Source organism: Hetaerina americana, unplaced genomic scaffold, assembly GCF_022747635.1.
Source record: "Hetaerina americana unplaced genomic scaffold, ioHetAmer1.1.p SCAF_28, whole genome shotgun sequence".
Lineage (NCBI taxonomy): Eukaryota > Metazoa > Arthropoda > Insecta > Odonata > Calopterygidae > Hetaerina > Hetaerina americana.
In genome coordinates, this window is record NW_027286852.1 from 5,869,113 (window position 1) to 6,013,291 (window position 144,179).

The 144,179-nt window shown below is 41.1% G+C and overlaps 3 protein-coding genes across 3 annotated transcripts; all 3 read left to right on the top strand.

Annotated features, from left to right (window-relative positions):
• The first annotated feature begins 4,004 nt into the window (after positions 1-4,004).
• Positions 4,005-34,766, top strand: LOC139689843 (chitotriosidase-1-like). The gene is made up of 10 exons (XM_071586936.1): positions 4,005-4,116; positions 5,506-5,563; positions 7,941-8,156; positions 14,486-14,580; positions 16,174-16,281; positions 20,324-20,451; positions 21,763-21,844; positions 28,109-28,294; positions 30,686-30,817; positions 34,533-34,766. Exons 1-10 carry the CDS (start codon positions 4,114-4,116, stop codon positions 34,674-34,676), a joined length of 1,152 nt encoding a protein of 383 aa, XP_071443037.1. The 5' UTR covers positions 4,005-4,113; the 3' UTR covers positions 34,677-34,766.
• Positions 34,767-40,098: 5,332 nt separating this feature from the next.
• Positions 40,099-79,776, top strand: LOC139689858 (chitinase-3-like protein 1). Its single transcript, XM_071586954.1, has 10 exons — positions 40,099-40,212; positions 40,446-40,503; positions 47,845-48,060; positions 49,288-49,385; positions 52,775-52,882; positions 57,950-58,077; positions 62,768-62,849; positions 67,936-68,124; positions 69,164-69,295; positions 78,806-79,776. The coding sequence occupies exons 1-10, from the start codon at positions 40,099-40,101 to the stop codon at positions 78,950-78,952; spliced, it is 1,272 nt and encodes a 423-aa protein (XP_071443055.1). The 3' UTR covers positions 78,953-79,776.
• A 3,538-nt stretch (positions 79,777-83,314) lies between these two features.
• Positions 83,315-118,351, top strand: LOC139689859 (chitinase-3-like protein 1). The gene is made up of 10 exons (XM_071586955.1): positions 83,315-83,440; positions 89,479-89,536; positions 91,490-91,705; positions 91,898-91,933; positions 93,436-93,533; positions 100,657-100,787; positions 104,643-104,724; positions 106,834-107,019; positions 112,853-112,984; positions 118,091-118,351. Exons 1-10 carry the CDS (start codon positions 83,315-83,317, stop codon positions 118,235-118,237), a joined length of 1,212 nt encoding a protein of 403 aa, XP_071443056.1. The 3' UTR covers positions 118,238-118,351.
• Positions 118,352-144,179: the final 25,828 nt, after the last annotated feature.

Genomic DNA, 144,179 nt, shown 5'->3' on the forward strand with positions numbered 1-144,179 from the left:
AATCTCGAGGTTCAACTGTAACTGTGGACTCTGTGCGCTAATGTGAGATGCTGGAGAACTCCCCAAAATGGAAGAGAATGGTGAGGAATATGACACAGAAGCCTTTTTTTTTAACAGGATGGTGCCACGGCTCATACCGCCCGTCGTTCATGCCAAATTCTTCTAGAACAATTTCCCGGCCCCCTGATCTCCTTGCGAGGGGATTTTCCATGGCCCTCATGCTCCCCGGATTTTCACAAATGTGATTTTTTGTCTTCGGGGGTGTCTCAAAGCTGAAGTTTAAAAAGTTTGACATAGGACCTTGGAAGGTCTCAAGGAGGCAATTAAAGATGCCATCGCTGTAATAACGCAAGATATGCAGTGAAGAGTTTTCGAAAACTCTTTTGAACGACTCAACTAGTGCATCGCTCACTAAGGTGGTCACTTAAATGAAATAACTTTCAAAACCGAATGAAAATAAAATGGCATGGGATTTAGTTTTCAGAAATGGAAATTTTTTAAAAAAATCTTGGTTGTTTTTTTACTGCTCACCATCAAATGAAGGAGTCCATTCTTCTTCACCCTTTATATGAGTCGTGGATCTCTCATGGATGATTTCCACATTTTTCGGGCTGCGTCCGCGAATGTCGTTTAAATTCACAACAGTTTCGCCAGCTATCCTGCTGGCGTCCTCAGGTCAAGGATGGAAAGAAGCTCGTTGTCCCGTCTTATACAAGGAAAATCCGGCGCCAATACCGGGAAATTTCTTCGGCCAATCAGGGATCGTCCTCATATTTGCGCGGAATAATTCTTTTCCACGCACTGTGGAATGGATATCCATCCTCTCTGTTAAAGTTTTCTGGCCTTTTAACGATTTCAATGGCCTCTCTGATTATCCTCGGGAAGTATTTTTCTTCTTTCGGTATTATTTTAGCGTCGTCGAACAGAATAGAGTGTCCGGGTTCACTCCAGGCGTGCTCAGCGATGGCTGATGCTCTAAACTGTTTGGTCTTGGTTGCTCTCTGATGTTCACTCATGCGTGTTTTCAGCGCCCTGCATGTTTCGCCCACGTACCATTTGCCACAGGAGCATGGCACTTGGTATACGCCTTCTGATATTAACGGTGAAATTTCATCCTTGGGTCCGGGTAGGGTGCCAGCTATCTTGGTGACGCAGTTGAATCTGGTCACCACGTCATGCTTCCTTAACGCCATCGCGATTCTTTCCGAAGTCCCTGCGATGAAGGGTGGAAAACTTTAACAGAGAGGATGGATATCCACTCCACAGTGCGTGGAAAAGAATTATTCCACGCAAATATTAGGACGCTCCCTGATTGGCCGAAGAAATTTCCCGGTATTGGCGCCGGATTTTCCTTGTATAAGACGGGACAACGAGCTTCTTTCCATCCTTTACCTGAGGACGCCAGCAGGATAGCTGGCGAAACTGTTGTGAATTTAAACGATATACGCTGACGCAGCCCGAAAAATGTGGATTTCACCTACTGATCGCCGCGGAAACCTGCGGACGAACATCTCTCATGGATATTCAACTTCTCAATGGGGACGCCCTTCTCCATGCCCGCGGCAGGTCCATCCATCTTCATCCGCCTCTATCCTGGGCCACACCGAATTGGGCACATTGGCAGTTAATCGGATTCCACTCCAATAAGTACGTCTACGATGAGCACAATTACATTCTGGAAGCACCCCATGACGTCATTTCCTCCGATCTCACCGCAGATCTCGAATTATGCAATTATTTCATCTCCACCGCACTCACGGGCACAGAGTATGAGAGATAGTCAAGGGTTACTCCTAAGGGATTTTAGCAAAAACGAAAGAATAGACCATACTTATGCAGACCATTTGAAAGGCTCTTGAAATGGAAAAGGAATGAACGATTTTCCTTAAAAAACGTTTCTTTTTATTTTTGTATGTAATTTCCCTGTAGACTAATTCACTTGGTCCAGCGATGTTCCAATATCTTGATGCTCCCATCTAAAAAATTTTATCCATTCAGGCATGCAAAATTTTCATCTACTTCGGTTGTTAGCTAATTGTTCGAAGAGAATCTCCGTCCACCGAGAAAAATGTTGAGCTTGGGGAAGAGATTTAAATCTGATGGGGCCAAATCGGGCGAATAAGGCGGGGGTGGCAACAATTCGTATCTTATCTCACGTATTTTTGCCACGACACTTGTGTGCGGGCGTGCATCTTGTTGATGAAAGATGGATTTCTTCTCTCCAAATCCTGACATTTTTTCGTGTATCTTTTGCTGTAGTTGGTCTAGGAGATTAGTATTGTCCAGTAATTGATTGATCTGTGGGAAGTTATTCTATGAGCAGAATTTCTTTCACATCCCAGAAAACATCAATTTTTTGCTAACAGATAATTTTCTCCTATCCAATGCCACCGTTAAATTATGATCTGCCCTTTCAGATGACATCCCTACAGCTTCAGCGATTTCTCTCTTCATTTTCTTACTTCCAGTCAGCGATCTTCCATGACCATTTTATGCATCTTTGCAATAGTTCCTGGAATAGTGACACATTTCGGTCGGCCACTACGCGGATCATCATCTAAGTTGTCCAATCACCTGTTTGCCCAATGGGAGACAGTTGAATGCGAAGGAGCGGAGTCCTTCAAAGCTTTCCGGAAGTTGACATGAATTTCCTTTGCTTTCGTACCTTTCTGTATGACTGCCCTAATCTCAATTTTTTCCATCTTCACTAATCACAACCCGAGAATAACAACAGAGTGACGTCCGCACAACACCCCTCTTCCCAAAGCACTGACGTGTTCACTCATAAAGAATTGCCTATTACTACGCGGGAAACTCGTTGCGCAAATCTGATGGTGATTCCAAGAAAATTTCAAACTACCCACGTAAATCTGCCAATAATTCTCCTCGTCAGATTCAATTCTTGGGCATTGTAGAGAAAACTGAAACCAGAAAACCTTTCGCCGTACATTTTGTTCTTGGTCCGTGATCAACATCCACTCCTACACAATACCCCACAAAGGCGTGTGGCCACCATCCGCAAACTGGAATAAAACCACATGAAAAGCCAAATCATGCACCTCTACCCAAATATTAGTTAGTTCATGCACTCGATAAACCTTAATCACACGAAAGAAAGTACTTTAATGCATTAATATTTAACTACAGGATACGTGCATTCAAAATCATGCGGTAAAACCTTTAAAAAGATGGCCTATTAAATAAAAAGAATGACATGCAGAAAGAACCATGCGAGATATGGAAAAATTTTAGCACCACCAATTATAATTGTCTCCTAGGCGATTGCTGTCACGTCCATTATGATCTCTGATGGTTTGAGGGAAAAACGAAGTTTTAAATCTATCCGTTCTTCAATAATTCTCCCCAATTTTACGTTGTTGATCTGATCTACCGTAGTGAATGGGGGCCTGTAATATGTCTACAGCATCCTCAGATAAGTAACCTGCCTTAAATGTACGCAGTAAATTCAACCTTTACTTAAGCCTACGGTCAACAAGTGGCCCCCATCCTGCTTCTTTCAATAGTGCCGTGACACTGCTGCCTTGTTCATTAAAACCTAGGTTTTCACAGACCTAGCTGCTCTTCGTTGCGCACGATCTAGTTCCAATATGAAGCCTAATCCATGAGAATCCAATGCACTTGCAGCATACTCAAGGTGGGGTCTAACTAAGGTGAAAGAACACAGGACATTGAGCATAAACATCGCTACGCTTAATGCATTTAGGCGGTGTTTGAGGACGTGGATTCCAGCACGCAAATGATGGCACGCATGTGGGCATAGAAACAGTGGATTAGTCGTATAAACAGGGTGATTTTTTATAGGCAATTAACTCCCGTCATCGCTTCAATGCACCATAAGATGCGCCATACGATAAACACCACGAAGGAAATGGGGCGATTGGAGAGGTCAGAGGAGATTCTAGCTGATCCCGCTGAGAAGGTGGGGGCGAAGGGGGGAGGGAATACGGGAGATGGGGGGAGGGGAAGCAGTGAACCCCTCAATGTAATGAGAAGTGCATCGCTCTGGCAGTCATTCCATATTTACTCGAAGACACTCACGTTTCCACACTGAAGAGAATCATACCAAGGAATTTCACAGCCATAATCATCGCCATGGTGAGTTACCTCCTGTCTGTTTCGTCTAAAAATTAATGTTACAAATATCATCATAACACAATAAGACACCCTCTCAAATATATTATTCAGTTAACACTTCTGTTAAGGTTTTGTAGGAAAGGTAACAATGACCTACTCTGAGTTTTAATATCCATTAAAACTACTTAAAACACTGTAAAACTTACGAATTGCAAAATTACATATAGAAGTATACCCCAATCTCCCGTCACTATCAAATGTTTCCCAGTGGGAACACACGCGATTATGTCCTCTAACTGATCGTATATCCTATCGACCTCTTCTTCCTTATGGTTGCTCGGTGGTATGTATACCTGAATAATAACTAAGTTCGTCGGTTCCGCTTTTATCTCGACTAGTAATAGTCTATCCGTTACCTGCTCTATGTTGACTACGCTTCTTCCTACCTCTTCATTTAATACTATGGCAACCCCTCGTTGGCTCTCGTCCCCGCCGCTGTATATTATTCTATAATTATCACTCCAGTAATCCCCGCTATCTTTCCATCTCACCTCGCATAGACCTAAAATATCTAATTTCCCCTTTCCATCTCTCGGTTAATATTCTCCAATTTTCCTGTCCTCATCATTGTCCTTACATTCCACGTTTCTAATTTAACTAATGTGGTATTCCTCTCCTGCGTCTTCTGTCCTGCTGCTGGTTTTCCCTTGCAAGGGTTTCGTGGGATGACGACCGCGGAAGCCTTGCCTCCAACTCTGCCGGGGACGACACATGGCCGATTGGGCCGAGCACCGTAGTTGCCAGGACTCAAAATCTCTGTATTGTCCATCATTTAAATCTTGGGGATGATAATTGAGGTGGTTTCCCGTTGCCTTCCTCAATAGTGTTTTTAACGTGACACCATCACTTACTGGCCGCCCCACTGGGGTCAGACGCCATTGCAGCCGCCTCACTAAGGAACATACTGCGTGGACCACCCTTTGTCTGGCTCCTAACCTTCGACCTATCTGGCATGGGTGACCCTACCAGGAGCAATTATTATTACTCCCACCAGCACAGCTCTAGGGGTCATCGGAACGCACAAGCCCTTCCACCACGTCAAGGTTGTAGTCCGGGGAGGGCTTTAGATATACTTATACCACCTGGGTTCCTGTGTTCGTCTTTTTTTATGTGGTGTTAACCCTCCTTCTTATATGTACATATTTCCATGTGAATGAATAAAAATAAAGTTTTCCATAATGTATTCCAGGTCATTTCTTAATTAAACATTTTGCCCCCCGTGAGTTACCCCTTTACATTCTTTCATTATTACTCTTCTTAAAGCTTTGTGCCACGATGCTTACATGAGTTAGGCACGTGTCGACTCCAAGGATTTTTGTTGATTTTCTTTTTTTCTTTTCTCCTTCCTAGGATATGAAAAACTTTGTTTGTCTTTTCAACCTCATCCTCCTGGCTCTCGCCGTGAATGGTAAGAATCAATGTGGAAGGCGATGTGCCCTTTGCAATATTATTTGATAGATTAGATTAAATATCAATACTTTATTATAAACATGTCAGAATCGTTATTTTTAGAACAATTGTAATGGATTACACAACAACATTGTCTTCCATGGTATTAATTGCTTAAATAACCTCGGACTTCTGTAGACTTAGGTGTCAAATGGGTCGTTAAATTCCAACTAAAACTTCCTAAGCTCTATTTTTAGACATTTTGTGATTCTTTAGTATGAAATGGAAACAGCATCTTGTAAAGTTGGAATCATGCATGCCAATCTGTAAGTGAGAGAGAAGTGGACTTCACAATATAAATAAAATTCTCCGGCTTTAATGTGCGTGATTGTATGATATTTTTATTTCATTTATTTAATAATTTATCGTTGCAATTTGGTAATTGTCCTGGTGGCAACGGCCATGTCTGATCAATGATCACTCTCACAATGAACATACATGCATACGTCGTACACGTACAAGGAAAACTATAATATCAACTTTGCGCAGTTAGACCCCTTTCATCTCTTCAACGGAGTTTGACGTTACATTATAATTTTAAAGGCTGAAGTCATTAATTCAATTATTTTCAAAATATAATAAAAAGCAAAAATACATTTTCCCCCGATTACCTTTTGCGCTCCACGCTGTTCTTCCGTTCTTAACCACCACCCTTCTCCCTTTTTCAGTTCAATATAGAAAGTCCTTTTCAGGAAAGTAATGTTTTTTACCTTAAAATAGATGGTCTGATGCCAAAATTAGTAATTTGGAAAATAGCGATGTGCCAAATTTTCTAAAACTGATAGTCTCTACAACTTTGAGGCAAACGTTTTGCTCAAAGTTGTAGAGACTTGCCTGCCACTTGAATGCAAAACTATAACGTCTCTGGTTTAGAAAACTCGAGATTAGTCATTCATTGGATCAATATTCATTTTATATAAATGGAAACTTACATAGCCGAGTTTTCTGGGTTTTCAGCTGCCATTATAACTACTTTAAATTTGCCACAATTCACGTTCAATTCCTTCATGAACTCAATAAGCTCCTGCTATTATAGTGGTCAACACAAGGCATGGAGCATTCGGATTCTCAAGTCCACATCTCATTCTTTACCTACGATGATAGTTTCTCCCTGCCATGGAGAAAATCGTCAGGCACGGTGTAAGGAACTGCCTGATCTCTGCCTGACTTGTTAATTTTGATCCTTAGGCGTAGTTAGGGCGCTATGTTTCTTCAGTTATTAAAACCATTCCCTGGGTTGTCTATCATGGGTCCAAACCTTCAACATAAGAATGTTTTCTGAGAAAATTGCTTTTTATGTCAGTGACGCACGAAAAAACAAAGATTGATGCATATTCGATTTTGATTCAGCGCAATCAAAGTGAGTGCTGATACTGAAAGTTGAGGCCTAGTCAGGAACTCTCTTTGATCGAAGCCATGTAACGCATCAAATATGCTAGACGCCCAGAGAAGAAGATGCTGCTCCTGTCACTGTGATCTCAGCGTTCTCATTTAAAAGTAATCTTGTCAAAGGTCATCACATTCATCTTGAGAAGTGCCCATTCTCAGAAAAGAAAATACTTCGTTCTTTCACATATATGTTATTCTACACGACCTAGGTTTCGACTGACAAATTCATCATCAGGTTGTTCTCTGTAGATCAGTAAGTCGAAACCTAGGTTGCGTATAATACAATATATGCGGATGAACTAAGTATTTTCTTTTCCGATGTGAATCGCTTCCAAAAAGTGACGCCTCAAACCATTATATACCCAAAGTCAGTTATTCAAACGTGCAAAAAATCATGTGGGTCTCCAAAAGGAGTTTTGAACCGGGACTTTCCAGGATAAATAAATGGGTGAACTTCCAACACCTGCTTCTCGTAGAATATATAAAAATTGATTTTTAATTTCACGAAGAATAATTAAAATTCAAATTTTTCTCATTCTTCGTAAATGTAATGAAAACATACATATTACAAACATTTACGCCACTAATTTCGTCATCCGTTTACGAGCGTAGTTTATGAAATGGAGCGGAAAATAGGTTACTACTCTGCCTGGACTAGTTTACAGAGTAGCAGACTATTTTATAATCTTTATCAGATTAGGGCACAAAGGACGCATCTTTCTCGGAGACCTAAGTTGCCCTTAATGCTAGAGTTCTCGTACGTATTATCAACAGGGGAACTCGGAAGCGTCGAGCAATCATGGATAGGACGGAGGTAATTGCTTAACTCTTAGCTTACGTAAGAGCCTAACCTGTGCGGGCTGCCCAGGGCGTGCTCCCCGTAGATGCCGCGTAGATATCTGACCTGTGAACGCAGCCTCACACGTGCATCTTCCCTCCCGCCCTAGGGTCACCCGTGACGAGGGGGCTAGGCGGCAAGATCGTGATGTGCTACCTCGAGGGCATGGCCGCAGCTCGGCCCCAGGCGGAGGTTCGCTTCAACCCGGAGGACCTGGACGTGACCATCTGCACTCACGTGGTCTACAACCGAGCAGTGGTGACCAAGGACCTAACGGTCGTCCCGAAGGACAAGGAATTCGACCTGAAGGAAGACGGAGGCAAAGGTAGGAACAGAGTTATGTTCCCCCCTAACCTACTGGGTGCATGGATAGAGGGTGAGGATAACCAATGGAATTCTAGCGGGACCTTAGATGGTCACGGTTTGAAAGATGTTGCAGTGGTAGTTACTTCTGTCCCAAATATTTAATCCCGCCGTTTCAAATTTATGACCTGATATCTCCACGTATTTCTGCTGGTAACTTGCTGTTTGCTTGAAGGAAATATTGTCGAAACTATTATTCAACTGTGGGAAACAAGTTATGGATAACCTTCGTTGACTTTACTGACAATACCTCACGAATGCCACTGTCATAAATTTGATAATTGTTTTGAATTATTTGATTTCGAAGCTCAAAATAAGAGTGAATTATAATTTTTCATTGGTATTTCAAGGTTATTTACTCCCTATTAATATTGTCAAAGTTGCAGATAATGACATCACAATAGTCTATTGTCCCAGTAAATACCTAGCTTCCTCTTTCCAGGGTTTTTTTTAAAAGCACGAAGTTTTAATTTTCAAACCTATCCCTTATAATTTTTCGCAAACAATTCTATGATATGTTCAATATTGAATTCTCAAATGGAAAACATAGTCTGATGCATGCAAACAAAATCCATCACAAATACAAATAGGTAATTCAAACCATTGTTTTCAACAATTTAATTAATTAATCCTTGATTTTTTGATTAATTTACGTTATTTCCCTCCCATAAAATTTTAACCGTCAATAATAGATCATCAGTTTGTTATAATAATGTTTTATGCTTGTCAGCAGATATGATATCGATGCTTAAGTTAATATTGTACAGCATTAGAAATCCACCAAACACATTCTTCGGTAAAAACAATAACTACCGCCCACACTCTATAACACGTCCATCAAAGAACTCAAAGATGCCCACCCGTTCTATTTATTTAACGCCAAAAACAGCACTAAGGCCTTTACATTGGGTTATATAAAAAATAATAAATAATAAACTAAGCATACATGATAACAACAAATATTAAAATAATCTCAAAATAACAATGGTGATTAATAAAAAAAACAAAAAACAACATATTAGAGGGGGTATCAGAAAAGGCTCTGCAGTTGGCTGTAGAAGCTTGTGCAATCCAAGCAGTCAAGCAATCCAAGAGGTCAAGAGAAGAAGAAGTATTAGAGAGGGAATTGAAGATGGAAGGTAAACGGTAAAAAAGGGATCCCTGCGAAAGTGAGAGTCGGAATTTGGGCTGGTGTAAAGTTTGTGCATTGCGGGTCGTACGGGCTGAAATGTAGAGGGCAAAGAAAGATAGGAGATCAATGCATCTGAAAGAGCCATTCATGATGCAGTGAAGAAATTTGTAATCGGATGTCAATCGGCGGTGGGTGGGGTGTAATAATCCAAGTGAAAGTAATACCTCTCTACGTGAGGAGAGTCTGAGGGTAGGTATGCGATGTCGTACTATGGCTAAAAAGAAATTGAGTGGACGGTTGAGTAGTTTAAGTGTGGTAGGGGAAGCAGTTGACCAAATAGGTGAGCAATATTCTAGGATGGGTTGCACACACCCAATGAAAACGGATTTTAATGCACGCGGTTCGGAGACCTCGTTTAGCCGGTACAGGGTTCCAACAACCGCCATAGCCTTGCTTACAATTGTTTTAATATGGTCCTGGAAAGTTAAATTGTGGTCAAAAGTGACGCCTAAATCGGAGTGGGAAATGACAGAGGGAATGGGTTGATTATTTAACGTATAAGTGGAGGTTATATTGTTCGTCTTCAGCGAGAAGGACATCGCAGCGGATTTCCCAGGATTCACGCGCAACCTCCATTTATCGCACCATGTTTCGACCGCTTGAGGAGCAGTTTGTAAATCCAGGGAATCAGCCGCGGTGCCAACTCTTTTAAATATTTTACAATCGTCGGCATAGAGGAGAGCACCACAGCTAGAGGGGAGAATATCATCAACTATGTCGTCGACGTAGAGGGCAAACAGAAGTGGGCCTAATACACTGCCTTGAGGCACACCAGAAGAAACAGGTAAGTAACTCGAGGAAATACCTTCAATTAGAACTCTTTGGTTGCGGGAAGTCAGGAAATTAGAGAGTAAACATAAGAGTGTGCCATGGATATTATAACGTGAATGGAGTTTGTGAATGAGGAGGGGATGATTAACGGAATCAAAAGCTTTAGAAAAATCAATGTAACAGACATCCAGCTGAGATCTTTTTTCGAAGGCAGAAATTATATGGTGGTGCAGTATAGAGAGATTAGTGTCTATCTTCCATGGAATGCGTCGATGCTTTTCAACGGCATTCCCGGCAGCGTAGCGAGAGGATAAGTATTTGTCGAGTGAGACTGCGTCATTTAGGGGGAGGCGTAGTGGTTGAAGGATACATTAAAGTCATGCCCATAATTATTATTTCCGATGCACAAATAACGAAGCGCAGAAACCATAACGCAATTCTCGCTCGAATCGCGTCGTTCATCCTAGCAACCTTTAACCTCGTGATTTATGTGAATGCATCCTGTGTTTGTGAGAAGATAGAATTAGTCCAAGGCTGAGGAAAAGGGGTGACCGGATGGCAATAGAACTGACATCGTTTCATCATATTGCGAGTAAATTAAGATTGTGATATTCGCAATCTTGGAAATAATCCCAGCGGAAAATGTTTATGTCGGCGACGATGCGGGAGTACGGCGTCCATTCTCCAGAATTACAGCCAGTGCGCTTTTAAGCCGTGGCCTCCAGTAGAATGCAGCAGGCCAAATGAATTATTAGCTGCGATAAAGAATAAATATGTAAATATAGAAAACGTACGAAAAGATAATCAAAACCAAGTGAATGAGATGGATTGCGAATGAGAAAGATAGACGAGAGAAGGTAATGAAAGATTGTAAACCAAGAGTCAGGGAGAGGGAAGTAAATGGTTTACATAAAATATATCAGCAATAGTTTCGGATATAGATAGATTGCTTCAGATATTACTACAAAATGCCTCAAAATTCTTCAGAGTGCATCCCTTGAGCGTCGACTCACTTTTGCCAGAGCGGTTTTTCCACGAATCTAAGGTTCCCTGGTAGGCGGATACCAGATTAGGGTACTCTTTATGGCACGCGTGCAAGCTTCTTTGACGGATCTTATTTATTTTATTTATTTATGTACCCTGAAAGCCACCGCTAGGGTGTGTGGCAGGAGATGAATACACACCAGACTAATTCCAACCCGAATATGACCTTACCGCGGTAAGACAATGTCATTCCGATCCTTTATCGTTCGTGGAAAAAATACATCTTAAATGTATCTGCTCTGCACTTGATTCCTCTAATTTTACTGACTATATCCCTCCCTACCGTAGTGCGATGGGGGTTATAATACATTTTCAACATCAATGCTAGTGAGACGCGCTTATAATTTATGCAAGAGATTTAATCTTTAATTTAACCTTCGTTCATTGAGTGATTCCCAGCCTAGCTGCTCTCTAATATTTTTTATACGCTTCTAAGTCTATCATAACAATGTTTTACAAATGAAGCTCCTGTATGCTGCTCGCGATTCAATTCGGTAATTCATCCAACTTCCTAAGGATCCCATGCATGTACTTGCAGCATATTCTAAATAAGGCCTAACCAGCGAAAAATAAAATTTCTTCTTAAAGAATTTCACTTAGGGTCCCGTGGTGGTATCCTTTGTGGTAGGATATATTTTTTGTAGGGAATAGGAAATAGAAGTCTGCTGGTGCCAAGTTGGGACTGTCATGGGGCTTGGTAATCGTGGAAATGCCGTCGTAGCAGGTCTCCGCTAGCAGATACTCGACTCTGTTCTTGGCTGTCCGTACAAAGACCTTCGGGACGAGTTTAGCGCAGATCTTTCGCATCGCCAAATTTTGATTGATATAATTGTGTGCAATGTCACTGTCAATACGATCTAAGAAAATGCGCACGCTTAACCGACGGTCTGAATTTAGCATTTCACGCACGTGTCGGGAAAAATTATTACTGATACTTTAATATGAAGGTTGTATGAAGAGCAGCGCAGTAGACAGAGAGAGGAAACAAATAGAAACAAAGGAGCGTAGTGAAAGACGCGGTGTGAGAATGTGCAGTTCAGAGAGGAAGGGTTAAATTAGTGCTCTGCTGGAAGTTGAAGCTCGATGATGAAGTAGGAGTTCAGTGTCAAATACCCGTTGAAAGTGTCATTACCATCAAAGGAAACTCTCAGACAGTCGTATGTGAGGGCTATAAGAGCAATGAGTTTCATTTCGCCCCCCCGCTAAGGTGATAGTGAAACCATCAACAAAAGGAATGGAAAGCGGAGAAGAAATGTTTACCTGGGGAATGCGCTCGTGTCTGGGGGAAGCACGCGTGATGCCATAACAGGGGAAAAGTCTCCAATTCAAAGTGAAATAGTGTACGATTACGGTGAATTAGTTTTCTAGATTTGGAGAAGGCGCTCAAAAGAGAAAACCGGTAATTTTAATGAGCATATTGCAGAAGATAGGATTATATTGGAGGGATAGGAGATTTATCCGCAATCGGCTCATGTCTTAGATGCGAGCCCAACTTTGATCTCCCGCTCATACACGAAAGGCAGATGGAGAGCCCGGATGGGCATTGCTAGGAAGAGGTTAAAGGCAGGGTTGTTCATTATCACCGCGGCTGTTTAACGTATGTGGGGCGGAAATGATTAAAGATGCATGGGAAGAACTGGAGATAGGAATGAAAGTGGGCGGGGAATTCATTGTATCAGTTAAGTTTGCGGATGACCAAACTGTAATAAGTAAATCGGCCAAAGGGTTACAATCATGATTAGTGTATTGCCAAACTCCGAGTGATAGAAATGGGATGAGACTCGTTGGAAAAGGGCAACTAGGTGGGGGAGCGAGGAAAGTCACGCTGTACACTGTCTAGGATGACCGTCGGTCAAGGTGTTTGCATATTTTTGGCATGGATAAGTGCGAGAATATGTGTTAACCCGAAGGCGCACCCCGTGGACGAAACTATCGCCAGATATGCAGCTCTGACCGTGAAGGATGTAAAAAGAGGTTACATTAGAACTTCGTCGGAGAAATAAGATTTTACGACGAGGAGGGATTGATAACGCGGAATTTGAGGGCGAATATTAAAAAAAAGTTTAGTGAATACTTTCATATAGAGCGTGGTTTTATTCGGCAAAGACACTGGAACTTTGATATGATGTCAGAACCGCAGAGAGAAGACTTTTGAGTCGTCGGGGTGGAGAAGGTTGGAAAAGGTAAAATGGACGGAAAGGAAGAATAAACAAGTACTACTAGGCAGCGTGGAAAAAAAATTACAGCTTCGTTAATTCCAAATTTATTCGTTTCGTTCTTAATGTTCTAAGATTAAAACATCAGATGGTCTTGACAAAGCTGCGATTTTTCTTTTCATGATGGATAACTTTCGTACAGTCAAACCTGAAATTGCCAAGTTCACTATTAGACAGGTTGGAAGAGGAGAGGGGATTATTAAAATAAATCCTAGAGTATAAGGAAAGGCGGATGCTGAGTATTTTGTTTTTCTATACAATTGGAATACTACGATTCAAGGGAGGGGAAGCAATTTGGAGGGGGGGCGAAGTGGATAGGTTTGTTGCATGTAATGAAGGTAGGTAGAAATTATGCGTAATTAAAGGTGGGTTTATATCAGTATGTGGAGGTGTAGGTTGTGTCCGTTTAGGAGCGGCTTGGGTCATTAACTATTCGCAGTCCGTTTTCATCCAAAACTTAAATTAGGGAGTAAAATATATTTGATAATAATAAATTCACAATCCAGTGAGCATATATAAATTGTATGTATTAAGAGAATGTTATTACCTCGGAGAATATTACTATTAGGGGATATCAAAAACAATCCTTGAGAAGTTATAATTATCGTTAAGTGTGCCAATAAATCTTGCTGCTTTGAACCACTTCTTTGTACCAATAATATTTTTATTCTGATATTTTTCCCTAACAAAAAATCGTAGGCCCGTTGAGCTATTCTACGTAGTATTCCTCCCTACCTCTTCCGTCGCTGAGGGTCTGTCTGCCTGATGCCTCGATAGCAACACTCATAAACTCGTCAAAGTATGTCCATTCGTTAGATGGAGCGATGCAGGCAAATTGTTTCTAAAACCTTCCGATTGAGCATCCCTCTGATGACGTAGAAAGAACAATTTTCGGAGGAAATGAACACACCCTTCCCGGTTTTTCCGTAGCTTTGATTACTTGTGAGACATTTTGACAGAATTTGATCTCTCATCCACCATCATTCAATGAGGTATTTAAATTTAAGATGAAACCTTTCTCTAACAACCTTAGAAAATTGGCTACATATAATTTTGCTTTATTCGCAGGTTTATACAACCGAACGCTGGCGCTGAAGGAGATTAATCCTGCCCTTAAGATCATCATCAATGTCTACGATAATGACGAGGAAATCAAGAAACAAGTAGGAATGACTCGCGATATTTTCATATCAATTAGACTCGAATAATGTGTTTGACTGTAAAAATACGGTTGAGAACTAGTTTTACCAAACAAATGGGCATTTTATACTTTTAACTTTTAAGATTTGAATGACAATCATCAGATCGTATGTGATCTACTTCTCTGCAAAATCCGAAAAGTGAACACAAGAAAAATTTCAACGCTTGAGCTATAATTTAAATTACTATATTTCAACACGTGTGGGTCGTACAACAACCTATGGGGACAAATCAAAGAAAATCCCCTTCAATGATGAGAGCTTTGTCCTTTCTTCAGCAATACATCTTATGGTTATCGCAACGACACAGAAAGATTTAAAAATAACCGTTCTGCGATATTAGGAAAGTGAATTATTTAAATATTTATTCAACTATCAATTAAAGGGTCACACTGGAGTTTTGGTCAGGCGGCTTAAGACTAATGATTGAAATATCGCGTTCTCGTGCATGATGGCCCGCACACGAGTCGCTATGCATGCCTCTCTCTGTCCGAAGTCGGTCAGTCATTCATTTACAAGGTCTGTCCCAAAAGTAGTAGGGCTTCGTTGATTAAAAACATTTACGGTCAGAATTCATACATTCACTCAAAAGTCTTCGAAATAGTACACTTGTGAGTACACACACCGCAGGCAGCGGGGTTTACCCACCTCGTACGCCTGGAATACTGCTAAGCTTCCTCGTCACGGGTGTTGTAACGCTTCCACCAAGCTGCGGTGGGGTTCTTTTATGCACTGATTTGAGGTGGAGAAAGAGGGAGATGTCTGGTTGGGCAGTGTCGAAAAGATTTGGATCCTCACTCAGGTGGTCGAGAGGCTCTTGGTAGATCCGCGTGCGAGTTCCTTTTATTCGTCCGAGAACACTCGCGGCACCAACTTCCCACACTCCATTCTCATGCCCATGTTTTCAGTTACCAGTCGATGCACATCACTTCTATGGATACCAATTTGATCAGAAACAATGCGAATACTAATCTGCTATCCCGGTCCAAGGAAGCCTTCACTCTTTCAAGAGTGTCGTCAAATTTTGAGGTCGAAGGGCGTTCTTATGAACGCTCGGCGTCTTCAACATCTTCTCTACCCTCCCGAAATAACTTGAATCGAACCCAGGCCCTCAAGTAAGAATTCCAACTCTCTACCCCTGGACTACCGCCTTGTACCACTCAAAAACACTCGGCGTCCCCATGGCAATATCACCATAAGCTGTCTTGAGCATGTCATTATTCTTTTTACCGGTTTTACTCAGTTTCACGCAAAATTTGATGGCTTAGTGCGGCTCAAATAACCGGTTCATGACGGAGCGCAACAAAGTCACGTTAAAGAGGTTTCGCAAACGAACGATCCGCATTTGGAAGAGGTTGGGAGCCAACTACTACCGGCCTCCAGCCTTTCCTGAGACTTCCCTTCCTCGAACCTAACCGCGCGTCCCTTCTGGCCGGGAAAAAATTAGTCATAGTGCTTTTGGGACTGGCCTTGTACATCTGCTGGAGTCATATATAAGGTGAAGATGAGTGAATGAGGTACGTTTTCTTCTCTACTCACATCTCCATCCTCGTGTAGCAGGCCTCGAGAAACAGCTCGGCCTTGGAGATCTTCGCCACAAACGCCGCCGACTTCGTCGAGAGCCGGGGTTTCGACGGAATGGACTTTCGCACACTCAACTTTAAGGTAGGTAGACCACAAAAAAATGCAAGAAAATAGCAGCTGTCATAGAAGGCCATTACACCATGGAGTCATCAGCTCCGTAAATTTATGAATAACGTCACACTTGTGGCAAATGTTTATTGTTCAATATCATAAAATGTCATTGATTGGTTGCGTAATTGATTGGAACAATTAATGTTCGACACATTAAGGTTTTTCTACTTCTCTATCCAAGAGCCTGGATTGAAACGATGTAATCAAAGTTGTCATGGTTAAAGGACTTCGAATTATGGCTGGACGGAAATTAGATATTTTTATTGATATTCTTTTTTCAGGTTGGATTTCATATTGATATTATTAATTCGGGAAAGAGCAATGTTTCATTGGACGCGGTTTTCTCGATTTGAAGGAAGCCTTCGACAAAGTGCTTCATAAAAAACTATTCTCAAAGCTAGAAGCATTTGGCTTGGATAAAAATATCCGGGGTTGGATTAAAGACTTTTTGAATGGTCGGGTACAAAGAGTAGTGATAGATGGATTAGCTCAAATGCAGTAGAAGTCACCTCTGGTGTTCCCCAGGGAAGTGTCATCAGACCTCTCTTACGCCTACTTCACGTTAACAGCATTGACTCTGTAGTCACTAGTAAGATACGTTTCTTTCCCCACGATGCAATGGTTTACCGAGATATCCGTGATCCTGAGGACATAGCAGCTTTATCAGATGACAGTAATGCTATGCAACGTTGGTCTGACACTTAGCAGTTATAAACTTAAAAACGTACCTAGTGATGAATTATAATTTAAAAAATTGAGCAATTCCTTCCAGAACGCCAACTGCATCGGAAAAACCGAAATGAAATGTGTAGATTCGATTAAATACTTAGGAGTTACCCTCACTCACGATCTCTCCTGGGTGAAACACATACAGGTAATATGTGGGCGAGCTAACAAACAATTAGGGTTTATTGGAAGAGTACTGGATAAATATGATGAAAGGGTCAAAGGGAAATGTTATCTTTCGCTGGTTATGCCTAATTTATAGATTATGCTGCTAGTGTATGGAATCCTCACGAAGTTGGATTGATTCCCGAATTGGATCGCGTTTAGTGTAGAGGAGCTAGATTTGTAAAACGTTGTTTTGATAAACTTAGTAGCGCATGCAAAATATTAGAGCAGCTATGCTGGGAATCATTCGCGGAGCGAAGATTAAACTACAGATAAAATCTCTTTCATAAATTGTAAGGGCGTTTCCTTAGCAGTGATGTTGAAAAGGTATTGAACCCCATCGTACTACGGTAGGAGAGATAATGTGAATAAAATTAGAGAGATTAATTATGGATGGTTTTTTGAAACGAGAGGACCACACGTTAACAAAAATAAACAAGATAATGGTATTTTGGAACGACTTCACGAGACCACGAGAAACCCACCAGACTCCTGCTAAACAGCTTCCCTGAACTCAGGGTGAAAGGCAGCAGTTTCACCATTAGGCACTGGTGGCGCAGAGGCGAGTGGGTCCGCCCGGCATCAGCTGCCACAGCTGCGGGCGAGAGTGAAGTTCTTGGTATAGGCCGCAGAACTACTGCGATGTGGAAGGCAACGGGAAGCCACCACATTATCCTCCCTAGAGTATGCAGCCTAATGTTGCATTCAAATACAGTAGAATGGAGAGAAATGTGCTGTAGTCAACCAATCCTAGGATTGAAATGCTGGTAATGATGAAGTGTAGATCTGATAGATTTCAGATTTCATTTTTTCCACGAACAATAAGGGATCAGAATAGCATTGACCGACCGCAGTAGGGGGAAAATATTCGGATCAAAATTCGTCTGGTGTGAATTCAACCTCTGCCACATATCCTAGTAATGGCTTGCAGGGTATTAAAATATCTAAATATCTAAAATATGATTCCTTGGAGAGATGACAATGGCTGCTATTGGCTAATTAAGGAGAAGTGAGGAGGAGGATGGTTGATGGTTGAGGACCTAAAGGAGGATTTGATCGCTATGGCGATTCGAGCGCTCACTGAATTATTCCTTGAAGATTGCTCCCCACGGCAACAAATTACGATATGATGTCGGTGACAATTCGACTGCAGCTAACCGTCGCGTGAGAACGGGGGTGTTGCGGTACGAAATGTATGGAAGGTGGAGCGGTACGAAACGTATTCAAGAAAGAATGAAAAGGAAAGGCAGAAAGAGAGAAATAATATCCTCCGCAGTAATAGTCAATAAACTATTATTGTTACTAATAAACAAAAAGAGTTCCCTCCCAGGAAAATACATTAGCTCCTTGAGGAATAAGATAAGACTATTATGATAAATGGAAGAGAAATCCTTATTAATACTTTGATATTTTTCCAATGCGCTCTTTATTTTTCACCGTATAACATACAGTTTCCACTTTGATAGTTTGAAATTTATTTATTTATTTATTTTTTTATTTATTTGGGATACATTGCTGTTAGGCGATAAGCCGGGTGGCAATGACATGATATAACAAACAGTAGTCATTCTTATAACATATCACAGTGTCATTAAATAGTCGCCATTAAATAGTGTCATTTAACAATCCCATCATGTATACCTTTTGCATTCACGCCTAAATGATTTAATGCTTTTGGGTAAGGGCTTAAAGAGTTCATCAGGCAGCTGGTTCCACTCTTTGATTCCCATATTTAGGAACGAAAACTTGGCGGTGTTTGTCCTTTGGGGCATGTATTTGATTTTAAGCGGGTGATCATTCCTGCCGAGATAACATGGCTTATTTACACTCTCGTTCAGTTCTTTCCAGCCTCCGTCAGCTTTCAATATTTTAAAAATGGCACACAGTCTATTCAGCTTCCGTCTGTTCTTTAGTGACCCCCATCCTAGTGAGCCTAGCATGTCACTTACACTGTCGGTCTGCCTATGTCGCCCTAAAACGTACCTGGCAGCCTTCCTTTGCACTGCTTCTAATTTTTTCACATGCCCTATTTCAAAGGGATCCCATACTGTGGTCGCATATTCGACAATAGGCCTTACAATTGTTTTGTAGGCCAATTCTTTAGTTGATTTAGTGCTTCCTTTGAGGCTCCGCATGACCCAGTGGAGCGATTTAAAGGCCTTGCCTACCACATAATCTGTGTGAAGTCCCCACCCTAAGTCTTTACTTAGGTGTACCCCTAGATATTTACAATTATCTTTTGTTACAATCGTTTCTCCCATTATTTTATATACCCTTCCCTCACCTGCCTTCCTTTTGGAGAATGAGACAACAATGAGAAATTGATCATTACACTAATTTGGTGGTAGAAGGGTTTGTACTAATTTAAACTCTGGTATATATAAAGAAAATAATTCATGACTTCGAGTAATTCCAGGAAGAAGGAAATCTGGAAAAGGTTCACTTGACTATATTACTCTATAATGCAATCAAATGGGAAATAACTCCTTCTAAAACCGATATGATATATAAAATATTAACCTATATAATTTTTCATCATTTAATTGAGAAATATTCTGCCAATAATGCATAGTTTTATACAATCTACTCTGTGAATTAATTTCTTTTCATTAAATAGTCAATTAGGTATTTAATGTGTTTCCAAATGTCTGATTGATTCAACCGACCAAGAATAGGCTCCAGTGCAAAAAAATTATTTGCGGGTGCTTCATTTTCTTTATTTAAGTTTTCCTCATTTGTGTTTAAACCTTCCGAATTAAACGGGAAGAAATATAGACTTTATGGTTTTTTAGCATACACTGGTTGAGTCGAAATGGGATCATGTTTTATTACCAATGGCTGATGTAAGCTAATGCCCAATGATTTCAAATTCCTTAAAAGAACGATTTTTTAATTATCTTCAGTATATACTTGAATGTTTCATTGTTTTTAATCTTGGGTATCGTGCCCACATAAATTATCAGGCTTCACGTGGTGAGCTTATAGTATTAGTATTTTTGAAACTAAGATTTGCTCGCGAGGTGGCTGTTGAAGTTCAGATGAACAATATGAACGTGATTCCTTCCGGTGAAGTCCATAAAAAACGAAATATCACCTTTTCTGTATTTCATTCCTGCTACAGGTATTCGGGGAAGTCGCTCCATTTCTACGGCGTGAATTCGATCGGCGAGGGCTCAGCCTGATCTCTTTCATCTTGCCTCCAGACGCTCCCGCTGATGTCAAAATAGAGCTGACGGAGCCTTTGTCCAGGTGAGCGGAAAGAGCATCGGGCAAAACTTTTGGTTACACCACCTAGTACAAAATAATCACAATGCACAATGTATTATACTGAGGATGTTTTTTCGAAAATATACGAGTTGCCGTTCAGTAATATGGAGAGATATCTGTTTCCCATCCAACCCCCGATACTGCAACAGATTAACTTATAAACATTCAACCGCTGGCATTATTATTACCCTATAATTCTCTCCAAATGTCCTTCAGTTACTTTAAGAAACGCCCCGCAAATCTTGTCGGTATCATTCTGGCCAATGGGCACATCCAAAAAGTCGCCCTACCCACAAATCACACCGACTCGGTGAAATCACAAAAAATGCAAAAACTTTCCGATTGTAACTAATCACGTTCCACCCAAGAGGAATATTTTGAATCTTTTCTCAGTTATTCCTGCCTGACGACGAATCCCTGGCAAGGTCCAAAGCCACCGCTAGGTGTGTGGCAGGGAGTGAATACAAACACCAAACTAATATTGACCCAAATAATTTTATCCCTACCGCGGTTGGACAATGTGATTCTGACCCCTTATCGTTCGTGGAAAAAATGAAAATCTCTTCTGGGTGAAACACATACAGGTAATATGTATACAAGCTAACGAAAAATTAGGATTTATTCGAAGATTATGGGTAACTGTGAAGAAAAAGTCAAAGAGAAATCTAATCTTTCGCCGGTTAGGCCTCATTTATAGAACATGCCACAAGTACTTTGGATTCTCATGAAGTTGCATTGATTGCCAAATTGCATCACGTGAATCGTATCCAAAATATTAGTGGGGCTAGGCTGGGAATCACTCACGGAGCGAAGGTTAAATAGCAGATTGAAGCTCTTGCATAAATTGGAAGGAGGTCTCATTAGCAGTGATGTTGAAAATGTACTCGTATTATTACCCCATTGTACTACGGTAGGAGAGATCATGCTAATAAAATTAGAGAGACCAAGGGTCGAACACAGAGATTTAAAATGCCATATTTTCCACGAACGATAATGGATAATTATAAAATTGTTCGACCGTGGAAGGTCATCTTCACGTGGTGTACTCACCCCCCGCCACACCCCCTGGCGGTGGCATTCAGGGCTTATATAAATAAATAAATAAGATCCCTCTTCCGTTCCCTGCTTAACATTCTTCCCTCACCCTCTTGCCCTTCACGTCCTCTGTCAAAACTTCTTCTAATCCTTCTCCTGCAGAAATTGGTTCCACATGAACCGAATGTAATGAGCTATTGTGCTCTTATCTATCTAATTTAACTGACTTTCAACCGTTTTTTATGGAATTATTCACAGAAACTTTGACCTTATCGTCATGGGCTCTTATTGGAAGGTGCCGAATGTTCAAACGGAAATGTTTTCATCTATTGCCATGCTGGTGAGTACCATTAAATCTAAGCACAAGTTGACAGAAAGATTCTGCTATTTTCCAACTTTCCTTAAATATATAAAAAAAATATATATATATACATATATATATATACATATATATACATATATATATAATCATTATATCATATCCACATATATATAATTATCATTAGGTAATCTACCGGTTTAAGTAGGTTTTTGGATGGACAAGGCTACTAAATAAAACATTCTGTGACTCCTAACAAAACACAAAATCCAGCATCCTACTCTATATCAGGTCCCTATTCATCTCTGAGTACTTTCTTCCTCCCTTCATCCCGTCCAACATCCCTATCCTGTTCCTGTCCCTTCCTCCTCTGCCAAACATTCTCCCCTCTATTAGAGTCTTCCACTCCCAACTGCCGGTCAATACCCCCTTCATCCACTTTTCCTGCCTCCATAGGATTTCACCCAACAAACCAAGTACTTCCTCTATTGTTTTCTTCTCTGTCCATTTCACCTTCTCCATTTCTTCTCCACACCCACATTTCAGAAGCCTCCAGTCTACAGGAGGTCCTGTACGTCTATACTCCTGCTTCAATGACCAAGTTTCCGCGCCGCACATAGCTACGCTCCAAATCAAAGTTTTTACGAGTCTTTTCTTAACATCCTCACTCAACGTCCCATTCGTCAACTCCCTCCTCCTTGTAAAAGCCTCCTTGTCTAGCGAAATTCTTCTCCTTACGTCCCTACTACTTTGACCGTGTTGGTCCAAAGCACTTCCCAGATACGTAAGCTGTTTGACCTGCTCTAGTTTTTGCCCTCCTATTTTAACGTTTATCTTAGCCTTTTTCTTGCTAAAAAACCGCATAAACTTTTTTTCATTAATTTTCATTCTCATCCCATTCCTGTCGCACTGACTTTCAAATTCACTCAGCAATGTTTGCAGCCCCTTGGCTGACTGACGAATTAAAGCTTGGTCATTAGCGAACCAAACTGATTTTACGAATTCCCCGCCGACTTTCATTCCTACCTCGAGTTCTTCCCATGCCTCTTTGATCATTTCCTCTGCATACAGGTTGAACAGCAACGGTGATAATGGGCAACCCTGCCTTACACATCTTCCTATCACTGCCCATGCGAAGTCCCCGTTCCCCACTCGTACCTGAGCAGTCTGAGACATATACATGTTGCGGATTAGCCTCCTTTCCCTCCAATCTATTCCTATTTTCCGCAGAATACTCATTAGTTTTTCCCTATTCACTCTATCAAACGCTTTTTCGAAATCTACGAAACATGCAGATACCTCCTGGTTGTGTTCTATATTCCTCTCGATTAATAATCTCATTACTGCAATGGCATCACGCGTACCTCTCCCCTTCCTAAACCCAAACTGATCATCCCCTAAGTAATCATTTTCCCTACTCTCTATCCTTTTGTTTATGATCCTGAGAACAACTGCGTGGGATATCAAACTTATCGTTCTGTAGTCCTCACATGATGTAGCCTTTACCTTTTTCTGAATAGGAACTAAAACTGATCTCACAAAGTCTTCCGGCCAGATTCCCTCCTCATAAATACTATGGATCAACCCATATAGCCTCTTCCTCCCAAATTTTCCTAAGCATTTCAAAAGTTACGCGGGAATGTTATCCACCGCCACGGCCTTATTTAGTTTCATCTCCCTTAATGCCCTTTCTATCTCATTGTCTAGTATGCCTGCACCTAAGATATCTTCCTCTACGTCATGTTCCTTTTCAATGTCTAACTTTGTTCGTCTAAGCTCTTTACTATACGGTTCTTCTATATATTCCTTCTATCTCTCTTGGATCTTTCCTGGGTCTACTATTACCTTACCCGCCCTACCTCTAACTGTTAGCATAGGTCTTCCTTTCTTACTTCCCGATAACGATTTAACTTTGCTGTACAGCGCACCGATTTCACCCTTCCTCTGCATACTTTCCATATCCTCGCACTGCGTCTTCCACCATGCTTCTTTTGCTTTATTTGTTGCCCGCCACAATTTATTGTTTAATTCTTTGTACTTCATTTTGCCTAATTCCGTATTCAAATTCTTCCATTTCCGCCGCTCATCCATCTTTGTAATCATCTCATCCGTTATCCATGGTTTCCTAATCCTTTTATCGTTAACGGTTCCAATAGTGTCTTTTGCGGCTTTACACAACCCTTTCTTGATACATTCCCATTTTTCTTCGATAGTACTAAGCTCTTTAACATCCTCCATGTTTTCCTCTACCTCCTGTTTGTATTCCTTCCTTTTCAAACCAATTAATCCTTCTACATTCCATTTCATAACTCGCCGCCCCTGCCTTATCTTTTTGAAACAGACGCTACATTTCATAACAACTAAATTTTGGTCAGAGTCCGCATCTGCTCCCGGGAAGCTGTGCGAATTTATCACGCTGTTCCTAAATCTGTGTCTAACCAGAATATCATAGCTGATACATTTCTGTTTCACCTGGCATTTTCCATGTATACCTGCGTCTTTTGTGGTGTCTAAACCAAGTGTTGGTGTTGACTAAGCCCTGTCTCATGCAGAACTCAAGTGCTTTCTTCCCGCGGTCATTCCTCGTGCCTAAACCGTAGTCCCCCACCTCATCACCATCTCTTTCTTCACCTACCGTCGCATTCCAATCCCCCATCACTATCAAATTTTTCCCTGCAGGAACCCACGCAAATATGTCCTCTAATTGTTTCGACACAATATAACACAAATAGAAAAGAATAGACACATTTAAAAGAACACTCACACGGTATATTGTGTCAGCCCATTATTATGCCGCTCGTTTGAGTTTTTCCGTTCAATCGTGATATTAAGCTACCTAGCTACTGTTCCTGTCTCTTCTGTGTTCGTCGTGGGATCCAGCACCAGGTTTTGCGCCGCGGATTCTGCCCTATTTTGAATGTGCTATCCTTTCCCTCACCACTGTCTTCCTTCGTTTCCTATTTCTTTTCTACAACCTTCTCAATCGCCTAAACATAGACAACTCTTATCCCATTCCGTTTTGGATCCGAAATTTTCGCCGTCACGCCTATAAGCTCGCCAAATACACAAGCCACACCGAGTTTCTCACCTCCTGCCTGTCCTCAGGAATCGTTCCCTACGGTCTAGTCATTTCCCTTCCACTATCTGCTACTCTTCCCGATATCCACCCCAAACTTAATGCATTTTCTTACCAAAAATCTTTAGAATACACCCACCTTATCCTTATGCAATACCAATGCATTCGTGAACAACACAAATCAAACCTTTTTTCCCTCTTTAAAATAATCTCGTTGGCTTCTGCTCACCTAATTCCACAACTCAACGCCATAATTTTTTCTGCCCTACGTTCCCTCCAACAAAAACGTCAAACTCTCCTTAAAAAGCTGTCCAACTTGTGCATTTCCTACTTCCGAGTTGGTCTCAAAATTCCACACTCTCACCCTTTCCCGCCACCTCCTCCTCAACCACCCCCACTCATTCAATATAAGCCTGACCTCTGCAGCATTTACAACCTTCCCCCTCCTCCCAAAGGCCCTCCGGTTTTTCCAAAACGCCAGCCACCACCGAACAATCCCAACACCCCCCCTCCCTCCGACAATGCCCATGACATTGTAAACCTTTCAAACACCAGCCTTTCAGACAATGAAATATCCGTTCTTAGTAAAGGCCTATCCTTCTCCCCTACACCAAAAATAAACAACATAAACATACTCACTGATACCCTCAATTTCTGCCGAAACCGTCGATGGCGCGCCTTCTGGAAATCACAAAGTAAACCTTTCAGTAACTTAAAAACCAATCCCGCACTTGACAAATTCCGCCCGGCTTCAACTCATGAGCCAAAACCCCTTCCTAATAACCATCCTGTCGAAATTTTTATGCGTCTCCTTATCGAAAAAGTTTCCAATCAATCCTTCAGAAAACATCTCAGACCGAAAAATAACCTCTCCATGAACGAACGTCATGCCCTAAAACCCTACAGTCCAATCCTAACATCGTTGTTACCTCCGCCGATATAGGCTCCTCTGTTGTAATTCTAAACACCAATGATTATATTTCCAAAGCCCTCGCTCACCTGAACGATACATCCACCTATACCACTCTAACCAAAAACCCAACACAAACTTTCCAAACCGAAATTCGGTCTTTTCTCCTCCACTCCGGACCAGAAGAAGGCCTCACCTCCCAAGACATATCCCTACTTTCACCCCCAAACCCCAGAACACCCCAGTTTTATATCCTCCCAAAAATACACAAACCCAACATCCCCTGTCGTCCTATAGTTTCCAGTTACAATTCTCCCACCGAAAGAATCTCCGCATTTCTTGACCACCACCTACAACCACTTGTACTCTCCTTGCCCTCCTTCACGAAAGACACGTACCACTTCCTCGACCGTCTAAATTCCGTCTCTATTCCCTCCACACCCAACCTACTTATGGCCACCATCGACGTTACCTCACTTTACACTTCTATTCCCCATGCAGAAGGTTTATCCTCCCTCAGGCATTATCTCTCTCTACGCCCCCTACCCCAGCGCCCCTCAACGGAATTTCTCCTCAATCTTGCCACTTTCGTCCTAACTAAAAATGCAGTCACTTTCCAAAATTGTTTTTACCTACAGACAAAAGGCACAGCGATGGGAACGAGGATGGCACCATCATACGCCAATCTCTTCATGGGCCATCTCGAAGAGACTTTCCTGTCACAGCAACCCCTTCAACCTCTTTTCTGGGTCCGCTACATAGACGATATTTTTATTCTCTGGACACATGGCTCTGATTCTCTCAACAATTTCTTATCCGCCTTAAATTCATCTTTCACTGTTAAATTCACCTCTTCCATTTCATACTCCACCATCACCTTTCTTGACACAGACATCTCACTTCAAAACAACAAATTCACTACTTCAGTACACATCAAAGCCACTAACCATCAGCAATACCTACACCACACAAGCTGTCATCCTCAACACACGAAACGCTCGATTCCTAACTCTCTCTCTATCCGCGGACACCGAATTTGCAACACCACAGCCACTCTCAACAAATACCTTGCCAATCTACACCTTGCACTCCTCAAACGCGGTTACCCAGAAAAGTTACTACGAAATAAAATCCACCGCTCCACCCGACCACACACACCACACAATAACCAGCCCACATCTGACGCAGGACTCAACCTTTGCACCACCTATTACCCCGGATCACACAGACTGAAAACCCTCCTTAAAGAACCCTCCAATTTTACATGACAATGACGCGACCTCATCCTTACTACCCCAATGCCCATCTATCGCATACAGACGACCCGCCAATCTCAAAAACCTTCTGAGATCCACCAACCCTTTGGCGCCCCCCCGTGACAAATTTCCCAATATTTCCCCAACTAACAACCGCCCCCGATGTAAAACCTTTGCACTTCCTTTTACATAGGTGAATGCATTACCCCCTTATCCATCCGAATGAATAATCACCGGTACTCCTGCAATTCTGCCTCACTCTCTTCTCTTCCTATCCCTTCACACGCCAATTCCCACAACCTTTCATTCGACCAGTGTTTTGCTCTAAGGATCCTAGAATCCCTACCTGATTCAGCCACCAACATATAGGTGAGAACTCGTGAATCCGCCTACATACTATCCTTCCGTTCCTTTAAAATTCCCACCCTAAACCGCCATATTTAATTTCCCTCCCAGCATTCACTCCACACCTCCCCTCCACGCCCATAGCTCTTTCCCCTCTCCTCAGCAATAGGTTATTTTCAGTCTCTCTTGAAGAAGGCCTCTCAGAGGGCCGAAAGCTCGAACAATTTACCGTGTGAGTGTTCTTTTAAATGTGTCTATTCTTTTCTATTTGTGTTATATTGTGTCAGCCCATTATTGTGCCGCTCGTGTGAGTTTTTCCGTACAATCGTTATATATATATATATATATATATATATATATATATATATATATATATATATATATATATATGTATATATATATATATATATGTATATATATATATATATATATATATATATATATATATATATATATATATATATATATATATATGTATATATATATATGTATATATATATATGTATATATACAGGTTCATACGCACAACTGATATGACAGGGACAGTTGATCTATATCTATTGATTTCAGTTATTTTTCTCTCAAGAGTTCAAAATCAGTGTTTGAATCAAGTTTAAAATTTAAAAAATTGAAAGGCATGCCACCGATATCATTTGCATCAACTGGATAACTTGGCCGAGACTTCATTCGCTCGACAGGAGATGATGGTGGATGGCTACGCGTCCCTCGGGATTGACTTCGATAAACTGGTGGTTGCCATCCCGGCCTTCTGCATCTCCTTAAAGCTCTGCTCTCGCCACGACAGCGGCGTCCAGAGCCCCTTCTGCGGCGGCGGCGATGAAGGCCTTTACGAGGAGACGAAGATGGTGCTGCACAGCTCGGAGGTGAGCACCAACCCCCATCGCCCCATTCGCCGCCGGGAGCACCTCTCGCACCCCGCTCGTACCATACTAAGTAAAACGGTGACCTGAAATTGCCGCAGGCGGGGGCAAGGCGAACATATTTGGAGGCTATTAGAAATTTTTTCCCTTGGTCGCCTCATCACCGATAAAGAAAAACCATAATGACAGTCGGTAAATGTTGCAAGGACTCTTCTGAGGGTAACCTACGTGATGCTGTAAAAAATACATAGGAATATGTAAATGTCATTTATCATTTCAATTGAAAACAACATTTATCTTTTATTGTGATACAAATTCGCCATACAGATGTAAATATTTACCATATCTCTGAAACAGTTTTCAAACTTCTTCGGCATAAACCTCTACCGCCTGAATTCGCAGCCAACCGATGACCGCATCCTGATGTTCCTCGCCGAGACGAGCACAAAACATTTGAGGTCGCCTAAGTCGTCGTGTTTCCATGTAACGGAGTCGTAAAAATCTGAAGAACACCTTCTAAAGATTCCAGATATCTTAAAACGCCGATTTTTACGAACTGTTTTCAGGCTCAGCAGTACCTTGTTCACCACCATAGATTGGGGCGACCATTTCTGTCATCATCATAGACATAATTTTATTCACTCTTAAGCGAACGGAAACACTGACGCACAACTCTCATTGCCTCTCATCACATTTGGTCCGTATAAAACACCAAGTTTCCAATGATGAATGTCAGCTGATTTGAAGTTTTTTTTATCAGTAAAAACCTTATCACTGAACGGACTTCGCATTTGACGGGAATTCCAATTGTGTTGCTCATTTTGTCTCTCTATCGTAAACAAACGACAAGCGGTGTGACCTCCCAACCACTGCAGCTCGGGCCGAACTGACCTATACTGTGTGCGTCACTACAGCGACCATTCGGCTGCGTCTTCCACTAATTCTCACTCTACTACACGGAAACGGAGTTTATTTTCTGGAAGGCCTTGGTATATTAATTCCATACTTTTTCTTAGGGGCACACTCCTCACATTGTTTCCCATCACGCTTCCAGTCGGCTCTAATTTATTCTCTTCTTTTCAAGCGAGTATAATTGACAGAACTAGCATCTTGACTTTATCTTTTGCACAAACACATCGAATTCGGAATCCTCCTCAACTTCTACCCCCCCCCTCTAATTCCCTCCTGATGTCAAATTCTTCTGACTCATTCCGCTGCACGCCTCAATCCCCTTGTACCATGGAGTTACCCTCTCCTGCACTTCGATAAGATCCCTCTTTTCTTATTTTGTCTTTTCGACTGTTCTTGATTGTTTTATCCAGACCGCCGCCTTTTGCCTTCGCTTTTTCCCGTCCCAATCTCCAAGTTTCACATCCATACATGGAGACTCTCCACGCGTATGTTTTTGGTTCTCTCTTGCTTGCACGGGAGCAGGTGCTTTCTGCAGCAAAGAGGCCTTTCTGAATTCTAAATGCTCTCTTTTATAGGATCTGCCTGTGGCCTCTTATTTGTTAAATTCTTCTTCTTACCTTCTTTGTGCTTCCTAGATGAGTGAGTGTAATTAAAACACTTCAAAATTTGTTATTTCATTGTAAATTTACAGTTAACTTAACAATTTTCTGTCCCTCATCATTAGTTTGTTTTACGTTTATTTCTTGATTTCATTTCACATTGGTATTTTTATTATCTTTAGTGCAGTCTTAAGTCGTTCACTGCGTTTCTTCATTACTACCTACGCATAGATCCTCATACATATTTCTTCCCGCGTCTGTTTATCGCCTAAGCTGTCCCCTCTCGTACCATGCAGTCAAAAGAAGTTCGAAGTGGTGGCAAGGGCAATACCTCTGCCACCATCCCGACCGTATTCATGCTACGTTATTTGCGTGTAGAGTCAGTATTGGTGGCCATTCAATGTTTACAAATTTAACATCAGATGAGTTTCAACGACCTGCTAAATGTTTTCTTCCAGTTTTCAGTCCAGTTTAAAGGGAAAAAGAAGGTACAGGGAAAGATAGGGGTGAGTTCAATCCGAGAAAATAATTGGAAGGGTGGGGGAGCAGTTGGGCGTAGGTCACTGAATACAAACTATTTTCGTTTTTGCGACAGAAAACACATTTGTAGGAGTCGAGGAGATTGCTTGGAACTACGTATCTTTGACAAGGGTGATATCGGGCCCCCATAAAAATACTCTTCAACACTTTGAAATATTTAACACGAACAAAAATATTTAAATTCCCATGCTAATGTGTAAATGGCCTCAAATATTCGTGGAGTTATATCAATATTCGACGCACCTTATTTCACAATTCGGATATTCGGGATAAAAACTGGAAAGAGGTTGTCTGGATGGAAGCGGATTCACGAAAGTGATTATTTCAATCATTTCCTTTGCAGCTCATGAGGAAGATGTCCAACACTTCAGAGGACTGGGTCATGGTGAAGGACGAATACTCCGGCTTGCCCTACGCTCACAGCAAGTCCCTGCAATGGGCGTCCTTTGAAGACTCCGAGTCCGTCAGGAAGAAGGTATTCATAATTTATAGGTATCTAGGCTAGGACACTACGACGAGCACTTAAGGACAATGAAATGGCTTTCATTGAAGTCGCATTGGTTCAGTTCTCCTAATGGGAAATACAACTGCTATTCCATTCAAAAATCTTCGTGGAATCTCTTCTTTTGGAATTTTTACTCGTACCCGTCATCAAATCTCCTCTACTTGAAAATGCATTCTATTTTGACGCCATTCTATTTCTAACTTCGTGTCTGCTGCCACTCCTCTTAACATCTAAGATGCCGCCCAAATACACGAAGCTTCCCTAATTTTTCGATTCTACTTTAATTCTCAACTAAGATTTTTCCTGCTTCTCTTGAATCTCACAATCGTGATAGCCTTGAGGTTCGTTTTCATTTTTCCTATAAAGCATTCTACAACAACTGTAATTAATTGCAGAAAATTAATCGCGAGCAATCAGCCTGCTTTCCTGATATCGGGTCCCGGTGATGGTTCCTCGTCACTGAAAATCCGGATCCCTAGAGGGCAGATATTTACTACGACAATCCACAACGTTTCCTTCTCGGACGGCGGCCCTTGGCAAGTGGCTGGAGAAATGTAAAATCTAGACAGGGATCACGACTACAGTATGTGTAGGCCCTGCGACAGTCGCAGGCGATGGGAATGCACTGTTTGTGGTGACAGATTTATCCTGAGAGTGAATCACTCTCGCAACAAAACCTGAATAACGGGTGAACCAGCTACAAAAGAAGGCAAACCGTCATCCACCGCGAAGCTAGAGCAGTGCGTCACCGGCTAAAGCACGCTCTGAGACACCCCGGCAGCGCCAGCCGCTGAGGGAAACCCCGCGTATGCCGATGGACCGCGGCCGGCCGAGCATGACTCGGAAAGTGGTTTTTGGGCACAATAGATTAACTACAGCCAAAGAAGAGAAACGTGCGCATTAAGTTTTCGATATCGACATTACCCTGCGATTCATCGAAAAGGTGAGTGGCAGGGGGAACAACCGCCAGGTGGGTGATAAGGGAGGATACTAATAGAGAGTAATAAGGGAGGAAATGGGAGAGGAAGGGAAAAGGGAAAAATATTCCATGCAAAACAATTAAATAACGTACAAATTTGTAGACAAGCTGGAAGAAGACTTGATTCAAAAAGAGGAAAAATTCATCTGACAAATTTGTAAATCCTAATGCGCAAAAAGGTGATAAAAATGAACCAAAACCATTTCTGCAAGAAGCCTCCACCAAAACAGGACAGGTGTTGCAGAACTAAAAAGTAAGAAGGGGAAATTTGACCATTGCGTGGACAAGCAATTAATTAATAATCTCCGCCCGGAAAGACCGGGAAGGCAGGGAATGTGACGCACCGCAGCAGGGAGGGAGGCAGGCAGGCAGCGGGGGCCTTCCCCCAACAGAGAGAGAGAGAGACGAGGGGTGGAAGGAGAAGCTTGAAAACAAACATCTACATCTACACAATACCCCGCAAGCCGCCGCAAAGGGCGTGTGGGGGGGTTCACCACCCGTAAACTAGAAAAAGCTACATGCGAAACAAAATCATGTTACCTCTACACAAATGAAATTTTGGTCATGCACTCGAAAAACCTTATTCACAAAATAAAAAGTATTAACATGAAACAATATTTAATAACAGGATACGTATATTCAAATCATGCCGTAGAAATATTAAAAAGATGAGTCCATTAAATAAAAACAATAAAATGCAGGAAGAAGCATGCGAGATATCGACAAATAAATACACCAACAAGTGTAATTATCTCATTCACGATTGTTGCAATTTCTATTCTGATAATGTTTCGAGGAAAAAACGACATTTTAAATGCATCCGTTCTACTATAACGATGGTTATTGCAAGTAAATTCTGAGAATCAAGATATTTTATGATTGAACTTACAATTATCTGCTCTCAAATTTTGTATGGGATGGATGTGAGAGAGATTGGTCGGTACTTACTCGTATCTTCTCTGTTGCCTTTTTTAAATATGAAAGTTACATTGGATATTTTCCAAAAAAACACAGGGCTAGCATTGCTTGAACGAGCACTACATGCATTCATTAAATGGTAGTCCCATGCGGCCATGCTGGAAGGGTTTTGACTACCAAAGACACATAAATAGCGAAAGTGCATTCATTTGAGTAAAAATAATTATTTCTTAGACGCTGTGGGTGGCAAGTGGGATATGTACCTATCTCTAACCCTGCAGTTGCTATCCGCGTTTATCCTCGGGAAGAAGGAGTCTTTGAGTCTGCTAGTTCTGGCATCTAATTACCGAATTTTATATGCATGATTCAAGCAACCAATATATGTTGGAGCCGAGTTATTGAGACCAATGCAAGTTTTCCCTGTGGGATAACCAGCCATTGCAGACGAATGACCTTGAGTACTAGGTACTTTCGGATACTCGTCCAAAAGGACCACCTCAATGAATCCAAAGGTATGGAACGAGTGGTACTAAAAGAAATTTAATCGCCACGGCAGCCTCAACCATTGCTTCTGTTGATAAAAACGCCTTCCACGAAAGATATTTCTTCACGGATGAGAACAGGACCCGCTCTTATGACTAGAATAATCTGGACGTAGGTATGATGAAGAAATAACTTCACATTGATTTTCGCGAGATACTCAGCAAAAAAATTGAGATTTGCGTAATGAATTATCGTAAAGTGGCATTCATAATCTTATTTTTTAATATTGCCTTTTGCAATTATTATCGCCTATGAGAATTTTCGTTAACTGCTTACCGTGGTTGCATTCACCGTCGACCTTAAGAGGATATACTGATCTTCCATTCCCTGAACACCGGCGAATAATATGCCATGACTTTTCCAGCATGAGCCACCATTTTTGCTTCGTCGTTGATGATGAAGGCGGGGTGTTTCAAACATTGCGGATTCATCTCATCGCTGCCGAATGATTTGGCCAAATATTTTCTAGAGTGAAAAAAATCCGAAGGAAACTCCTCATCTCCTCCAAACACCTTTCATAAGAAATTGCGTTAGTAATAGCTTTAGGGGAGGCGACGGAGGTCATCTTCGCCATTAGGGATGCACGGGAAGGGAAGGGTGGAGAGAAACCCGGCGTCGGCACCAGTCTTATCTTAACAAAAGGCGCTAAGGGGTCACACAGTTAAACGTCCCATCCGACGAACGGAGAACTCAATTAAGATGCCCTCGACGAAGAACCTCAAGCAGGGATTCGGATACTACTGAAATATATTAATAATCACCTGGGATTCGAAACCGGGCCCTCTGGGTGGGAAGAAAGTACGTTAGCCACCGCACCATCCCGATCCCCTAATTAGCAATTATCCCCTCACCATTCTGTGGGGAGTATCAAATTATAAATGTTTAGTATTTCCGTCACTACCCTTGTCCTCATTCGACAATTGGCTTTCACGTTCTCAGCTGTGATTATTAATTTTACCTTCGTAAGAGTAGTGACTGGACCGCCTTATACACCTCCCTGTCAAATTGATCGTCTCTCATTGTTTAACATTTAAAACCATTTTACTGCAGTTCTATAGGAAACTCGTAGATTTTGAATGGTTTTACCGTATTTCGAAAAGCCTTCTCTCTCCCTTGAACCCTCTACATCTTTCTCTACCCCTTAATTGGTTTCTTCTGGCCTTTAAACAAAAACAAAAGCCAATGCGGAGACACTAATGCTAATATCGGAATGACTTTTGCCCCCGTCTCTCTCCTCCACCGCAGGCTCAGTTCATCCTGGAGAGGAACCTCGCCGGGGCCGCAATCATGAACGTGGACATGGAGGACTTCAAGGGGGCGTTCACCGAGGGGGGCGAGACCTTCCCGCTGACGAGGGCCGCCTTCAACGCCCTCAACGGGGAGCCTTAGGCGGGAGACCAATGCGTCCCGTGCAATTGAAATGCTCCACGGATATTCGATGTAAACATTCAAGTATAAACAATAAAATACTATTAAAAATTTGTGGTGCATCCTATTCTTTCAATAACCGTAAACTTTTATTACCTTTAAACCATTACATGTGCATGTATAAGGTTTATATGAAAAGTGATTTTCACAACATTTTCCTGATAATTGTGCATGAAGTGCTGAATTCAGACCATCAGTGTGTGCATGATCGCCGATCTTATTGACTATTACATAAAATGACAGTACATGCTGTAATTACTGAAAATTTGGCGATGCGAAAGATCTGCGCTAAACTCGTCCAGAAGGTCTTTGGATGGACGACCAAGAGCAGAGTGGAGTGTCTGCTTTCGAAGTCGACATCGCGACGATTCCCCAACCCCCTTGCAGTCTCGGCACCAGCAGACTATTTCCTATTCCTTATAAAAGTCAATTATTCCCTCAAAGGACACCACCATGGGGCCCTAAGTGCCGTCAAAGAAGCTTTGCACGCGTACCCTTAAGGACCTTCCGGAATCAGCCAACCGTAGGGAGCCTTCGAAAAGCCGCTCTGGCAAAAGTCTACCGACGCTCAAGGGATGTACTTTTTAAAAAATTTGAGAGACATTGTAGCAATGACTGAAGAGAATCTATTTTCCCGTAACTTTTTCCGCCAACTACGTAATGCATTTTCACCACAAATACAGCTCTTTTGTAAAATGCCTGTGTACACTGGATTTTTTTTCTGCGGCCATAGTCATTGAATGCATACTTTACTAATTAGCGTAAGAAAAGGATCCACCAGTAGCCACATCCTATGCAATAAAAAATGAAGGTACCATCTCTGCTCTAAACTGTTTCTCGGGTGCATTGGTATGATTTTAAGCCATTGCTAAGGAGCAAATTAAAGTAATCGATCAATTTCTATTCTCCATACTTTATACTAATTTACATAGCGACAGTGATTATTGTTTCTGATTTCAATTCTATTTTCAGACATCCTTTTTAGGATTGCAATGTTCACCATAACCTTTCACATTAAGAGCCACGCAGACAACTTCCTTCATTTGTCCGTCGTTGGCTAGCCTCTTCAAGTTGTGGATGAAAACGGGAGCACTTCAAAGACCATCTCCCTCTCTCCACTGAAATGGCATTTTTTATTTCCCTTTAGGCCGATGCGGGATGTGGTCGCAGATTTTTTAAATTTAGGAGCGCTGACAGAAAAAAATTGCTTTTTTCGGAAGGTCCTGCAACGTCATAGTACACGATTGATTGGGAATTTGAAATGGGTTTCTCCATTCCACTACCAGAGAACAATAATTATCGGATTTTCACTAAGATATAGGCGCAAAAGGTTTTATTTAATTGAAAACAAGGTTTTGGTTCTTGGGATACTTTGTTACACTTTGTAACAGAAATTGCAGTAATGGAGCATGCCATATTTCCTTGGGTCTTCAATTCTACCCTTGAGGGTTAATTTTTTTCCCGATTTAATTTATCACCAATTTAATAACTCCAACAATGGTAAAAAGAGACGTTTCAGGCGTGATATGGTGGAATATCATGATTAATTAAAAATAGCCATTTTCCACAAAAATAAAATTTAATGCGACCGGTTTAAATGTTACTACATCATCATCAGGTGATGATGATGATGATGTAGTAGCATTGAAACCGGTCGCATTAAATTTTATTTTTGTGGAAAATTGCTATTTTTAATTAATCCAACAATGGTGACATTGCTTTGATGAGTGAGGGTGTATGGCCAAAGTATTCACACCCATGTTGCGGTGGAGAATACGGCAGGGTCTGCAATAGTATGTGGTCATTTAAGTTTCAGTCAGCTGCATGACTGTATAGTATTAGCCGCGAACCCCTACTTATCTCAAATTATTTTCTGGGGTTAGGAAGGCCAAGACGGTCACACAAAACGTCTTACTTTTCGTCTTAAATATTTCAGGAAAACCACATTAATGGATCATATAATTCCCAGTGATTCCGCTCACCATTTTTCGCACAAATATGCAGCCCTTAACTCGATGATACACCCCCCGCCCTTTCCCCCTCGAATTCCAATTAGGAACTCAGAACAATTACAAATAAAGCCAACAGCAATGGATACAACTCAAACCTAGTTGGAACAATACTTCAGAAAAAGCAAACAGCAATGGCCATTCGTCAAATTATTCCCTCTCAGCCCTCCATGTTCTAAAGACTTCAAGTGGTGTTCGCTCCCTTTCCTGGGAGATATCTCTTATGAAATCTCAAATCGCCTTCCAACTACATTCAAAGCGGCCTTTTACACGCCCCTTACTCTCTCCAAACACTTTGCCAATGGCATGACATACAGGATATATTTAATAAATCACGCATCTACAAACTTAAATGCGACAATTGCAACACTTGTTATGTTAATGAAATTAAAAATACAAAGTAACTTTCCACTGTTCTTTATTAGCGTACGACCGGTTTCAACGCTCAAGCGTCATCATCAGGTGCAAAATAAATCAGTGGAACTGCGACTGATTTATTTTGTACCTGATGATGACGCTTGAGCGTTGAAACCGGTCGTACGCTAATAAAGAACAGTGGAAAGTTACTTTGTATTTTTAATTTCATTAACATGAATTTCCACAAGGTTGAGCCAGAAACAATTGAATACTTATTGTGTTGGTCAAACTGGGAGTAATTTCAAAACACGAGCCCAAGAACACGGTAGGTGTCACAAAAAGCAAAACCCCAATTCCCTCTTCGCCAAACACCTCTTAGATTGGAAACACGATAGCAATTTTGTCACAGAAATACTACATGTCCTCCAAAAAGGATTGAAAATGGACACTCTGGAGCTAATCGAGATTCAGAGGCACTTGGCGGATACCAATGCAACACTTTGATTGTTGTGTTGGCGGATACCAATACAACAATCTCTCACCTCTCTCTACTCCACTCCTTTCCAAAAGAACGGGACCGAGGATAAATAAACCCAACGTTTCAAGGTGCTCAGTGTGACGCTACTTTGGCGTTCGCATCTACGCCATGACCAAACCCTATGAAACGTCATAAACCAAACAATACGTTTTTCTGTTTTGTTTTCCATTTCCTCGACCACCGACTTTCACTTCTGAAAAATCCCCTGACCCTACGCAGCCACTCATCTCTCCCAGGTTAAACAAATTCAAAAGTTCTAAGTAGCCGTCCGCTATAAACCCCCCTCCCCAATAAACCTCGACATGACCCAATGCTTAGTTACAATTAAGGTGACCCCACATCTTCTTCATTTAACGGAAAAAGCCACGACCACCGACATTGAATTCCCAGCAAATCCGCCTCCCTACCCACCTTCTAATTCCCCCTCCTCCTCCGTCCGATGGGTATTTATTCAACAGCTGTGTGTGTGACTTGTACCTGGTGATGCCGCAAGACGGTGAGACGCGTTGTACCGTACAATAATGTCTGAGGAAACTTGCAAAATCGTATAATATGGACATCAAACAAATCCACGGAGCAAAGCCTCCAAGTGAGAAGTATACCTATCCATTTCTGTGATTAATGTTTTTCGGAAAAGATCCCAAACGCTCGCCGCATACCCAACGTTAGGCCTCACAAAAGCTAAATAACGCGTTTACTTCACTTTTCCGTCGCTACACCTTCCGACTGCACGTTTGACGAATGCCAGCTTTCTTTAGCGCCCCTTTACTGATCGTGCGTATATGTTTCCCCCAAGAAAGATCCGATGCAATGGTGACCCCCAAGTATTTTACTTCATCCACGACGCTCATCCGAACACCTCCGAGTGTGTGAGTGGGTTAGGTTTGTTGGTGTCTTCTCTTGTTTGAGAAATGCATGTCGGTTTATTTTTTCGTATTAATTTCAGCCCCCATGCTTCGCAAAATTTTTGAATGTTGTTTAAACTAGTTTGTAATGATTCACGGTCTGCGTGATTTGCTATTTCCCTGTAGATTACAGTGCCGTTGGCAAAGAGTCTTATGCTGATTTTTATTTTACTGGTGATATCATTAATGTATATAAGAATTAGTATTGGTCCAATTACGCTGCCCTGTGGGACGCCGGATGCTACTCTCACATAATTAGAGCTTGAGCCATTTATCACTACCTTTAGTTGTTGTAGACAGTAAGGAAGTCCCGAATCCAGTTCATTACTTTGTCGTTTATTCCGTACTCTTGCAACTTGTGAATCAATCCAGCGTGTGGAGGTTTTTATCAAAAGCTTTTTATAAATTCCAGAATGTTGCATTTACATGTCTGTTTATTTTCCCGAACGTAGAATTTCGTGAGCCATAAGTCCCAACTGCGTTTCACGCGATCTCTCCTTTCTGAATCCGTGGTGCCTGTTTGATAAAAGATTGTGAGTACCGAGGGATGTAATGGCGTCACTGACCATTATATGTTCCAAGACTGACCAGGAGAGGGGGATTGACGATATTGGTCGTTACCGGGGTCTTGTTTATTTCCGCTTTTAAAAGTAGGGGTGATGTTGGCTATTTTCCAGGCCAGGGGAACAACATCTTTTGAAATCGATTTGTTGAATATGTATTTTAAAAAAGGGGCAAGCTCTTTCAGTACCCTTGCGGGAATGTTCTATTGTCCTGGAGACATATTAATTTTCATGTTTAGGAGTTGTTTCGTGATTCCTTCGCGCGTGATTCTAATACCACCCATTTTTGCGATAGGTGTGACGTGGCCTTCACTGAGCGTCTCTCTGTCATTAGTGTACACACTTTGAAAGAAATTACTTAAAACATTCGATTTTTGGCTGCCGTCTGTATGTATTTCACCTATGCTGACTTTGAGGGACTTTGAGGGATGGTTGGACGTTTTCTCTGCAATTCCCGGATGCACGAGCAGAATGCCTTGGGATTATCCTCCAATAAATCGCACAACACCTTTATTTATTTTAAAATATATTATGACGCTTTGTGTTATTTCTGTGTTTCCCTACGCTGTGTGGAGTATTCTCAACGTACACTTTCAGAAGATGTTTCTAAGCCGTTTTTGCATAAATAAGCTCACGGCACTGTAGGACAGTAGTGAAACCACGAAATCATTCGCCTTACATTTTGTGCTTGGTTGGTCATTGAGCATAAACATTGCTACGTTCAACGCTTTTACTATGCGGTATTTGCGGGCCTGGATTCTAGCACGCAAATGAAGACACGCATGTGGATATAGATACTGTGGATTGGTCGCATAAACAAGGCGATCTTCCATAGGCAATTAACTGCGGTCATCGCTTCAACGCGTCATAAGATGGGCTAAACGATAAACGCCACGAAGGAAGTGGGGCCATTTAAAGAGGTCAGAGGAGGTTCAAGCTGAGGGATCTGAGAAGCGGGGGGGGGAAGGCGGGAGATTGGGGGTGGGGGGAAGCAGCGCACCCCTCAAGAGAATGAAAAAGTTCGGATATAAAATTCCTTGCTCTAGAATTCTCTCCAAGTTGCTCCATGAGACTCGCTTGTTCACTCTGAAACACTCAAGGAATCGCTCGGCCACCGTCACCATGGTGAGTTACGTTCGGTTTTCACTAGAAAATAATGGTAAAATAGTCAGCATCAGAACATTCTTTTTTTAGGCCAGGGAATAATCTACTCTGTGTTCAAATATGGATCGTTACCATAAATCACGATGAATATTTCAAATTACTTGAGTTGACATTACTTGTTCGCATAAACGGAACATCAAAGCAAGTCTCATCAAATATCTTATTTGAATATTTCTTTTTCTTTTTCACAACAGATGACGACAACCGCTGGCTGCCTTCTCAACGTCTTGTTCGTCATCTCCCTATCGCATGGTACGAATCATTATCAAAAGTGAAATTTCATAGAAATAAATTTCCATTACAATTAGAGAATTTCCATTAGTGAAATACTTAGATTATTACGAGGTAATCGATTGTACTTGTCAACATTGTCTATTTTGTGTACTAGATGAAATTTCGACCAATATTGAGATAAGCAATGAGGATGCTCGTGATGCATGAACGATACCATAAAGAGCCAGTTTACCACACTGATCTACATCTGCATGTACTTAATACCCGCAAGGGTGTGTGGCGGGGGGTGTTAGGGCACCACCCGTAATTAAGGAAAAAACCGCATGTAAAAGCCACAGAGTTATACAGTCCACAAACAAAACATGGTTTACGTTCATGCAAAAACCTTTAAATCCCACACATATGCAGACATTCAAACTGCCAACTGGCATAAAAAAACACCTACAAATATGTTTGCAATGTTTAATTTGTTCCCGTTTGGTAAATTAAATGTTTTTAATATTTCTAAAGTGACTTCGGTTTCTTACTGTTATCATTTCTGATTGTTCGGGGAAAGAATGAGTATTTGTACCTATCTGTACTGGAATCTAGCTCCCCTATTTTATCTTTGTGATCTGGTGTACCTAAGTAGTGTGGGGACATTATAATTCCTTCAGTGTCTTCGCTAAAATTCTGAACCATTCTTAAAGTCTAAGTCCCGCTTGTTTCTTCGCATCTCAAGTGGTTCCCAGCCTCAATCCCCTAAGAGGCCTGTCACACTTGTGTTCTAACAATTTTAACAAATCTAGCGGATTTTCTCAGGAATTTATCTAATTCTTCTTGCCAAATTTTCTCACAAGCATCCCAAATACTTGCGGCATATTCAAAATGAAACCTAACTAGATCAATATAACACATCTAACTAAATTTCTCATTATATTTCCACACCACCGTTTCCTGAAGCCGAGTATCTTTAAATCTGATCCACATACTGTCCTCATATGTGCTCCTCATGAAAGGCGTGGTGTTGGAACAACTCCCAAATATTTAACTTGATTGGTCGTAGCAAGCACTGAACCCCCTATTTCATAGTTTATGCCCTGTTCGCCACTTTCTTTGTTCCAAAATTTCGAAACTGCGCATTTGTCTATGTTAAGATTTAATCCCCATTTATTGCACCATTCTGAGATTGTGTCTAAGTCTCTCCAGGTTAGCTCGCGACCAAGTTGGCTCCTCATCTCCCTGTATACCACCTTGTCATCAGAAAATAACCTCAGACTGCTACAAACGTGTGTGCTTAAGTCATTTAAGTATATTAAGAACAGAAGAGGCCCTATTACACTTCCCTGGGGGACGCCCGAAGTTAAATCTCTATCCACTGAGCCCAACCCATCTATGACTACTCTTTGTTTGCGATTTGACAAGAAGTCTCTACAGCCAATTTATTATTTTCCCATTGATTCCATAGTATTTAAGTTTCTGTAACAGTTTATTGTGTGGGACTTTGTCAAAGGCTTTTTTGAAATCCAGGGATACTGCATCGACTTGTGTGTTCATTTCTCCAGGACTTAGTATATCATGAATAAAAAGACCTAATTGTGTTTCGCAAGTTCTGTTCTTCCCAAATCCATGCTAGTTGTGGCTTAGTATTTTCCTACTTTCACTAAAAATCTCATAATGCTACCATAAATATTGTGTTCTAATATTTTACAAGAAATCGATTTTAAGGAAATGGGTCGGCAATTGGATGGTTTATCCCCATCGCCGCCTTTGTGGATAGTAGTTATATGAGCTAGCTTCCAATCGCGAGGTATTCGATCCGCCCATCAAGGTCTTTGATGCTGCCTCTTGGAATCAAGCGAGTTCACGTTGTTTAGCGGTTCCATATTTTCAAATATCGGAACGGATTCAACACCAAATGGCTCGCATACATCTACATCTATCTACACAATCCCACAAGCCACCGCGGTAGAGCGTGGCGGTGGGTTTTATGTCACCACCCGTAAACTGAATAAACCCATATGCAAAACCAAATCATGTTATCTCTACACAAATGTTAGTTTGATCATGAACTTGACAAACATTGATCACACGAAAGAAAGTACTTTTATGCAACAATATTTAATAACAGCAAACGTACATTCAAATCATGCTTTAGAGCTATTAAAAAGATGGGTCCATTAAATAAAAAGAATAAAATGCAGGAAGAAACATGGGAGGTATGGACAAATTTATGCACCACCAATTGTAATTATCTCATATGCGATTCCTGTTATGTCTATAATTATCTCTGATGGTCTAAGGGAAAAACGAAATTTTAAATCTATCTGTTCTTCTATAAATTTCCCTAATTTTACGTTGGCGATCTCATCTCCCATAGTAAGCAGGCGCCTGAAATATGATCTTAGCGCCTTCAGATAAATAACCTGCCTCAAATTCACGTAGTAAACTTTAATGTGTATTTAAGACTTCGTTCAGCTAATGGCTCCTACCCTTACTCTTCCAATACATCCTGTCATGATACTGCAACCTTGTTCTGAACAATTTTCATAAACCTAGCTGCTATTCGTTGCACTCGATCTAGTTCCAAAATTAAGCCCACTTCATGAAGATTCCATAAACGTTTAGCATACTCAAGGTGGGGACTAATTATAGTAAAATAACAGAGCTTCCTGACCCTGTCTCAATTATTATTCCCAAATATTCTTTTCGTGGATTCTAACTATTTATTATCTATTCCGCAAATTTCACGAATGTGTTTTCCTCAGGACATGTCTGTAGTTTTGGTTAGACCCAAGTATTTTCCCGATTTCACGTGTGTAACGTCAGTTTCCTGTATAGCATAAGTGTTTTCTGCTGACGTGCTTTTCCTTAAAATATTTATCGAAAACCATTTATTAAAATTTAATTCTAGCTCCCATGTCTCCGGAAGCATTTAAATTGCATTTAGGTTGTTGGCCAATGATACTTTATCTTCATGATTGGATATTTCCCTATATACTATCACTGCAACGTCAGGTAATAGACGAAGTTAACTGGTGATCTGAGACCCGATGTCATTAATCTATAAAAGGAACAATAGCGGACCAATGGCACTTCCCTGTGGGGCACCCAATGTTACGTTTACTGTTGTCCGATGATACTCCGTCGATTAGGACCCTTTGCTTGCGGCCTGTTGATTCGTAGTAACATATGGGGATCGAGATGGTGTGGTGGCTATCGTCCTGGTCTCCCACCCAGAGGGCTCGGGTTTGAATCCCGATAGCTTCAAATATTTTTCACTGGCATCTCGATCCCAACATGAGGTGCTTTGTGGAGGGCTTTTTGAGTGAGCACGCCGTCCGTCGGATGGGACGTAAAGCTGTGTGTGACCCCTTGGCGCCTTTCGATAAGAGTAGGCTAATGCCGACGCCGGATTTCTCTCCACCATTCATCCTTATTTGTCAATCCCTAATGGCGGAAACTACCTTAGCTGTCGGTCGCTTCCCCTAAAATACCACTACTAAGTTATTAATCCAATCTATTCCTCATTTGTCAATCCCGTAGCTTTCCAACTTTTGTAGCAATCTTTTGCGTTGGAATTTGCTGAATGCCTTTGAAATTCTAGAAAAATAGCATGGACGTGGGCGTTATATTCTCCCGAGACCAAAATGCCATGAACGAAAGGTCCCAGTTGGGCCTCGCAAAATCTTCTCTCTCGGAAACCGTGTTGGTTTTATGCAAGCCAATTCTTAGAATTTAGAAATTTTATTATTGAACTTACTTTTATGTCCTCTAAAATTTTGCACGGGATGGATGTGAGAGAGATTCGGCAATAACTACTGAGATCTTCTCTCTTGCATTTTCCTAATATGGGAGTGACATTGGCTATTTTCCCGTGCGATTACTTAGGAGTTTATGAAATATTATTTTCAGGAGATGAGCCATTTCTGAGGCCATCCTTTAGAAAACAGTAGTAGGGATTTGATCATGGCCCGACGATTTGTTTGGACTGGTGTCTTTAAGTTGGCGTTCGTTTACAAGAGAAGACATTTCAATTTCAGACATGATTTCAACGGAGCGATCGGGTAGTGACTCGCATTGTTCCTGTGAATGATTATTGAAAACAATTTAAAAATAGGGTTTTAAACTTTTTTCTGATTTGTAGTTTTAGTTTTGCCCGTTGATATGTCGGGGTGGCGCTGGGACCTTGTTTCCCTCAAAATCCCGCAAATATGACCAAAAACGCTTTTGGATTATCTTTCAAGTATTCGCCCAATTTCACCCTATTTTTTTATTTTTAAATTATTTTAACGCCTGGTGACATTTTTTTCTTGCAATCGATTTTGCTGTTTTATAGTCATGTTATTTCATTTTTTTAATTGTTAGCTTCGTCCTTATGTGACCTCTTCATTTTTGAATACCATGCTCTTTGACGTTTTCATACTTGACTTACTTCTACGTTGGTCCACCTAGGTTCCCTCCTGTCACTTTTAAATTTACCGGGCACGTGTTTTTCTCTTGTTCCCCGTCTGAAGTCGAGAAATGCACTCTACAGACTCTCAATGTTTCTGTCTCTACTAATTTCCTTAAATGTACCACAAGACTGCAGGAGGTAACGCCTTATTCCTTCGTAATCGACCCGGTCAAACAAGTAAATTATTATTTTGGGTTTCTAATATTTACTATTAATCTATTAAACGTTAACCAGTTTTATTGCATGGTCACCATCAAGTGTGGCTTAATTAAGACGAATTCGTAGAAATACAATAAATCAAAACAAACAGAGAACCGTAGGGACAGCAGGAAGGAAGGAAGCCGTCTACTAGTTTCTTAACACTGATCAATTCCCGAATCTTTCAATTCTTGCATATTTCAAGGCAAGGATACTGTTTGAATGTTATTATTAATTTTGGAAATAGAACTTACGGCAGTTATATATCTTTACTTTCTGGCTTTTTCGATGTTGCGTCGTAGTTGAAAGCGGTAGGCATTTTTAATAGGTCTAGTGTCAACAAGCTCAAGGTTGCTGACATTCTCTCTACAGTGTTTCATAAACACCGTGTCAATTGGAGGAATTAATGATTCCGATATAAAGCGAATCTTTGCCAACTAAACCAAAATGCGGCTAATCAGCCATTGCTTTTCTGAGAGATTATCCAAGTGTAAGAATTCGCACATTTTAGGAATTGCAATTCCCTGTTTAAATATAACATCTGTAACAATATGCCTTGGTTTTTTTTATATCAGCTTGACGTGAATTTCTACTGAAGATTAGTCGCTTTTGAGTTGCAGATTCGATTTTACATTATGGAGACTATTAGAGGACTGGTGCATTAGAGTGGGCCTTTATTTTCAAAACTATTCCTAATTTGGCGAAGCACTTCCAAAATTGTTCAGAAAATAAAATCCTTTTCAATGTTTTTAAAATAAAATTATGGATAGGCATGCGACATCGAATTTGAAGTTTTCATATTTCGGCATTAATTTGTCGTTCTTCGTTCTTTTCGCGTGAAAATGGAGCTGTATCAGAGATGGATTCTCCCGAACGGAATTAATATTACTAGTTTATTAGGTATTGGTCGTGGTGTATTTTGAACACATGTCCGGTAACTACAAAGGGACTTCCCGGGAGGTGAGGACGTATCTTGGCAGGCTGGGATGCAACTGCTAGGATCTGCCATGTCCGTTGTCCCATGTCGTGTTCAGGAATGCACAATCACTTAGCAAATATGAAATTTATCGTTATTTGGTTCGGTTTAATAAGAGTCTTTAATCGAATATGTGTCCTGTCTTCCGTGCTGTCAGTTACTATTTGCAAAACTTGAGATATATTATACCAAATATGAGTCGTAATGAGTCGTAAACGTACTTTGAATGAAGAACGACAGGTTGAAGGACTTTAATAACCTGTCTCTTTTGGTTCAATGAGTATTTCATATTCACAAGGTGTTGTAAAATAGTTCTTTTAAATACGTTCACTGCAAATATAATCCTATTTTATTTCGCTCAAAGAATTTTTCACTCTACGTGCTTTGTCCAATAAAGGGACAAATTATCTTTCATATAAGTAAACTTACGTGCGTTCAAGTTAGATTAAATTATTCAAATGTCTTTTGCAGCATTGACAGATCCCAGGAATAGTCCCGCCGATCGCGTCTTGACATATCCTCACTCTCCAGGTTCTCTCCTCGTAATTACCGAGAAAATTATTCAAATACTCATGGCATAGTCACGTCCAATGTTTAATAAAGAACTCTTACTAATATTGAAACTATTGCTGAAACTCTAACAATGAAAAAAAAGCTCCGCATTCATCCAGAAATACGAAAAAACGGTATAAAATGCCGGCATGCAAAAATTTCATATGCGAGGTTGTATATTGTTACATCATTCTTATGACAACATCAAAGTTACTTATTTTCGGTAGGATATTAAATGTACACACAAATATTTTTCTTACTACTAAGGGCAATCCTCCTAGCACGAATTAAGGATGGACCTTCACTACACTGGAGTTTGCGGACGAAATAAAATAAACAATTTGAAATAAAAATCTATTCCATTGCATAGCTATTGCTCTCTTCATTGAGAGAGAGCTTTAGCTCAAGGATTCACACCTACATCTACATAGTAACCCGAAAGCTCCGCCAGAGCGTGTGGCGGACGGTGTTAGGTCACCACTGGTAATTAAGAATAAAGCTGCACGCAAAACCCAATATTACATGCCAACCTACCTTCACAAAATCGTATATATTCATGCAAAAACCTTTAAAACTCACACACATGCAAGTAAATATACTATTAACTAATACACACACAAACCTACGAATATACTTCATGTCTATTTCTCGTTTTAACGTTCATTGTCTCGTTTTATCTTGTCATGACTTGTAAATTAAACGCCTTTAATATTTCTAAAAGGACTTCGGTTTCTTACAATTATGATCCCTGATTGTCCGGGGGAAGAATGAGTATTTGTATCTATCTGTACTGAAATCTATCTCCCTTATCCTATCTTTATGGCCCCACACTACTCAAGTGGTGTGGGGCCATAGTATTTCCTTTAGTGTCATTGTTTAACTCGTTTGTTCTGAACCTTTCTAAAATTTTGTAATTTAAGTCTGGCTTGTGTTCTACTCATCTCAAGTTGCTCCCAGCCTGATTGCTTTAAAAGGCCTGTCACACTGGAGACAAATCCTTTCTCTATTTTGGCTCGAAACGTCTTGGAGTTGAAGATGCACTTATGTAGAATAGTATACCCCTAGTTGAGAAGGGGTGGAGGCACGGCGAGGCAGTCTCCACGAAGGGAGGTACCCCGGGTGAAATGCACCCAAATTTTGTGATCGCGCTCACATAAGACTTCTGTGATCGATTTCCGGGCGTTTGTCTCCCGACCAGGGTCACCCTTGCCGAGTGGCAGAGGGGGAAAGGTGGTCATGTGCTACTTCGCGGGCGACTCCGGTGTCCGGCCGGAAGACGAGGTGCGCTTCACTCCGGAGGACCTGGACTTGACCATCTGCACGCACGTGATGTACAACCGTGCCATCGTGAGCCAGGATCTGGAAGTTGTGCCGAAGGACAGGAAGGTCGACCTGTCGGAGGACGGAGGTCAAGGTCATTGCAACAATAGCAGCTCCGCCCCTTTAAATGGGCCCCGCCGCATCACCGTTTATATTTTGAATATCGAACAAAGATTAAATTGTACTTGGGTAATAAGTGCAGCCTCTTTGCTCGATAACTAATGAGCATCCTATTGTTTGATGGCTGACTGTTTTAAGGATCATTTTTGACCTGATAAACCCCGGAATACTTTTAGAACCTTTTCCAAATTTTATCCATCTTTGTTTTTCCCCTGATCAAGACCACTCACTGATATCGGCAGCTCGATATTTTATATTCAACATTATTAGTTTGTCCTGAGTAGGAACTGAAATACGCCCACATAACACTATCGTCTACTTTATAACATTTTCAATGATAAAACTTGTACAAAGAGATGGCGACATGAACTATCTTAATAAATGAAAAAGAAACACTTTGTTCCAATTCACCACTTTATTACAGGTACGACTAGTTTCGACGCTACGGGGGTACCTGAGGATGACGCCGTAGCGTCGAAACTAGTCGTACCTGTAATAAAGTGGTGGATTGGAACAAAGTGTTTCTTTTTCATTTATTAAAATGAACTTCCACAAAGTTGAGGCTGAAACTATTGAACTAATGAACTATCTTTATTAAAATATATTAATGATCCTAAAGCAAAGTTTATTTTCTTCATTAAAATATGAAGCATTGGCTTGTTTGCTTGGCAATTGAGGCAATGCACGGATAAAATATTCCACATTTATATTCTTTTTTATATCGTTATTCTATTTTGATTCTGTATGCATAGTATGTCTTAAGAATAATTCACTAAACGCGGAGATTCATGACTACGGATTTTCGGTATTTTGGTCCTTTGGAACGCGGTGGTCACCATGGAAACCACATCTATGGCACCGGGTCATTCTTCACCCCAAAGGGCGAGGGCCGATTCTATTTCACCTTGGGAGAAGGAAGCATTCTCAATAGAGACAGCATCCTTAAAACCTGACTCCGGGGAAGAGATGACCATTACTTCCTCTCGCCTTGCAACGACACAAAAAGGAACCAACGTTGTGTGCGTGTGTGTGTATGCTAAATAGCCCATCGATCCCTATGATCCTTATGTTACTTTTTGAAGTAAAATATTTAATCTCATAAAATTACTGAACGTGAAAATAAAAAAGTTCACGGATTAAATGCGAATGAAATTAAATGACTCCTCACGTATGAATTCTCATAATTTCAATTTATTTTCAGGCATGTACAACAGAACTTTAGCGTTGAAGGCACTTAAACCTGGACTAAAGGTCTTCATTGATGTCTACGATGAAGAGGGGCTTCTAGGGCAGCAAGTGGTATGACCAATTTTGTATTTATGCATGGCCCTTGATGGGAACCCGCGGTATTAGTTGTAAGGGAACATTTTTGCGTATAATATGCACGTTTCTCCGTGGCTTTGGATATTACTCGACAGGTGGTAATATCTTCCACCGTGAGCAACCATATAAATTTTTCATAGATGTGAATGTGGAGCTTGTCTATTGCTCGAATAGTATATTCTTTTTTATTTTCAACTTGAGCCCATACAATGAGTGAAATCCACACTCTAACGAGGTAATTAATTGCTCCATATCACCTATGCCTCCGGCGGTTTCCCAATAATGCCTGGAAAAGAGCGAATTTGAGTGTCGCAAGAGGTATCACATAGATACGAAACCGGATCCTGTGTACAGCGGTCCAGCCATCTATCCCTTGATAACCAATTATTTCAATGACTATAATAATATAAGTACAAATATAAATTGGTGCGTAGATCCACGTCTAAAAAAACCCCTCTATTAATTTCATATAGGGAGAAAAAACCTAAGATGTCTGAACGAAGCATTTAGGATAACGGCAAGGCGACGAACAAACTTTCATCGAATTTTTTTTAAATTTGAATTTCCAATGGAAAATAAGTAAAGAAGACCTCAAAAAGGAAATGCATTGGTCATTGGAAAAAAACCTTACGTATCCTTAAAGGCGAAAATATACTTCACGAAAATACAGAAGATACCGTAAATCATTCGGCTTTCCATTGTAGAATTCTGAAGGAAGTGTTCGATAAACTAACCAATGCCCCTCGTGATGAGTTTATGGGCGAAATAACATTGATGCACAAATAAATAGAGAACGAGATTCGAGATATAAAAATAATTAAAGCCCGGAGAGTGGAGGCAATCCCAGCTGGCCAATGGTGTTGAAACGACACATCTCAACTCATATGCTGGTCATTACGATTTTGCGGCCGCCGTTGGCCGGGACACACCAGAACCGAAGGGTATATTATTTACATCAGAGAGGAAGCTAGTGAGAAAAGGAAAAGCCAGGTTTCTTAATTCCTCATCCGCAAAGTAAGTAATCATGTGATTTTAGTGTCAGAATTAATAAGGTAAGCATTAAGTAAACAAAAGGTAATGATATTGTAATGGAAAGAAAGATTTTTATGAGGAATATTTAACAAAAAATGTGAAATATTCCCGCACATTTTAAAAATGTCGACATCGAAAAATTAAAATCAGTATTGCTAATTTACTGCCAAAATTCAAAAGATAAAGCAGGTGAATGTCAGCATCAAAGCACCTTTTATCCAAAGCACCCCTTCCGATGCACTGAAATCTTGACGTGGTGGAGAGGCTTGTGCGATCCGATCAGCTGCACCCAAAGGAGCAACGACCTATGGTGGGGTCACCCATGCCAACCAGCAAGCTAAAAGGATGGGTTCCGGACGAAACGTAGCTCGCGCGGCGTTTACTCCTCAGTGAGGTGGCTGCAAAGGATTCTGACCCTTGCGTGGAAGAAAATTTGAGCAACGGTGTATAGATTAAGGAAGACAATAATTTAGACATATGTATAACTTTTGATATACTACTCGATTAACAAATAATAACGCCGAGAATTAATTAAACATGGAATTTATGTCCATGGTAAAGGGAATTATTTTCAAATGTCCACCAAAAATATTCAGATATCACAAAACAATGAATCAAGTACTATATGTTTTATAATTGGTATTATACGTATGGTATAAAAACTGAAAGCATGCTTTCAAGCAATGTAAATAAAAGTATTACTTCATGAAAAGCATCATTTTCAAATGTAAGAGAAAGATTTAATAACTGTTGTCCAATTTTGCATTGGTTTTGTACAGTCGTCACAGGGTTTCTTCCTTTGAAAATATACAGCGGTAGGGACGACAGCCAACGAGGGGTTGCTATAATATTGAATAAAGAGGTAGGAAAAAGTATCGTCATTATCAAGCAATGGATAGATTATTACTAATAGAGATAAAAGCAGAACCGACGAACTTGGTTATTATTCAGGTATACATGCCACCGAGCAACCATACGGAAGAAGAGGTCGATAGGATATACGATCAGTTAGAGGACATAATCGCGTATGTTCCTGCAGGGAAACATTTGATAGTGATGGGGGATTGGAATGCGACGGTAGGCGAAGGAAGAGATGGTGATGAGGTGGGGGACTACGGTTTAGGCACGAGGAATAACCGCGGGGAGAAAGCAGTTGAGTTCTGCAGGAGACAGGGGTTAGTCATCACCAACAATTGGTTTGCACACCATAAAAGTCGCAGATATACTTGGGAAATGCCAGGTAACTCAGAAAGGTATCTGTTAGATAATATTCTGGTTAGGCACAGGTTTAGGAACAGTGTGATAAATTCTCACAGCTTCCCGGGAGCGGATGCGGCCGGATTTTGTTTACAGGCTGCATAAGCAGGCAGTAAAAAAAGGGATACTGGTAAAGAGCTGAGTACAATTGCAGAAACATGGGAATATATCATGAAAGGGTTATAGAAAGTCATAAAACAGACTATAGGAACCGTTAATGGTAAGAGGACAAGGAAACTATTTGTCACGGATTAGGTTATTAAAATAGATGAGAGTAGATACATAAGAGAAGAAAATAGAAGAATGTAAACACAGACTTAGACATAAATGGGTACAGGAGAGTTAAATGGTAATTTGAGACGGGAAATAAATGGGAAGCATGCATGGGATGAACTGGAGTTAGGAATGAAGGTTGGCCGGGAATTCTTAATATCAGTTAAGTTCGCCGATGACCAAGCTTTAGTTTGTCAGTCAGCCAAGGGGTTGCAAGCATGGCTGAGTGAATTGGAAATTCAGTGCGATAGGTATGGGATGAGGATAAAACAAATGAGGAAGTACTTGGTATAGTGGGCGAATACAGGGGTTTGCTGGGAGAAACCCTGTGGAGGCAGGAAAAATGGATGAAGGGCGTATTTCCTGGCAGTGAGATATTGAAGACTGTAATAGAGGTGAGAACGTTAGGCAAACGAGGAAAAGGAAAGAACAGGATAGGGATGTTGGACGGGATGAAGGGAGGAAGAAGGTACTTAGAGATGAAGAGGGACCTGAGGTAAATTAGGCTGCTGGATTGTGTTTTGTTAGGAGTCACAAAATATTAATTTATTGGTGAGGCCTTGTAAAACTTACTTAGACCGGTAGATTACATATTATTATAATTTTTTGGTTACTTCTTCCAGTTCTCCGATCTTAAGCAGGAAAATCTAATGTGGAAGCGATCGCGTAGCTTCTCTAGAATAAATTTGATTCCTCCATTTTTTTCATTTACTGAATACATGTGTACGAGTCAAAAGCAGTAGTCAGGGAGAAAATGTGTTGTCTTTAAAATGGACCGTTCTTTTGTCCACAACCCTGGGCAGGTGTCCGGGAGGTACTCCGCCCTCGAAGCCTTCGCCAGAAACGCCGCAGACTTCGTCGAGAGCCACGGTTTCGACGGGATGAACATTCGCATCTCTCGGCATGCAACGGTATGACAAAAAACACAAATCACCTGCCACAATTGTATAATGTAGTTGCAGATACCCACTTTTATTTTGTTTCCAAAAAAAGCGTGGTCTAATTTTTAGCAAAAGGGGAAAACCGAATGCATATTACACCAAATGAGCAAGTCACAAAATGCTTGCCCACTCCAAAGACTATGAGAATGGGAAATGTAAAGAATGAAGAATATTGTGATAATGTTTGAAATTTTATTATCTCATACACTTCAAAAAATAATTCGTATGGCTGAATTCAATCTTTCATTTAGGTAAACACTTCAGTATCATTTTCTCTTTGTGGTCTTTTGATGCAGAAATTATTTCGGTCAACAAGATATGGCTTTAAGTAAAACATTAAGCTTTGTTCTTGGTTATTTTGTGCTTAACTACACTCTTATTTAAACCAAAATGTTTCTTCTCCAATGTCTCAATCTATATGCCCATACTTTACACTGGGTTAGGTACTAGTGGACTCATTCACCGCTACGCAAAGAACGGAGCACCAGAAGTCAGGATAAAAATGTATGAGTGAGTACTGGGAGACAGAGGAAAGATAGAAATATGTCAAAAGAGAAATATCAAAAGTCAAATACAGAAAAAATATAGGGAAAGCCTTGCGGAAATATAACCATGGACTGAGGCCTGGGTGATCAGGGAGGCAGAGGAAAGAAAGCAATGGTAGAAAGAAAACCGAAAATTACTTACAAGGATGAAGGAAAAGAAAAAAAAAGTAAACTGAGGCGGGAAGCTAGTTGAACAAAGAAGTCTTGATGCAAGACGCAAGGCGAGGATGTAGAAACGATTAGAAATTAATATCAAAATTGGAGCGCTGAACAGGAAGATGAAAGCGCTCTCAGAAATTGGAAAATAGGAAGTGGGAAAAATGGGAAAATCCAAGTAAAAATTATAAATTGAGCCGAAAAATATATAATTTGGAAAGACTATGCAGAGTAATGCAAATATTTAGAGACATCAGGTTAGACATCAAAAGATAACATGATATGAATGGGAATGGGTTAGGACCATATATATTTGCTGACGACATAATAAGTTATAAGGTGCGGGACTACCGTTTAGGAACGAAGAATGAGAGAAAACAGTTGAGTTCTGCAGGAGACAGAGGTTAGTTATCACCAACACTTGGATGCGGACTCTGACCATAATTTAGTTGTTATGAAATGTAGCCTCTGTTTCAAAAAGATAAGACAGGGCGGGTTAGAAAATGGAATGTAGAAGCATTAAATGGGTTGAAAAGGAAAGAGTACCAACAGGCGGTAGAAAATATCATGAAGGATGGTAAGGAGCTAAGTACTATCGAAGAAAAATTGGAATGTATCAAAGAATGGGATATCGAAAGGCTCAAAAGACACTATTGAAACCGTTAACGCAAAAAGGACTAGGGTTCCTTAGATCAAGAATGAGATGATTACAAAGCTGGATGAGAGGAGAAAATGGAAGAAAGCAAACACAAAGTTAGGCAAAATGAGGTAAAAAGAGTTAAATAATAAATTTAGGTGGCCAACAAATAAAGCAAAAGAAGCATGGTGGAAGACGTAGTGCGAGGATATGAAACGTTTGCAGAGGAAGGGTGTAATTGTTGTGCTGTACAGCAAAGTTACATTTTTATAGGGAAGTAAGAAGGTAAGACCTATGCAAGCAGTTATAGAAAAGGCGGGTAAGTTAACAGTTGGCATAGGAAAGATCCAAGAGAGATGAAAGGAATATATGGAAGAACTATACAATAAAGAACTTAGACCAGCAAAGTTAGACATAGAAAAAGAACATGAGGTAGAGGAGGATAGCTTAGGTCCAGGCATACTAGAGAATGAGATAGAAAGGGCATTTCTATGGAGGCAGGAAAAGTGGCTGAAGGGAGTATTGACCGGCAGCGGGATGTTGAAGACTAATTGAAGGGAGAATGTTAGGCAAACGAGGAAAGGGAAGGAACAGGATAGGGACGTTGGGCGGGATGAAGGAAGGAAGAAAGTACTCAGAGCTGAAGAGGGACTTTAATTCCTACCTCCAGTTCTTCCCATGCCTCTTTAATCATTTCCTCTGCATACAGGTTGAACAGCAACGGTGATAATGGGCAACCCTGCCTTACACCCCTTCCTAACACTGCCCATCCTGACTCCCCGTTTCCCACCCGCACCTGAGCAGTCTGAGACATGTACAGGTTGCGGATTAGCCTCCTTTCCCTCCAATCTATTCCTATTTTCTGCAATATACTCATTAGTCTTTCCCAATTCACTCTATCAAACGCTTTTACGAAATCTACGAAACAGGCATATACCTCCTGGTTGTGTTCTATATTCCTCTCGATTAATAATCTCATTACTGCAATGGCATCACGCGTACCTCTCCCCTTCCTAAACCCAAACTGATCATCCCCTAAGTAATCATTTGCCCTACTCTCTATCCTTTTGTTTATGATCCTGAGAACAACTTTAGCCGCCTGGGATATCATATATATTGTCCTGTAGTCCTCACATGACGTGGCCTTTACCTTTTTCGGAATAGGAACTAAAACTGATCTCACAAAGTCTTCCGGCCAGATTCCCTCCTCATAAATACTACGGATCAGCCCATACTAGTATAGCCTCTTCCTCCCACATTTTCCTTAGCATTTTAAAAGTTCCACGGGAATGTTATCTACCCCCACGGCCTTATTTAGTTTCATCTCCTTTAATGCCCTTTCTATCTCATTGCCTAGTATGCCTGGACCTAAGCTATCTTCCTCTACGTCATATTCTTTTTCAATGTCTAACTTTGTTGGTCTGAGTTCTTTACTATACAGTTCTTCTATATACTCCTTCCATCTCTCTTGGATCTTTCCTGCGTCAACCTTACCCGAATTATCTCTAACTGTTAGCATAGCTCTTTCTTTTTTACTTCCCGAAAACGATTTAACTTTGCTGTACAGCGCATGTATATATACATATACATATATATATATAATATATATATACTGCCTTGATCAAAGAGTTCCCGGAATAACCACCGTGTGGCGCTCCCATCGTTCCGATTTGAGTTCTGTTTTTTTTGTTAAATTGGTACATCTGTTGTTGATATTCCCTTTAAATCTTAGTGTCATAACTTGACATTTGCAAAAGTTACGGTCGGTTTTCGGTATGTCCATCAGTGCTTCCTGCGATTTTTCCATTACTTCCTCTCGGCTGCTAAAACGCGTTCCCCGTAATGGTTTTTTAACTCGATTGAACAGAAAGAAGTCACAGGGAGCCAAATCAGGTGAATTCGGTGGCTGTTGGATGGTATTTGTTGCATTTTTCGTCAAAAAATTACGAATAATGATAGCACTGTGCGACGGTGCGTTATCATGGTGCAAAATCCACGAGTTTTCTGCCCACATTTCTGGTCTCTTTCGGCGAATTGCTTCACGCAAACGTCTCATAACGCCCAAATAATACTCTTTGTTTACTGTCTGGCCTTCTGGCAAAAATTCATGATGCACTACACCGTTGTAATCCATGAAAACCGTCAGCATTGCCTTCTTTTTTGACTGAAAACGACGTGGTTTTTTTGGTCTCGGCTCATTTGGTGAACGCCATTCACTTGCCTGATGTCTGGATTGCGTGTCGTACTCATAAACCAACGTCTCGTCTCCAGTAATGATCCTTTTGATGAATGTGGGATCGGATTCAGCCTCGCAAATCATGTCTTTTGCGACGTCACCACGGTCTCTTTTTTGCATGAAATTGAGGTCTTTTGGCACCAACTTTGCTGCTTCTCGACGGAAACCCAAATCATTAACCACAATGTCTTGGGCGGATCCATAGGCAATGTTCAAGTCCTCCGCTATTTCTCTGATGGTTAATTTGCGGTTATTGACCAACATTTCTTTTACTTTATCAATTTTTTCACCGACTTTCGATGTCGATGGTCTGCCACTGCGTTCATCATCCTCGATTGACTCACGACCACTTCTGAACCGCTCGTGCCACTGGTAAACGACCGGTTTTTTTAGAGAATCGTTGCCGAAACACTTTTCCAACATTTCCAACGTCCGTGCGCCACTAAATCCGTTTTTTACGCAAAATTTAATACAAGTTCGTTGTTGCAAATTTAAATCCATTTCTGAAATGGTAAAAAATCGCCAACACACACAGAGATAGATGTACTCTTGGCTACGTAACTTTTGCAAATGTCAAGTTATGACACTAAGATTTAAAGGGAATATCAACAACAGATGTACCAATTTAACAAAAAAACAGAACTCAAATCGGAACGATGGGAGCGCCACACGGTGGTTATTCCGGGAACTTTTTGATCAAGGTAGTATATATATATAATATATATATATATAATATATATATATATATATATTCATATGTATGTATATATATGTATATATATATATATATATATATATATATATATATATATATATATATATATATATATATATATATATATATATATAAAATATCTTCGAAATGGAACGCTCTTCGGCGACACACAAATATATAAAAAACACAGATGTAGATTTTTAGAATATAGAGACACAAAGAAAGGACACTCACAATTTGTTATTTTACGTTTCGACAGCACGGCTGTCGTCTTCAGCGACAGCCGTGCTGTCGAAACGTAAAATAACAAATTGTGAGTGTCCTTTCTTTGTGTCTCTATATTCTAAAAATCTACATCTGTGTTTTTTATATATTTGTATATATATATATATATATATATATATATATATATATATATATATATATATATATATATATATATATATATATATTCCTGCTCCATTAAATAGTAGTAGCACATATTAGTTCCTATTATTTTATTTTTTAAACAACCCGAAATTCATAGTTCCGTTATAATTGGTGCATCAAAAGTCACACCATTGGACTGACGAACACGGAAGTCGCGAGGACGATTGTCTGGGATATGATTTTTAGACACGGCAATATTTGGTTACTGTCAGAAATGTTAACGCTGGTAATTTAATTTCCCACGCCACCCCCTCCCCCCTTGGGGGGTTTCAAAAACTTAAATAAGTGCAAATTTTAATATTACTTTTTCATTTGCAAGGGGCTCGATGAAGTTCTTCCAATCATGCACGTGGAGTTTGTTCGACGAGGATTTGAACTCATGACCTTCCTCTTGCCTCAAGAAGCCCTGATTGCGGGCAGTTCTGATCTGACGAAGCCAGTATTCAGGTGAGCAAACATCACAAAGTTTGAAGGAGCGGTTGCAGCACTGTGATTGCACTTTCCAATCTGTTCAGTCTTTCAATCAGCGCCATTACCAGCCGCACCACTCACTACCTTCCGGCACTCCTTTCTCATCTCCAGCAAACCACAAACTCAATATTAATTCCACAAAGATTTCTATTTCAATCTTTGGCATTTCAGGAAAGTAAAATATATTGTATAATAATATCATTCTAAGCATTCATCGATCTTGACAAGAGGAATATTCTATCCTGTTCTCCCAAGACATGTGCAACGCTACACTTACGATCGGTTCTATAATTGGAGGAGACTTTGTCGTATGCATTGGTGTGGTTCCTCTTAATTCCGATTTTTGCATAAAAGATAGCTATTATGTTAGGTGAATTAACCCTTTTCATATTAAAAGGACTTCGTCCTTTTCCACAGATTTTAAGAATAAGGTTCAACGCGTTTCACCGACTTGTGGCATTACCAGATATAACTATACTTAACAACAGTGCGAGAATATATACGCTCTGGACGGAGTGGTGGGGGTGGGGAGGGGAATGAGGGCCTGAGAGGGGAGGGGGCGACCGGGTGCGTTGATGGGTTGGTTTGACCAATTCCAGGCTAGTGTCTCTCAGAGAGGAGTGGGGAGGGAGACCGGGACAGTTGCTTATCACAAGGTGTCAAGCTGGGGTTTGCTAGGTGCCTCCGTATCTCATAGCCTTCCTAGTCGTCAGCGTAACGGAACCAATAACCCACGTTTTTCACATGTTGATCCTCAGTATTGGAAATATTTCCTTCTAATGAATTGAGGAAGAGTTCGGCTAGAAAGGGAGGAAACCATAGCTGGCCCATCCGTTTGACTATTAAAAATGTGGTTGAAATTAAAACCGTTTTGGTCAACTGTCATTTTGATGAGGGAGATCAATTCGTGGGACATATTTTGGGAAATGGTGGAATCATTGATGAGTTCTTTCACCCTAAGCAAGGCTTCAGATATGGACACACCAGTAAATAAATTCTCAATGTCAAATGAGACTAGTCCCGCTTTATCCGGTACATTGATTTCTTTCACTATTTTGGCATGCTCTATTGAGTTTTTAACTCCGTATTTAGGCTTAAAACCTGTGAAATCTCGGAGTCAATTGTTTAATTTACGTGACAGAAGGTGTGAAGGGGCGGACACAGCCGAGACTAGTCTACCACATTGTATGCCTTTGGGCGGGAACCAACCGCCAGTTATACACTTCCCTCAATTGCATAAACACACTCCACCCTCATATTTCCTTCTCCATGGAAAAAGACGTCAACGGCACAATCAACTTCCTCGATTTGTCAATTGCCTTAAGAGAAAAAAAAATGAGTTTGCAATTTACATGAAATCCACTAATCCAGACCACATGATTCCTAATGATTCCGTCCACCATTTTTCTCACACACATGCGGCCCTCCACTCCATGATCCACCGCCTCCTACACATCCCCATTTCCCCCAATAACTTCAACATTGACCTCGTAACAATCTCGAATATAGCTAACAACAATGGCTACAACGCTAAGCTAGTTGATAAATTATTGCGGGAAAAAACGAAAATCAATGGCCATAAATAATATTTCCTCCGCACAGTCCGCAGTATCTAAAGAATTTAGGTGGTGCTCGAACCCATTTCTGGAAGATCTTTCATATAGGTTTTCCAACCGCCTACCACCCAAACTTAAAACAGCCTTTTACACACCCCTAACCCTCGCAAAACTTCCAGCCAATGGTAAATGCCCACACGATAGCCTTCCTAAGTCAGCTTTTTATAAACTGAAATGCGAGATTTGCAACACCGTTTATGTTGGTCAGACAGGGAGGAATGTCAAGCTACGAGCCAAGGAACACGCAAGGCGTCACCAAAATAAAAATGCCAACTCTCTCTTTGCTAAGCACCTGCTATAATTCGACCACAGCGGTGACTTTTCCCAGAAATATTACATATGTATACTCCCAAAAGGATTAAAAATGCACACTCTCGAGCAAATGGAGATACGGAGGCACCTAGGAAACCCCAACTTCACACTTTGTAACGAGCAACTGTTCCCGTCCCCCTCCCCACTCCTTTCTGGAGAACTAGCCTGGAATTGGTCAAACCAGCCCCTCAATGCACCCAGTCGCCCCCTCCCCTCTCGAGCCCTCCCACCCTCCCTCCCCGCCCCCCCACTCTGTCATCAGCGTATATATTCTCCCACTGTTGTTAAGTATATTTGTGCCTGATGATGCCGCAAGTCGGTGAAACACCTTGTATCTAATGATAAAAATATGTGGAAAAGCACCAAGTCCTTTAAATATGGATATGAAATACTTCCACGAAGTAAAGCCTGAAACAGCAGAATAGAATAAACCCTTGTTTTGAATTGGATCTTCCTCCGGCACGTTTGGCTTTGTTTAATAAAGTCCGCTCGTTATTTGATAGTTTTCTACTGAATATTTTTCCCATCCTCTCCCATATCCTCCCGTATCACTCACCCTCCACACCTTGCACCACCTGCCTTACACCTCTTTGGTGGGGTATTAACGTTGATTTTGCAAAACTCTTTGTTTAGGCAAAGTCGTACAATAGCGAACCTAATTCACTTCCGCAGCGCCACGAAGTCGACTCTGCCTCGTTCATATCGTATTTTGTACAGCAACTGATTTAGCGGGTCCCCATTGAAAGTTGTGCGAGCGATGGAACATAATGGATGGTGGTCTCTCTGGACAATGAATAAACAAATTGAGATTTGTGGCTCACAATAGCTTCTTGACTCCAAGCTGGTGGTTTGTGAAATATTTTTCCCTTCCGAGAAGTAAATGGATATTACAATTTATAATCGAGAGTTTCCACACGAGAGTGATGCAGTTGATTTGTTCGTCTGATATCAAAATTCTCGGGATTGCGTTCACCTCTGCTCTAAGAAATGAGAGTGGCGTGGGGTATTTGGAAAACTTTCGACACTGTAACCTAGCAACAAGGACTTGCGACTCAGTTTCTCCAGAATGATGCAATAAATTAATGATGAATACAACAGAAAAATTATGTGATTTTTGACGTTTCGTTTCTCTCTGTCATTACTCGTTTTACAATATCTGCCAGTCCCGGATTTTCGGACTTCGACCGTGCTAAGCTCTATAATTAAAGCCATCTGAAGTTTATAATTACGTCATCTTTATGTCTATTATTGCAAGGATTCTTCATTGGTCCGGAGCAATTGGTATTGTCAACGATTTAAAAACGGTAATATATTAAACCTTGATTCACTTAGCCACGACTATTTGTAATAACGATACGATAACTTCGATCGTATTTCCCATTTCAGCCCTATACTGGCTAAACATTAGGGCGTTTGCCATATAACTTTCTAACGCAAATGACAATTTCCAGTCAATAAGTCTTTGCTCAGTATTTTATTCATAAAGTTCGATGGGGTAAAACGCTATATTCTTTGGTATGAGCACAGTAGTTTGATTAATATTGATTTTAATGATTTTTAACCTGAAAATGGTATTAAATGATCGATGATGATTTCCATGAATACAAGGTCTGTCCCCAAACTAGTAGGACTGAGTCGATAAGACGAGAGCTGGAACGTCTAAACAATTTGGATCCTTGGAACTCATTTGGTTGAGAAGCTCTTGGCAGATATCCGCGTGCGAGTTTCCTTTCGTTCTTCGTCCTAGAGTACTCGCGGCACCAACTTCACACACACCTTTCTCATGCCCATTTTTTCCGTCACAAGTCCAAACATATCACTTTGAGGGATTCCAAGTCCATCAGAAACCATTTGAACGCTTAATATTCGATCCCATTCCCCCAAAGCCTTCACTCTAGCAAGATTTTCTTCACTTATTTAGGCCGAAGGGCGTCCTGAACGTTCGGCGTTTTCAACATCTTCTTGTAACAACTTCAAATAAACTATAAACAAAGTAATCAACCCGAAAATCAGTTTTTCAGGTAGTGATTAAGTGCACCTGGTACTAAGCCCGACGGTGGGTGAAACTAACACGTTAGCAGGGTGTTAAGGGGGGCCAGTTTCCTCTCCCTGTGCCGATTATTGCTTCACAGGAAGATCTGGTACTCGAAAAATCACGTACCTTGGGTGGAGCTGAGGGTGCCCAGAAAAGCTCGCCCGAGAATCGAACCTGGGCCCTCAGATTGGTATTTCAACGATTTACTCCTTGGGCTACCACATTTTACCACTCAGAAACATCCGATTCGCCCATGACGTTTTTACAATAAGCTGCCTTAGGCATTTCATGAGTCTCTTTCCCGGTTTGACCCAGGTTCACTCAAAATATGATGGTCCAGCGCTGCTACAATTCATGACTAAGCTTACCTCGGTTACGTTAAAAAAGTTTCATGCACGAAAACTCCGCACTTCGAAAAGGCTGGGAGCTAACTGCCAAAGGTCTAACCTTTCCTGAGATTCCCTTCCCTCGAACCTAGCCCGAGAAACCATCGCCAATCCGTCCGTCTAACCAGGGAACAAAAGTAATACTACTTTTGGGACACACCTTGTATTAATCTAGTATTTACTCTAGTAGAATCTTGATCATAATATTGATGCCACTAACATACGCTTCTCATCTTTGTTCTCTTCCTTTCAGTGAGAGTCAAACCTTGAAGGTAAAATAATTTTTAATTCTAATTGGGATGCACCATCCCGCACAGGAACTTGGACCTCATCGTGGTGGGTTCGTACTGGACAATGCCCTTCGATTACACTGCAATATTTTCCCTTCAAGCACGATTGGTGAGTATTTACAACCTATCCTTTTCCATTTGTAACTATTTCTTTCATTCCCTAAGTGAAACAAACAATACGATGGCAACATTTAATAAATTTGGGTTGTAATAAGAAACTTGAAATTGATAGGCTGGTGCTAAAACATTCTGAATATTAAGCCTATCATGTCGTCACATGTTTACGTAAACCGGCATGATATTTTTATGTATGAACTTTGAACTCGTTATTACTCCTATAATTACGCTATTCTAATTGTTGGCAGGTTACGTGGACTTCAATTATTTTTAACAACCTTTTTTAAATTTAATGAGGCCGAATATTCATGAAATTTTTAGACTAATTCGTTCGAATCCATGAAATTTTGGACTTATAAGCAAAAAGAATAATCACACAAATTTATAATAATACCAATATGTTTTAATGCATGGGTCAGGCCCAAGTCATTCTCTCTGATAGAAACGGAAAGATAGAAGCAGAGCATATAAAAAGGTGAATTGGAATTGCCTGTGAGAAAATGATGCGTATACCGAATCAAATAAATTGATGGAATAACACGCTGAGAACATAATAGTATTAAACGGACGATAAAACTAATTTAAGATAGGAAGGTGGGCGGAATAAAATATTTCTTCAGCACCGGATTACTCCCACACTCAAAAGTTACCAGCTGGTGTCAAGATCATCCACGGGCAATGATTTGGACATTGGTTAATATTTTATGCTGCAACTCTTTACTCAAGTTTAAATTTTTGGGATATTGATCTGAATATTATCATAAAGTCACCTGTAAAGGCCAGGAAAACTCAAATGTCGGAATTTTGTAAAATTTTCTTTACTAGTAAGGTAGGTTTCGGATGGACACAACTACCAAATAAAATAATATGGTGTTTCTCCTAACAAAAAAGAACCGACAATTATACTCTAAAAAAACTACTTTCAAATTACTCTTTCAACGTCTTGATTTAAAAAAAATACATTTAGCCAAACTGCTTCATCTGCAGCACACTCAATTTGCTATTTCAAAAATAGATATTTGACTTAAAACCTTAATTTCCCACTGGGAGATGAACACTTTTAATTTCATTATAAATTAACTGAAGATCTTAATTTAGTTAGGAAATAATTTATTTTTGCCTTGTTAGAATTAGATCATTGATACGACTAGTAACATCAATTAAAACTGCCAAATAAATACCCAGTTATTGTAAAATAATAGGGTTATCTTATCTGCTAGTTCATTTTCCTCTTCCAAAAATTAAAAACGCTACAGGTATGTTTCGATCTACAAAATCTATAGAAAACCTGACCATTAAAAGCCAGCGCACTTAACCATGAAGGAGGAGTTCAGTATATTCCAAATTTAGCAATTCAAAGTATTCTCTGAATTCTCGTCGGCCCTTTTCTTTTGCTCTAATTTTATTCAAAAATTTTACCACTGAAACACAAAGTGCTGCACATTTTAGAGTGTTCTCACACAGTGCCTCTTGGTGTATAGCGCAGTAATAATTCAGTATGGGACGTTTTAAAAAAAGTTCTACCAAATTTGTGTCTCCATTGACTTTATCTATCATTGATGGCGCTCCGTCAGTACACACACTAATGAGTTTGTTATACTCGTACTGAAACTTTAGATCTTATAAGTAAGATTTCACCATTTCAAATATGTCTGATCCTCTTCTGTTGCCACGCAAATCCTCCGCACTGGCAATCACACCAAAGATATTTAAACTTTCATCAATTCCTCTTTTAAAAATGTTTATCTGTGCAACAGCACATGTGTCCGTTGAGTCATCCAAAACTAGAGAATAGAAAGTGCAAGAATGAACGAGGTCTTCCAGTTGCTGAGATATACATTCAAACAAAGTTCCTCGATACTTCTTGTCTCTGTCTGCCTAGATATAGCAAATTTGTCTGCTTCCTTTCAAGAACTTTTATCGCCAAGATAGTGCACAAATGTTTGGAGAAAAGGCTTAACGATTTCTTCTCTACCAGAAAAAGGTTTCTTTTTTTTCACCAATGCAAAGGGATCTTCATATGACGCTTCTCTCATCGCCAAGTCTTCACGACTTACTTTAACAAATATATCTTTTCTTTCTCTGATTTCTTGTATTTTCATGGTTTATTGTTCTTTTCGTAACTCAGACCCAACAACAAGCTTAATTTCATCTTCTTTATTAGTCTGATGCTGTGTTCTATAGTGTCTCTTAAGATCATTTTTCCTTTATATGAAAGATTTTTTTTTAATGCCAAACGGTTTTCTTAATGAACTTGCTTGCGAACACTTTTTTGACTTCCCTTGCTCATTTTATTTTGCCCTGAAATGCATAAAAGGAATATAAGCATAGAAAAGTGTCATCGTAATCACCAATCAAAGTTTATAAGCCATCTCGCTATTTCCCTATTACATGTTGCCATAAATGTCCTCGCAGCAGCCCCCTATCCGTTCTTCCTTTGCCTTCTTTCGCAATCATATGACCTCGTTCCGCAGCTGTTAATAGAGTTTTTCTTCATTCTCGTGTCTAGAATTCTTGAATATCCATCTTTCGTCTTTGGGACCTATTATTTGAGTTGTTATTCATTGCTCCATAGATATTTCTACCTTACTCACTTGGAGCTGATCTGCAGCTTTGGTAATTAAATTCTTCATTTCTTTTCATCGACCCTCAGGCATTTTCATTGCTTCATTCTACTTCCCTTTCGATGGCCGCGGTGAACTTTTTTTTTACAGAAAAGAGTAAACCTAAAAAAAAGTGAAAAAGAACAATTATATTACTAGTACGTACGTCGTATCATACAGAATATCAATTATGCAAAACTTGAATTCTACCTTCGGGCCAAGAAAAAGTAGTGGCACGCTTCTATGACAAACGTTATATATATATATATATATATATATATCTATATATATATATATATATATATATATATATATATATAATCTCAAAGCTGCCTTTCAATCACTCTCAACGCGGAAACCACGCCAGTACAAACAAAAAAACATTGCTTCGAGCTTCATTCCCCGATGGCTCACCAAGGACTGACTGACTGACTATTTCGAATGCTCATCCGCACGTCACTTCGAATGCGTGATGTATTTCTGGCGCGCAACGTTTGCGATTGTTTGAGTAGGAATGCGTACGCGAAATGGCAACAACGATTCGAATATTCGTACGTTTTTACTCCCTCCCAAAATAGCAACTCACGAGTCCCATTCTAAGTTACGGACACCGAGACGTTGAGCATCACCGAAGGCTGCATGAATTGAACGGAGCTCAGTTTGGTGTTGGAAATATCAAGATGGTTTCAGTTACGACATCTATTAAAACAATAATTAGACGAAAGGATTTAAGTCGCCACTTGTGATCATCCAATGCGCCACGGTTCTTGCCACCCTTGCTCATCACGCAATCATTCTCCCTGATCTTCATCCTTTTGTTGATTATCCTGTACACCTTTTGCGCCAACAGCGTGCGAAATCAAACTTATTGTTTAACAATGTGGCCAAAGGACACATCCACCATTGCACCACCATCCATCATCCACCATTGTACCACATACTTCCCGGGCTTAGAATCTCTACGATCAATCCTAAAAGACCTCTACCCTATCCTATAAAATCTTATGCCACCGCCAACCTTTTTCCCAAATGTCCCTCTGTTACTTTCAAACGCCCCGCCAACCTATCCGATCTCCTCAAATCAACCAATCCACTCCATAAATCCCCAACTCGTCCTAAAACCACTCCCACGCCATGCAATAAACCCAGATGCAAAACATGCCCTATATTCAAAACCAAAATCCCATCCCTCTCCCTACCGCTTTTTAACTCTCTCCCACCAATTCCCTCCTCTACTCTCACATCTAGCAATGTAGTGTACCTTCTGAAGTGTCAACTTTGCCCTGCCTATTAAATTGGGTAGACCACCACACCCCTCAACATCAGAATCAACAACCACCGAGCCTCATGCAAAACTCGTCCTTAATTGATATGCTCCCTATCCCCAAACACGCCTCTGAGCACAACACTCCCTTTGATAAATGCTATAGTGTATCCATCATAGCATCCCTCTCACCCTCTGATCCTCCACTGAAACTGAAAACATTAGAGCAATCCTTCATCTGGCTCTTGGTGTCCTGGAATTGGCCAGGGTTCAATATTAGGCATTAATTACCCTGCTCCAATTATATTTTCATCCCCCTTCCATCCCCATCACCTTCTACATTTTCCCCACCCTTCTAACGCTGCCCCTCCAAACCCGTCCCTTCGGAATTCTCTCCCCACCTTCCCCTTCCATCCATCGCTCCAGCCCTCATATTCCCTTCAGTTCTGTCCCTCTCTTCCTTGATAAAGGTGGTCACGACCACCAAAAATTCGAAAAATAGTGAGTCTCTTTTTTGTGTGTTTCGGTGTTTTTGTCTGTGCCCACTAGTGCCAAGTGTTATACATTATTAATCACGTCCGTGAGACTTTCAAAAAGTGTTATATATATAAATATATCTATATATATATATATATATATATATATATATATATATATATATATATATATATTTATTTATTTATTTATTTATATATATGTACACATATATTTTAATGTTAATTTTTTTTATTATTTGACAGAAACAATATGGATTTCTATGAAGTGCATGTTTATTTGAGTATGCTGAGCGATTCATGGCATTCTAAATGTTTTACATCATGATTATAAGAAAATTGTACACGATTTTGACTTGGCCGCCATTTCAGCGTTTTCAAGGTTTATCAATAATTATCATTTTATCCTAAGGAACATTTCTTTTTCAGCCATGAATGTATTGTTGTAATATTTGGGTTAAAGTAGACGGGAAGTGTGGCGTGGCGAATCCCACTATACGAGGGTCGTCCAGAATATAACATACTTTTTGAAATAAAATATGAACCTGTTGACAAGAAAAAGGCAGAGCATTAAGTTACGTTCTGGTCAGCCTCCATATGTAGCTCTCGTAATGTAAGACACTTTTCGCCAAAATCTTAGTCTTTCACTTGATAGAGAGCTATGGCAAATAAACACGAGCGAAGTGGCCCTCAACAAGGCAGTCGATCGCTTTGCAGGAGAGCGCGGTGGATGAGCTCATGGCGAGCGGGATTCCTCCGCAGAAGCTGGTGGTGGCCATCCCTGCATTCAGCGTCACCGTGAAGCTGTGCAACCGCACGGACGCCGGCATCAACGCATCAGTCTGCTGCGACGGCGACGAAGGCATGTACCATCCGACGACGAATATGCTCCTCTACAACTCCGAGGTAACACATCGCCTCCTCTTCAACATCCCATCGCTCATTACAATACAGGCATCTCCATCTTTATTGTCTCGTTTGAATCTCTGAGGGGATCGGCATGGTGCGGTGGCTAACGTACCGGCTTCCCACCCAGAGTACCCTGGTTTGAATCCAGGTGGTAGATATTTATCAGTGGTGTCCCAATCCTTACTTGAGGCACTTCGTGGAAGGCACTTTGAGTGAGTACGCTGCCCGTCGGATGGGACGTTATGCGGTGTGTGACCCCTAGGTGCCTTTCGTTAAGAGCTGTCGGTCGCCTCTCCTAAATACTACTTCAATCTCTGATATCAATTCTCTCTTCTCTTGTCATGCCTAATGGTTCTTCGCTGGGTTTGATTCCTCCTGTTTACATGTTGCACCCTTTTCCATATCCACGTCTCAAAATTCTCCAGCCAATGCCTAGCAGAGGAAAGTTGATTTGAGCTTGAAAATAAGAGGGCAAAAACTAGAGCAGTTGAACTCTCTTGGAAGTGTTCTGGACCAAAATGGCTGAAGTAGGAAGGACCGAAGATGAAGAATTGTGTTAGGTAATAAATATTTAACAAGAAGGAGGGAATTGATGACATGGACTTTGAGTAAATACATCAACATAAAAAAGGGAATGGCGTTTGGCATAGAAGCCATCACAAGGAGGAAAAACCTTGAAAGGGATACTGGGAAAAGGCTTATGATAAATTTGATGTGGAGCGTGTTTTTGCATGGGGAGGTAACATGGTCGTTGAAATAAAAGTAAAATACGAATTAACGCATAAAAGTAGTAGAAATAAAAAAAACGCGGTATATAGCTGAATATCAAAGAAAGGGAGGAAATAACAGAATTCTTTCTTTAAAATGGGTTTTCTTCACAATTCTGCAATGATTGACCTCCTAAATATTCACTCAGTTTTGGTATCTTCAATTAAGGAAAAATGTAACTTATAGCTAAGACAAAGCTCCCTCAAGTGAACAGGATCATTTTTGGCGAAGTGTAAAGATGTCGATTTCAATTATTGCTATTTTGCAGCTGCGAATGAAGATGTCCAATGCGTCGGAGGACTGGGTGGTGACAAGGGATGAAGAGTCCAGAGTGTCCTACGGACACAGCAGATCGCTTCAGTGGACGTCCTTTGAAGACCCCGAGTCCGTCAGGGTGAAGGTGAGAATGATAATTGTAAGGGTACCAAGGCGAGGGATGGCCAAGGGTTCGGTTGATTTGGCAATCGAAATAGGCGAGGGGATTCCTCTCCTTCCGTGGTCGCCACTCCCCCAGGAAGCTATCTGGTTCAAATTTGGTTCACCCCGTAGATCAGAACAAGACCAAGTTTGTCGGATAATAAATATTACAAAACAAAATCCTGGGCCTCAATACATATGCATGCACAGCATAATTATCAGAGAAATGAATTTCGAGTTGATGGCTGAGGGCTAGGCTCACCCTAGAGTTATTATTAGATTAGGTATTCTACCAGTTAAGGGAGGTTTTTGGAGGGACACAGCTACCAAATAAATATTTTATGACTTCTAACAAAATAAAAAATCTATTATCCTACTCTACATTAGACTCCTATTCATCTCTGAGCACTTTCTTCCCCACCTTCATCCCGTTCAACATCCCGATTCTGTTCCTTCCAATTCCTCGTATGCCTAACATTCTGCCCTCTATTACAGTCTTCAACATCCAACAGCCGGTCAAAACCCCCTTCATCTACTCCTCCTGCCTCCACAAGATTTCTCCCAACAAACCCCTCTCTTCGTCCACCATACCAAGTACTTCCTCATTCGTTTTCTCCTCTGTCCATTTCACCTTTCCCATTCTTCTCCACACCCACATTTCAAAAGCCTCCAGTCTACGTCTATCATCCTGCTTCCATGACCACGTTTCCACGCCGTACATAGCTACGCTCCTTATCAAAGTTTTAACGAGTCTTTTCTTAATATCCTTGCTCAACGTCCCTGTCATCAACTCCCTTCTCCTTGTGAAAGCCTGTTTACCTAGCGCAATTCTTCTCCTTACGTCCCTACTACTTTGACCGTGTTGGTCCAAAACACTTCCAAGATATTAAACTGTTCTACCTGCTCTAGTTTTTACCCTCCTATTTTAATGTTTAGCTTAGCCTTTTTCTTTCTAAAAAATCGCATTACCTTTGTTTTATTAATACTGATTCTCATCCCATATCTATCGCACTGAATTTCCAATTCACTCAGAAATGCTTGCAACTCCTTTGCTGACTGACAAACTAAAGCTTGGTCATCAGCAAACCTAACTGATTTCACGTATTCCCCGCCCACTTTCATTCCTACCTCCAGTTCTACCCATGCCTCTTTAATCATTTCCTCTGCATACAGGTTGAACAGCAACGGTGACAATGGGCAACCCTGCCTTACACCTCTTCCTAACACTGCCCATCCGGACTCCCCCGTTCCCCACCCGCACCTGAGCAGTCTGAGACATGTACAGGTTACGGATTAGCCTCCTTTCCCTCCAATCTATTCCTATTTTCTGCAACATACCCATTAGTGTTCCCCAAATTAACTTTATCAAATGCTCTTTCGAAATCTACGAAACAGGCATATACCTCCTGGTTGTGTTCTATATTCCTCTCGATTAATAATCTCATTACTGCAATGGCATCACGCGTACCTCTCCCCTTCCTAAACCCAAACTGATCATCCCCTAAGTAATCATTTGCCCTACTCTCTATCCTTTTGTTTATGATCCTGAGAACAACTTTAGCTGCGTGGGATATCAAACTTATTGTTCTGTAGTCCTCACATGATGTAGCCTTTGCCTTTTTCGGAATAGGAACTAAAACTGACCTAACAAAGTCTTCCGGCCGCATTCCTTCTTCATAGACACTACGGATCAGCCCATATAGCCTCTTCCTCCCACTTTTTCCTAAACATTTCAAAAGTTACGCGGGAATGTTATCCACCGCCACGGCCTTATTTAGTTTCATCTCCCTTAATGCCCTTTCTATCTCATCGTCGAGTATGTCTGGACCTAAGCTATCTTCCTCTTCGTCATATTCTTTTTCAATGTGTAACTTTATTGATCGAAATTATTTAGTCTACATTTCTTCTACACATACTTCCATCTCTCTTGGATCTTTCCTTTGTCAACTGTTATCTTACCCGCCTTATCTATAGCTGTTAGCATAGATTTCTGTTTCTTACTTCCCGATACAGATTTAACTTTGCTGTACAGCGCACCGATTTTACCCTTCCTCTTCAGACTTTCCATATCCTCTGCGTCTTCCACAATGCTTCTTTTGCTTTATTTGTTGCCCGCCTCAATTTATTGTTTAATTCTTCGTACTTCATTTTGCCTAATTCTGTATTTACATTTTTCCATTTTTGCCGCTCATCCATCTTTGTAATCATGTCATTCGTGATCCATGGTTTCCTAGTCCTTTTAGCGTTAACGGTTCCAATACTGTCTTTTGCGGCTTTAGACAGCCCTTTCTTGATACATTTCCATTTTTCTTCGATAGTACTTAGCTCTTTACCATCCTCCATGATTTTCTCTACCGCCTGTTTGTATTTCTTCCTATTCAAACCATTTAATGCTTCTACATTCCATTTTCTGACTCGCCGCCTCTGGCTAATCTTTTTTAAACGGACACCACATTTCATAACAACTTAGAGTCAGAGTCTGCATCTCGGGATCCCGGGAAGCCGTGCGAATTTATCACACTGTTCCTAAACCTGAGTCACCTGTCATTTTCTATTTATACCTGTGTCTTTTGCGATATGTAAACCAAGTTTTGGTGATGACTAACCCCTGTCTCTCACAGAACTCAGCTACTTTCTCCCCGCAGTACTTCCTCGTGCCTAAACCGTATTCCCCGACCTCATCACCATCTCTTCCTTCGCCTACCGTCACATTCCAATCCCCCATCACTATCAAATGTTTACTTACAGGAACACACGCGATTATGTCCTCCAACTGATCGTATATCCTATAGACCTCTTCTTCCTTATGGTTGCTTGGTGGCATGTACACCTGAATAATAACCAAGTTCGTTGGTTCTGCTTTTATCTCTAGTATTAATCATCTTGCCGTTACCTGGTCTATGTTGACTACTCTTCATCCTACCTCTTCATTTAATACTATGGACACCCCTCGTTGGCTCTCGTCCCCGCCGTTGTATATTATGCTATAATTATCACTCCAGTAATCCCCGCTATCCTTTCATCTAACCTCGCATAGACGTGAAATATTTATATTTCCTCCTCTCATCTCTCGCTCAATATTTTCTAATTTTCCTGACCGTAACATCGTCCTAAGATTCTAAGTTCCTATTCTAACTAATGTGGTCTTCTTCTCCTGCGTCTTCTGTCCTTCTGCTGCTGGTTTTCCTTTGCAAGGGTTTCGTGGGATGACGACCGTGGAAGCCTTTCCTCCTCCGCTGCTTGTCACGAGACCCCGCCGTTTGGGCCGGGCCCCGTAGTTGCCAGGACTCAAAATATCTCTATTGTCCATTATATATTTCTTGGGAATGATAATTTAGGTGGTTTCCCGTTGCCTTCCTCAATAGTGTTTTTAACGTGACACCATCACTTACTGGCCTCCCCACTGGGGTCAGACGCCATTGCAGCTGCCTCACGGAGAAACAGACGCTACGTGGACTAACTTTCGTCTGGCTCCTAACCTTCGACCTATCTGGCATGGGTGACCCTACCAGGAGCAATAATTATGACTCCTGCCAGCACAGCTCTAGGGGTCATCGGAACGCAGAAGCCCTTCCAGCACGTCAGGGTTGTAGCCCGGGGGGGCGCCCTAAAGTTAAACGGCATACCAAATTCACACTTTAACAGAGTAATAAATGCTGGTAGTTTCTTTCCACATATACATAATGCCACGTAATCCGCCGCAAGGACATGGGGCGGGGGTGTCAGGTCACCATCCGTAAAAAGAACAATACCACATGTTAAATCAACAATATGGAAAAACAAACCCATAACGGCGCATACACTCTTGCAAAAATCCTTTCATTCAATACTCATGCATGCATCCAACAATTAGCTGCACCCCGGGATGCAGCACTAAAGTCATCCAACAATACGCAAGCCAGGATAAAACAAGCAAGAATGCGAAACTCCACCACTACATGAACATTCCATACAAAACGCTCTTTCCTAGAGTCCCTTGCGTATTGTCAAAGGGAGATCTGAAAAAGTTTTAAAAATATATTAGCTTGTGTGAAACTGAGGGCTCTCGAAGAAGGAGTTTGGAAACAAGTTGTGATTCTTCCATCAGTAAGCCATTGCTCTCTGAGCACTGTAGTTACTCGCCAATGCAAAACATTGGTCACTATTTTTATCCGCAATGCTATCAAATTAATTAGCAAGTCATTCATAGTCCCTTCTTTCTTTGTAAATATAGGTATGTGCTCCGTTTTTGACGATTCTGTTTCACTTGATAATTATGGAATTCAAATTTCATAGTGATCCTTACTATTTGAGGGAATATGCCCCACAAGCATTCCTGCTAGGCGTTATCGAGGGAAATGAAACTTGACAGATTTCATAAGAAATTTTATTTTCAACGACCATTCCTTTGCCGCACGGCAACGTCATTCATCATACGTTGCCGTCTGACGAACCAAGCTACGTTTCCCTCATTTACACCTAGTATTAAAGACTTACACCAAGTAACGCCTGAGAGGCAGTCTTGTAGCAATTATTTCCACGATTCCTCCATCATTAGTAATTGGACTTCCAAGTTAATATCACGGTCGTCATACCGTCTACAGTGTGGACTCCAAATTTAAATCCAGTCGCCTCTGATATATGGATATGCCAAATATTTGGTAACCATTGATATGCCGAGTCGTCATTGATATTCCTGAGTATTTGGTAACTTCCTAACACAAGAATCTATGTCTAAATTTACAGATTGGCAAAGTATTTGCCAAGAAGATGACTATTTAAGAAGACTCGTAGAATAAATATTGAGTTCATCTCATTATTTTTTGTGAATTTAATCGGTCAGGTTGATTATTATTCTATCGTCACGATGTCATTCCTCTCCCGCCACGAGCTCGGTAGACGCTTTGCATTTATATTACTTGAAATTTTACTTAACTCTGTAAATGAATTTTAGCGTGGAAATCTATTTTGGAGTTATATTTTTACTATACCGAATCAAAGAAGCTGTTTTTTTAAGATTATTTACCAACAGTGTTTGCTAAGTGTTCGTAAAATTACGAATTTTAATTCAGTTAGGAGTTGGCACACTTGCAGAAAGCTAAAAACCATTTTAGGAAGTTTATACCTCTTAAGCTCCTATTGGAAGACCTTGAGAACTACAAACTACACCTTGTATTTCTAATTTGGGGCCACATGAGAAGTAATCATTACTCGCTACTGTTACTTACATCTTTCCTCTTCTCCGGTTGATTATTTTCGCATTTTCTGACACCAACTCATTCCTCCGAACACCTATTCATTTCCTCCAGAAACCATTCTCACCGCTTTGTTAGCGTCTCTCCCCGACTTCATCCTCAGTTACTATTCTCCAGAAATACCTGATCAATCAATCAATTACTTCTCCTTCCTCCCGAGTCTCGGACCATGCTTGCACATGACATACCCAATGAGCCACCGGGAGGGTGATTAACCTCCAGGAATTCAACATCATCAAAAATTAGTTTTTCTAAACTTTCAGTCACAATAAATATTTGGACATATTCAGATACTTTAGATAATGATATTAAAAGGTGCATACACTACATTAAATACGCGTAATATGCAAGACATATTCAAAAAGAAAGGATCCTCATCTTAGATTTAAATATTGTCTGGGCAGAGAAGCGTTTAACATTTCCATAGCCATTTAATGTTTGAATCCGAACCCACTGAAGGTATTGCTTTGCTTCAGTATTTTTTTGACTCTTGGTCAATGCAGATAACAACGTCCGCCGCAAAAATCATTGCCCCCGCCAGGTGCGAAGTGCCTGCAGTGATATGGATTTTGCTTGATTAGGAGCGGCAGATCCAGTTTCCAGATAGATTTATCGAAGCAATCGTTCGACAAGCGTTCGACCTAGAACTGCGATCTGATCAACGATCGACGATTAGTGTCCTCTGACTTATACAAACCCTCTTCTTCTTGAACGGACTACTATTCACACAATTTCTATGGAAAACTGGGATATTTCAAATTTTGTGCAGGGTTAGTAGCGAAGACGCTTACCGACCAAAACAAAAAGCAAAGCATTTTTAATGAACGAGCCCTCTGGGATGGCTATTGAATTTTTAAAAAATTCAAATTTAATTCCTGGTCCAAAAGTTAGTTTGATCCACTAACCTTAAATGGGAAATCAACGGGAAAAATTGCAAATATATTCAATTGTTTCAGGCTTCAATTCGTGGAAGTATTTAATATCTATACTAAAAAAGAAAGAAAGACTCGTACTTTTCCACAGATTTTATTATACGGTACAACGCGTTTCACCGACTTGCGGCATCATCAGGTACAAATTTGCAAAACAGACAGAGCAAGCATATATACCCTCAGGACAGAGTGGGGGCGGGGAGGGTTGGAAGAACCTGAGAGGGGTGGGGGCTCGCAGGTGCGTTGATGGATTGTTTTGACCATTTCCAGGCTAGTTTCTCGGAGAGGAGTGGGGAGGGGTATGGGAACAATTGCTCATTACAAAGTGTCGTGTTGGGGTTTACCAAGTGCCTTCTTATCTCTAATTGCTCGAGAGCGTCCATTTTTAACCCTTTTGGGAGCATGTGTAATATCTCTGGGACAAAGTCACTGCTGTGTTTGAATTCTAGTAAATGCTTGGCGAAGAGAGAGTTGTTATTCTGATTTTTGTGACACCTAGCGTGTTCCTTGACTCGTAACTTGATATTCCTGCCGGTCTGGCCGACATAAACGCTGTTGCAATCCTCGCATTTCAGTTTATAAATGCCTGATTTGAGAAGGCTATCCTGGGTGTCTTTTCCATTGGCTAGAAGTTTGGAGAGGGTAATGGGTGGGTGGAAGACTGCTTTGAGTGAGGTGGGTAGGCAGATTTTAAGTGGTGCTCGATCCAATTTCTGGGAGATCTTTCATATAGGATTTCCAATTGCCTCTTGATTCGATCATTTCTGCATTTATACCTCTAATTTTACTGCAATGAAGTTCTCCCGTACTAATGTGTCTAATAATAAATTTTCAGCATCATTGCTAAAGAGACCTGCTTCCAATTTTTCAAGTGATTAAATAAATCTCTAATTCAACCTTCGTCTTGTGAGCGATTCCAATTCTCCTTCCTCTTGGGCATGGAGATGGTGCGGGGGCTAACGTACTGACTTCCCACCCTGAGGGCGCGGGTTCAAATCCCGGCGGTGTTGAATATTTTTCAGGGGTATCTCGATCCCTACTTGAGGTGCTTTGTGGAGGGCACTTTGAGTGAGTACGCCGTCCGTCGGATAAGACGTTAAACTGTTTTGTCCCTTGGCGCGTAAACTTTCCATTTCGGAATTTTTGCTGCAGTAGCTATTTAAAGGGAACTACTTCTCTCCCAATAATTCTTTGCTACACACATGTATTAAAAAAACTGTATTTTGTACCTGCAGATGATGCTTCGGTAATGAATTGCATTGTAAAATTAACACTTATCACAAGTATCGTATTTCATAATTATAAAAATGTAATTAACTATAGATATTATTTGGCATTAACTGCTAGTATACACTCGATGGTATCAGGCTTGAATGAGCGGAAATTTGTCTTGAATAAGAAATAAGAATGCAAGGCATTTTCCCAACACTCTTTATTTAGTACAAGTAGTTTCAACGCACAGGTGTTCATCCTTAGGTCACTCAGTATGACGCCTATGCGTTGGAACGGGTTGTACACAATGGAAAGAGCTTGAAAAATACCTAGTATTGTTCCTTAACTCAATCTGCAAGTATGTATTAACTAATTCATTGCTTTTGAAACCCGCCCAAGATATTCATGGCTTGTATAATAAGTATCGAGAAAGGTTTTCGAAACATATTCCAGATATAATTCAGATATTCTACAATGCCTCAAATATTTCAAAGTACATCCCTCGAGCGTCGATGCAGTTTTTCCAGTTGCTATTCCACGACCCGAAGGATCCCTGGAAGGTGGATTTCGGAAGAACTTTAAGGGTATGCGTGCAACCATAATTGACGGTACTTAGGGCTCCATGGCGGTGTCCTTGGTTGGAGGATTTCTCTTTTGGAAACAGAAAATAGTCCGCTTGTGGGGATGTCCAAAAAGTCGGTATCTTCTTCAACGCATTTCACAAGATCTTCGCAAGCAGACACGCTCTACTCTGCTCTTGGCCCTCCTTCCAAAGACCTTCGGGTCGAGTTTACCGGAGATCTTTCGCGTCGCCAATTTTCAGTGATAGCGCACTGCCATCTTAGGACAATGCCTATACAGGATCTGCGGTAATTCGCACACCTAACTGACGGTCTGAATTTGGCACTTCGCGCACACGTCTGGAAAAAAATGTTACCCATACTTTTTATGCAAGCCTTGTAATTGCCATCCTGCAATCATCATAAGAAACATATGTACAGGGTCGCACCCAAAAGTGGTAGGACTGATTTTTTTACGAGAATTTTATTGACGATATACTTACATCGACTTAATAATCTTCAAAATATGCTCCTTGAGCTGTTACACACTTAGTATAACGTTGCTCCCATTCCCCGGACGCCCGCTGGAAATTTTCTTTGGGGATGCCGTTGATGACCCTCGTCGAAGCCTCTTGAACGGCCTTTATCGAGTCAAAACGTCGTCCCTTGAGCTGTCTTTTCATCAGGGGGAAGAAGAAGAAGTCCGGTGGTGCCAGATCGGGAGAATAGGCCGGGTGCGGCAACAGGGCAACGCCGTATTTGGCCAGGAGCTGTCTGACGACGAGCGCGCCATGGCAGATTTTTCGGCACCATCTTGGCGCACACCTTGCGCATGGCCAAATCCTGTGAAATAATGCGTCGGACGCTGGATGCAGACAGACCCAACTGGTCTGCAATTTCTTCACTGGTTAAGCGTCGGTCTGTGTTCAGCAGTGTCCTCACTCTGTACACATTCGTGTCGGTTCTTGCCGTCGACGGCCGTCCGGAGCGATGGTCGTCTTCAACGAGCCCCCTACCCTCTTTAAACAACTTGTGCCCCTCAAATACTATGGAATGGCTTAAGGCAGTGTCCCCATAAGCGTGCTTGATCATATTGAGGGTCTTCTTGCCATCTTCCCGAGTTTCGCACAAAACTTCACGGAATAACGTTGCTCTAAATTCAGATTCATTTTGTTTTTCGACGCGGACAAAAAACTAGCTTCACTAAAAACGGTGTCCTCAGTCAACGACAGCCCGCAGGCGACTGAGGTTGGTGTCGGTCTGTTATTAAGAGCCCTTTCCACCTTACCCTGCCAAGCAGACTCCCCTCCACCTCTCCGTTCGCGCCAGAGAAAATCAGTCCTACCACTTTTGGGTGCGACCCTGTATAATGTTATTGTGAAAATATATCATCTCTTGGAAATGATTAATATAAATTTAGTTCCACAACTTCTGGGTAAAGACAAGGCAACAAAATATATCCATAATGAATCTCTAAGATTAATACTTCATTAAGAAACGTAAATATTCGAAATGAAGGTGATACCCTCCCCCCTCTCCCCTTCCTTACTTTCAGGCTCAGTTCATTCTGAAGAAGAACTTCGCCGGGGCCGCCATCATGAACGTGGACATGGAGGACTTCAAGGGGGCGTTCACCGAGGGGGGCAAGACCTTCCCGCTGACGAGGGCCGCCTTCAACGCCCTCAACGGGGAACAGCTGTAGGACACCGCGTCGAAGGCCAACCGATAGAGAGAGGCATACGAGGCACGAAGCTCTGGAGTAAATGCTGCTGAAGAAATACCATTATATCGAAAGATTTTGCCTGCATAATTCAGAATGTAAATTCTGCACATAAATAATTATAATATGTTGACTCGGAAAATTTTCCTCCACTGTAGCGGCAGTTACCAAACTGTAACCCTATAAGTTAACGTGAATTTACACGGGAAATATCATTGTAGAACAAATCAAATATTTATAAGGAAGATTTTCAGATGTTATTCAATAAAAACTTATATGGTTCATAATATTATTATATAAATTTTGGGACATGCAATGACCGCACGTGGTAACAGTCATATCAGAAGCTCCCATTTCCTCCCCCTGCCCGCGGGGGAAAAATAATCAAGCTTTATAGGCCAAATAACTATTATTTGGATCAATTGGGACGGGAGTCAAAAATGAAGTCAGATAGAGGAAATTGGAAATGTGAATCAGTTGGCATGATTTACAACCTGGGATTCGAAAAAAAGTGTTCATTATTCATCTTTTTAAACGAATTTGGGATAAAATAGTGGACAACGAAGGGTAGCACATTAATTACTTTCAACATTGCAAACGGCAATACTCTCAGTATCTTCTCAGTCTTATCACCGTCTTATCAGCTAGTATCAACAGTGATACATGGCAGTCCTCCTCATATATTTAAATTCAATGTGTAAACGTGAAATACGTTGTACTAAAATAAATTCATATAACTTTTCCCATTAAGTACGACGGTCATCCGGAAAGTAGTACCCGTTCGTGCCGCATGAAGTGCTGACGACGCGAGTAGCCGCTGGACGAGGTCAGATAGCTTCAGTGGCTTGTCTGCCTTCTCTGAGCCAAGTTGCGTGACGCTAGCATTGCCTGTGTTGTTTCTGTGATTGTTTACAATGTTTAAAAAAATTGAGAACGCCGCCAGTTGTGAAGTGAGGGCAGTGATTAAATTCCTCAATGCAAGAAACGTTCGCCCATGTGATATTCATCGCCAATTAAAGGAGGTGTATGGAGACAATGGACGAGTCGTCTGTTCGGCGGTGGTGTCGCAACTTCAACATGGGGAGGGGGAACACACACGACGATGAGCGTTCGGAGAGACCGTCTGTCATTACAGACCAACTGGTGAGCTCAGTTGACGAATTCATGAGGAACGATCGGCGCGTCACAATTGATGACATCTGTGAGCATTTTCCCAATGTTTCTCGAACAATTGTTCATGAAATTGTTAAACACCATCTGCATTATGCAAAAATTTGTGCAAGATGGGTCCCTCGCGTATCTCAATGAGCTGGCGGCGAAGGACTATGCAGCAGGAATACAGAAACTTGTCACACGTTATGACAAATGCCTTAATTTGCTTGGAGATTATGTTGAGAAGTAGTTTAAAGTATCCTCTTTCAAATAAAATTTTTTATGTTTTTAATATTTACTTTTGTGTCTTTATTTCACGAACGGGTACTACTTTCCGGATGACCCTCGTATATAAATTATATTCTATGAATTGGTAATAATTTATGTACTGCCCAAATTGAGCAGTTAATCAAATTTAGTGGTCTGACGCCTAGCACCAGCGGCCGGGTAGTTATGGCACAATATATAATTTTACAGCTGAATGAGTACATGCGTATTCGGTTCAGATCGCTAAATTTTATGAATAAAAAATGAAAATCAATGAAAAATAGAGGCAATAAGAAGTAGCAATGAAAGATTTTTAGAATGTGATCTACACAGTTTCGGAAGTTCAAATATTATAAAATTTTCAATATAATAAACGACAAACACAGTAATCAACCCGACAGTCAGTTTGGTGGGTGATGATAGAGTTCGCGCAGTGCTGAGCCCTATACGCCGTGTGAAATTCACACATTAGCAGGTTAATAAGGGGGAGTAGTTCCTTTCTCTGTGCCGGTTACGGTTTCCCAGGAAGATCTGGTACCCGAAGAATCACCCTGGGGGGTCTTGGCCTTACCCTCCGGTCAGTAGTCCAACGCTCGACTTAACTGACGCGCCAACGCTATGCAATTTTTATAATGATCAATCTTGTAGAATGATGGAGCTGCAACACATGCAAAAATATCAATGTAGATATGCTGAATAAATCCTTAAAGTACAGAGAAAAGGGAATATCAACATAAACAAATGATCTGAGACACCAAATACAAATCATCGAAGAGCGCATTTTAGGGATTACATTTGGCTCTTTTCAATTAGGCTGTAAATAAATTTAAAATATTTAACACCGTGGTGCTGTGGTTAGTTTATTTTTACCCTATTCCAATCATCATTCAATTGAGTCAATTCATAAGGACCATTTTTCTGGTACTATGATTGAGTTGCAATTAATCGAGGATGCACTATCCATATTTATTGGCCGAAGAACGCTTAATTCAATTTTTTTTCAAATTTTGAGTAGTACAATGAGATGAAAAAATTGGTATATCATCAAAGATAAAATTTCAAATGAATGAATCAATTCCAGGAAATCTTTGATGAAAATATTTCAAATAACTACGCATGCAAAACGTATTCGATTGGCACAATACTAAGAGGCGCGATGGTGTAGTGGCAAAGATAAGAACAAATACTGAGCATATTTATGCGTCATTAACAGTGCCATCTCGTAGAAGGAATTTTATTAAGTGCGGGCTTAATAAAAAAATATTTGACCTACCTATGACCTTTGAAAAGTGAAAGAGTAACTCAATTGGCAGTTGAAAGTAGCATGAAATATCTCCTTCGCCATTATTTAACTATCTCAGCTGCAGCACGCCAAACCTTTATTTTAAGATAGCAGGATAATGTACAATTTGAACTGAGTACAAAAAAATCTCGAGCCAAATCTTCAAAGCATGAGGAATGGTGAATAATATTAAAACAAAACTCCATTTGAAAAATGGAACAATTCCATTATGGAACTATTCCACAAATTTACACCTGAAACTATTTGTTCTATGAGGAATGGTGTTTCTCTGGACCACGCCTGCGATCTTTCGTTTGAACGCAAAAAGTCTCAGTGCAGCAGAATTGCGACGACCACCTCCTCAATGCCTAAAAGCTTGAATAAAAAGGGAAGGGACCTTTTAGATGAGTAGATTTGAGAGGTCATCGGAGATTCTCTCCACTCGGGGAGAGGGAGAGAGGGGGAAGGGGAGAGAGAGGGAAGGGGAGAGAGAGGGAAGGGGAGAGAGGGAAGGGGAGAGTGGGAAGGGGAGAGAGGGAAGGGGAGAGGAGGAAGTAACTGACCTCGTCCGATAAAAGGAGGACAAAGATTAAAGTGCACCAACTTGGCATTGACAACGAGTGAACTTCGTTTCCAGGGGACTCGTATGTGCAGTCGCAGTACAGCCTTCAATTGAGGAGCCCCGCGGTCATCACCACTGTGGTGAGTTCGCACATTTTCAACTATCAGTCAAAAACGTTGTTATTTAAAATTTGTTAAATTTAAAATTTGCATTTGCACCTTGTCTGGAAATAATTTGGATGCATTTTGTTTTAACATATTACAACGGTTATAAAAAATGGCATATTCAACCTATACAACATTCAATTTAAACCACAGTTTAATTTGGGAAAATATGGCGATATTCGATTCGGATGAATATTTTTCTCTTTTTCTTTTAAATTGCATACAACCTGATTCGTTGGAAGCGCAAAAAATGTTTCTCGTCCTAAAACTTTCAAATCATATCATTTTTCTAAATAAAGTATCCCCGATCAAATTCAAAATAATGGGCATCGAGGTTATTAATTGTGAATTATGGGTAGAAAATTGACGTATCATTTCTATGATTCCATGATAGCCATTACCAACTACCGGCCAAAGTTTCATTGACGCGACAAGTCTTAATTTCGAGATATTTGCCGATCACTGGACATATTTGCATGTAAAACAGTTTCATGGAAAATTTTCAATCCGCATGGAACTATTAGGATAAATTAAACCTCATACATTTGTTACGTTATAAAAATAACCTCAAATGATTCTCTCACTAAATTATTTATGCGGCATTATTTAAGCGCACTAGCAAATCGCCTCCATATTGTTAGTCCATTTACTGAATTGATTAGGAGTAAAATAAATTCATGAATTTTTATCAAATTATTTGTTATTATTACAATTGTTCTCTGAATGAAAGGGACTCGCGTTGTGATGGCCTTTGTCGAATTACGATGTAATAAATGATTCGTGGTCCCGTCTTCCGAATGATCCGTATCGCCCGGGACAATTACATAGGGCTCCGAATTTGCAGGATTGAGGGAGAGAGAGAAGGAGACGGATTGAACGGTGTCACTGTGATTCCTCCTCTTGGTCACGCCCACAGGATGCGACTTTACAGGTCGACCACTCGACCGCAGATACTATACTCTTGCCCCGTGTTTGCTATAAGGAAAACGCCCTGGCGTCACCTTGAAAGCATCCAAAACAAGGCTGTTCGGGCGCTACTCCAGGTGGGTAGATTCACCCGAATGGCTGACGTACGAGCGGCGCACTAACTCCCGTCCGTTGCGGGGTTTATTTCCTCGCAATTCGCGTAATTTCAATCTCGCCTCGCACCGTCTGGAAATCCGCTGTTACGAACCATCTGGGACTATGATCCCGGAGGGAAACACACTTATACACTGCCTAAAGATATTACTCGCCTTTAAGTCTTTCCTATGTCTTTAAATTTTCTTCATAGCAATAAGCCGCTTCATGGCCCGATGGGTCTCTGCCTCCATTCTCCATGCTATTTTGGTATCGTTTTATCCGCTTCACGGTCTTGCTGCCACCCGCTTCCTCTTGCCCAAGTGTAATTGTGGGAAATGGGCGCTCCTCGCCTCCGTTTCCTATTTCTACCCCTCTATACTCAGAGTGTGCCGTTGGGCAGTTAGTGCTGTTAGTGACGTTCTTATTCGAACTTGTTCGCAAAAAGCCGTCCCCGTTCGGCTTTCCTTTCTTGTTTGGTTAAGATTTCATATTTTATTCCCAGTTTAGAGTTTCTACTTCTCGTAAACCACACTTCCACTTCAGCCATGTTTCCTTCTTTCAATGCCGTGCGTTGCTTATGTCAAATGCCCGGTCAAGGTGGGACTTCACTCACCCGGACGGTTTATAATTGCCCGTTTGGGCAGTCAGTGAACATTTCGGGACTTTTCGAGTAGCTTGGGCCTGGAAAGGTTCCCCGATCCTATCGTTCAGGGTTCCAGTGCATCCCGATGTCACCCCTGCCACCATGAGCTGCCACATGGGCCCATTGGCTCTGGTCAAACCTAAGTCCAGGCGGTAAGGCACTAACAAAGACAGTAAGGCGGGAGTTAACCGCACTAAACCTCGCCATTGCCACATCGACCGCATGGCACCTTTAGCGTGACCTCCCAGTTTTCTCCATTTCCTGCAAACCCTCCCCCCCACACTGCTGCGAACCACTAGGTACAAGAACAGGTAACGCTATCGCCAATCACATTTTTTTCGAAGAATTCTAATTTTTTCCTCTTTGATAATTTTGCAAAACTGTGTTGCCAGTAGATATATGTGTTTTGTCTTCTTTAAGTCATTCAATAGGGAACTAATAGTTTGCTTCACGGAGAGCTTTGCTATATTTCTTTCGGTTTTATCTTCATATAGTCTCGAGTGATATTTTTGCCTTTTACGTGTGAAGAGATGCTCCGTTATCAAACCCACTGCCATTTATTAATAGAATGAATTTTTTAACCAGAATTCAATTCATCCTGACTTTGACGAAGATTCCTCTCCCACCGCTAATTCCCTTCTTCCCTAGGTCCTCCTATCGAAATTTACTACGACGCGACTGTCAGCTGCATTTTTCCCTTGGTCGCGGGTTTACCTCGGTGGCAGGAGGACCGTCGCATTATTTTGCGCCCGCCCTAGGGACGGGTCAACGTGTTTTCGTACCACTGTCGAATCCAGTATGGTTATTTCAAATTCCAAGGTGCGAGGCAGACGAGGAAAGAAAAAAACGATGACCGCCATCCCCAACGAAATGACCAGCGGGAAATACACGTTCATGCAAAATCGCAATACAACCTCAAGTCAGCGATAGTTGAGTCAAAGTTTCGGCGAAGAAAACAAGCTCTCATTCATTTCCCAGCTGAAAGTTGAACAGGCTACGCCACAGAAGGAAGTATTAGGCGCGGGGGACCGGACTTGACGCCAGTCGAAGCGCCCACAACCAGCCCACCGGTAGATTTAACGGAGTCACGCTGGCAGCCACATTCCAATGACGCGTTCCTCTGCATCTGCACAACACCCCGCAAGTCACCGTAGGGGCGTGTGGCGGGGAGTGCCAAGTTGCCAGTCATACATGCGCAATCGCAATCAGGCACCCCCCCCCACACACACAAAACAGTCTCACCATGCACTCGAAAAACTCTAAACCCACGAAAGGGAGAACTGCCCACGCAACAATATTCAATAAATGGATACGTGTGTATATTCAAATTATGCTGTAGAACTGTTACAAATATAGGTATATTAAATAAAAAGAATATCATTCAGGATATGGGCAAATATAGACACTACCAATTTCAATTATCTCGTCCTATCCAATGATCTCCAATGGTACGAGGAAAAAACGACATTTTAAAATTATCTGTTCTACATCTCCCTGATTTTACTTTGGTGATATACTCTATCAGAGTAAGTTGGGGCCTGTAATATGTCCTAAACATCCTCAGAAAAGTAACCAGCCTCAAATTTACGCCAATAAATTAAACCTCTAAGTAAGCCTACGCTCAACTAGTGGATCGCACGCTAATTCTTCGGATGTTCGTGCATATTCGGGGATTTCATGCTTCTAATCCGAGAATACGCAGTGGAAATGGAGAACAGATTGCACGAAACCATCCAAAACTTAAAACTTTGAAACTATGCCGTCCCCAGTGAAAGCGGGATAGGGTCTTCGTCTGCTAACCTAAGGGCCGTGGATTCGATTCCCGCCTGGGCGGGTTTCCATTCTTAATTGTCCGATGTAAAGGCAAAAAAGTGCTGTTTTCGGCTTAATATATAAATTACTTAAAAGTTACCGAATGCCAGCAGGAGGCGATCTTTGGGTTGATTGAGAAATTCGTAGCTTTCTGGGGCCAAGTAACCGTAATTACCCAAAAACGCTCACGCCAATCACGGAAATCGCCTCTGAGTTGTTCTTTTGTTTTCCCGCTTTTATTTATTATCTCTATATACAATCTAACATTAGGATTTATATTCTACAAATATATATACTATATATATACTTGCTATTGGCATACCTGTTTCCTGCGTGAAATTAATATGTATTGCGATGGCGTGTGCCAAGTCACATCATCATAATTATAAATTGGAAGGGCGTCTCTTTTGCAGTGACGCCGAAAATGCATTACTGCCCCCATCGAAATACGGTAGTAGACCTCATCTAGACTTGTTAAATATTATCTAGAAATGATACTTAACAAGTCGCAGGTGGACCACAAGGTTTCCAGAGATTGGAAACGGCTGACGTAACACCAATATTTGAAAAACGGAGACAAGGATGAACCGGGCGATTACAGACCTATTTCCCTCACGTCCATTTCGCGCAATATTATGGAACATATAGTTGCTAGTTCGATCGTGAGACATCTCATGATTGTTTCCGAAAGGGTAAATCCCGCAAGACACAACTTGCGCCTGTTGAGCGTTATAGTACCCTTGGTTTGGGAGAGAGAAATCTTCCAGTACACGCAGTTTTTATTGATTTCTGAAAGGTTTTCGACAAATTATCTCAAAGTAAACTACTTAAAAAGCTAGAAGAAAATGGCATTGATAAATATAGTATATCCTGAGCTGGATTAAAGATTTGGGAATGGTCGGGTACAAAGAGTAGGTAGGAGTCACTTGAGGTGCTCCCAATGGAAGTGTTTTCGTACTTCTTTTATTCCTACTTTAAGTTCCTCCTAATCCCATGTTCACATTCTAACATTTACTTTTTCCCTTCCATTTTCCTGATTATATATTCCCTAATCATTGATTTTCTCAATGTTTTTGTGTTTCTTATTTCTAGCGCAGCTTTCTTAATTTCTTGTTTGTGATATTTCCATTTTCGTCCAATGTGCCCGTCCTCTTATCATCCCTGGAAAAATGCCATCTGACACTCGTTTCCTTTTCACCGCTGTTACGTCTTCTGAACTTTACTTTCTTGTAGTCCTCCTTCTTATCTCTATGTTAATACATGACTTCACCAAATGGGCGTCCTAATGCCCATCTGATTCCAAAAAACAACGCGAATTTTGAGGAATTTTCTTCTAAATCTAAACCAATACACGATATACCTGTACCTGTAGTCTTCACTGATGTATCCCTGTATTTTCCGGAATTTTCAATGTGTACCAAATCTATTCTGATGTTTCAATCAGCAATTAAACTAAAAATGAATTTCTTCTGCAAATCTGAACTTCTCTCACCTCACTTCAGTTCGCACATCAGTTCCTTAAGTGCACTCGCCCGCCTCATCTACATCTACATAATACCCCGCAAGCCGCCGCAAGGGCGTGTGGCGGGGGCTCACACCAACCCACCCTTTTCACCGCGTTTACTTCACCAATCACCAAAAGGTCTCTTTCATACACATTCGAAATTATATCGTCTAACGAGTCGTGTGCACCATCTACGTGTACTTTCTCCTCCAAAATACTGCTTTTCGGAACCTACGTTGCAATTGCATTCCCCGGGAAAGTTCATATTTCTGCTGATAACATTCTGTCCATCACCAATACAAGATTCGCTCTCCTTCTTGCCAGTTTACCATTCCTATAATTCGATTGCTACCCCAATAGTAGTAGGTGACATTAAACTTAAAAATATACGTAATGATGAATTTTTGGGAAAAGAGCAATTCCTTCCCGAGCGCCTACTGCATCGGGAATGCCGAAGTAAAAAGTTAGACTCTAAATACATAGGCGTTTCCCTCACTCACGATCTCTCCGGGGTGAAACACATACGGGGAATATGTGGATAAGCTAACAAAAAATCAGGATTTCTTAGAAGAATACTGGGTAAATTTAATGAAAAGGCCAAAGAGAAATGTTATCTGTTGATGGCTAGGCCTCATTTATAGAATTCGCTTCAAATACTTTATGGGAACCTCACGAAGTTGGATTGATTGCCAAATTGCATCACGGGCAGTGTGGTGGAGCTAGATTTTGAAACGTTTTTATAATAAACTTAGAGGCGAATCCAAAATATTAGACACGCTAGGATGGACATCACTCATAGGAGCGAAGGTTAAATTACAGATCAAATCTCTCACATAAATTAGAAGGATATCTCTATAATAGTAATATTGAAAATGAATTATTGAATTAATGAACTAGAGAGGTTAAGGATAGAACAAATAGATTTAAGATGCCTTTTCCTACGATCGACGATGGATCTGAAAAACTAAGCCCGACCGCGATAGGGGGAAATATTCAGATCGAAATTAGTCTGGCGTGTATTCACCCCCTGCCACACACTCTAGTGGTAGCTAGCAGTGTCCAAAAAATACAAATGCAGCACGGTTTCTTCCGTTATAAATTATATCTACCTTTCCTCATTCAATCTGTCGCTTGATATTTCCCAAATATCCTGTTCTCAACATCGTCCTAATCTTTTAAGTCGCTATTATCATTGCATCTTTCCTCACTTCTTTTCTGCCATCATCCGCTCGGTCGTGCCCAGATTTCACGAGACCACATCCGGAGAGGCCTTTGCTCCACCGCTACCGGGAACGACACCCGGCCAAGTGAGCTCTATCACCTAGTTGGAATTAGACTACTAGACACGGGAGGGGAAAGGGGGGGGATATTCGTGTCAAAACTAATTTTGACACGAATCTTTTTGCTCCTCGCTATAATTTTCCACGATGGAGATGGGAAAAAATTTATCCGATCCATTTATCCGTCCAAATTAATCGAGGGAAAGACGAAATACTTAGTTTTCCGTTGTCTTCCTCAATTGAATTATTAAAGTGAAAAAATCACTGACGTGGCGACCCCAGTAATGTCAGACCTTTTTTAAGCCGCATTACAGAGTAACAAGCGCTTCACAGGCATCCTTTAGTCAGGAAGATTTTCCAATGACTATATACGCCTCTAAGGTGTAGGATTTCATGAATATGTTGGTGTTACATGAGGTTTTATTCCCTTTCACGGGTGGGAGCCTAACATCCCCTGCCATGCGCCCCATCGGCGGCATGCGGGGTGTTACGTAGATATACATAGATGCCTTGCTCCCAGCCTTCGACCTATGTGACCCTATTGCGCGCAGTACTATTGCTCTATCTAATTCTGCTCCAGGGACCAAAAAAACGTGCAAATGTTTCCACCTTGCTGTTCTCCATGGGAGGGGACATTTTTAGTAGAAATTAAAAAAACATTTTAGTTAAAAATTCCCTGGTTAATTACACTATAAACGAACTCAAACGGCAGAATGTGTAATTTCATTTTCAATTGACTCGCACTGGTTAATAATAATATTTTTGTTTTTTCCTCTTCAGGATATGAAGACCTTCAGCTACCTTCTCAACCTCATGCTCCTGGCCATTTGGATAAATGGTACGACTTAGAAAAGCTAAGTCACGTAAGCTAAGTCATTTTGGATGAAACTGGTCAGCGTATATTATGCAATTAATCTCATTCGCTTTCCATATTCATTAGATATATGTTCCATTGCAACCAGCAAATAATATTCATTTTTCAAAGCTCTAACATAAGCCTGCGACAGCCAAGCAATAATAGCGACCGGAGCGAAATGGGTTTAGGAAACGAGAGCATAGCTCGGGAAGGATAGAGACTTCTAGCACCAGTTGGTCTTCAAGCGGCCCTCCACGTCCGGTGTTCACTACATTCAACGCCTCCTGCGATCAAGACGAAATACACTCAAAAGCCTTACATCAGCAATCCATGCGCCCAGTCCAATTACATCTCAATATAGATCCACAAACTAGTCACTACCTTCCTCAAAGGGCCTCCAAAACTATTGTTCTTTCGGTAACGACAAATCAAGCAATACGTAGGACACATCAATTGATGTCCCGTAGAATATGTCCGCATTGTATGGAATAAAGGTATATGATTCTTGGGGAATCCTATGCAGCTATGGAGACCAGTCAAGTTTGGTTTCCACCCCCGAGGAGGACCCGCATTCTTATTCCGGCGATGAATCCATTCATTCAAATGGTTCTTTGCAGTCACCCCGACCTCCGCTTCGTTCATACTTGGAAATTCCGTGAAAGCAATACGCCACCCGTTGGATGGGACGCCAAAGTTTTTATCTCTAGGTGACTCAGTAGGACAATGTCGATGTAAACTTCTTTCCATTTTCCCCCAATTCCCTCGTATTCATTCCCCTCCCAAAATATCCCCATTGGCGCAAATTACTAAATCTATTGGTCCCTACTTATTAGATATCCCTTGGTATATTACCTATTCAACTGCCCGGGGAAAATAATTATGACAAACAAGTTTTTTTATAAATGGTATCGGGAAATGTTTCTTAAAAATAGATTTATTTCAGATATTGCTACAATGTCTTAAAATTCTTCAAAGTACATCACCCATGAGCGTCGACACACTTTGGCCCTTGTGGCTTTTCCACGACTCGAAGGTTTCCTCGTAGGCTTATTCAGGATGAGGGTACTATTAAGGGTACTTGTCATTTGTTTACGATAGCTAGTCGAAATGGACAATGCAATTGAAATTTCCGCCAAATGTGTAGTTGGTTCAGAAATAATGTTTTCTTACTGATAGAAAACTTCAACGCTGCTGACATTCACCATTGGTATATTTTTGTTGTATTGTGTTGTCGTTCGTTTAAGAGTGAACACAAATGTCCATGATGATGACAGAAGTGGCCGCCCGTCTGCGGTAAACTATGAATTTTACCAGAAAATTTACGAAAAATCAGTGAAAACTGGCGTTTTAAGATATCTGAAGTCCTTAGAAAGTTTAGCAAAGATTTCTATCTCTCTGATGCATGGAAACACGACTGAAAAGTTAGACTACTAAGCGTACATGTTTTGTGCTCGTCTCGACGAGGAACTTCAAGATACCGCCATCGGTTGGCTGCAATCTAAGGCGACAGAGTTTTATACTGAAGGAAATCGCGACTTAAGTGAAAGATATGACAAACATTAAGTGTGTTTGGTAAATATGTTTACATTAGTAGAGATATGTAGTTTTGAGATGAAAATAATAAATTTTCTGTATCTATTCCAGTGTATGTTTCATAGCAATTTATAGGGGGTCACTTTCTGGACATACCTCGTATTCGGTAGTTAAATAGATGATTTCTCGTTATAATCCATGCACTTTCAGAACTATAACGTCAAAATAAAAATGTTAGTCGCATTTCTATGCACAATATTTGTACTAACAGTACAATATATGCTAGACCTATATCACAGAATGAACAGATGAGTACGCAGAGGAAGCTCTGTCTAAATGTGCATGAGGGGGTTGTCCATGGCGTGATCGACCCTTGAAAGTGCCCCGTTGGTGTTCGCCCAGGGTCACCAGTGGTCGGGGGTGAAGGGGGCAAGAGTGTGCTGTGCCACATTGAAGCCAATGCCGTGCTACGGCCTCAGGAGAATGCCCGCTTCACCCCGGAGGACCTTGACCTGACCATCTGCACGCACGTGGTGTACAACCGAGCCACCATCTCCCCTGAGCTGACCCTCGTGCCGAGGAACGCGGAAGTGGACCTTCAGGATGGCGGTGGCCTAGGTGAGAACAATGATCAATCACGGTCGGAAGTATGTTTCTTGGCGCTGATTGCCGTATTGGAAGTGCTAAGCCGTTTCGCGGCACGTTTACAAATCGCACATTAAGACAAGGAGCTGATAAGAGGGACCAGTTCCATATATCCTGTTCCACCGGTGAGTCTATAAATCTATAACCCTCTTTGCATTTTTTTAGTGCCCAGCAAGTCACCGCCAGAGCGTTTGGCAGGGGGTAAATATTGCCAGACCCGGATATTTTTACCCCTACCGCAGTCGGCCAATGTTTTTATGATCCCTTATCCTTCGTGGAAAACATTTCACCCTAAATGTTTTTATTCTACACTCAGTCTCTCTGATTTTATCCACATGATATATCCTACCCTATTACGATAGGGGTAATGATACATTTTCAACATCACTGCTAAAGATTCGTCCTTCCAAATAATGCAATAGATTTAATCTGTAATTAAGCGTTCGCTCCGTGAGTGATTCCCAGCCTAGCTATTCTAATGTTTTGGATACGCTACTAAGTTTATCATAACAAGGTTTTACAAATTTTGCTCCTCTACGCTGCACGCTATCTAATTCTGCAATCAATCCAACTTTTTAAGGATACCATATGCTTGCAGCGCATTCTAAATGAGGCCTAACCAACGGTTGATAACATTTCTCCACGACCTTTTTCATCATATTTACCCAGTGCTCTTGGATCAGCAATAATCATTCTTTGATAATGAATGTGGTGTTTTTACCTTTAATATTTACCATGTTTTGCTGTTAGTCTCAGTGAACATACTAATGTGATAACCATCCATGTTTTTGTACACATTGGTACGTAGTGTAGGTTGAAATATTCAGGAATTCGATAGGAATTTCGAGTCCAGAAAGTATATCACGTTTTGTCTGGGCGATGAACAGTAGTAGGCTCATTCCGACGAGAGAAGGCATTTTAGAATAGGAAACTTCGACTGCTCGCGGGGTTGGAAGAGCATCTAATGGGGAGACCGATTCCCTAGAATTCCATGAATAATTCTTCTCTCAAGTTCGCAGCTCTGTCCGAGAGTTCAGGGAATATACCGCCGGGGATGGCCATTTGGAAGTCAGCCGATAACCATCACAGCTTGGCCTTCTCCACAAAAGATGCGGCCTTGAATTCAAAATGCATTCCATGGCATTCTTCTCAGTTACACAGTTCCCAAATTGGTTCTGCGGCGGCAACAGCGAGGGTGTTTCCAGCCTAGTGTGTAAAGTACGAGACAAGGAATGAGAGTCAACAAGAATAGAGGCAAGAATGGGGGAAGGCATTAAAAGGGGGAAATGGCGCCGGACTAAAGTCCACCAATCATAGAACTGGAATGTGGATTGCCAATGAATCTTGTCTTGGAAGGAAACAACCATATGCAGACCACTTCTGAATGTTAATACGGCCATCACTAACGGAGCGCAGAGTTTCACTTTCTAAAAGGCAGGCTCTTAAATAACGCAACCCCGAATAAAAGTGCCTAATATTGTATTTATTGCGGATTAAATGAATACATTTCGCGAATTAGGGTCATCCTTGGCGAACAAAATGCATAACACGATCTAGTATTGGTCCTCTCACCGGAGGCACACATTTCATAGCTTCAGTATGGTGGAGAGTGAGTGACAATGCGAAAATTATTAGCATATAAACTGAAAGCATTATATTTTCGGTGTAATTTTTAATTGAGAATGATTAATATGCATTCACAGGTATGATCAATCGAGGATTGGCACTAAAGGACATCAAACCCAAACTTCAAGTTTACTTGGATATTTTCGACGACGAAAAGGAATTGGGAAAACAACAGGTAAGGACGAGTTGATATTATAATTCCTCAGTGCCGAAATGAATACTTTGTGGTGTTTATTTTAAAGAAGGGAAAGTTTCTGATCAACGAAGTTCCAATCATTTCACTGAAGCACCTGGGCCATCAAATGAAATCATACAAGCCCTCTCTCTTTCCCTTTTAACCTTCTAGTCCGATGTGGCATAAAAAATAAATACTCAGATGCTGGTTGCCGTGACCACTGAACCAATGCAACAAAAGAAATTAGTTTTTAATCCTTTCACGGGTGTTTAGATGTTCGTGTGCAATTTCCTTATTACAGCTTATTCGAACTCTGTAGGGAAGGATAGGTAAGGGACCAATTGGTAAGGGACCGATTGGAAAGAGACAAGGAGGTGGGAGGGGATGTTTAGGCGGCTATTGGATGGATTCAGTGGGCTGAGTTCAGCCCGGGAGGTTTAAATGACTGGAGCAACCAGAATCTCACATGTATACTACTTGTAGAATTGTCAAGGGTCTCAATCACTGAAACAGAGAAGCTGTCATCAATATAACTATGTATATATAATAAAAAAACCATAAACACAGCAATCAATCCGCAGGTCGGTTCGGCAGGTGATGGAAGAGTTCACCCAGTACAAATCCCGACGGCGTGAGAAATTATAACATCATGGTAGGGGGCCAGTTCCTATCCCTGTGCCGTTTATGGTTTCCCAGGAAGATCTGGTACCATCCGAAAAATCGCATAGCTTCGGTGGAGCTGCAGGTGCCCTGAGTGCCTTGCACGGGAAATGAATCCGGGCCCCTCCGGTCAACAGTTAGCTAGGTCGAAATATAAGTTACTTTCTAGTATACATTTTATATATATATATATATATATATATATATATATATATATATATATATATATATATATGATTTCGTAGAGGTAACACGGCAGTGCCGAATAGTTACAGTAGTACATTACACAGTAACAAACAATATAGAAACACACAAAAAAAGATCACTCACAAGTTATATATATATATATATATACAATATACATATCCATCTATCAAACGCGTTCCTCTCCCCTTCCTATACCCAAACTGATCATCCCCTAAGTAATCATTTGCCCTACTCTCTATCCTTTTGCTTATGATCCTGAGAACAACTTTAGCTGCGTGGGATATCAAACTTATCATCCTGTAGACCTCACATGATATAGCCTTTGCCTTTTTCGGAATAGGAACTAAAACTGATCTCACAAAGTCTTCCGGCCAGATTCCTTCCTCATAAATACTACGGATCAGCCCATATAGCCTCTTCCTCCCACATTTTCCTAAACATTTCAGTGGTTCCACAGGAATGTTATCTACCCCGACGGCCTTATTTAGTTTGGTTTCTATATTGAAGCCTTTAAATTGTTACATACTTGATATCGCTCTTTGTTCAAATACGAGGGTCATCCGGAAAGTAGTACACGTTCGTGCCGCATGAAGTGCTGACGACGCGAGTAGCCGCTGGACGAGGTCAGATAGCTTCAGTGGCTTGTCTGCCTTCTCTGAGCCAAGTTGCGTGACGCTAGCATTGCCTGTGTTGTTTCTGTGATTGTTTACAATGTTTAAAAAAATTGAGAACGCCGCCAGTTGTGAAGTGAGGGCAGTGATTAAATTCCTCAATGCAAGAAACGTTCGCCCATGTGATATTCATCGCCAATTAAAGGAGGTGTATGGAGACAATGTAATGGACGAGTCGTCTGTTCGGCGGTGGTGTCGCAACTTCAACATGGGGAGGGGGAACACACACGACGATGAGCGTTCGGAGAGACCGTCTGTCATCACAGACCAACTGGTGAGCTCAGTTGACGAATTCATGAGGAACGACCGGCGCGTCACAATTGATGACATCTGTGAGCATTTTCCCAATGTTTCTCGAACAATTGTTCATGAAATTGTTAAACACCATCTGCATTATGCAAAAATTTGTGCAAGATGGGTCCCTCGCGTATCTCAATGAGCTGGCGGCGAAGGACTATGCAGCAGGAATACAGAAACTTGTCACACGTTATGACAAATGCCTTAATTTGCTTGGAGATTATGTTGAGAAGTAGTTTAAAGTATCCTCTTTCAAATAAAATTTTTTATGTTTGTTAATATTTACTTTTGTGTCTTTATTTCACGAACGGGTACTACTTTCCGGATGACCCTCGTGTATGTGTATATATATATATATATATATATATATATATATATATATATATATATATATATATATATATATATATATATATATATATATATATATATATATATATGTATTTGCGGGTGCGTGTGTACGTCTGCGTGTGTGTATATAACATTTAAAATAAAAAAATTCATTTCCAAATATTCAACATTTTCACTGAAAATGTGAGATTTTTAAGTCTTATCTGATAAATCTCTTATCTATATCAGAAATGTTTTCATCTCCAATGATCGCTTTGTGGTCCACTCCTCCCCTTAAGGTGTACGGGAATCACTCTGCCCTCGAGAGCTTTGCCAGTAATGCCGCAGGTTTTGTTGAGACCCACGGATTCGACGGGATGATCATTCGCATAACTAAAGGATAAAAGGTAAAAAAATACTACTTTAATACAACAATCATAATTCACACACCAAGCTAACAAAGAATGGCATCTATTTATGCAGTCCAACCAAAGAAATGGTTTAACGTATTATGATATTATTTTTTATATTTTCAGTTTGTATATGACTGGTAATACTGATAAAATATACATGACCAATATTAGAATTGCGGCTAAAAACAGCAGAAATCAGTCGAACAATGAATCACATTGCCAATAAAAACGCATGGAATCCATTTATCCTCTCTCCTTTCAATGTTTCTAAAAAATCCCCTCTCCTCGCCCACCCAACCTCATTTGTTTTCATTTCTGTCCAATGAAACTTACCATTCCCTCTCCACATCCACATTTCAAAAGCCTCCAATCAAAGCTAATCATCTTCCTTCAAAGACCTGGTTTCCGTAACACACAAAACCAAACCCCATAATAATGTTTTGACAAGGCATTTCTTAACTTGCTTATTCAACGCCCCTGTCATCAACTCCCTCCACCATGTGAAAGCCTATTTGCTTACGCATATTCTTCTCCTTACGTCCCTACTAATTTGTCCGTGTTGTTCCAAGACACTTCCGAGACACGTAAACTGTTCTACCCGCTCTAGTTGTTGCCTTCCAATTTTAATATTTAGCTTAGCCTTTTTTTTCTAGAGAATCGCATAACCTTTGTTGTTTTAATATTGATTCTCATCCCATACCCGTCGCACTGAATTTCCAATTCACTCAGCAATGCTTGGAACCCCTTGGCTGACTGACAAAACAAAGATTGGTTATCAGCAAGCCTAACTGATTTCACGAATTCCCCGCCCACTTTAATTTCTACCTCCAGTTCTTCCCATGCCCCTTCAATCATTTCCTCTGCATACAGGTTGAACAGCAACGGTGACAATGGGCAACCCTGACTTACACTTCTTCCTAACACTGCCCATCCGGACTCTCCGTTCCCCACTCGCACCTGAGCAGTCTGAGACATATGCAGGTTGCGGATTAGTATCCTAAGCCACAAAATTATTCATATTTTCATCAATAAACTCATTAGCTTTTCCTAATTCACTATATCGAACGCTTTTCCGAAATCTACGAAACAGGCAAATACCTCCTGGTTGTGTTCTATATTCCTCTCGATTAATAATCTCATTACTGCAATGGCATCACGCGTACCTCTCCCCTTCCTAAACCCAAACTGATCACCCCCTTAGTAATCATTTGCCCTACTCTCTATCCTTTTGGTTATGGTCCTCAGTACAACTTTAGCTGAGTGGGATATCAAACATATTGTCCTGTAGTCCTCACATGACGTGGCCTTTACCTTTTTTGGAATAGAAATTAAACCAGATCTCAAAAAGTCGTCCGGTCAGATTCCTTCCTCATAAATACTACGAATAAGCCCATATAGCCTCTTCCTCCCACTCTTTCCTATACATTTCAATAGTTTTGCGGGAATGTTATCCACCCCCACGGTCTTATTTAGTTTCAACTCCCTTGATACCCTTTCTATCTCATCGTCGAGTATGCCTGGACCTAAGCTATCCTCCTCTACGTCATATTCTTTGTTGGTCGAAGTTCTTTACCATACAGTTCTTCTGTAAAGTCCTTTAATATCTCTTGGATCTTTCCTGTGCCAACTATTATCTTACCCGCCTTATCTCTAACTGTAAGTATAGATCTTACTTTCTTAATTCCCGATAAATTTTAACTTTGCTGACTTTCCATATCCTCGAATTGCGTCTTCCACCATGCTTCTTTTGATTTATTTGTTGCCTGCCTCAATTTATTGTTTAATTCTTTGCACTTCATTTTGCCAAACTCTGAATTTACATTCTTCCGTTTTCTCCGCTCATCCATCTTTGAAATCATCTCATTCGTGATCCATGGTTTCCTAGTCCTTTTAGCGTTAACCATTCCAATACGGTCTTTTGCGGCTTTATACAACCCTTTATCGAAACTTTCCCATTTTTCTTCGATGGTACTTAGCTCCTAATATTCTCCATGATTTTCTCTACCGTCTGTTTGTATTCCTTCCTTTTCAAGCCATTCAATGCTTCTACATTCCATTTTCTGACTCGCCGCCCCTGCCTTATCTTTTTGAAACGGACGCTACATTTCATAACAACTAAATTGTGGTCAGAGTCCGCATCCGCTCCCGGGAAACTGTGCGAATTTACCACACTGTTCATAAACCTGTGTCTAACCAGGATATGAAGAGATTCCTTGACCACCACCTACAACCACTTGTACTCTCCTTGCCCTCCTTCACGAAAGACACATACCACTTCCTCAACCGTCTAAAGTCCGTCTCTATTCCCCCCACACCCAACCTACTTATGGCCACCAACGACTTTACCTCACTTTACACTTCTATTCCCTATGCAGAAGGTTTATCCTCCCTCCGGCATTATCTTTATCTAAGCCCCCCACCCCAGCGCCCCTCGACGGAATTCCTCCTCAATCTTGCCACTTTCGTCCTAACTAAAAATGCAGTCACTTTCCAAAATTGTTTTTACCTACAGACAAAAGGCACAGCGATGGGAACGAGGATGGCACCATCATACGCCAATCTCTTCATGGGCCATCTCGAAGAGACTTTCCTGTCACAGCAACCCCTTCAACCTCTTTTCTGGGTCCGCTACATAGACGATATTTTTATTCTCTGGACACATGGCTCTGATTCTCTCAACAATTTCTTATCCGCCTTAAATTCATCTTTCACTGTTAAATTCACCTCTTCCATTTCATACTCCACCATCACCTTTCTTGACACAGACATCTCACTTCAAAACAACAAATTCACTACTTCAGTACACATCAAAGCCACTAACCATCAGCAATACCTACACCACACAAGCTGTCATCCTCAACACACGAAACGCTCGATTCCTAACTCTCTCTCTATCCGCGGACACCGAATTTGCAACACCACAGCCACTCTCAACAAATACCTTGCCAATCTACACCTTGCACTCCTCAAACGCGGTTACCCAGAAAAGTTACTACGAAATAAAATCCACCGCTCCACCCGACCACACACACCACACAATAACCAGCCCACATCTGATGCAGGACTCAACCTTTGCACCACCTATTACCCCGGATCACACAGACTGAAAACCCTCCTTAAAGAACTGTTTCCTATTTTACATGACAATGACGCGGCCTCATCCTTACTATCCCAATGCACATCTATCGCATATAGACCAAAAACCTTCTCACCAATCTCAAAAACCTTCTGAAATCCACCAACCCTTTGGCGCCCCCCGTGACAAATTTCCCAATATTTCCCTAACTTGCAACCGCCCCCGATGTGAAACCTGTCCTCTTGTTATGCCTACTCCCCTCTCCCTACATCCCTTCATTGCCCCCTCACCTCGTTCCCACGCTAATTGCCTCTCAAAAAATATTATTTATCTTTTATCATGCAAACATTGCACTTCCTTTTACATAGGCAAATGCAATACCCCCTTATCCATCCGAATGAATAATCAACGGTACTCCTGCAATTCTGCCTCACACTCTTCTCTTCCTATCCCTTCACACGCCCATTCCCACAACCTTTCATTCGACCAGTGTTTTGCCCTCAGTATCCGAGAATCCCTACCTGATTCAGCCACCAATATAGAGGTGAGAACTCATGAATCCGCCTACATATTAGCTTTCCGTTCTTTCAAAATTCCCACCCTTAACCGCCATCTTTAATTTCCCTCCCAGCATTCCCTCCACATATCCCCTCCCCGCCCATACCACTTTCCCCTCCCCGCAGCAACAGCATATTTTAAGTCTCTCTTGAAGAAAGCCTCTGAGAGGGCCGAAAGCTCGAACAATTTACCGTGTGAGTGACCTTTTAAATGTTGCTATTCTATTCTATTTGTGTTATATTGTGTCAGCCCATTATTGTGCCGCTCGTGTGAGTTTTTCCGTACAATCGTTATATATATATATATATATATATATATATATATATATATATATATATATATATATATATATATATATATATATATATATATATATATATATCTTTATATGCATATTTTTTTGCGGGTTCCACCCACCTTTCCCCATCCATTTGAAAAACCCTGACCCCCTCACCCCTTACCCCCCCCTCCTTGTCCTGTACCCCCATACCAGCATCGTTCATGATTTTTTCTGTGCATTATTAATATAATTATTATATAAACTGCCAATATCTGAATTTGTGGTCAGAATTATTATTCTGAGTTACTTTGAATATGAATAAATGCTTTTACTTTGGAAGGCACTTTTCATAACTATATTGCTATGCCAGGTAATGCAGTTCTACGAAGTAATATAAATTTATATTCAAATGCATTTAGTGACTAAATTGGGAAAGAGATTATTTTTTAAATAATTATAATGCATTTATTACGTATCGCCAAAAGTATGGGCAATTACAGCCAATCTTGTTAAATCTAATTTATTTTCCGTTGGTAAGTAAACAGGAAAGCAATAACACTGGAGGTTCCATTAGCCATTAAATCGATACCGCTTAATTTAGGACATAGATTAAGATTGTGTTTATTTGCAGTTGGGACTCGAAGAAGCCGCACCGATTCTCAAGGAGGAATTCGTTCGTCGTGGACTCAAACTCATTCTCTTCCATTTGCCTGAGGAGATCCATCGCATTGAAAAATACGAGCTTGGAGAGGCATTTTCCAGGTGAGTGAAAATTATATGAGATTGTAGGATTGGTTATGCTAAGCTCACCCAACATTACCCGGAATACGTAGCAGCTCACGATTTTACGCTTTCTGTGAATTGTGCATTTACTCTGCTGGGAGCTTTCTTTCCAGTCAACTAACTACCTTGGCTCACTCCATCTTATACTTATAGAGTTCGTTTCAATTGCATGATCTGCATCTTTATCAATGCTCCACATGTCACCGTGTACTAGGGGGTAAAGGAAAATCAACGTTTTAGAACGTCAGTCCCAAAAGTAGTAAGACATTTTATTCCGAATAAACGACCTAATGGGTGGAGGTTTCACTGGCTGCACTCGATGGAGGGGAGTCTCAGGAAAGCCTAAAGGTCGGTGGTAGTCGGCTTCCGCCATTTAGGAGTGCGGATCGATGGTTTGCAAAACCTCTATAACGTGACCCCGTTACGTTCCGTTCCGTTGGAGTGGTTATTGGAACAGCGCGACGCCATCAAATTTTGCCTAAAACTGGGAAAGAAACTCATGGAAAGCTCAAGGCAACTTATGGTGATAACGCCATGAATAGATCGGGTGTTTTTGAGTGAAGAAGTTGATTCGAGAGAGAAGAGAAGATGTTGAAGACGCCGAATGCATAGGAGGACGCCCAGCGACTTCAAAAAGTGACGACAAACCTGCAAGGATGAAGGCTTTTTCCGACAGGAATCGCAGATTAAGTGTTCGCATGGTTTCTTATGAACTCGGCATCCTAATGCAAAGAGCTTCTCGACCATATGAAACAAGATTCCAATTTTTTCCCGACATTGCCCAACCAGATATCTTCCTGTTCCCCTAACTCAAATCCGTGTGGAAATGACGTCACCACAACTCGGTGGAAGCGTTACAACAGACCGTGACGAGGGAGGGAGCTTAGCAGCATTCCGGGCAGTGCCTTCCAGATGGCGTACGAGGCGTGGAACACCCGCTGTGTGTCGAAGGGACAAGGGTGCTACTCCAAAGACTTTTTAGTGAATCTCTCCATTCTGGCAATGCATTTTTAAAAATCAATTCAGTCCTAATACTTTTGGGACAGACCTTGTAAGCATATATATATATATATATATATATATATATATTGCAGTGGATTTTGGATGGAAATAATCAGATTAATTATCACCACGCCTCTAAGCCTTGCCTCACAAAACGCAACCTGAAATCCCAGACTGAAATAAAACTTTCAGCTCCCATATCATTTTTGCCTTTCGTTTCGCGAAAATTAGCATTTCGATTCCCCCTTCCAATCTCGCTTTTCCAACTTTATCACATCTGTCACAGCCATCCACTGCATACAATTTCCAGTAACGAAGGCTGACCAGAAAGTAACATACGTTTTGGTCTCGTGTGGCTGTGGGTAGGGCCAGAGCCACCATCCTGCACTCAGCACGTATCCTGCTGTGGTAGTTTTTAGACTGTGGCTCCCGCGAGTTGTGAAGTGCCATCTGTGATTAGTTATTTAATGGCGAAAAAACCACAAGCCATTCAAAATTCAAAGGCAACTTTGCACGGAGTGTACGGAGACGGAATAATGAGCGAAGTCGGAGTGAGGCAGTGGTGCATTCAGTTTAAAATGGCCCCAGCACCAATGTTCTCGACGAGGGCACCGCAGTGGTCGGCCTAGCCTTGTGACACATGAACTGACGGATGGCCAGTTCTTGGGCATCATGGACATTTCTATGTTCACTCTTAAACTAAAAGCACCAATGACGAACAACACTCTCACTCATCGCTTAGTCGGTGCGCAGCACAAATTTCCCGATGAGCGTCAGCGGCTTTGAAGTTCATTGCCAGTGAAAATCTTATCATTACACGAATTTTACATCTGGCAGGATTATCAATTGCATTGTTCATTTTTACTCGCTATTGTAAACAAACAACAAGAGGTGAGGCCTTCCAACTACTGCAGTTCGCGGCGTACTGCCTTAGTGGGTGTGTGTGTCAACGCGGCTAACATTGGACTCCCCCCACTACTTCGATCGCCAAACGAAAAAAAAGGGTTACTTTCTGGAGAACCCTCGTAAAATACTCATTTCCTGCCTTCTCAATATTTTTAATCTGAATCGCAATGACAGCTGTGACCACCCTGACAATCGCTGCCATCCCAGTTCTTCGTTCTTATGGTTTTCAGACAAGAGAATAAGAATAGACTTTGAAAACGAGAGTATGAAGGAGAAAGTAAAAAGTGAAATGGGCGTTAAGAGCAAAACAAAGAGCGGGGTGTGATAAACAATCACCTGGATACAGAGAGGTCGGAGAAATGGAAGTCGTAATTTTAATACAAAATGCAACTTATCTGAATGGGCGGGGGTAGATCAGAGGTAACGTGTCTGGCTATTGAGTCGGAGGTTGATGGTTCGATTTTTGTAATCAGCCAAAATGTTTCAGTTAAGAAAAAGCTTGTTATTGGTACAGGATTTCGGAATGAAAAAACGAGGAAAATGATCTCCTACAAAAAAGCTATCGGCCGCTACTACGGTATCAGCAGGAATGCGATGTGGAAGGCAACGGGAAACCACCACATCATTCTCCCTAAAATAGGTAGCCTTACCTTAAATTCTAATAATAGTAGAATGTACGAGCCGCAGTAAACCAATCCTAGGATTGAAATACTTACTATGCTTTAACTCATCTGATGTGTTCCACTGCAATTTCAATTCCTTATTACAGTTCCTCCCATACCCCTCTTTCCATAGCCTCCGATTATTCGTCAAAAAAACGAGGACTGCCTGGTTTCACATACAACAGCTCGTCCCTGACTAATGACTTCAAAGCCAAACCTCTAAGAATTAAACTGTACCCTGCAACCGAGGTGACAAAAATGTTCGTTTTCTGTTTTACTTCGATTAATAACATTCCATCAGCCGCTTGCGCTTTGTTTTCTACACTTTTTCCTACCTTCTGTATAATGGCAACCCCTCGCTGATACTCTTACCCTCCACTGTTATTCTATACTTATCACTCCAGTAATCCCCGCTATCCTTCCATCTTACCTCGCATAGACCTTAAATATTTATATTTCCCCTTTCCATCTCTCGCTCAATATTCTCTAATTTTTCTGACCGTAACATCGTCCTAACATTCCAAGTTCCCATTCTAGCTAATTTGGTCTCCTTCTCCTCCGTCTTCTGTCCTGCAGCTGCTGGTTTTCCCTTGCAAGGGTTTCGTGGGATGACGACCGCGGAAGCCTTGCCTCCCCCGCTGCCGGGCACGACACACGGCCGATTGGGCCGCGCCCCGTAGTTGCCAGGACTCATACTATCTAGTATTCTAAGTATCATAGTATTTCCTATTTTTCAATTATTGTTCTCTTAGGTTTGTTTTATTATTATCCATAGGTGACCCTACCAGGGACAAACATCATTGTCAAAAAATAATTATGAATAAATAATTACACTTTTCCACTGTATATTGATTTGACCCTCGACTGGTGTCCGATATACTACACCATCAAGTATTTAGAATTGAAGAGGGGCTTGGCGCAGTGTTGCATGTCAGGTTGTTGTTTTGTTGAGAGAGATAATGGAATTCTCGCTGTACCATTTGGAAGCTTTTGTTAATCTAAATCGTAGCTTAAACGGAAGAAAACAATAATTATGAAAAATCTTTGTTAGTCGGCCACCCGTTTTAACATCTCCTCCTTCGATTACCCCTAATGGTGAGCAAAACGCACAAACCCTCCGACACGCCAAGATGTAAGCCATGAGGAGGGATCAACTGATTATATATCCTCCAATGCTACTCTTTCTTTTGGATAAATGCACAGGTATAGTCATGATTAGCCTTTAAAAATGCTAATGCTATTCTGAATAAAACTTCTTCCACAGAAACTTTGACCTTATCATAGTTGGCTCATACTGGAAGATGCCTTTTGGGCAGACTGAAATACTAGCGTCTGTAGCTGCCTTGGTGAGTATGTCATATCTCTATGCATAACAGCTCTCCATTAATACCAGCTTTCTGTTGTGCACGTATGCATCAATATTTGAGAGATATACCTTGACACATTTCTCAATAAAAAGCATAATTTCATACATTAAGCTAAATTAATGTTAAATATTGAATATTTCATCATAGATCCGTTAAATTGACTATAAACCTGCAGTACTATCGTATTTTTCCGCCATAATTTTAACGATGCTGAAGTTATTCATTTCTTACTCTTAAATTACGCAGGAAATAATTAACGAATAACTGAAAAAGTACATTGCAGATGTTATCTCACAGAAATAAGATTGGATCCACGAAACGTCATTTTTAATCGAATTAGACTTTATTTTTATAATAAAAGGTAATGTATTTTAATCTTTAAATACATATTGACTATTCAAGTTATTTAGTGGAATTTTTGAACATAGTGCTTAAGCTAAATAAGCGGCTCGTAAAATTTAGGGTGATGCCATTTTCTCCACCAGTGATAAGGGATCAGAATCCGACCGCGGAAGGAGGGAGAAATATTTTGGTCAATAGTAGTCCAGAGTTAACCAGCCCCTGCCACACAACCTAGTGGTGGCTTGCAGGGTATCATGTGAATAGAATGTATAAAATTACGTGCAGTTTTTAATGCTCAAACAAATTTTTACTACTTTCGAAAAATTTGTCATTCGTCCATGATGAAAATTGAGGGAAACGTTGGTGAGAGAATACGAATGAATGGGCGACGAATTCGCAATGAATTAAATTTGATTGCTATTAGCACTTGAAAGCTTGAATAAGCAAATGTGGTGGATTGGATAAGAATGTGCAGAATCCCAAAAGGAATAGTCACAAGTACTAATTCAATTTCCTAAAATACGTTCAGAGTGAAAAAGTACAATGAGAATAAAAGGCCGACCACATCGTAGCATTGTATCGTACGGAGCAATTACAACGTCGCCATCAAATCAGAGGCGTTGTGTCATTTCACATTTGTAAATTGAAGAGTAAGGTTTGAATCAATACGACGGTGTGTCTCTCATTTTGCTGCCAAACATTGGAACCCCTACATACATCTCGTTGACATATCTAGTCGAGAAAGTTCATTAATTTTAAGTACTTTTGAAACGGTATGTTGTGACTATGCCTTGGAATTATAAGGTTATCTGTCTGTAATGACATGCTGCTTATTAAATCATGGTAATCTACTGAGTTACCAGAAATATTCTTTGTTCCAGTAATTGAATCGGTGAGATATTGATACAAGGTCTGCTACATTTCATGAACACGTTCTCTTGTTTGATTAACATATTTCTTGGGTTCTACTTGTACATTAAGTCTTCATATTGTCCAGAGAGTATGTTATCTTCCCTCGTCTACCTTACCGTAGCCCCACATAATAGCATCACTTCTATCGCGGCCTTCAGCATCCTATTGGGTGCCAATATTTCCTCCAAATTTTTGTTTTTCAGATCAACCTTCCTTCCTTTGCCACAATATTTAAAATTTAACATTTTCTGGCTAATATATTTTATAATTCTTCCCCAAATCCGTTGCAGGTTGCAAGAGCCTCTTAATTCTACGTCCAACCTATTTCCACAAATACCAGGTTTCAGATATATATTCCTTAACTTCACATTAAAAAGTCCTAGCCAAAGTATTTTTCAATTATTAGCATCCCTGTGATTAATCGAGATCATTACTACCTTACCACGGCAACTGCTTGTAAATGCATACATGCATGTATATACTCGTCAACGTAATTTTTCTGCTTCTCCACTTTAATTTTTCTAATGTCCCCACTTTAACTTAATATACTGGGCAAATACTTGAACCGTTCCACCCGCTCTAGTTTTTTCCCTCCAATTTACATGTTTTACTTTGATTTACTATCTCCACGTTCTCATAGTTATTTTTTTGGTTTAAAAATTCCTCCTATTCCTCTCGCAATAGTAATTGGCAGTAACCGCCATCTATTGGCTGCCTGACAAACTACAGCCCTGCCATCGGTCTATATATGCGTCTTAACCGCCGCCTTACTCCACACCCCCTTTCACTCTAAACTCCAAGTGAGAGTGCTCGAGGCATTTCGCCTCTTTGCAGGAGAGCGCGGTGGATGGGCTCACGAGGCGCGGGATTCCTCCGCAGAAGCTGGTGGTGGCCATCCCTGCATTCAGCGTCACCATGAAGCTGTGCAACCGCACGGACGCCGGCATTCACAGCGCCATCTGCGGAGAAGGCAGCGAGGGAACGATCGGTCCCTTAGAGATGATGATCTACGACATTGAGGTACTGCCCACCCCTGCCCCCAACCACCCAACCCAACCCTCTCCCCCGACCTCCCCGGCTACCAATGACCACGTCCTTTCTTCGGTGTGCTCTGTGCGCCTACAGGTTTAAATGCTGCCACCAAGGAAACACATGAATTACGGGCGGAAATTGCGAGTAACAGGGAGCTTATTCAATGCAATTAACATTATTTCATTCGTGGTCTCTGCCTTTTCTAGGACTCGGCCAATAATACTCGTGCAATATTTGAAATGGTTTATATTCTTCATAGCTATAAATCGTCAATATATTCAACAGATCCAGGCGAGATGCGCTGGAAGTTCGTCATTCTGAGAAAAAAATGCACTTTTCCACAGATTTATTCGTACGATTTATTCGCAGACGTACAAAGGGTTTCTTTAAGAGAACGTTCAATATCCCATTCCTTAATCCTCATGCTCAGGAAAAAATCCTTTGCCGCAACATTGAAAAACTAGAACCCCTCTTACAGTCGGGCATTTACAAAATGAATTTTTATTTCTGTGAGATATATTACATAGGCCTGTGCAGAAGACGTTTCAGGACGGGAACAAAAGAACATGAAAGATACAGGAGGACTTTTGATGAAACGTCACTCCCAGCTAAGCATCTACTACAATCATCCCACTCATGTAAATTTAATCCTGAGATTGTACACAACGAAAATAAGGGCAAAAGACGAAATTATAAAAATTAAATATGAATGTTCTTTTCAGTGACTAAATCTTTATAAGCCACTCTCCCATTCTTTTTTTCTCACCAATCGCACTCTTTTCCCCATCCAACCACCCCCTGCCCTCCACTCTCAGTATGTGTCGAACAAACCTTCCCTGATAATGTCCTTTTTAGAATCACTGATACCTCATCCCTCAACCTGCCTCTATCCCTCCCTCAACCCTTCTTTATTCTTCCCTCCTCCCTACCTCCAGGAATCCAGCTACCTGCCACCGTCCCCCCATTCAATGACCGCAAGTGCCTTCCGATCTTCCCACACCCTTAGTTTTACCTCTCCATTTCTTTAGTTTCCCTGTTTCTTTGGGTTTTCTATATTTCCCCTCTTTGTCCCCGCCTACCTTACTCCTCACTCTTTTCTTCCCACTCCCCAATCTTAAAACAAGTATAAATATGATGTATCACAAGTTGAATCTTATCTCGTACCTGAAGATAGTTCGATGAACCGAAAAGCGTTGAACATTACAAATAAATCTGAGGGAAAGTTCAAATTTTTTTTCTCATTTCAGTCATCAAAGTTAATACTACGCGTATTCCCTTACTTCTTTCAACGATCTGTACCAATATTATGGGAAGAGTCAACCCCAGCCGTACTCTTATAAATGGGCAAAGGATGGTTGAGGGAAGTTAGAGAAGATATATGTAGTAAATCAATTTATAAATAACTCAAATTATAAATAAAATAATATAACATGAAAATAAAATAAATTAATAAAAAAAGCAAACGGTTAGAACCAAAATATGTTCTGGCTAAGTTGTACTAGATAACTTTGATCCTCGACTTTGTCAAACACTCAGCAGTCAGGGGCTTACGAGAGAATTAATTATCTCTGCGCCAGCGGCCCGCCGATCACACGTAATAAAATAAAAAAATGCAAAGTAATCACGCACTCCCTCAATTGGATATACATACAAATATAAATATTGGTGCATATATATGTTGGTACATACACAAATCTGTACCAACTTCAGCAACATTGCTTCGAAAGGTAGTTCGTATGATTAATGAATGGCTACGGCAGATATTAAATGCTAAGTGTTGTTTATTTATGATACTTAAATATGCACGGAAATATTGTTATATACTGCCAATGGTATATTTATTTATCAGTGCGGAAGAGGGACTTATGAGTAAGCAAATATAACAAAAATTATTTCTCGATATATATTGAAATATTACCTCCATTTTTAAACGACTGGGTGAAGCACAAAGCGTTTTCCACTCAAACGTAAATAAAGAAACAATAAAGCAGTTGCGTTTACAAAATATAAATGAAGGAGAAGGGAGGAGGTAATATGAATTATTCAACGAAATTCTCTCGGACCTTCCACCGGGTTAGCGCCTCCATTGCTGTCGACGTTTCGACAGCCGACTTCGTCATCGTCCCCACGGATTCCGAATGTGGTTTCCCCAGATTCAGATGCAGAATGGAAGGCTTCTATTCCGAAATGATGCCATGTACAAAAGGAACAACCATAATAATAAAATATGGAATAAGAATACCGATCCAGAATCCCTGTTTTAGGGACAAGATCCCTTCGGCGTCGGAAAGAAGGAAAGGAGGGTGTGTAGTGCAATGTGAGGGCTACAATGTGTGTAGCGATGGCGGGAAATGCTGAAATATACTACCTTGATCAAAAAGTTCCCGGAATAACCACCGTGTGGCGCTCCCATCGTTCCGATTTGAGTTCTGTTTTTTTTTGTTAAATTGGTACATCTGTTGTTGATATTCCCTTTAAATCTTAGTGTCATAACTTGACATTTGCAAAAGTTACGTAGCCAAGAGTACATCTATCCCTGTGTGTGTTGGCGATTTTTTACCATTTCAGAAATGGATTTAAATTTGCAACAACGAACTTGTATTAAATTTTGCGTAAAAAACGGATTTAGTGGCGCACGGACGTTGGAAATGTTGGAAAAGTGTTTCGGCAACGATTCTCTAAAAAAAACCGGTCGTTTACCAGTGGCACGAGCGGTTCAGAAGTGGTCGTGAGTCAATCGAAGATGATGAACGCAGTGGCAGACCATCGACATCTAAAGTCGGTGAAAAAATTGATAAAGTAAAAGAAATGTTGGTCAATAACCGCAAATTAACCATCAGAGAAATAGCGGAGGACTTGAACATTGCCTATGGATCCGCCCAAGACATTGTGGTTAATGATTTGGGTTTCCGTCGAGAAGCAGCAAAGTTGGTGCCAAAAGACCTCAATTTCATGCAAAAAAGAGACCGTGGTGACGTCGCAAAAGACATGATTTGCGAGGCTGAATCCGATTCCACATTCATCAAAAGGATCATTACTGGAGACGAGACGTGGGTTTATGAGTACGACACGCAATCCAGACATCAGGCAAGTGAATGGCGTTCACCAAATGAGCCGAGACCAAAAAAACCACGTCGTTTTCAGTCAAAAAAGAAGGCAATGCTGACGGTTTTCATGGATTACAACGGTGTAGTGCATCATGAATTTTTGCCAGAAGGCCAGACAGTAAACAAAGAGTATTATTTGGGCGTTATGAGACGTTTGCGTGAAGCAATTCGCCGAAAGAGACCAGAAATGTGGGCAGAAAACTCGTGGATTTTGCACCATGATAACGCACCGTCGCACAGTGCTATCATTATTCGTAATTTTTTGACGAAAAATGCAACAAATACCATCCAACAGCCACCGAATTCACGTGATTTGGCTCCCTGTGACTTCTTTCTGTTCAATCGAGTTAAAAAACCATTACGGGGAACGCGTTTTAGCAGCCGAGAGGAAGTAATGGAAAAATCGCAGGAAGCACTGATGGACATACCGAAAACCGAATATAAAAAATGTTTCGAGGATTGGATCAAGCGCTGGCATAAGTGTGTTGCAGTCGATGGGGATTACTTTGAAGGGGACAATATAGATTTAGATGAATAAACTTGTATTTTTAATTTTCTGAATAAATTCCGGGAAATTTTTGATCAAGGTAGTATTCTTCAAGAGTGACTTTTGCCTGAAGGCTAAGTCAAACCTCCGCCGAGCCACCCTTTCGCCCGTCCGGTATATGCATACTATGTACACACATGGCTTGTATGGAAGGTATCGAAAAAGCATTTCGGAAAAATAGATTTATTTCGCTATATAGTACATTGCTACAAATCCTCAAAATGCCTTCAAAGTACCTTTCCCTTGAGAGCGTCGGCACTATTGACAGGGGCTTTTCCACGACTCAAAGGCTCCCAGGTAGGCGGAAGGTCCTTTAGGGCACGCTTGCAAGGATTTTTGAATACACTTAGGGTCCCATAACAGTTTCCTTTGATGGATGGTGGATCTCACTTTTATAGGGAATAGGAAATAGTCTGATGGTGCCAAGTCGGGACTGTAAGGAGGTTGGGAAATCGTCGTGCGTTTTTCCTCAAGCAGTCGGTAACCTTGGAGGCTAAAGCGCCTAAGACCTTCGCGACGTGTTCAGCGCAGATCTTTCGCATCACCAAATTTAAAAGTGATGTAATGGTGAGCAATGTCATCTTTAATCAATGCCAATGCGATCTTTACGATCATGCGCGAACTTAATCGACGGTCTGAGTTCAGTACTTAACGCACATGTCGGGAAAAGTTTGTTACCGATACTTTTTTTGACAAACCATGTGTATGTTTTTCCTGGAATAAGGTAATTGCTGAATGTTCTGTAGATCAACTTCCATCTTGGCATCTACTGATTGGTGGAGCATTTTGGTCAATTTCTGATATGGGTATATTTCAGAATAGGTCTCCAGGTGCTGCAAAATTAAAATCCAGAATCCCCACTGAAATTTCTCTTTTGAAGGCGGATCTCAATTGTTTCTTCGACCAGTCAATCCCAATGACCGCGTGAATGGTATCGTAGTTTGGTCTCGTCCCAATCGATGCATGGCGTGTTCTCTAATACTAAAGCCGTTTTCAGCGATAGCTGATTTTTCCGATCATGTCAAACTCAAGTACCTTACGTGTGCCTTCATTTGGGCTTCCACCGTGCGACCCGTTTCACTATCATACAATGCTTGCATAGAGTATCGGTAACTAATTTTTCCTAATGTCTGCGTGATTTGCTGAACTCAGACCGTCGGTTAGGTGTGCACATGATCGAAGATCGTATTGGCATTGATAAGAAGTGACAGTGCACTCTATTATCAATGAAAATTTGACGATGCGAAAGAGCTGCGCTGAACTCGTCCCGAAGATCTTTGGATGGACGACCAAAAGAGCAGAATCGAGCGTCTGCTTCTGAAGACGACTCTTCTGTGACAGCATCGCGACGAGTCCCCTACACCCTTCCCGTCCCAGACTTGGCCAAACCAATAGATTATTTCCTATGCCCTATAAAAGTTAAATCCTCCCTCATAGGACAACATCGTGGGGCCCTAAGTACCATCAAAGAAGCATGCACGCGTAATCTTTAGAACTCCCGGAATGCGCCTACCAGGAAGCCTTCGAGTCGTGGAGAAGTCGGAAGGGCAAAAGTGTGTGGATCCTCAAGCTTGATGTACATAAGAAATTTGAGAATTTCTACGAATAGCTGAATGAAATCTATTTTCAGAAACCTTTCTCTATACTTTTTATGCAAACCGTGTAGAATCCACCGAACTCACAGGGTATCTGGTAAACTCCGGGAGTCTTGAGGCCAAACGGATCCTTCGCGTTGACCACCAAGTACCTAATTTTGGCACCAGCTGGTAAATGAGTTGTGGCGACGTTTAATCTGCGGCCTAATCTTAAGATTTTTCCGGGTATCTTGAAAATTTATGGCAGCAAAGCTGTGATAGCAGGTTGTTCGTCCGTCTCCATTTTTCGTCTCACGCGTGCATCGGAGGACCTTTTTAAGGCTCGAGAAATTTGTCATTCACTACATCCGTTTTGGAAAAAAATCTTCCTCGGGTGTTTTCATCTCTCCAGCTCCCCTCTTAGGCTAGTGTTGAATGATAAATGTAAACGGTGAAGCCAGATCGCTGAATGAAATCGCATTGCGAATGATTTTCCATGGCTTGTAAATTTTATGCATGCATAACATTTCAATATCCGGCGGAATTTTCTTCCACTGGTACCGCTGTTGGTTTCCATGGTTGCTTTGTTGCAGCTGCGAAGGAAGATATCCAACGCGTCGGAGGACTGGGTGGTGACAAGGGATGAGGAGTCCAAAATGTCCTACGGCCACAGCAGATCGCTTCAGTGGGGATCCTTTGAAGACATCGAGTCCGTCAGGGCGAAGGTGAGAATTACATCCGTATGGGTACCAAGGGCAGGGTCCGGTACCGTCCCGTGGCAATCAAAAGAGATGAAGGTCCGCCATGGTCACTATTGCTATTATCGGGTTGAAGATTGGGTTTGTCGTGCTTTTAACTGTCACCCTGGTTTTAAACGGTTCCAGAAAGAGTCCGTGGGCATCTGAAACTATTCTCCAGGATGTAACGATCATGGTTTCTTTTCCTCTACCAAACACTCCAACATCCAGTCGAGTCACTAATCTACCTTATCCTATGCCTCCCTTAGTCTCATTTTCCTATCTTATCTTAACACCGCATAAGTCCTCATTGTTTTTACATTCTATTCTCCCAAATTTTCACTGCATTATTACACTCTTCCATCTTTGCCGTGTATGAAAAAATGATTTTACCTGGCAATGAACAATTGGTAACAATTTCCCACCTGGTATTGATTTATTAAACGATCGGTTTCGATGCACCACATCAACTTTACCTGAAGATACTTGTACATGGCGTGTATAAAATGTATCGAGAAACGAATTGGAAAAATATGCCATAAATAATTCAGATTTTCTTACATTTCCTAAAAATTCTTCAAAGTGCATCCCTTGAGCGTCGATACACATTTGCTATCGTCTTTTCCAAGATTATAAGGCTTCCTGGTAGGCGGATTCCAGAAAGTTCTTAAGGGTACGAGTGCAAGGTTCTTTGGAAGCGCTTGGGGTCTATGGTGGTGTCCTTTGAAGGAGTATTTCACTTTTATAGGAAATAGCCCGCTAGTGCCAAATCGGGACTGCAAGGGAGTTGGGGGATCGTTACGATGCCGTCGCAGAAAGTACCTTCGAGACTACTTTAGCGCAAATCTTTCGCATTTATCATACGTTTAGTGATAATGGTGTGCACATTCATATTATCTTATCAATGTCAATACGAGCTGCGATCATACGCACACCTAACCGACTGTCTGAATTCAGTACCTCACGAACACGCCAAGAAAATATATTCACCGAGTTTTTTAAAATTCAAACCTTCTATAGTAAATTGAAAATGATCGAGTAATGAATAAATATTTAATGGAAAATTGTTACAATTTGGTCATTATCCTCCTCGAAAATCACCAGAAAATACACCATCCCTCTGACTGTTGGTCAATATTAAATTTCACATCAAAGGCCTTTTATGACTTATTGAATGATTTCTGAAAACTACGCCGTCTGAAAGACATAGTGACCAAGGCCATATTATATAAATGGCAGTTAACAGTATAAATTTGATTGTTAGTTTTGTATCGGAACTGTTGTAGTTCATAACAGTTTCGATGCAAAACTTTTCATTGTCTTCAAATATTTTCTACCCTACTTCTGTTTTTGAAAATTTCCGAATTCCATACAATAAAGTGTTCCCAAAGCTCATACCGTTGAAGTACTTCCCTTTTTCCACAATTTTTCTGCCGAATGATTCCAGTAACTCTTCTTTTCCAAGCTGTTCTTCATTCTTCTCCCGTCAATGGTTACTTACTCACTTGCTTCACTTCAAGGAAGACATGCTCCAGCACTCACAGCTATCTGAACCCCACAGCAAAAAGTAATCAATACTTTCCCAATACCTATTACACAAATTGTATACTTAGTTCTCTTAGTTTCATTCCTTCTCATGTCCGGTGGCACTGCGGGTATGATCTTAATCACATGCCCCTTCTTTTTAACCGAATTAAAGAAGAAAGTCCACCTCAGTTAAATAATACAATACTATACCTTCGCTTTCCCCCGATGCCTTGTTGCTTCTCATTCTGCTATTCCGCTCTATTTTTATTCATCGAATTCTCCAATGAAACGCGTTTCTCGCGTTTCCACATAAGCAAATTTAACGGTACAATCGTATATTGTCCGTTCACTTTTATTTGGGGACGCTGTCAGGAATGGAATCTTGATTTCCCCTTTCTTCATTCATTTACTGGTATATCAGAACGCTATCCCAATACACCGCCCTCTTTCTCTTCAGCAACACACGATTTGTATTATATCTTGACTTAAAATTCCTCTTGAATAAAATACCTCCGTTAAAATATTTCTTTGAAAAAGTTGGAATTTTCACAACTGTCGTTTTATATTACTCCTGGGACACTTCGATCTGGACTGCTCTTGTTCAGCGATCTCAGCCGCAGATACTCATGCACTTAACTTGGTCAATAAAACCATATCTCATTTAAGGTCACTATTAATGTTTTTGCTAAAATACCTCGTGCAATTTTGCCTGTTACCTGTTTTTCGATCAATTGTACCCCCAATGTTCACACACCACAGTTTTATCCCAAGGCCTATGCATTTTTATTTATTTCTTGCTCTCTCTTTTCACCATCCTTTACTGCATAACTGACCTCTGGCATCCAATAACAAATTATAACAACTTCTTTCATATAAATTTCATTTAATTGTTTTAGTACTTTGAATTTCACCTCAATACGGTGTTTACTCATGTTCACATTCTTATCGATAATATAGAGATCATCTTTCAAATGTGTTATGGGCGTTACAACATCATCTACATAATACCCCGCAAGCCGCCTCGAGGGCGTGTGGCGGGGAGTGTTAGATCACCACCTGTAAAAGGGAACAAACCCACATGAAAAATCAACGCATCCATTCAAAACTATACTCATAGTTGCGTCTACATTTATGTAAATATCCTTTCAACTTACACGCATGCAAATATATACGTCTACTTTTAGCTGGCAAACATTGCATTATAGGATGCGGTAAAAAATGTATCCAATAACGCGCAGGCTAGAATTTGAAAAATAAGTAGGCGAAATTTCCGGAGGGAGGCCACGGAATTAAACTTTGTTACAAACAGAACTGTAGTGAGAATACGTCAAAGGGAAGGTCTTTGTACTTATTGGCAAAGTTTCATTAGACTATTGATCACATAAATATAAACAAAAATTTAAGGAAATTACATCTAGTGCCCATTGAAAGGTCACTTAGGCAAGCAACTTGATAACTCTAGTTAATATTCCTTTTCAACCTATTATTATAAATAGTTTAATTAATATCCTTATATTTTCCATGCGTTATAAATCAAATTATAGAGCAACAGTTGCAATTACGATTTTAAGTCAATCATGCCGACGTGACCAGAGAAAACAGTTTACCATTTCTTATCACTCTTCGTCAATTTCACTTCTCACTTCCATCCTCCCTATCGTCGTGATTTGTTTACATCCGTCGGTAAAATTGAAATCGGGGATACGTGAGGTTATCTCTGCTAAGGCTCCGCGACTGCTGATTGACTCGAGGGATTCGATTACAAACGGGACATTTCAAACCGGCGGAAGTTGGAAACTGGAGTGGATTGTGCTCTATGCCCTATGTATGGTTCATAATAAGTATTCTCATCGACTTCACTTGATGTACGTGTGTAATTACATATTTTGATGCATCAAACCCCGACGTCAACTAATTACATCTTAGGGATGGAAGTTCATGGAAAATATTTTCACTTTGTGTTGAATCAGATATTTTTGTGTGAATTTTATAAGGTATGACTGTGGTGGAAATGAAGCGGCTACTGAATCAACGTGAGCGCGATTATTTTAAGGCTAATATGATCAGTATTTAAAATATTCAAGATTAACGTCGATAGTTATTTACATTTACATTCAACGGTGGTTTTAGAAGTCACTAATAAACTTTCATTTTAATGTATGAATGTGGTAAGAGAATATGAGCGCACAAAGCATAGTTTGAGAAATTTGAAGGCAAAATAATTAAATTAAAATGGATGTAAACAAAGCAGAAACAATACGCTCGAGGCATGGGAGGGCAAGAAGTACGTTTTCTGGGGAGAAAACCGATGAAGACGGAAACTGAGATGGTTGAGTTGTTGAAAGATATTAAAATGCTGCAGACCTCTTTAGAGGGTAGTTAACATTTCTGGCAATTGAAGCGGATGGTTGAGTGGATAACATGCTTGTCAATATGAATTGTTCGGGCTTTGTGAGACGCTAGCGGCGCTTATGAAAAGCATTAAGCCAATAGGTGAGATTGCCATAAGCAATTATTTCTACGAAGGCTGCCCAGAAAGTAACCGTTTACGTGTAGCGAGAGAATAAGAGGAGGGGTCACCATGGTCACTGTATTGACGCAAACAGTGTAGGTAAGTACGCCTCGATCTGCAGTGGTCGGAAGGTCTGCTGCCAAAGCTGCTGATGTTCATCAGGAAATTTGGGGAAGATAAAAGAAAACTGTCAAGTCTGTCTGAAATAGAATTCGATCTATATTTTTAATACATCTCAGCAAAGAGCTAAATATGCTACTTCTGTTGGTAATCTACCAGTTAAGGTAGCTTTTGGTTGTATAAAAACTATGAAACTTTACAGCGATTCCCTTGGGTCTTAAAAAAATTAAACCAAACATCCAGCATTGAAAAAACCTCCCTTTTTATTCCAAATACATCTTTTACCCTTCATTCCGTCCAATTTGTCTTTTATATTCCTTCTCCTTACTTGGCTAGCATTCTCCCCTCTCTCACGGTCTTCGGCGTCCCATTGCCAATCAAAACACTCGGATTCCATCATCTTCCCTGCCACTTTGGGATTTCTCCCAGCAACCAATCCTCTCTCCGCCCCAAACATACCTAGTACTCGTTTGTTTTCCTTTCAGTCCACCTTGCCTCTTCCATCCTTCACAACCAGATTGGTGTGGAGAAGAATGGAAATCTATGCCCATCATCCTATTAATATTCATATCCCCACCGGGGTCACACGCCTTTGCAGGCTGAGGAACAGCGGAATACCTTTCCTCTGGCTCCTAAACTTTGAACCATTTGCCATGGGTGACCCTACCAGGAGCAATTATCATTACTCCCAACCGGAACAGCTCTAGAGGTCATCGGAACACGCCAACCCTTGCGATGCAAGGCTTTAGTCCTAGGGGAGAGGTTCAATATGCCTCCCAAAAATATTTTTATTTCGATCATTAATTAAAATTTTTTATTTATACATTTGTCCAAGATAAAAGTATTTATTCTAAAAATGATTCAATGTGTTCTGTCAAAGTATCCGGTGAATCAACCCGGGATAAAACTGCGAATCTCACTTTCCTCCACCGCAGGCTCAGTTCATCCTGGAGAGGAACCTCGCCGGGGCCGCCATCATGAACGTGGACATGGAGGACTTCAAGGGGGCGTTCACCGAGGGGGGCGAGACCTTTCCGCTGACGAGGGCCGCCTTCAACGCCCTCAACGGGGAACAGCCATAGGATGGAAACTTACGTGTCGCCCGCGACTCATCCGAAATATGTACTCTAAGAAATGCAAAGATAAGGCAATCGGTACTCCTGTTGTGCGAAAAATAAAATTTCTCTGAGAAATTCCCCCTTTTTACCTATTTATCAGCAAAATTATGAAAACCTTCAAAAATCGAAGTCAACAGTTTTTGGGGTTGATACGCCCAGCTATGCAACTTACTTGATTGTTATGCGATACGCGCCCATCCTAATCTGGCTGCACAGAAGCAGAAAATTTAAAACAGACATTTCAGCAGCCCTAATGCCATTAGAGTGCAATCGCCCAGTGTCTGAAACGTCACTCAAAACATTGACCTACGAGTTTGGGGACTAGTGTGATCACTAAATGACCCCGCACGTGAAGTTTTAAACACCAAGTGGAGCGTTAGTCATGCGCAAATTGTCAATTCTTTCCTAATTCAATAGCCGGAACTATTCCTGTACTCCTCCCCTTCTGTTAGAATTTCCACTGGTTGAATCTCCATAGGGACTATACCATTTCGAAGATCATATCACTTCGATCAGTCCTGCCTCAGCCCATGACCCCTTTGAACTCCTTTTACAATCGGGATATAGTTTTTTTTTGAATCTGTTAAGTTTCTTTTTCAAGAGTATATTCATTGAATTACTGATTATGTAATAATCACTTTTGCATCGATACATGCACGCAAGGTGTTTCATCAATTTTGATAGCATGCGATAAACACCTGTATTATATACTTGGCGATATAGCGATTAAGGTGCGCTTTGAATAGGGGCATAGGGGCGTTTTGGATGGGCTACACCCAAATTTAATTTTCTTACTTTTCTGACCGAACAAAATATGGCATTCAACCCTCCATCAAGACTCTCCTCAATACCAAATACTTCCTCCCTTCATCCCGTCCACCACCCCTATCCTATTCCATCCCCTTCCTCGTAGCCCTGCCGTTTTCCTCTCTACCACAGGCTTCAACATCCCATAGCCAATTAGAACTCCATAATTCCATCTTTCCTACCTCCTTATGATTTCTACCAGAAAAATCCCTCTCCTAACTAACCACTCCTAGCACTTTAACAATCGTGTTCCTTTCAGTCCATTTCATTTTTCCATTTTTCTCTACACCCACGCGGTATGAGGATGGAAATCTGCGCCTATCATCCAGCTTCAATTACTATGTTCCCGTGCCTTGCGAATCCCAGATCCATATCAAAGTCTTTACGAACCTTTTCTAAACATCCTTGCTCAACGTCCGTCTTTAATTCCTTCCTTCTTGTGAATGTTTCTTCGCCTAGTGAAATTTTTCTTCTTCTGTTCCGACTATTTTGAACATTTTCTTCCAAAACACTTGCATGATAGGTAAACTGTTCCGCATACTCTAGTTGATGAGTTCCTATTTAGATAATCGCATTAGAATTTCTCTGTTCATAACTATAGTTTTATTTATACTTGTTCTCATCTCATGCCTATTGCACTGACTTTCCCATGAACTCAGTAATGTTTGCAATCCCTTGGCTGACTGAAATACTAAAGCTTGATAATCAGCGAATCTATCTTACCTTAGGAAATTCCGACTAATATTTGTTTCTATTTATAATTTTTCCCATGCCTCTTCTACAATTTCTTCCATATATTATTTGATTTTCACAGGTGATAATGGGCACTTATTCGTCACTCGCAACTCAGGAATCGGAAATGTGTCTCCAATTCATCCGATCTACTACAACAATTTTTCTGCAACACATGTATTAAATTTTCACAATGCACTCTACCAAAAGCCCTTCCGACTTTTACGAGACAGACAAATATATCCACATTATAATCCATGTCCCTCTGTATTAGTAGCCTCATTAGTCCTTTGTCATCACGCATGCCTCTCTTCTGGCTGATGATAAGCTTATCATCCCCTAAGAAATTAATTTTTGGCTCTCCAGTCTCTTATTGATGATTTTGGGAACCACATTAGCATGCGAAAACGAACTTACAGCTCTGCAGTTCACAGATATTGCAGTCTCTCTTTTCTATGAAAAAATAACCCTCATCCGACCAATCCTTCTAAACCAAATGTTTCCTCCAAAAATTTCGGCCAAGGATCCCAAATACCTCGGCATATTCCAAATAAGTTCTCACTAGAGCAAAATAACACCTCCCTTTAACTTTCTCATTACATTTACCCACCAACCGTTTCATGAATCCAAATTTCCTCAAAGCGAATCCGCATATTGTCCTGATATGTGCTCCCCATGAAAGGTGTGATGTTAGAACAACTCCCAAATATTTAACTTGATTGGCCGTAGTCAGTACTGAACCCTCTATTTCATAGTTTATGCCCTGTTCGCCATTTTCTTTGATCCAAAATTTCAAAACTGCGCATTTATAGGGTCCCTTATTTCCCGTTGTACCACCGCGTCGTCATCAAATAACCAGAGGTTGCAACCAACGTGTGAGCTTATGTCAGTAGTGATAATGAAGAATTAAACAAGGCCTCCCTCCTATTGCACTTCCCTCGGGGACTGCCGTCCCCGAGGGAAGTGCATCATAAAAGTTACATCTAGTATATCTGTTGAGCGCAAGCCATCGATGATTACTATTTGTTTGCGATTGGATGAGCCGTCTCTGATCCCATTAATTATATTCTCAAAGTTTGCGTAACAATTTATTGAGGGGGACTTAATCGAAGGTTTTCTCGAAATCCAAATATACTGCATCGAATCTTGTGTCGTTTTCTCCCGATCTAAGTATATCGCGAGTTAAAAGGCCCAATGGTGTTTCATAATATCTACTCTTCCCAAATCCATGCTGGTTGTCGCTTGATATCTTCCTACCATCGTGAAATCTCATAGCCTCTCTAAGCGGTTGGAACTCACCAGTTGATGTATTGCGTTTGGGCAAAGGGATCGTGATGCTCTCGTTGAATATCACGTATGGACATCGTTGGCTTAACTTTAAAGGAAAATTGAGCTGTGATATTGTGAATTACTGCTTTGAAAGTGCTTTCCTGGTGTTCATTTGGATGCGAAGCCTTGTAAAAGAGGTAATAGGCAGTGGATACAGTAAGTCGACAATATTGATATACGATGTAAATATTTGCTGTCACAATAAGAAGAGGATCGTCCACTCTTAAGCCTTTCATCGGAATGTTCCCTTCCTTTCTTGAGGAAAATGCGCGTTCCCTGCAGCTCCCATTTCTGACCCCCACCCCTACTTAGGAAAAACGAAGAAAGTTGGAAGGAACAGAATTGGGTATTTGCTGCGTCAAAGTGGCGATTGAGGCGTCCACAGGGAGAAAGATTCCCGTTAGTTTTGCTTCACGATCTTCACTTTTCCGCAAAAAATTGTCTGTCGAAAAATCAGTCCCCCAGGATCAGGACTCACTATGCATTATTTAAGACCTAATGGAATATCTATGCATACCCTTTTCACTTTAAAATAGATAAATTTAAATATTTTCGTCTCAAGAGAGAGGTAACTTGTTCAGAGAGCTTACACATAAAAATATTACTAATATTTAGATGCATACCCATCATTCACGCCTTTTCCTTTCCGTTTTATAACAAAATTATTATTTTTTATCAAGTATTAATTCAGTTTCCCCCATCAATGCATCATTCTCCAGTGTCAGATTCTTTGTTATTGCACTCTAAAAAACTACATTGCTTATGTCTCATTTATCCCTTTCGGTACCTATTTAATTTTTAACCTGAGTTTTCATTAGTCTTTCTCTACATTTTTACTTATATTTACCGCCCTTTTGCAAATTTAAGGATCTTTAACTACCGTATTTCTTATTCCTATTTCCCTATTACTCGGCCCTCCCTCAACCAAAAGGCTTTGTAAGTTGGTTGTTCTATGGCTACTTTAGGTTACATTAATGTAATTAGTTTTTACAATTGATAGTTTACCTGGTGGTAACACACATTCAATCAAGGCTCATGCATACAATTTTATATAAGATATCAAATATCTCAGAAATTGTTTTCACCTTATCTTGAAAATTTACCGCTTTGCAAACTTATATTTCTGCAGGTTTCAGATACATTTTTTGGTAGAAATCATAAGGAGGTAGGAAAGATGGAATTATGGAGTTCTAATTGGCTATGGGATGTTGAAGCCTGTGGTAGAGGGGAGAACATTAAGGCTGCGAGTAAGGGGATGGAATAGGATAGGGGTGGTGGACGGGATGAAGAGAGGAAGTATTGAGGAGAGTCTTGATGGAGGGTTAAATGCCATAATTTGTTGTGTGAGCTAGGTAAAAAAATTAAAGTTGTGTGTGTTGCCTTTGCCCATCCAAAACGCACGTTAATCTTTAGATCGCCAAGGATATTATATAAACCATCCATTCAGTTAAGGTATTCACCGCGAAATTAACAAAATGGATTAGACTCTAACGTTAAACATTACCCAAATATTAACTGAATAAAATTAAAAAGAAACCGAAGAGAAAATTCAAATTAGCAAAGATCCGAATGTACAGAGTGCGTTCCAAAAGTAAAGCAATTAAATTTTCCGCCCCGCTCCTATTGGTCGGAGTGGGATCTAACTTCTTGGAGTTAGATCCCACTCACCAAATTTTTCAAAATAAACTTGATTATTCTCCCGACCTATTCCTATGAGAAATTTGTGATTAATATCTCAGTTTTTCAACTTTTTGTCTTGAAGAAGAATCTTCCTTGATTCAAATATGCCTGGAACTGTTGCTGCGTCGTTTAGTTGAATTTTTAACAATGATTTGATTATTTTTTGCCAAAAAAAACATTTGGAAATTTATGTATATTCCAATGAGTAATCATCGAGAGAGGTGAGTGATTAGTTCTGCTTATGAAGTTGAAATGATCACAGGTTTGACGAGAAGGAAACAAACATCTTATGGGATGATCATTGCAAGAAATAAAGCAAGTTCTGCAGGGAAATGGTTTTGGTATGTTAAAACTGGAACGTGGTTCTTACGCCATAACAGGCGTAGGTTTACGTAAAAAATGATGAATAAACAAGTGGATGCCAGTGTAATTATGTCATGGTTAGGCAAAATTTGAATAACCGCATCGCCACCACCGCTCTAAGTATGAGATTCAGATTTTGGGCCAACAGTTTTTGATATAAAATACAATTCACAATTAAAGAAGATTTGGAGGAGTAGGAGGGCGCCTGAGTAGAATGATTTAGCATGAAATTTATGAACAAGAATATAATTCCAATAATAAAATAGGAATGCGAGGATAAAAGGATGGGAACTGACGATGGAAGATGGTTGGATCTTAAAATTAGGAGAGAAAGAGCAGGTAAAGAATGAGTTGATGACTAGTAAACTTCCTATTATTTTCCATTACTAAAAAGAAATTCTTTTTAGTAATGGATATTAAATACTTCCACGAAGTGAAGCCTGAAACAATAGAATATATTCCTATTATTTCCCCAAACTGCACAAGGAAGCCAAGGCTTACAATGAAAACGAGCGGAAAAATGGAAAAAGCAAAGGGATCGTGAAATCGGATATAGGGAGAAGCATTTAATGATATAAGTGGGAAAAAAGCAGTAAACTGGAAAGCAGTAAATCAGTAAATGAGAAACTCTATCATGCCATATTATTCATTTTTGATTCATGGAATACATCAACGGTGAATAAATCCAAACTTATGAATCCCAGTGTACCGCAATATTCAAGCGACGGGATCTGTCCAGCCCATTGTGCCCAATGGCGAGCGAAATTAGTCGGGAGCTCTTGCGTCAAAAAAGGTTGGCCAATATTTCGCAAGAATACAACCATTCCGTTTTTTTTAATTTAGGGACTAGATAGCGGATGGACAGGGCACGTACTCCAATCAGTAACTTCGCTACATTAGCTGACAGTTGTTGAAGTCATTTGCGGGAGTAGTGGACTTAAGGAATGGATAATCCGGATCGGAGAAGGGGCCCGAGGCTGAGGTAAGAATCAAAATAGGAATAGGATTTTCTTCATGTTACAGTATTTACGCAGTCAACTATTGAGGATTGCAAAAGAAAGTTAGAGGCATTTCCCCTCAGAGGATTCATTGAAGTCGCGAGTAGAGTTGATATTTTGCGTATGAAAAGGATTCCTTTGTTTTGAATTAGTGGTAGTGTAGTAGTGAATTGTTAGGAATCGTCTGCCAGTCGCTTAGTCCTACCACTATTCCGCAAATGTACAGCCAAATTGGAGTCACGTCTCAGGCGAAGGATGTTTGCAGACCCAAGTGGTTAACTTCTGGGAAAACCAGCTAATGATTTTGGAGCTCCTCATCGGATTCATGTAATCCCAAAGATGTCATTCTCTCCTTGCACGCTTCCCTCTCATTGATAGAAAATAATTTGCTAAACATTTGTTTAAAAATTATTAAATGTTGGTTTAAGAAAGAAAAGAATTGATAGATTCATAGAAGGAAAAATGTAATAATGGAAATGAAATTCGCACGTACTATTTTGCGTAAATTATTGCGTATTACGGCGTTTATTCATGCAGAATGGTGTCATTTAATTACGGGCCGTGACAAGAAAAGAGTGATTAGTCAATAACCTATTCCTAAAAGATTGACAGGGTGACTTTATTGTCATTTGAAAATATAGAGATCGAATATCGTAATTTTTGCAGCAACAGATATGCATTACGCGTCGAACAGACACACGGCTCTTGAACGTAGTGCTGAGAGATGACTGGCAGTGTCGAAACGTTTTTCTTGAAATTCTCCTCTATCGATATTCACGTGCGCTGCCAAACGAAGGATTCGCCCCAATAAACTGCGAGAGATACCGCGACAGTAACTTTTAACAGAGTCATCCGATATATGTGCATTACAATTCAACAATATCAGAGTGCAAAAGCAGACGTGTAAGAGGACGCCTCGGCAGCTTAACTGGCCAAAACACTTCACCGGACATCGAGAGGGATCCGTGTTCGAATCCCGGTCGAGGCGAATGATTTTTACACTTTGAAATTGAAGGACTCGCATTCAGTCTCCCGAAAGAGTTCATTCGGGCCGGGCGCGCTAGATGGAGCGGAAGTTCTGGAGCGTTTGGCTGGCTGACCACCATTTTGTACCACCGACCGTCCCTCATTCCAAATCATCTTACACCCCCATTCCATGCCCCTCCACCCCTTGAATGCCTGGAACCCTTCTCCCCCCTGCCCTTCAGAAACCCCTGGACACTCCGAGGGAACGCAAAGAGGAAAAAAGAAACGACGTGCATTGTGGGGGCAAATGGGATGGAGGGAGCCCCGTTATCATTTTCCGACGTATTTTTTCCCAGGGGTCGTTTGGTTTGTAAAGGGGTGGGTGGGGTGGGGGCAGTAGGGGAAGGAAGGGGAGGCGGAGGGTTGGATGGAGAGACGAAGTTAATTAAAATGCTTTCGGGGTGTGCGGCGGCGAAAGTTAGTTAGTTTGCACCGAAAGCTCACTCGCCAAGGATTTATATGATTTTTGCCCCTAAACCACATCACATGCCGCAAATAAAAAAAGCGCTTCATTTCCTCTCCCGGGGATTCCCGGACGGGGTGGACGGGACCCGTCCGAAGGGAGGAGAGTGGAGTGGAAACTTTTTTAACCTCTTCACGAGTTGACAGGCGAAGTGAAATTCACTTTTTTATATTTCACCAGCGATTCCCATGATTTTTAACCGGTCCTCCTTGTTAAAGTCTCTCCACTGCTGGCGACAAGACCGAGAAGGTAAGGAAATGGAAGTTTGGTGTTACGGAATGGCCAAAAAGGTGGTGAATTCAAGGGGCAAATTATTGATGAGGATGATAAAATCTACAAACACCACAACGGCATTCGGAAATATACCAATAAGTTTCATGGCAAAACTCTTAAAAACTTGTACATCATTGTTAGATAGCTTTAAAATGGGTCACGCCATTGCTTACTTTGAAATAGCACATTTAAATGGAATTTTATGTGTTTCTATAAAAATGAGTGTATATATATATATATATATATATATATATATATATATATATATATATATATATATATATATTTATATATATAGGTTATTAATATAGAGGTTTTCACCAGGAGGAGGGAGTTGATGACAGGGATGTTTAGTAAGGATATTAAGAAAAGACTCGTAAAAACTTTGATATGGAGCGTAGCTATGTACGGCGTGGAAACTTGGCCATTGAAGCAAAGGGATAGACGTAGACTGGAGGCTTTTGAAATGTGGGTGTGGAGAAGAATGGAGAAGGTAAAATGGACAGAGAAGAAAACAAACGAGGAAGTACTTGGTATTGTGGGCGAAGAGAGGCGTTTGTTGGGAGCAATCCTATGGAGGCAGGAAAAGTAGATGAAGGGGGTATTGACCGGCAGTGGGATGTTGAAGACTGTGATAGAGGGGAGAATGTTAGGCAAACGAGGAAAGGGATGGAACAGGATAGGGGTGTTGGACGGGTTAAAGGGAGAAAGAAAGTACTCAGATGAAGAGGGACCTGATATAGGGTAGGATGCTGGATTTTGGTTTTTGTTAGGAGCTACAAAATATTTATTTAGTAGCTGTCCCTAAAAAAACCAACCTTAACCGGTTGACTACCTAATAATAATAATATTATATATTTTTTTACCGCGGTAGTACAGGGGGTAGAGTTTTCGAATTGTGACCGGAGGGTCCCGGATTCGATCCCGGGCAAGGCACTCTGGGCACCTGCAGCTCCACCCAAGCTATGTAATTTTTCGGGTACCAGATCTTCCTGGGAAACGATAAACGGCACAGGGAAAGGAACTGGCCCCCGTATGGATGAATTTGACACCCCGTCGGGCTTAGTACTGGGTGAACTCTACCATCACCTACCAAACCGACCTTCGGGTTGATTACTGTTTTTATGGTTTTTATATATAATGTCGTAGTTACATCCTAGTATTGTTTTCTATGTGTATTACGAGGGTATGCTGATAAGTGATGCACGCATGCTTGTAGACCAAAGCAAACACAAATAACAGGATCGGGCAAACAGTATTCTTAAGTAAAATCCTTAAGTTTCCAAATAGTATATTTATTTTTCAACATAGTCACCGTTAAGGCTAACATATTACTCTAAATAAGTAACAACTTTTTTCATTCTTTCACTGAAAAACTCTTCCTACTTTTATTTTATCCAGAACTTGACATTTGCCTTCACCTCATCATCCCATGTGTCAAAATACCCTTGAAGTCTCTCTTGAGTTGAGGAAAATAATATTAATCGCAAAGTGCAAGATTGGGGGAATAAGGAGGGTGTTGAATCGGTTCGAATTTCAGGTTTCGCAGAGCCTCTCCAGCTGCACCACGTGAGGTGTGTGGAATAACGCTGTCGTGTTGCAAGATCATTGGCGCCAGTCTGCCTTTACCACGACAAACTCGACCAATATGGTTTGCGATACGCTTTTGAGTGATTCGCGGGACAATTCGAATCAAATCTTCGACGGGTTTGCGATGTATATCGTAGGTGACAGTGATCGGGCGTCCGCTGCGTGTTTCTTCAACAATAATGGCTTATAGGCTCGCAGCCACGTAATTTTACTACCTATCGATATACAGTAGACCTATCCGTAATTTTGGAAAAGGGCATGGCTGCACTTTTCAAATTGCGATGGCAGAATCCTAAAAGGACGTCATTTAATAACTGGTCGAATCCTTTACGTACTATGTTTTCTAAAAATAATACGATGAATTTATTCGATTATAAATAACGACTAATGGCAAAGAAACTATAACGAAATAAGTTATCTAAATCTGAAATTTTAAGACTCCCAGATATTGAAATAAATATCAAAAACCAATAAGAGTTTTTTATTCCTGAAAAACCGAATGAGTAAGAATGGTTAAGAAGGGAAATGATTATTAATGTTATTATTATTATTATTATATTAGCCTATATAAAGAAACATCCCAGGTAGAAGAAAAGTAAGAATGGCAACCTGTCAGTTGACTAGTCTGGTACTTAGGCATGTGGACGTTTGCGATTGATGCAACTTGGCAAATTCGCAGTATTTATTCCTCTAGTGAGCGGCACTTACATTTGAGTACAATGGCACGTAGTGCTAATACGAGCATCATTCCTTGAAGATCGACAAATGATATGGCCATTCAATTTTCACTAATTTTGCTATTTTTGGTTTTGGTGATGCTGGAGATTACCGGACCAAGTTATTACACTTTCTCACTCTCTGCTTCAATATGATGCGGCAAAGTTTCATTTGTGGCAAGAAAATTTTAAAGGAAGCCCCCTCTGTCTTTCTGTAGCATCAAATTTAACCTCGAATGAGCTCGAACGTCTTGAGTCTCAGAACATATTGCGCCAACACGTCTCACGTGCAATATTTCTGTCACCAACAAGGGGCACCCAATGAAGTCCTTAATATTTCCGATTGTGCCCTTTATGTTATTCAGCGGACCTCTCTCGCCGTGGCATCATCTGTGTCAACGTTTAATTCCGTTAGGGCAACGACAGAACATCCGGATTCTCGTTTTTCTCCCGACTGCAGACATTTAAACCCATCCTCCAGCAGTCCTGTAGGAAACATTAGACTTTTTATAAGACTAGCAGCAATGCGCATGCTTCAGCAGTGAACTCGATCAAGCGAAATAACACTCTCAACGCAGCGTCGCGTTTTAGCTCGATCCCTGGCGTTGTCAAACCGAGATGATATTTCACATTGAAATGGTTGCTAATGACGTAATATCATAGTCAATCAACGAAGGTAGTACAACTTATGAAAATAAAGGCATAGAGCTAACAATATACATAAAAATACATTTCTGGCTATGAATTTCATGAAATCAACATTCATTATATCTTTTCGTTGAACAGGTCAACATCTACATCTACATCAATACCCTGCAAGCCATCAAAAAGGTGTGTGGCAGGGGGTGCAGCACCAGGAGGAAAGGGTTAGGGATGAGGGGGTTAGGGTTTTTCAAATGGATGGGGAAAGGTAAGGGGAACCTGCAAAAAAAAAATGTAAATATAATCGTAAAACCATGCGCAGTCGCTACCTTGTAGGTTAATACTTATTATGTCGAGCCGGCTCCTGGGGAATTCGATTACAAGAATTCTGGTATCTTATTGTTCTTGGAAAAAATGACCATTTAAATCTGTCTGTCCTGCAGTCAATCTCTCTAATCTTATTTTGGTGATCCCTCCACCTGTAATACGTTGGGGTTCGTATTATGTTCTTGATGTCATCGGAAAAGGACCCATCTTTAAATGTTTTTAATAAGTTTAATCTATATTGTAAACGTGGCTGTGTAAGGGAATCTTACTTTGGGTCACCAAAGACGTGAAGATGATAGCTGGGTGAAAGGTCCGGGTTGTACGGAGGATGTGTTCCCGGATAAGGCCATTAATCAACTCAAAGGTTTTCCCAGGTAAGGCCATCAATCCGCCCTATCACATCAGGGGTAATGGCTCGATGGGTCTGTGCAAGGGGTGCATCGTCTTTGCAGCGTGATTTGCGCCCTTCTCGGAATCTCCTGCATATGCCACTCGTGCACACTCGACGGGGATATGCAGTGCATGCACCGCCCTGCACAGCAAAGACATGCGATGAAATCCACGTACCCCAGCGCCCTCAGCCACCAGTGTTACAAACCACACCCCTCTGTTCTTCTTTGCTTGCCTCTTCATCTCTACTGCTGGACGAACACAATATACACCAGTCACCGCGCACCGAGGAGGACATCATCACCCGACAAATTCGTGAAGCCTGTGAGCTGTCACTAATCAGTTCTCCTACCACAGCGATAGCAGTATCGCTCCTTGACAACAGTGTTGCCACCTTTCGCGCGGACATCGTGTGATATGGAGGGTGTTCGGTTTACATTTGACTGCCCCTCATAACTGGATTCAAAGAATAACCGTGTATTATAAAGACGTTTTAAAACGGATAAGGATATGATAGACTGGGGCCTTACGTAATTGATGACAAAAATGGTAAAGTCATAAAAACATAATAACAGAAATAAGCTCTAGATGCAATTTTGTGGGAGAATAGTATGTACTGAAGGCATATGAATAAGCTTGGGTGGAAACTTTGGATATGTGGGAGTGAATAAGAAGGAGAAATGCGACATGGATGTAAAGGAAGACAAGTGAATGAGTTGGTGCTCTCGAGGAGAGAAAGATTACGAAGAAATTTGGAGGTGGTGGGCGAGGGGGCGCGGGAGATACGGAGGGGCGGAGGTTTGAGGTTGAAGTGCAGAGGGACGCCGGGGAGAAGAGTGAGGTCGAGGGAGGAAATGAAGGGGCATTTATGATGTAACTGAAGGAGTCATGCTGGGCGCTACAAGATTTGCGTAAAAAGTTTCGGAAATTTCCTGATTGCATTTCACAGCGCGCTCGACCACGCAGACTCGGTGGTGATGGGGGTCTGACCTTCAGCACGCTCCAAGCGCCAATCTCCTGCGAACATTCCTTTAATCTAGATCGTGTCTTGAGAGGACCCCGTCGAGTGGCTCGGTGCAAGCGGAAAATGTAGAGAACGATTGAACAACGGTATTGCAATCAAAGTTTGCATTGCACTGGTAAAATTGGAGACGAAGGTATTGGACAGGATTTTCTGAGCGTTCAAGGATGAAATTATGCCAAAAACTGCATTTTTAAAATCCCTCGAGCTCTTCAAAGATGGCCGAGAGAGTGCGGAGGATGAACCCGGCGCTGAGCCACCGTTGAAGTCAAGAACCGACAACTAAGTGTGCGACGAGTGAGAAGTGAAGTGCTGAATTCAGATCGTCGGTTAACTGTGCGCCTGATCGCAGATCGTATATTAGCATTGAAAAGAGTGTAACAGTGCACACCATTATGAAATAAAATTTGGCGATGCCAAATATCTGCGATAAACTCATTGTGAAGGTCTTTGGACGGACGACCAAGAGCAGAGTCGATGGTCTCCTTGCAAAGAATGTCATCGCGACGATTTCCCACCCCCTTAGAGTCTCGACTTGGCTCCAGCAGACTAATCCCTATTCCCAAGAGTGATATCCTCCCTCATAGGACACCACCATTTGATCCTGATTGCCATCACAGAAGCTTGCCCTTAAGGGACCCTTAAGAAGTACCCTTAAGGACCTTTCGGAATCCGCCTGAGAGGGAGCCTTTGAGTCGTGCAAAAGCCACTGGCCAAATCGCGTCGACGCTCAAGACTTTGAAGAAATTTGAGGCATTGTGGGAATGTGTAAAATGAAGATTTTTTCAGGTAATGATGCCAATACTTTTTATACAAACTCTGTATGAAAGGAGGCTGCAATTACATGGAGCTGAAGAATGGTTTAATTGAATTATCAGTTTTTATTCTTGCTTGCTTGGCGTGCTAGTAATGGTAAAAATAGTCACACAGACCAGCAGGAGAGCTATCCAGCAGGAGAGTATGGAAAGTGCCCCGCAAAGGTCAAAATGAATACAAATATCCTAATTAGTATGTCAAATTTAACTTTATTACAAATTTGTGACCCCAAATTAAATAAAAACTAAATTAGTTGAAATAATTAAACAATAAATATCAAGGTCTGACTCCCATTAAATTATATTGATACTCCAACAAATATTTACTCTTAATTTCATTCCTCTTGCTGCTAAACCAAACTTCAGCCTGCATTCATAATCACACACGCACACTTTCATATGTATGCACAGGTACGCATTATGGAAACATTTGTGAAAGCGGGACATATAGGGTGTCTCACACCCAGCGTGTCCGTTGAAAATGGGAAATGCATATTTGCAATGGATGAACTATTTCCCCTTTTCCAACCCGAAATGATTGTAAGGGACTGGGAGTGAGGCCTGGCACAACTAATTGACACATAGATTGATTGGCGCAATTGGAAATAAGGGGAGATAAGTGTGCGTTTCCCGAGTGACCTCTCGCGTAACTGCATTTCCTCGTGTGGTCAGAGGGGGGAGGACCAGAGTGACCACAGCCAGGTGCCGAGAGGCCGTCCAAGAGAAGGAGGCAGTTGCTACGTGCCGAAATTGACCACCGCTCGACCATTTTGCATTGTCCATTCCCCGTTCCTCTAGGGAAATGGCAGTGATTAGATTCGCAATTATCTCACCACCCCCCCTGTGATTTGATATTAGCCTAAGCGAAGTGACGACCCCTGGTGTCAATCAGGCATTTTATTTTTAGATGGTAATGATAATAGTAATAATAAATGTCGTCTAATTGACGTAACTGAAAAGTGCCGATTCGAATGCAGGTATCATTAAAGTGCGTAATTACCTTGATTTCCATGAAGGGCCAAGTTGGGCGACTTTGGTCGTGAGTGTGAGTTTTGAGGTAGCCAAAATATCCAATTAAAAATCTCACGCAGCGGAATAGAACGTTTGCTGGAAAGCAATGACGCAAACTCAAAAATAAACTCAACTTTCCTGCGAGAGATAACTTATCCTGTTTAGTCATTATACGTACACTCGTTTTGAATTGGTGAGGAAATTATGACACATTGGACACGTGGCTCGTATTCAGGCGCTAAAGCTTTCGGCAAAGTATCGCATGCCAAGCTACTCGCAAAACTAAAAGCCAATGAATGCATATAAAAATCCTGGGCTGGATGAAAACATTTTGGAATGGCCGCGTGCAAAGGGCAGTCACAGATGCTGTTAGCTCTAATGCACTAAAATTCACTTCAGGTGTTCCCTACGGAAGTGTTATCGAATCTCTTCTATTCCTTCCGCATGATATTTACGTTAATGGCATTAACTGCGTCGTTAATAGTAAGATAAGCCCATTTTCCAACGACGGAGTGTTTTACAGAGATATCCATAATCCTGAGGATTCATGTAAACTTGATGCCATACAACGTTGCTGCGACACATTTCGCGTAACCTTGGACGCATATGACCCTGGCACTTCGAGTACATGCACTTAAAAAACAAGCCAAATTACAGGGGAATTTTATTTGCTGTTTAAAACAAAGCTTTCAAGAAATGCCCCCTGCGTCTTTAGAGAAAATTTGACCATCAGCATTGAACCACTTTTTCCAGCTTACGGCGTATTAAACTAGTTAACTAGCTATTCAAGTACAAATTTGTTTGCTTTTTATTTAACTTATTATTTAAGTATTAAATATATAGCTGAAACCTTGGATTATTTGTATTCAACATTGCTTTACGGAGAAATTAGGAAGCTTTTTAATTACGGGATTAAAGTGCTTAAGTAGAAATAACAGAAAATACAAAACATTGCAGCTTTCGATAAAAATAAATAAAAAATACGTTAATTTTAAAACAGTCGGGGCTGAATCAAGAATTTCAAAATCGATAAAAATCTAGGCTTTTACTCTGGCATCAAATCTTTCGTGAGGTTCCCTCATCAGAAGAACATACGGCAGGCCTTTAAGGAGCTGTGTTTCATTGGACTAGTTTTATGCAAATGCAACGACAATGTTAAGAAAATATGTTTCTCAACTTTAATTTGACCGTATTTGTAATGTGAGGGGGGGGGAGTAATTTGAATTCATTAGACAAAACGTTGATTTAGGAATTGCTTCACAGCTGCTAGGTTTGCTGAAATTAGCTGAAAGAAGAGAAAGTAAGTGAGCGAACTGTTAAAATGTGCGCTGTAAAAGAAAATTTCGCGAGTTGTGAACTACAATCTGCGATTATGGATTTTCACTGGAGAAAACCACATACCAATTGAAATTCATGGGCAGCTTGGTACGGAGTGTAAGGAGATTGAATAATGAGTGAAGGCAGTGGAGTGAGGCAGTGGTGCATTCAGCTTAAAATGGCCACAGCACCAATGTTCACGACGAGGGCACCGCAGTGATCGGCCAAGCCTAGTGACGACAGATGAACCGACGGTGAAAATCAACAAAAATATTCGCGAAATTCGCCAATTTACGATTACGGATCTCTCCCTAGATGCTGTTTGCAACGCAGCACTTTGAAAGTGACACAGTGACAGTGCATTCTAGAGAGTAAACAAGTGATTATAATGCAAGACGGCAGATTTCTTCAGAGACAGAATTGAAAAAGGCTCCTATATCGCTGTGATAAATGTCTCAATTTGAATGGCATCTATGTAGAAAAATAGCTTAAGAATGTACGTTTGTAATGTATATAGCACAATTTTGTCTTGTTAATATGTTCATATTTTATTTCAAAACGTAAGTTACTTTCTGGTCCCTCCATGCTGGCAACTCGCGGGATCATATAATGGAGCGCCCATTTTAATAGCTGTGAGCAAAGTAAAAGAACCACAGTCTGCACACACACTACCACCACTGCAGGATGGATGCGTAGTACTGAGTGTGGGGACGTTTGGACACCAAGATGGTGGCTCTAGCCCGGCCCACCGCCAATCAGCCCAATCACCTTACACCACGCCGAGGCAGGACCAAGGAAGGCATGGATTCTGGAGGAAGGATAATAAATATCGATAGATTGATTCCGATATGTGGTTATGAGGGAAATGGAGACATCATTTGAGGTGATGAGAGAGAAGAAATTGGCGAGGGGTATCATGGGGCGTTAAGGGAGAGAGGAATTGTCTGCTCGAGATATAAAGGAGACAGATGGATTGAGAGAGTGAGTGATGAATGGAGATGTGGCGGGATGCTGAAATCTGTTATAACGGAGCAATATCCGGTGGACAGGAGACGGACATATTTACTCTTCGATTCCTTTCAATACATATGTAAGTGAAGGCCTCGGATGTCTAGGATGTGAGAGGGCTTCTGTAGATTGATAATCTTCCCAGTGGGCAATTCTACGCATACATCCTGAACAAACTACGGCAAAAGATACTCCAAAAAGGCCAGGTTTGGCAAGGAGGGAAGTCATCTTTCATCAAGACAATGCACTGCCCACACACAAGTGTCGTTGCCATGGGAAAAATATGTGAACTAAGATATGAACGATTGACACATCCGACTAATTCGCCTGATTTGGCTTCATTAGACTTACATCTCTTCCCCAAGCTCAAATTTTTTCTCGGTTGATGGAGATTCTCTTCAAACAAGGGACTAACAGCCGAAGTAGACGGATAGTATATAACGAAGGATCTCAGGTAGCAGGATCTCAGCTAGAAGGATCTCAGCTAGCTGGCCTGAAGGAATCTAATTTTCGAGATGAAATCAAGACATTGGAACATCGCTGGACCAATTGTATTAATTTACAAGGGGACTACATTGAAAAACAATTAAGTTTCACTGAGGTAAGTCGTTTATTTTTATGCCATTCCTTAACTTTGAAGATTACCCTCGTAATATCCGTTATGAATTGTTCCTCCCCGCTGAGTATCGCGTGTTTAATATTCAACATCCTGCTTGCTCTTGGAGAGGAGTGATCTACTTTTATCGGTGTTTTTTCATCCCCACTTTGCAGTTTCGTACAATTAGGTTTAACCCTAAGCAGCTAACACCACTATCATTCACTCTTATGAAATCAGCCGTAAAAGTCTTTCGATGAAAAGAAAGGGTCTCATCTGTATCTTAATCTACATAATACCGCACAAACCTTCGCGTGTGGCAGGTGGTGTTAGGTCACGACCAGTAAAAAGGGCTAAAACCAACAAATTCCTGTTCCTGGGATACTGTTCACTGAGGCGCATTTTTTCTCGGGGCGATTCAAGCTTCGTTCGATATTTTTTTCCATCCGATGAGGGCGAACAGGTGCGACTAAAATATCATTCTTTATCCTGCGAGACGAGAAGTCTTTACTACGGTGCCTAACAGACACTGAGTTTGAACCCCTTGGATCCTCCTGAAATACTTCGATGATCGTTAAGACGAACAAATGGTAGGGTCCAAGGTATTTTAAACATTAAAAATTCATGGACGACAAAAGGGCGACCGTTGCATCGCAAGGCTAGGAATCCACCCAGAGCAACGAGAAGTAACTCCATCCGTATAAGTAAATAAACACAGAAGAGAGACGTACCCTCATCCGATCGTTGGCTGGTTACTTATTCAGAGAGTCGTTTAACGACTCAAACGATACGTTGACAGCAATTGAATTTCTGGGAAGAATGGGGAACAGAAAAGAGAGAGGTTACATTACGGACCGAGTACCGTATAAAAATTGCATAACCCATCCGTTTAAGAATTCTAAAGCAAATAAAGAATATGAGAGGGCCACTCGCGTCTTTACCCTCGCACTCGGCGAAGTAACAAAAAAGACGCGAGACGGGGCGAAGACGGAGACTTCTTGACTGCCACCTGATGTTGGATACAGGAAACACAAATTGCGGCGGCGTCCTCTTCCAGAAACGCGCACGGCGTCCCCTACAAACGTTTACTGGAATTATAAAGAAAAACGCGTAGTTTAAATGCCTCCGAGGCTTAAAAGAGAGTTCGTGGAATGAAGAATGACGCGGCGAAGGGAACTGGCGAGATGGATGGATGGACGCGTCGCCAAGAGAAAGGCGACAAAAAGGGAATTTTTCAAGGGAGAAGTATTTTTTTAATGGCTTGACGCCAAATCACCTCATCCGCTGTCTTTTTCTGTCATTCATTCTCAAATTCCTTTTCTTAAAATGAAATGGAGCATCTGTTGCTTTTCGAGAAGGGGGTTAAAGGTAAGCTGATGAAAGGATTGAGCTAGGAGATGCTGTAAATAAACCCAAGGATTGAATTGGCCAGAGGTGGTGATATGAGTGTGATTTTCGGTGTCAAAAATTTTTTTGAAAAAGTGAGTTAGCAATTTTTAAGGATCTCATCGATATTAAATATCGGAAACACCAATTAGTATAGTTTTAATGTTCATCGATCAGCCGTCGGAAATGAAGACTCTGAAATATATTCTTTTCGCTGGTTTGCTCTCATTTCTCCTGGCCATGTCTGTTTTTGAATGGATAGCAACGCCAATTTCCATCGACCTGTCGTAAAATATAATAAAGCACTTCACTTAGACTTTCAAGAAAAAGGAAATAATATGTTATTCACAAATCATTAGCAATCCTAATATTCCAGATAGACCTTTCATAAGAACCAATTTTAAGTAATGGTTTTGACAAAAGATCTAGGGAGAATTCGAATTTAAAAGTTTTTCGTAGAGAATTTCCTCGCAAGGTTTATATTATACGATATTTTCTATAAGATTTCAACGCTTGAAGAAACGCGAACGTGAGTAAAATCTAAATTTGCGAGATAAAACTTGATTAATTTTTCCAAATGAACCCATTACGCCCATTTCAAGCGATGCCGTCAGTCTTTTGCGATTGTTATCCGTAAACAGGAAAACACGGTTCGAAGGATTAAATTATTCATCATCGGAGCATTCGGTATTGTCCTTTTGCGGCGCCGTTCTCCTCTCGCCAACTCAGCAATAAAAGCTTCATCTAAGGCAAAAATTATAAATTCCGCTCCATTACATATGCGAGGCCCTTTCACGGAAAAAAATCCATAGGCCGAAAGAGAACTGAGCTTCCTCTAGGGATTTCCAACAGCACAACAACCCATCGAAAGAAGCCCTACAATTTCTCTCACGTCTGAAAGATCAGGGATCCCTTAATAAACAAAAAAAGACACATGTGCGTCGAGGCTAGATATCCCCCCACTCTCAATTGTCCCGTTTACCTCCGCACGCCTTCCTCTTGAAAATATATCCCAAAATACAACGTGTTGTTAGCCCACATTTAAAGTGCCACCGCACACTTCAAATCCCTCTTACCCCGCCTCCCTTCTAGGCACAAGCGCTCGCATCCCTTCCCGTCTCGGGACCGCCCTCCCCAAAGGGCACCAAAGGAAGCCTCCCGCACCAATTGCACCTCCGCACGCACGCACATCAAAACCGACTTCTTTGTTCGAACTCAATTTCGATCTCACGCACGCCCGGCTGGCGGTAAAAATGAAAAAATTGAAAAGAAAGTCGTGCAACTACGAAACACTATCGGTAAGATTGCCCGTGCAGTCGTAAAATAAGCGCATAATAACTGTTAGAGGGAAGAATTCTGAGAAAGCAAGGTGGGGGGTGAAAATAAAATGCATTTAGATGGAATTAAGGGAGGTGGAAATGGCACAATCCTAATGAATTAATAAATGTATAATGGGGTTGAATGATATTTTCCCTCGCGTTACAAAATGCGAGTTAAGGAGTAGGGTAGTGAACATAGAGTGACAAAGGACTACTGATGGTAATGCTAACTCTGAGAAAAAAATAAATGCTAAAAAGCAAGTACCATCAATACTTCTATCTTTAGCCTTTACCTTTTTCGGAATAGGAGCTAAAACTGATCTCACAAAGTCTTCCAGCCAGATTCCTTCCTCATAGATACTACAAATCAGCCCATATATCCTCTTCCTCCCACATTTTCCTAAGCATTTTAAAAGTTCCGCGGGAATGTTATCCACCCCCACGGCTTTATTTAGTTTCATCTCCCTCAATGCTCTTTCTATATCATTGTCAAGTATGCCTGGACCTAAGCTATCTTCCTCTACGTCATGTTCCTTTTCAATGTCTAACTATGTTGGGCTAAGCTCTTTACTATACAGTTCTTCTATATATTCCTTCCATCTCTCTTGGATCTTTACTGCGTCAACTATTACCTTACCCACCTTATCTCTAACTGTTAGCAAAGCTCTTCCTTTCTTACTTCCCGTTAAAGATTTAACTTTGCTATACAGCGCACCGATTTCACTCTTCCTCTGCAGACTTTCCATATCCTCTTCCAAGCTCCATTTTATTCTTTGGAACAAAAAAAGTGCGGCTGTACCCTATCGAGGCCGTGGGTTGGCTGGGGCAACGTCCAAGAGATCATTCGGGATTGCCACTCGAGCAGCCGTCTAATATTATGCCAGCACCTTGAGGACCATCTTAGGGCGCCCCACTCTCTTAATCTCCTTTTAGAATGCCATACACTGTTGTTTTCGGAATATTCCACTCCACTGCCAACATTCTGACACTCAAGTGTGGATCGGAATTGAGCAGTATTATCACTTTTTGCACATTTTCGTCGCACTCTGTAGTCACGGACCTCCTCGCCATCAAACTCCACTCCAACCTCCCGGAAAACCTAGTGACAGCGGTAAACCGTTTTTGGGGCATTTCTTCGTCTCATTAAGCATTGTTAACCTTTGTCAAAGTCTCCGAACCCGATTTTCCAAGGGTAACGCAACATTCCATCGTGTATCGTTGTTCCATGGAGCATGGCATCGTAAATTTGGCTACGCGACCTTCGAACGAGGTTCCAGTCTAGCAGTGATTGCCACACCGTAACGGCCTGCAAACAACTGACGCGCGATTCTTTGCTCACCCAAAACCTCCCTTCACTCTTCCCGTCACAAATCGCACCACTCCAGCGTTGACGTGAAAAGTTGTTCTATTTATTTTTGGGATAGTCAAAGTGCAATTATATTTGTAAGTGGTCAATCCTGTTTATTAGAACATTTATGTGCTTGCTTTCTAGATTTCGAGGTGTTATTTGGCACAGTATCTATAATTATTATTGTTAGGAAATCTACCGGTTATACTAGGGTTTTGGATGGACACAACTACCAAATAAATATTTTGTGACTCCTAAGAAAACAAAATCCAGTGATCCAGTAAAAGATGTGTGAGTATATACACATATACTCACATATCTATATATATATATATAAATATATATATATATATATATTTATATATATATATATGCTGTATAACACGGAAGTGCCGAATAGTACAATACACAGTAACACACAATATAGAAACACAAAAAAAAGAAGAACACTCACACGTATTTTCTTGATATTTCGACGGAAACATTCCGTCTTCATCTGAAGATATAGAAGTAAAGCTTCTATATCTTCAGATGAAGACGGATTGTTTCCATCGAAATATCAAGAAAATACGTGTGAGTGTTCTTCTTTTTTTTGTGTTTCTATATTGTGTGTTACTGTGTATTGTACTATATATATATATATAGTATATATATATATATATATATATATATATATATATATATATATATATATATATATATATATATATATATATATGTATGTATATATATATATAAATTAGGAGAAAATAGGAAAGGTATGGCCAAATCTGGTACATATAATTTATGGACATTAGTACGAAAAAAGGAAATGGAAGGAGGAAAATTTCGCCCTCTGACTCATTTTTAGGAAGAATTGTCAAGAAATGGAAGTAGGATCGCTAAGCCAAAATATCGCAGGATCGGAAGATGGCGATTCCTCCGTAGGCTGTCCACTAGTTCCACGTACGACTATCAAAGCAGCCGGCAATCCTGACAACTCTGGGCAGCCCTGGATGAACCGAGGCAGTGTTTGGGCGGTGGTGAGCGCCGACCGACATTCATTTAGTACGGTGAGCGTCGAGGATGCCACGCATGTTCTGTGCCACCCCTGTCACGTACTCCTTTCTCCCGCACGTCCTGAGCGCCGGGCCCGCCGGGGATGGGGTCGAACTATTTTCCCTTCGCATGGGGTTGCGAGCGGGCATGTTATTTAGCAGCGCCGGGAGGTAATCTCCGGTCTCGTGAGGACGGGACTCCGCGGCGGGGAGGCGAAAGGGGAGCGCTCGGATGCAAGCAAAATTGTTCCGAGTGAAACGGGCGACGTGATCATCCGAAGGCCCGAGCCTATTTCCCTTCCGAGAACAGACGCGTGTTGGATGTGACTCCTCCGGAACGATTCTGTGCGTATATTTGGGTGTGACTACGGCCCCTCAGGTCATCAGGAGGCGAGGTGTCCTTTTTCCGCAAGGCATTGCAATTCACACCGCCACCTTGAGTCCTTTTTGTAGCCAGCGGTGGTCCACGCAATCTGGTACAAGTGGACAAGTAGAGTCCATTTATATGAATTTTATCGCGAGAGAATTCACTCCCCCATACCGGCCGACTGTTCGTATATGCAGAACAGAGTAATATCGAAATTGCCTTTTGGAAATCGTGCGCTCCGAGTTCGAACCACGCCCTCCCACGGATTCCCTTCCACGCCGTCCAACATTCTCTAGTTGCATTATACACTTTCGCATATAAAAGGGAAATGTCGAAATTTTCCATTTGTTGTCCCTTGTTTGCATTTTGCTACAAAACATTTCTTACCAAATGCTTCACAGGAAAGGATAATTTGGCATTTTTTGGACTGACTGAAATAAATAATATTTCTTTAGGCCGTAAAGAGTTTTTCCACACTACTGTAAAAGGAAGAAAATATGGAGGGGAATATTAAGATTGGTGGTGTGATTTATTAGGGGAAAGTTAATCCCTCGCCAGCGATCAGGCACAGATTCCAAATGCTTAGACGTTCACATTTACACAGGGGAGATGTTTCCAGAATAAGTTTACAAAACCATTGTAAAATGGTGTAAAATACCATTCACGGCTTAAGGGGATATTATGTAATATAGTCAATCGCAAACTCGCCACATTTGAAATGTGTAAACACATCCCTTACACAAAGTCCACGGAAACTTAAATAGTGAAATTGGTATTTCCTCTCATCTTGCTTTCTCTCAAGTATCGGTAATTCATTGAACCAGTGACATGAATCTATTTAGTAAAGCTTTGAAACGTCTTTAATTCAATTTATATTTGCTCACATTATCACGGAACTCGTCTCGATAAAAACAATAAATTTCCTCTTCCTTGACCCAAAGATCTCAGGTCTTGTACGGGAAATTCCTCAACAAGACAGAAATTTTAATCAAAAAACAATAATGTAATCACTTCGAACATTCAATATACTATGCTCAATATACTTCGAACATTCAATATACTATACTATATAGTATGCTCATATTTGGTATTAATAATAACATAATAATATTGTATACTATTTTAATGCAGTTAGACTATTGAATGATTGAAAAATTTATTGAATTTCTGAAAAAACAGACATGATTATAATACGATTCCTTCGCATGATTAATGAAAAAGTAAATCCAAAAATACAGACGCTTCTCGGCTCTCTGGATTGAGATCAAAAAGGGGGTTTTTAGACTTCCCCGATTCGTAGGAAAACAACCCCTCGAGTCCGCCAAAGAGGCCTCTCTCTCACACATATTTTCTATTTAGGTAATCTACCGATTAAGGCCGGTGTTGGATGGACACAACTGCCAAATACTGTCAGATGTCGTTACTATGCCACCTCGCTACTATGCTGCTATTATGCCTTTTTTGCTTGGTCCCGACAAAATTAAATAGAAAATAAATTTACCATGCCACCCCCTACTCTCGCTACTATGCCACTATTGGGTGACTGTTAAAAGGCACGAGTCGTGAAAAAGTCTGCATTTCTGCGCAGTGCTCCATTATTACACTCTTGTGCCGAAGGCGAAGCAACGAACTACAGTCCAGCTGCGCACAACATGACTCAATACGTACGTGCACAACAGTGGTATCAATTTTTTTTAAATTCAGCCAATGATATCAGCTCAGAAACACAAGTGAACCGACTTTCCGTTGAAGGAGAAAAAGGAGATCATCGATGCCTCGAAGATGAAGCCGAATCAGTCCAAGTTGGTCAGGGAGATAAGCAAGAAATGGGGCATTGAAGTTAAGAGGGCCACCGTGAAGGGCATTCTCAGCAAGAAGGCTGCAATCGAGACTGCAATCAAAGCTGGAGTTCCATCGAAGCGCATGAAGTTGACGCACACTCACAACCCAAAGCTTGATTAGGGAGTGGACTCATGTGGCTGAAGCAAGCAAGAGGACAGGATCTGCCTGTCATTGGCGATCTGATCAAGGAGAAGGCGATGAAACTGGCCGAGCTGATGCACATCCCAGACTTCATGGCGAGCGACGGTTGGTTGGACGATTTCAAGAAGCGCCACGGCATCACGCTCAAGACAGACCAGGCCGAAGCCGGAGCGGTGGATTTGCAATCCCTTTTTGAGTGGCACCAACAGGTTCTCCGGCCCTTACTCAGGCAGGTCTTTGCAGACGACGTCTTCAACCTAGACAAGTCTAACTCGAAGGCATCGATGACGGCGGAGCCTTTCGAGGAGATATTAGGTGCTTGGGACAGACGACTCAGCCTGCAGGAACGTAGAGTGCTGGTCCGTCTCGATAGTTTCTCTGGCCACCCTCCTGAGCTCCAGCTGAACCATATCCTACTGGTTTTCTTCATACCTAACATGACAGCCAATTCGTAACCAATGGATCAAGGAAACATAAAGAACCTCAATTGCAACAACAGGAAGCTCCTGCTATGCCGGCGGCTTTAGGCCATGGACGAGGGAAAGGAATTCAAGTTCACGTTGCTCGACCCTCTACACGTCGCCCAGCGTGCTTGGTAGCAGGTCGATAAGTATACGATCAGGAATTGTTTTGCAAAGGCCAAGTTCATCAAAGAGATCCAAACTGAGGCACCGGATGCGGAGCTGCTCGAGATCTGGGAAGCTCTGCCTGCCGAAGAAAAGATACAATAGAATGGGGAGATCGAGCTGCCTGACTTTCTTGAAGCCGACGAGCACCTCGCGACTGGCGGGTCTTTCACGCTGGAGGAGATTGCGGAGGAGATGCTGTGCAGTGTGGAGATGGTGGAAAGAGAAGATGACGAGATACCTGTCGAGGAAGCCCCACTACGCTTGGAGCACCGTCCGGAAATTCATACAACAGAGAATCGGGAAGCCCGGTGTGATGCAAGTGTGCGATCGGCTAAAGAAAGAGATGCACAAGATCCGCCGAAAGAAGATGCGCCAGCCGACAATTCTTAAGAGTTTTGGACTGATGGATAACTTGAGAAAATAAAGCCATTTTTACAAACCCTCGTTACTATGCCACTGTAGCTCGTTGCCTACAGGTGGCATAGTAACGAGATTTGACTGTAAATATCTCCACATAAAACACAATCCAGCATCCTGCTCTGAAATAAGTCCCTGTGTACTTCCTTCCTTCCTTCATCCCGTCCAACATCCTTATCCTATTGTTACCACTTCCTCGTTTGCCTAACATTCTCCCCTCTATTACAGTCTTCAACATCCCGCTGCCGGTCAATACCCCCTTCATCCACTTTTCCTGCCTCCATAGGATTGCTCCCAACAAACCCCTCTCTTCGCCC

Excerpts from the sequence above, each read along its gene's own strand:
- LOC139689843 (XM_071586936.1), top strand. Across the intron at positions 16,282-20,323 it reads TTCGCACACTCAACTTTAAG|GTATTCGGGGAAGTCGCTCC; the intron begins GTAGGTAGACCA and ends TTCCTGCTACAG. Across the intron at positions 20,452-21,762 it reads CTGACGGAGCCTTTGTCCAG|AAACTTTGACCTTATCGTCA; the intron begins GTGAGCGGAAAG and ends AATTATTCACAG.
- LOC139689858 (XM_071586954.1), top strand. The coding sequence starts at position 40,099 with ATGAAAAAGTTCGGATATAAAATTCCTTGCTCTAGAATTCTCTCCAAG. Across the intron at positions 40,213-40,445 it reads GCTCGGCCACCGTCACCATG|ATGACGACAACCGCTGGCTG; the intron begins GTGAGTTACGTT and ends TTTTCACAACAG. Across the intron at positions 68,125-69,163 it reads TGCTCCTCTACAACTCCGAG|CTGCGAATGAAGATGTCCAA; the intron begins GTAACACATCGC and ends GCTATTTTGCAG.
- LOC139689859 (XM_071586955.1), top strand. The coding sequence starts at position 83,315 with ATGCGACTTTACAGGTCGACCACTCGACCGCAGATACTATACTCTTGC. Across the intron at positions 91,706-91,897 it reads TCAGGATGGCGGTGGCCTAG|TGCCCAGCAAGTCACCGCCA; the intron begins GTGAGAACAATG and ends GCATTTTTTTAG. Across the intron at positions 112,985-118,090 it reads TCGAGTCCGTCAGGGCGAAG|GCTCAGTTCATCCTGGAGAG; the intron begins GTGAGAATTACA and ends CCTCCACCGCAG.